A 137,814-nucleotide genomic window follows, 5' to 3' on the forward strand; every position below is an offset into this window, starting at 1 on the left:
AGTTGACACGTGGCTATTTTCAGAAGGCAAAATCTTGGACACACCAAAGTCCGATAGTTTTGCCTGCCCAGACTCACTGAGCAGTATATTCGTGGGCTTCACATCCCTATGCACCACGGCCCCTTCCGAGAACTCGTGCAGGTATGCCAATCCCTCCGCGATGTCTACGGCGATTTCTACGCGCCGTCGCCACGTCAGCTCCCCATGGTACAACGCCCTCGAGAGGTTCCCGCCGGCCATGTACTCGTAAACCAGAACATGTTCCTTCTTATCGAGGCAGTACCCGAGAAGTGTCGTCAGATTCCGGTGCCGGAGCTTGACCAAGATCTCTATTTCGCGGTAAAACTGGTCGAGCTTTTTCTTCTGATAAATCCTCTTGATTGCTACGTGTTGGCCGCTTGGGAGCTTGCCCAGGTACACCTTCCCTGCACCTCCCTCTCCCAAGACTAGCTTCAGATCGAAGTCTTTCGTTGCTTGCTTCAGTTCGCTCTTTGTGAAGATGTACAAACCGTCTTTTGGGAGCGGCGATTCGGATCCGGCCTGGGTTTTCAGGGTTCCGCCAGAGAAAGAAATGGTGGTGGGCGTTTTCCCTTGACAGAAGGTGCAGTAGAGGATGAGAATAGCTGCTATGACTGCAACTCCGCCGACGGTTGAGACCGTAACAACGAGTACGAGGCGCGATTTGGAGGGAGGTTGTGTGACCGACGGCGTTGTCTGTAGCGGCGGAGGCGGAGGCGGAGGCGGAGATGGGATGAGGGAGCTGGTGCCTAGACTCCCGACGTTGTCGAGGACTTCGATCATGCAGAGAGCATAGAATCTGAAGCGTCGGATATCCGGCGACGTTGACCAGATGCCGATCGTGGTGGCCATGCCACATGGGACGAATTCCTTGCTCTTGGTGACGTTGAGGAGCGTCAGAGTTGCACCGATGACGGAATTCTGGCACGACGTGCAATGAGACTGGTTGGTCGAGAGGTCACGTTGAGTGCATCTCTGGATGGCTCGAGAGAGGTCAACGGCGGAGCTAATGGAGGCGACAGTGGGATACTGGCAAGGGCGCTTGCCGGCCGAGAATTGAGCAGGATCGGCGTTGAGGTTGCAGCGGTCGCCGATAAGGAGGAGGGAAGAACGAACGATGCCGCGACGGATGAGGGTGGAGGCAAAGGAGGTGGCGCAAGCCGAGGCGGAGGGTTCAGGAAGGAAGGCGAGGCCAGAGATGTTGGAGTAGCGAATGACGGCGAAGATGTAGGCAGCGAAGACGAAGGTGCAACAGTTGGTGGTAGGAGCATCGGCGGTATTAGTGTAGTTGGGGTAGCAGGAAACGGGGATGAGAGCTGACGCGGCGTCGATATCATAGGGGCAAGTAGTGGTGGTGGCGGCGGCGGAGAGGGAGGAGATGGTGCAGAGGATGAGAATGGAAAATGGTAGCAGAAAAGGGGGAGACGAGGAATGTGAAGAGGGAGGGAGCATTTTGGTTACAGAGCAGAAGAAATTGAAATTGAATGGTGGTGATTCAAGGGAGGAGGTTTGATTTTTTGTGAAGGTAGGTGGAAATGGAATCGGGAATGGTGGTGTGACTTTTAATTTTCTTCCTGCATTATTTTATTTGCCAATGTGTGTATTTCTCTCTCAAAATAAAAAATAACAGGTTGAGCAATCAGGAAGAAGGGGAATATAATATGTCGCCGTTTTGTTATACTCCACTCCACACTTGCTCCTAAACAAACCTTAATAAGCACAAAATACGTTTGAATTTTGTGATCTTACTTCCTTCTGTATTGAAAATATTTCATTGGAATAATATTCGATTCCTACCTACCTCCAGCTGGAGCCTACACTATGACTATGGTATGGGCTAAAGTCCTCAAGACTTGATTTCATCATGGACACGGACCAGGATTTTCAAATGCTTCGGTTTTGTTACTGGCGCCCTCAGCCTCAGACCTTAGTGTAGTAGAGTGTGGACCCCCTGCCGTATCTTGCAGCGAGGGCTTTGTCGAAGTGGCTCGGTCAATTTACAGCCAAGATGGAGATGGGTCGATTAAGGGTCTGTTTGGCTTGACGTGTTTTTTCGTATAGTTTTTTTGGCTGTTTACAAGTCGAGAAGACCGATAATTGGTCTATTTTCATTTGACACGCCGAAGAAACTTTTCATTTGGGCTGATTTCGAGAAATTCCAAAAGAAACTTTTCATTCTTTCTCGTTTAATCTCATGTAAAACAATACACAAAAAGACGCGCATCTCCTGTACAGTCTTCAGGCTCCAGATCTTATGTCAAAATATCAAGGGAGAATGACTGATAACCCCAGGGTCAGAATTTGTATGTTCAAAGTACATTTGGGGTAGGTGCCAGCTTGAAATTGATACCAATTCACGAGCGGGTATGGATGCATAAAATATGGTTTTTAGACCTTTTGAATATTTATAACTTTGTAGTGAGAATCAAAAATCTGCATTAGGGTTATCCGTATTTTTTCTGAAAGATCAACGAGTCTTTTAACTATAATAGCTACAAGAAGATTTTGTCAAACAGGCCGTAAGTCAGGTTTGAGCTATATCAGGATAAAACCCATACCCACCGACCAGTATGACTCGTATTCACCCACATCCTATTATTAATCGGGTTTGATAGGTATGATAATTGAAAATGGGAATTTCGTATTAAATCTGCTAATTCTCTTGCTTTTTTTTTTCCTTTAGATATCTTATACAATTCGTATAAAATGATAGCTTCATACATCTGATAATCGATTCCGGTCTTAATTGGGTCAAAACAAGAAAACCCAATTCTGACATCATTAGAGTTGGGACTCAAAAACAACCCATTAAACAATCTAGACTAAAAAACCCGGACATTTTGACAGCCCAAGGAATGAAACCATGAACTGATGTATATTCATTATTCAAGAGTTTTTTCCGCTCTCAGACTCGGAGCGACCCACCAAAGAATTGTTCTCAATTCCCAAAGATTTGGATCCAGTCCCAGTTACACACTTCCACCAAAAGAACCAATGGATTTAATTACTCATTTTCACTAGCACAAATATCAAGATTAAGAAACTCACTATTTAGTCGTTATTTATTAGCTACTTGGTAATAAATTACATGTTTTGTTTTCTTTACCAAGAGCCTACTAATCAGGAGACGGATTATGGGTAATTGGGTAAAGCATTAACAGAAAACCCCTACTTAGAAATTAGAATTTGACAATGCCCAAAGCTTAATCTGAAATTAATGAATGGATTTATTATTTTCTAGGTACAATTGAATGCGCTGATAAGCAGATTTGTTTGGCAGTTGAAAGTTGAAACAATGGATTCTGTTCATTCATTGGCCGTATATTGAAAGCGCTTCTAAGCTCTTATGCCATGCAAGGTTGGTAGTTAGAAGCATTCAATCGCTAGCAAATAACACCCACAGCCCACGGGCTTCAAAGTTCAAACTAGACAGCTTGAGCTCACGCCCACCCACTAACTTCACTAGGACTCGAGGGGGTCCATTTACCATTAATTCGATCGAGACACAATTATCATCCAATCCATATATTTTGTTTGGGTTCGACTATGATATAGAAAAAGTATAATATTTGAAAATTTTTCGATCAATCAATTAGAATCATAAATAGATAATCAATCAGGTGTTATTTATCAAAATTTATGGATAGATTTTGATTAATCAAAACTCTTCCCATATCATATATTTTTCACATCATAAATTTTCCCATTTTATTTATATCTATAACCGTACGTTGCTTTCGAACATATAAAAAAATATATTATTGTCAGATGTAATTAATCCTTTTGAGTATTGCAGTTATCTCTTAATATCATAATAAAGTATCTGTACGGTCATGACTCATGAACAGAGGAAGGGTTTATATTATATTATTCATTTTCTTTTTACAGATTTTAGGACTCTGTGTCCCCTATGCATAATTTGATTATATATTAACAATGGCTCCATTAAAAGTTAAAACCATGGGTTTGAAACCACCTATGAACCATTTGTTAGTAATAATAGGAATAAGGATGGTGCAGGCGTGCATCAATGCATCTGATAATGTGACTTTTCTTTTTTTTTTTATTCTTTCATATATTTATGGCTCTGATATAGATAAAGATTCAAAGTATTGATATGTATCGGAATTGAACTGGAAATAAGATCATATACATCCAGCTGAATTATCTATCATGGTTAAACAGTACTGTAGGCTCATCTGATACCCAGCAATATTGAATGCTGGCGTGTTTAATTGTGATAGATAGTTTAGACCGATTTGTATGTTTTTGCCTCCCGATACATTCTTATAAGAGCTGTTTCGGGATTTCAAATGATTTAAAGGGTGGATGAATCTTAAACTAATTCCTCTAAACCATATTAAATAAACTAAAATATATATATATATATATAAAAAAAAAGAAGATAACGATACTGCCCAATACATCACTACCAGCATATCGAATTTATCAATATTTTAAACCTTGTGTATAAATAGCTAAACATCTCATTTTTATTCCCACTTGTAGATATAGTGTGATGAATGTAATATTGATTCCCACGAACTTGTTAGACGATTAATTAATTGATATACAAAATAATTTTTGAGCTGACAAATCCACAACTTTATTAATCAGGCAATAAACTAACCAAAATATATTTTTGGTTAATGTTCCTGGCATGAAGACAACTAGACATACCATCATTAACCTTGCAAAAAGGATCAATTTGAAAGCAGTACAAATAGAAAATACATAGAAGGCAAAAGCTTGTATTTTATACTGTTTTAGGGAGTCTAATAGATATGCTGATAGTTAGCGAACTTAGCTATTAATCAGTCTTGTCCATGTAAGTTTTTTGTAAATTCTCCTACTGAGATAATCGGAGGATATAGTTGGATCTTTCTAATTGCGTCCTTCTATGGTCTGTAGTTACTTTGGTGTTGCCTTCTTCTTTTAAATAATAAAAAAACTTATATTTTGTATTATTTTACATACATTTCTACATTATAAGTTTATATATACACTCTTTTCAATTTGAGTCTCAGTTAATGCATCAATCAAAGAGGTAGAAATTTTTGTTTACTCTAATTTAATTCAATTTCAACTAACTATGTTTTGGTTAACTATACAAAAACTTTTATTTGTGGAAAGAAAAATCTAATTTCAATTTCATCAGATCCCAATTCTACTCGGTGTGGTCCTTTAAATCAGAGCAGATCCAAGTACAACTTTGCGGTGGAGCCATGATGATGTGACATACATATTTATATAATATAGATTATATAAATACTATATGATGAGGTGTAATTTGGTAAGACCTAGTAAATAAAAGTCACGTGAACGTGATCTATAGGATGACAACTCAGCAGTATGTGGAATTCAGCATAAAGTTATATCGGCATAACGCCATCTCAGTGCCTAATTGAGTACGGGGCTCGGGAACCGAAGTGACATGTAATCAATCCTAATAGCTTCCCAGCAGACTTCAAATATTATGGGGTCACACTGCATAACACCAAGACTTATCTTCTCCTTGTCCGAATCGGGCAGCGACAATAAGGTTCATTGATTGATACGTTACTCCCCAACTAAAACGGAAACGAATCTCGTCCATTCAGGTTGTAGATCTCGGAACAGTTTCGGAAAACCTGCAATAACTCAGCTATATAAAGGCATCAATCCCTCCATGGTCCAGGTACGTGCGATTACTTGCATCCAAGCTCTCTAGCACTCAAATTCTAGCTCGCAATCACGACAAAGTATTGACTTAAGCATCGGAGCGAGCTCGCCGGGTTAACCACCCCAGGTGCTCTTATCCTCTGTCTTGCAGCTTGGTCCAGCTCGCTACATGATTAAGGTCTAGGTCATCTTCCAGCTAGGAGCTTCCAGATCGCGCATCATAAATTGGCGTCGTTTGTGGGAAACGATCAAAAGGTCATCCCAATTTCTTTACAGTCTCAAGCTCAGTCTCAACCTCAATGGCATCTTCCAGCGACAACGGTAAGGGTAACATGAACATCATTGGGGGGCAACAGCAGTAGATACTCGCTCCTCGAGGACCCTCGATGACAATCGGCCAGTTCACCATTCCTCTGACCGCTTCCGGGGTCTCATCACTGTCCGCACCCCACACTGCCCAACAACTAAGTGTCCCGCTCCCCTAGGTGAGCGCTACATTCTCGGAGCCTTCCGTGATTCCCCTTGGGATTGGACACTCCCAGTTCGGCAACCTCGTCCAGAGCATACGAACAATGCAGATTCAGATGCAGTATATTCATCAGTTCCAACAATACTACCTTTATCAACAGTATCAGTAGCAGTTCCCACCACTGCAACCAAACCAGCCAGCGAACAACCAGCACCAATCCCCTCCCCGTAGGGAGAGAACTTCGCAAGTACTGGTCCCCCATTCGGGACGAACCCCGCCCCAGGGCGTTGTAAGTGACCGACATACTCCCCTGCTTCTCGAAGAGAAAGCCAAAGGAATAGGTCCGAACCCAGCCAACCCGAGAGGTGCAGCTGGTAGATTTCCCATGTAGAGCACCGATCCAAGGTCCGAGGTGCGGGCTCCAAGAGAGACCCCTCAGTACCTCGCAGCAACCAGCATTGAACGCACGACGAAGAGAAAGCGGCGAGAAGAATCTCTGAACTAGCTCGCCCTACTATTCGAAGTAAGATCGAAGTGTCTAACAACACGAGGCCGACAGTACAAATGTCGCTCCACCGAAAAAGCAGCAGCAGCGACGTTGCAAGACTCGTTGTTCATCAACAAGAAATGATACAGCAGCAAAGCCCAGCCACCCAGCCGACCAAGGTCGAGAAAGAGAGGAGGTGAGCTTGGTGGCCACATGAACAACATCTGGTCTTTTGAGCCATCCTTCTCCCCTGACACCCGAGCTCCTAGCAGCCCTAATGTTGAAAGATTTCAAGGTCCCACCGCTAGAAAAGTACGATGAATCCTTTGATCCGAATGATCATGTGGACACATTCCAGTTCCAGATAAGCCTCGTCGGGGCCGATGAGGCTTGTATGTGCGCGGGTTTCTCTACCATGTTCAAAGGAGTGGCTCGAACCTGGTACAGAAACCTAGCACTGGGTTCCATCAAAAGTTGGGCACAGTTCACAGATATGTTTAAGACCCACTTCATCACTAGTAAGAAGTGTCCAAAGTCACAGGAGATACTTCTAAACGTGGTGCAGAGGGAGGGAGAGTCAACCCACAATTACATTAAACTCTTCAACGAGACATGCCTGCAAATACCGGACCTTGAGCCAACAGTACATCTCACCGCAACGCGCAAAGGCATCACCCATAAAGAGTTCAAGTGGCATGTTGTAGCCAACAAACCAAAAAACATCATCAAGTCCTCTAGTTGGCAAATCAGTTTATCAGCACTGAAAAGGAAATAAACCAGAGAACTGACAACCAGGCAGGAGAAAAAAGGAAGAGGGGACGAACAACAAGAAAAGAAAGAAAAGTAAGTTCTCCAAGCGAAGAAGCAAATCCACGAGCTCGATGAGCAAATCCTCATCGCGAAGTTATAGGTCGGGTCAACATTCCAGGACCCCTCCAATGAAGAGGATGAACTATACCCCTTTGAACGCGAAGTGATGAGAGATCTTAATGGCAATAAAGGATTCCCTTATCGTCAGATAGCCACCCAGACCCTGCAGAGGCCCAACGACCAGGAACCCGAACGTCTATTGTCACTTTCATCGGGACCATGGTGACAACACAAAAAACTGTAGAAACCTCCACGATGAAATTGAAGAGTTGATCCATCATGGGTACTTGTAAAAGTACATTCTACAAGAAGAAAAGGAATAGGGGAGCTGACAATGAGATCGGAAAAAAGACACCCCATAGAGTAGTACATAGAACGAGCAGCCACCTCGCCCGCTACCAAAAGAAAGACTGATCCGCGAAGTGATTAATATGATCACCGGGGGATCTATTGTAGCAGGGTGCAAAGTAGCGCCTGGGAGAACATCATTCCGAGAACAAAAACACAAAGCAAAAAAACTACCCAAACGACCTCGGATCAAAGAACCAATCTACTTTACCGAGGACGATGCCCATGGGATCCAGTATCCTCATGACGATGCCCTGGTCGTGAAGATGGTCATCAATGACTTTAAAGTAAGGCGGATCTTGGTGAACTCAGGTAGTTCAGCCAATATCCTCTTCAAGGAAACCTTTGACAAGCTACAGTTACAACAGAGCGACCTAACGCCAGCAGATGCCCCACTAGTAGGGTTCAACGGTGAGGAAGTTAGGCCTATAGGTCATGTTATAGTACTAGTAGAGGCAGGCACGTGGCCAAATATTGTCCGGTTCGAGCACACATTCCTGGTGGTCACTACCCCATCCCCATACAACGCAATCATAGGTCAGCCTATTATGCATGTTTTACGCGCAATAGTGTCAACTTACTATTTCGCGATGAAGTTTCCAATGGATTTGCGGAGTGGGAGTAGTACGAGGCGACCAGCTCGAATCCGGAGGTGTTATGTGGCTGCTCTCAACAGAAAAGCAAAGTTAGTAGAGGACGTCGAACTGGAGCGACCGGCAGACAACAGCAATGAGCGAGCTGCCCTGATGGAAGAAACGATCCACATACTAGTGTTTGAGACCGAACCGACTAAGACTCTCCAGATCGGAGCACTCGTAAGCGAACCGCTTCGAAATCAACTAGTAATTTTTCTACTCAAAAATTAAGACGTTTTTGCTTGGTCCACGATAGAAATGCCCGGAATTGACCCTTGTGTCATAACTCACAAACTGAATGTGGACCATTTAGTTAGGCAAGTCCGACAAAGAAAATGCAACCTCGCCCCGGAATGGTGGAGGGTAGTCGATGAGGAGGTCGGGAAGCTCTTCGCTGGAGACTTCATTAGGGAGGTCCATTACCCGAGATGGGTCACAAACCCAGTGCTCGTGAAGAAAGCCAATAGCAAGTGGCGCATGTGCGTCGACTACACCAACCTGAACAGAGCCTGCCCAAAGGATTGCTTCCCCATACCCAGAATTGACTGCCTAGTAGATGCGACCTCGGGGCACGAGTTGCTGAGTTTCATGGATGCCTACTCTGGATATAATCAGATTAGAATGGACACGGTTGACCAAGACAAAATTGCCTTTGTAACCGAACTGGGGCTATATTGCTATAAAGCTATGCCCTTTGGTTTGAAAAATGCTGGAGCAACCTTCCAGCGACTTGTAAATAAAATTTTTGAGCCTTTGATTGGCAATAAAGTGGAGTGTTATGTTGACGACATGGTTGTAAAGACCCAGTTCTCTGAATCTTTAATTAATGATTTAAACGTTGTTTTCCAAATTTTGAGAAAATATAACATGAAATTAAATCCGAATAAGTGTGTCTTCGGAATCACTTCGGGAAAATTTTTAGGCTATATATTCAACCGACGTGGTATCAAAGCCAACCCAAAAAAGGTAAAGGCAATTATGTATATGAAACCACCTCGGAAAATAAAAGAAGTCTAGAGGCTGACTAGTCGGGTAGCAGCCCTAAGCTGTTTCATGTCCAAGTCGGTAGGTCGATGCCTCCCATTCTATAAAGCCATTAAAAGGAATGAGACTTTCGAATGCACTGAAGAATGTCAGTTCACGTTTGACAAGCTCAAAAGGCATCTAAGTACCGCCCCAGTTTTAACCCGACCAGAGGAAAGTGATGTTTTGAAGCTGTACCTCTCCGCAAGTGATGAGGTAGTCAGCTTGATACTAATTAGGGTGGTAGACTGAGTTCAACGGCCCGTCTACTATGTTAGTAAGGTACTGTAGGGCGCAGAAGCCAGATACCCCGACATCGAGAAGTTGGCATATGCGCTAGTGGTAGCAGCTCAAAAATTACGCCCCTACTTCCAAACCCATTCCATCATTGTCCTTACGGATAGACCTCTGAGGCACATCCTACTTAAGCCCGAGGTGTCCGAGAGGTTGATGAAGTGGTCCATTGAGCTCAGCAAATACGACCTCCGGTTCGAGCCACAACTAGCGATCAAAGCCCAAGTCTTGGCAGACTTCGTAGCAAAATGCATGTTCAGCGCACCGGCCCCTGAACTGACTGAGCCCCTTCGCACATCAGAGGCATCAACCAGTGCGGCTCTGATCCCAGTCGTAGCAGTACCGACCTGGGATGAGGAGCCCTATATCCTCCATGTCGATGGCTCGTCCAACCAGCGAGAAAGCGGAGCGGACTGATACTGTACGGCCCGAACGGGGTAAATCTGGAGTATGCTCTCTGGTTCGAATTCAAGGGATCGAATAACGAGGCGGAGTATGAGGCGCTAATTGTTGGGCTCAACTTAGCAAAGGAAATGGGAACGAAGCACCTCATTGTTTGTAGTGATTCTCAACTGATAGTTAACCAAGTCAATGGTGGCTACGGAGCTCGTGACCGACTATGGTAGACTACTTAACTAGAGTTAGAGAGATCCTATCGAGCTTCAGCTCCTGCTTCATTAGACAAATCCCGAGGTCCGAGAATGCCGAAGATGACGCACTATCACGACTAGCAAGCGCGACCGACAACACTATGCAGACTATGTACATGGAGGACCTACCTCGGCCCAGCATTCTCAGGGAGGCAGAAAAGGCTGCTCCTTGTTGCAAGCAGAACCGAGCTGGATTGACCCGCTTGTTGATTATCTGCTCTACGGGACCCTACCTGCAGAATACAATGCAACTCGGAGGGTAGAGCGTCAATCATCTAAGTACGTCCTCATAGACGAATGGTTGTACAAGAGATCGTTCATGCTCCCCTACCTACGTTGCTTGCGACCCATAGAAGCTGAGCTTGTACTTCGCGATATCAATGAAGGTTTATGCGGAGGACACCTGGGGGTAGGGCCCTCGCCCAAAAAGCAATAAGGCAGGGCTACTACTGGCCCACAATGAAAGTGGACGCACTTGAACTCGTTAAGAAATGCGATAGATGTCAAACTCATGCCATCATCCTCCATCAACAGGCTACTGATTTGAAGTATCTTATTAGCCCGTGGCCCTTCATGTAGTGGGGAATCGACATCCTTGGTCTATTTCCACTGGCAATCGGACAGAGGAAGTTCTTAGTCGTGGCGGTAGACTACTTCACGAAGTGGGTAGAATGTGCAAAATTATTTTTGAAAAAACATCGTGTGCCATTTCGGACTCCCAAAGTCTTGATTTCGGATAACGGGAAGCAATTTAAATATATTAAATTCCAAAACCGGTGCGCTAAGATGGGGATTCAGTAGAACTTCACTTCAGTAGCAAATCCACAAGCAAACGGGCAGGCCGAAGTAACAAATAGAGCTATCCTCTACGGGTGGAAAGCTCGTCTCGCACGAGGTAAAGGGTTGTGGGTGGACAAGCTACCCACCGTTCTTTGGGCCTATTGAACTACCATCAAGATAGCGACGGGTGAGACCCCCTTCAACCTCACATATGGTACAGAGGCGGTGATCCCGACAGAAATCGAAGTGCCCATATTGCGACTTGAGGCTTATGATGAGGAAGCAAATAATGACGAGCTTTGTACCAACCTGGACCTCGTAGAGGAGGTACGAGACCTGGCCTACATCCGGACTGCGACATACTAGCAGAAAGTGGCTCGGTACTATAACGCTCGGGTCAAGAAGCGGCAGTTTCGTGTCGGCGATCAAGTCCTTCGGAAGTTTATGGTACCTAGACTTGTTCATGGGCCAGACCGGGCCGTGCTCGGGCCGGGCTTTCACTTGTCATTAAGGGAAATATGCTAGGCCCGAGCCCGGCCCGACCAATGGCCCTGATAAAATGCCCGAGCCCGAAACCCGACCTAATAAAGAAAAACATTTTTCCCTATTCAAATTAGAATTAAAAATACCGATAGTTTTTTTTTCCTATTTAAATGAACAATGGACCTACAAGTTGGTTTTTTTCCCCTTTCTATTATATTTTAAAACACAGTTTTACTTTCTTAAATCAAAAAATTTATTCAAATGGACATAATCACATTACTCACTTTAAAGTCTAATATTAAGTCGGGTCGGGCCGAACTATTTTGACAAAACTCGAGCCTGGCTCGAATTGATTGAGGGCCGGGCTTTTTGGCCTGAATTTAAGCCCGTGGGCCTATAACCACGTTCAAGCCCGTCCAGGGGCCGGGCACGAGCCGGCCCATGAACAGGTCTAATGGTACCTGAGCCTGGCGTGGGTAAGCTCGGACCGAACTGGGAAGGTCCGTACCGTATAAGACGTGTGTACGGGGAAGGCACGTATGAGCTTGGGACTTTGGAAGGGAAGTTGGTACCTCGAGCATGGAACATCGACAACTTAAGAAGGTACTATGTATGAGCCCTCAACTCCAGGTATAAGGTACTCATGAGATCACCGAACTGGTCAAACAGACGATGAGCTAGAGAGAGGACTATAAGTCACTCCCAGAAGCCTAAGGGCTATGATGCCGAGATGATAACAAACCTCAGAACAATAAAAGTCCTAGTGCCTCTTTGGCATAGGCAACTTAAAACCCAGTCGCTTTGGCATGGACAAAGCAAAGCATCTGTTCACCCTGGCATACAATGATGAGTACATTATTCCTACCAGTGTCGAGATTGCCAACTCGGGAGTAATCTATACTTAGAAAAAATATTTGGTTTAGCACGGAATCTACACTTGGAAAAATTTGCACACAAAGATTGCAAAACACTTGTATTTCATTGATAAAGAACTTCGAGTACAAAAAAAAAAAAGAGAAAGATTATAATTAACCAAAATCGGAGGCTCAGAACACTGAGCATTACAAAAGGGAGGGTCCAAGAAAATAGGCTTCAATCTGTTCGGGGCTCTTCATCCTTAGTGGAGACTTCAGCAGGAGAATCTGTCTCCATATGGTCCTCGGCAGCACCAGTCTCCTCTCCCTTGTCATCAAGCAGGTCGTCATCGCTCTCCGCTTCGAAGTCCGGATCCTTAACGGCTTCAACGGCCATATCCTTGGTGATCTTCGACGTGGTGATGGCATTGAGATCGAGGTGGGGAAATTCACGCCAGGTAAACCACCTATTGAGCTTGAACCCCTTGCGGTAGCTTGTTGACCCTGCCTTGACCAACCTTTCCCAAAGCTCCACCAAGGACTTGTACACCTCAACTGTCTTAACCTTGGCCTCCTCCATCGCCTGAAGCAAGAGTTTGGTTCGTTCCTTAACGTGGGCCTCAAGGTTCTTGATCTCCCTCTTCAATGCCGTTTCACACTCTTCGAGCTCCTTCTTCTCTGTCATCAATAGAGTTAGCAGCTCCTTCTTCGCTCGCACGTCGTTCTTTAATTGGTTGATTTCGTTGCGAGCTAAGTTCAGTTCGACGTGGGCATTTCAGGAAGACTCCTCTGCTTCGAGAGCCTGCTTTAGGATCACCTCGGACTGGCAAAACAAGGCGTGAATAGAGGAGTTCACCTACCAAGGGAAGAAAATGAGTATCAGTATATGAAAAATCTAAGTATAAGACAACTTGAAAGATAAGTTCAAGAACATACCACCATACAATGTGTGGCCGCTCGGGCCCCGAGCTGAGCAATTGGCAAGTCTGCCCAACGAGTGATCTCCTTAGTAAAAACTGCGTCCTTGCTCTTAAGAAGGCCGAGCTTTGGAGTCAAAATGCTCCGGACTGGAGCATCGTTGCCTAAAGAAGTGGTGGTCGCTAGAACAGGCTCTGAAGACGTAGCCTCTTTGGGTATGCGGGGTGGGGTGGCCTTGCCCGAGTCCTCCTCGACCAGATTGATTACGGGTGGCTACTTGGCAACAAGTGGGTGTTCGGGCTCAGAAACGACAACCTTAGTTGTGGCTGCTTCAGTCTCGACACAAGCCTTTTTGGAGGCTCTCTTCTTCTTCTTCCCCTTTTTCATGCTCCCAAAGAGCTCATCGGCATGGATGTTGTCCATGGCAACTGCGACAAGAAACGAACTAAGCCATATACAATACCGAGGTAAAACGAATAGAAAAAGTACAGCAAGTAGCGACCTACCAGGAGGACTTAGGCCGGCTTGCACGAGCTTCTCCTCACTCATGAAATTTTCAAACTTCAAGCCGAGCTCCGCCCAAGATCGGACATCCTCCCTTGTCTTCAGGTCCAGTCTAACACCGGGGTCCTGGATGGCTGCCTTCCAATGAGTTGGGAAGGGCCACCCATCGGTGTTGCGGACCACGAAGTAACGCCTCTTCCAGGCCGGGACCTTGTTAGGGAGTGCGTGCAACAGTTTGTACCCGGGACAAGGAAACAAGTAGTAAGTTCACTTGTGCTCGGGTAGAATGCAGGACGAAATTTTCTTAATGGAAAGGATCGAAGAGAAGACGTCGAGGTCAAGGGGATGGTTGTAATCATGGAAAAGAGAAATGGTCCCTACAATATTACGAATAGAGTTCGGGTGTAGCTGGCCTATGGTAATGTTAAAGAATTTAACGATCTCAATTATAAGAGGGTGAAGTGGAAGACGTAGACCGGCTATGAGTTGCTCCTCGAAGACCACGATCTGATTGTGATCATGATCCCAAGGAAAGTTGCCTAAGGGGATGCTATACACAAGGTCGCTAAGGAGTCTGTATCGGGCTACTAAGGCTAGGAGCCTGTCCGCTGTCATTATCGATGGGCCGAAGTTGTCTGGCAGCCGACCTCGGTGTAAGGCGGAAGCCGATTTACCAAAAGCTTCTCGCTCACGCCAAGGTGAGTCCACCTCGGGCAGACTGAGGACCACATCCTGTCTTGAAGTGACCACCTCGGTAGAATGAGGATCCACGGTCTGAGATGAGGTACCCACCTCGGCCCCAAGGGACTCGCCGCTCCTGTCTAGAAGACTATCTAAGCTAAGGCTAGACATATTAAATGAAAGGACAATGGAATCAAAAGGAAAAATCAAAGGAAGGTGGACTCACCAAAAGGAAGACCGAAGAAAGGGAAGTGACCTCGGACCTAGAAAAGGTTGATACCGAACTGGAGGACTTGAGCGCGACCTCAAAAATTGTGGACTTGCGGACTTGTGGCAAAGAAAATGGGCCCTTTGGCCCCTATTTATAACTAGTATATTCGGGAATCAACGGTCAAGATCAATCCAACGGATCCTAGGAAAATTAGTTGCATGCCTCCCGAGGTTGAAATAGATTTAGCGCGCATTTTGATGTCTGCGGAGTCTATAATCGGCTTGATGTCTACGCGTACCGGGTACGCGGTCTGGGTCATTTCCTGATTGAGCCAAACGGTCAAATAGGTCCGACCAAGGACTCCCCCTCCACATCACTTAGATTTCGTGCCAAATCCACCTAAGCTCGTCTATAATTTGGCACATGGATGTGACCTAGTAAATAAAAGTCACGTGGACGCGATCTACCTGTAGGATGACAACTCAGCAAGGGGAGCCTAATCAGCGGTATGCAGAGCTCGGCATAAAGTCACCTCAGCGCCTAATCGAGTTCGGGGCCCGGGAACCAAAGTGACATGTAACCCATCCCAATAGCTTCCCAAAAGACTTCGAATATTACGGGATCACACCGCATAACGGCAAGACTTATCTTCTCCCCGTACAAATCGGGTGGCAACAATAAGGTTCATTAACTGATATGTTACTCCCCGACTAAAGTGGAAACGGATCTCGTCCATTCAGGCCGCAGATCTCGGAACTGTTCTGGGAAACCCGCAATAACTCAGCTATATAAAGGCATCAATCCCCCCATGGTCCACGTACGCACAATTATATGCATCCAAACTCTCTAGCTCCAATCATGACACAGTACTGACTTAAGCATCAGAGCGACCTCGCCGGGTTAACTGCCCCAAGTGCTCTTTTCCTCTGTCTTGTAACTTGGTCTAGCTCGCTACACGACTAAGGTTCAGGTCATCTTCCAGCTAGAGTTTCTAGATCGCACATCATCAGTATATAATATATTTTGTAAATATTATTATAAAATATGGAGGAATATATGGGTCTGGACCCTGTTTGGTTTGTAGGAATATGGGTTTGGACTTGGAATAGGAATCAGCTATACTGATTCTAACTATTTGGTTTGGCTGAATCGGGTAGGAATGGCATTCCCCCATTTGAGGGAATGGCCATTTATTACCCTTCCATTGGGAATGAAATCTCATTCTTTTTTATTGTTCACATTTCCATTCTATCTGATCAAACAGACTATGGGAATTGACCATTCCAATTTTCGTGGTAAACAAATGAACTCTAATGGTAATTAAACAATACATAAAAGTAAAAGGTCATGGGTTCAATTCTTATTATATGCATTTTGAAATTTTAATTATTTAATGTCAAGGTGGTTTCATGAAACTAGGGCCAATTCATTGATTTTCTAATTAAACCTGATGCCCCACATCACAATTAGGGCTACAAGTCAAGCCGGGTTAGGTCGGGTTGAGGCCAACCCTAGCTTAACCCTATGTTCTAAACCCTCAATCCTAACCCTAATCCAACCCGACCTACTCAACACTAACCCTAACCCTAACTAATTCTTTCTACCCTAACCCAACCCGATGTCAACTTCGGGTTGGGTTAGGCTCGGGTTGGGCCTAACCCAACCTTCCCATCCCTTAAAACCTAGTAGAAAAATAAGTATTTATTTACCATGAGTTATGACTTATGATAGAATTTTTCTTAAAAATATAAATTCATGAAATCAACAATAATGAAACATAAAATTATGAAAATAATATCACTAATAACAATTCGTAGGATCAAGAAAATAATTTGAATCTATTTGATAGGTCACACATAAAAATTACAAGACAAAAGGAAAATACAAGTGGTCAAGTACTTGTGGCATGATAGTATGTAGGGGGCTATACAACTATCATGCATCTAAACAAATCACATGTAATAGAGTTGTAGACTAGTAGACTAGTAGTCTAGTACTATAGGGGGTCGGGTTGCCCAGGGGGTCAACCCTAACCCAACCCGAACTAAGGTCAGGTTCAAGAATTTCAACCCTAACCCTATCTCGATCATCAACCCAACCCAACTTTTTCGGGTTGGGTTCGGGCCAACCCAGTCCAAGTTGCAGCCCTAGTCACGATTCAGCTGATCCAACAATCTAGTATAGTTTCCAAAACACCGATAAAGAGTATATGTGTGAGTTTGGATCTCCTATCCACGAGATACTACCATCATATGTTGGGGATAACATCTTATCATTATCATTCATAGGGAGATGTTCCCAATACATTGGAGGTAACATCTTGTCATAAGAGTTTGTGGGTAGGAGACTAGGGATGGCATGTGACTTGTAATCACTAAACGGTGTTTGGTATGATTTTCGTTTATTCAATAAACAGTGTCAATTCACCATCATGTAAGTGTTTGTCCTAAAATGTTATTTGGTAAGCCTATTTATCAAATAAATACTTTTATTGGTTTACATACAAACCAATCATTGGAGGAAGCTTCATTTTAACGTTTTCCCCAATACCGACGCATTTATTTATTGTTCTACTTATGTAGTGCCTAATGGTGTCTAACTATTAATCAATACTATAAAAAACATTTATCAACTACTTTTCCTCGATTTTGAAGATAAATTAGATACAAATGTTAAGAAAGCCATACCAAATATCCCCTAAATTTCTCTTTTGAATAGGGGTCACAAATGGGTGGATTGGGTTGGGTTGGTTAAGGGTTGAATACCAATCCACCCATATTGGCCCACCAACCCATCATCAATGCTTTTTAATGATATATAAGAAGAAATATATTACAATTAGTATACTGGGATGTGTAGCTATCATATAATTTTATTTATAATAGATCAATCAAGATTCCAATACACTAAATATATGAACCTGTTATATTTTAATTATTATATCAGTTATTATTTTATTTTGCTATTTTTATTTTTTAAAATTAACAAAAAATCAACTCAAATTAAAATATGAATTAAAAATTTATAAAAATATAATCTTAACTTAGAGCATATCAATTTTGTTAAAATTTCTGTGATACATATCATATACAGAAATAAATGTAGATTAGTGCATTTGATAGATTCAATTTAATATTATATTCTTCAACACTTTTGTTTATAACATTTTTATTTTTTGTAAATAATAAATATATTGTTATTACTTATAAATGTAAATTAAAATATTAGTTAATAATTTATAAAAATATATAAAAAATTTTAGGATTTATATCATGTGCAAATTTATAAATTTTAAGTATTAAAATAATTATTCTTTTATTAATATTCTATTTGTACAATTTTTTTATATTAAAAATCATCTTTTTATATAAATATAGATTTGATAGATTATTTATTCTATTAGTTTATAAAATAATACTTTTTTAATATTATTTTTTTAATTTTTAGTTAGAGTTGTTAAATATAAATGTTTGTTTTTTGTTTAAATTGCATGTAAACACAAAAGCTAATAAAATCATTTGTATATCATTTTTAATTACAAAATTTCATTTGGCTTGGTGATTTGGAATGGAAGGAGCATGTTAACACGTTAGGTGGACTCGAATTTGAGTCTCCTCAAACATGTTTTTTATTGTAAGGCTTGGTGAAATTATCAACCCAACCCCTCCTAACCCTAACGAGTATCTCGACCCAACCCATCCTAACAATTTTTCACTTATATTGACCCACCAATAGAATGGGTGGGTATGGGTAGAATCCAAGGTGAATGGGGGTTGGGGTCAAGACTGCCCGCCCTACTTTTGCGTTTATGATTGATGTGGTACAAAATGAATGGTTGCATAAACAACAAAACTATCTCGCAATATGAGATGTGCGGATCAAGTACATTGTGGGTTGGGCGTGGGTAGAGAAAATAAGAAATATGGATTCTATCAAATTCCAGTTAATCCGTTCTTTACATTGAGATCCACAAGTCTTACACGTTGGAGTTCACTTTTGCTTCAACATGGTTACAGTCCGGGGCCAAAACCCTAAACCCCAACCTTCCATCGCTTGTATTGTTATAGCATCACTTTGACGTCATTTTGTCTAATTTAAGGTGTTGCCACAACATTATTGTCAAAGGTTTAGATTTCAATGTTATTCAGGCTCAGCTCTGTCGGAGGAAATCTCAAATCCTTCATGGCGAAACCATCAGTTGTTAGCCAACTCAGCCGACTGCAGAGTCCTTTTATCTCACATCTCCTCTATCTCAGTGGGATTCGTTGTATTGCACGGTTTGGTCCGGTCTATCTCTCCATCGGATTCATACTTCAACTGTGGTTCCATCTTTTCTCTTGTATTCTCAATAATTAATGAAGCGGTTTCTTAGACTCTGGGCCAACATTTAGTTCCCTTACTACTGTATTAGCTAACCCCATTCTCATCCTGATTGATCAGTAGCTTAGAGTGTTTAGCTATAAAATTCTTGTCATGGGCCACATGAAAAAAATCATTCACATATACCCTGCAGCATCAAAAATAATCGTGCCACATTTTCCTCATTTGTATTCTTTGAGAAAACTTCCTATAAAACTGTTGTCGTAGATATTTACTTTTGAAAATGCATTTTTGTAAAAGAACTTTTATAAAAACATTTTTATGGAAGTATTTTTATAAAATATCTAAAAAAAGTGTTTTGTTCATAGTAATATTTCCTCATTCTACCTATTTTTGCTCATTCTTGTCCATTTTAAAATTTCATCTCGTTGAACAAAAAATAGCCTAATTTCTTCTCTAAATTCTATGCTAATCATTCCATTAACCAACTGATTTGAATGTCAATTTTCCAATTTGGTTGCTCCCCCACCACACCATAATGTGTGTGGTTGTTCTTTCGCTGTGGTCAGCCTGATGCTTAATTTTTCAACTTTTTTCTAGTGAATTGGATCAGTGAACTGAGATGATGGTTTACCAATTAACATGCATAACAGAGGTTTTGTTGGGTCAATTATTTCTATTAATGTTCTTGTCCCATGGGCCATGGCCCATTTTCCGGTCCAATAATTTTGGATTTGGCAATATATATATATATTAGACAAAATGGCGTCAAGAATTAAGGAAATGGTAATTTTTTAATGTGTTTTTTTAAGTTAATTGAAGGAATCTATAATACTAATAAAAGAGCAAATAGTCTCATGTCATGTATGAAAGTAAACTCGATACCTGCCTTCAGTTTATTACTTATATATACCTTATATAGTTTCATCTCTAGTGGAAATTTCAAATATTAAATGACAGATGTGTCCTTCACTGTTCATTAAATTTTCAAAACATGCCATTTTTCTTTTTTTTTCTTCCTCTCCCTGCTATTTCCTTGTCCACTGTTGCATATACCACTAAGCGAGAGCAGAGGCACCAGCCTTCTTTCCTATTTCTCCCTCTTTCTCTTTCTCTTTCTCTCTCCTCCCTTCTTCTTTCTTCATCCTACTTTTTTCCCTCCTCTCTCATTTTGTCGCTGAACAGCACTGAACAAAGTTTTGTTTCAGCGTTTGGCCCTTTCCTTTTAACATTACCAATTATAATTTCCTCTCTTATCTTAATGAGTTCCTTGTAAAAAGTAATCAAAACTAATTTCTCTTCTTCTTTCTTTTCTCCATATGAAAGAAGATGAACAAGGAGGAGAAAAATAAAGAAGATGAGAGAGAGAGAGAGAGTAGAAGAAGAAGAAGAAGAAGATTTTGTAGTGGGACCAAATTAAAAGGCATATATAAGTAAGTTTTGAAATTATAGATTTCTAAAACCACAAAGATATATACAAGTAATTAAATCCTATAATATCATCTATCTATAATGTAAACATGCTAAACAATGACATATATAAAAATTTACCATAACTTTGTTTCAAGTTTCAACACATAAAATAGCAGGTGTTTTTATACTAGTAGTAGTTTCTTAAAGAAAAAGTGAAGAGCAATTTACATGACTGCATCAAAATTCACAGCTCAAACTCACAAACTGTACGTTGGGGCGCGTCGTATTTCTCTCTGCTAAAATCTCAATGTTTGCAGTATGTATAACAATCAATCAATCCTTCCAAATTCCAATTACAGCTTTGTCTTGTTTCTACACTCCTGCCGTCGTACTCTCAAATCAGGAAAACCAATTGCCACTTGGCACTGCGATACAGCAACAACATGTCGCTTAATAAACCCCAAAAACGTAATCCTTCCAGGTATCCTTGAGGCTGTATCAATTACCAGTTCCCCACTCGACACGTCTCTGATCAAATTCCCCAATTCCGACACGAACTCATCCGCCTCTATCGTCAACCGGGCCCGAATCGTTTCCGACCCTCGCGCTGGGATCCGGCCGGGAGCCAGGTCAACCTCTCCCACCTGCTTGCCACGGTAGAAAACAAGGCTCTTTCCTGGGCCGTGTTTGAAGCTGGCGCGGTTGGGGTTTTCAACCAGGATCTCCAGGTCCAGGGTGATGTTCAGCTCTATCTTCAGGGCCGGGAATGACACACGTGGCGCTACACCGTCGACTGTAGCCGATACGAGTTGGGTCCTGGGGTGTTTGAGCTTGAAGACCGTGAAGGCCAGGATGACGCAGAGAACCAAGAGGGTGAGTACGGAGAGGATCACCGCCACTGCTAGTATGCGCCACCGACGTTTCTTTATTTCTTGCTGCTGTTTGCTTTCTGGGTCTTGATTGGATTCTGTCGTCATCATTCTATTCGTTTCCCACACAGACAAAGTGAGAAAGAAATAGAGAGTGTTTGGGAAGGGGGGAGGGACGGAGGTTACTTAGGCAGTGGGCCACTGGCAGAGCGGTTCGGAACTTCGGACTTGGGAGGAAGATAAAAGTGTAAATGTAATAGAGTTTTCAATCTCTGCCTCTGTCTGGGATGAAGAATTGAAGATTGAAGAGGAGGCTTTTCACTTTTGTAGCCACAGATAGAAATAGAAGAGGCCGTACGGTTTGGAATTGGAAGGAAGAGCAGATCCGGTCTCGAGCTTTAAATACTCCAACGCCCAACAAATACTGAATTAAGGATTACGAATGGCAAATTTATAAGGGTTTGAACAAACCTAATTAATAAGGTGGCCTCTTACCAAAAAATAATAATAATTAATAAGGTGGCCGAAAGTTTTTGCTCCTCACAATCACAATCACAGACCGAAATCTCCCGTCTTTAGATATTCCCAATGTACGGCTAGAACGTGCTATAAATTCGGAGCAAATCCTAATTCAAAGTTAGGTGAAAGATAGCACTTTCATAATAAATAGAAGCGCGTTTATCTGATGGGGCTTACACTGACTGAATCCGGTTTCAATTAACAATGGAGAGAAAATGTGTGAAATAGTGGAGCTCCGTGCTCCCGGCGGACCCGGGCCCCGGCTCCTTTATTAATATTATTATTAAAATTGTGAAATTAATGGATTTCTTGTGAGATGTATTAATTTTTTGTTTAATTATTATTTAATTAAATAACATATATATATAATATTTTTCAACCCATCAACATCTATTAAAAAAAGAGAACTGATGTAAATGTAATTTCTTTTTTTATGTATTTGGGTGGACAATATAATCGCTTAGATGTTACTAGTTATTTGTATGCTTTATTCAAAACCCAAATTTAGACGTAAAAAAAAAAAAAAAAACAAATTGAAGCAATAACCCCTCTTCAAACCTTGAATTTCCATCATACCCTCCAACAACAATCCGAATATCCGACGGTGGCTTATCATGACATGACAAATTAGGGGTGGATCCCACACTGAAGTTTTGAGTAAAATCAAATGTTGTTCCAATAAGGATGACATGGAAAATAAGCAATTTATTAATGTTTGGACAAGTTTCTGTTTTTATGTTTTTCGAAACATGAAAGTGTGAAGCATGTGTTTTTGCTTTTATTGTATACTCTTACAATTTGATAAATATTATTTTTAAAACAAGTTATTGATTTTAAAAGTATAAATAAGTGTTTGCTTACTTCATGTTGCTTTACCACATGTAACATGGTAAGTTCTACGTATCAGCTTTGTCTTTGTTGAAATTTAAAATATAAAAATGCCACATGACCTATAGTTGTGCCATGTGGCACAAATTAATGTCATGTGACATAAACTTTGTCACATATATGCACATCAAACTTGGTATATATCTTGTCATATATCGCTAATTTTGCCATATAGCATATAATTTGCTATATCCGTAAATTTTTTATGTGGCATATATTAAACCACATTCATATATTTATATATCAATATAGTATATATCTTGTCATATGTGGAAAATTTTTCCATATTCACAAATTTGCCACATCGCATATATTCACGGGTGTTGATGTTTGGATTGGCCGAGGATAATACTGCTTCCTATACGAGATGATTAGTGGATGGATCCGAGGGATGTCGAGGCTGAGGGCCAGGGGGAGCTCGGAGTGCGATGTGGCTAAGGGCCAAAGGGGACCCGAAGTGGGTTATAAACGAGGGTTGGTGAAGTCTGCCCGAGGTCAGTTCAGGTCGGTTGAGGCTAAGTACCTGCGAGAAAGGGAATGTCAGAGGTCCCAGGTGATAACCCGAGGCGGGGATTCTGACAGTCAAGTCAGTGGGGGCGTAGCGGAGAGGGCGGACAAGGTCCGGGGAGCTCGAACGAGGTCGCCATAATGCTAGAGAACAAGAGAGTTTGAAGAGATGAAAGTTGGGTGGCCAGAGAGAGAGACCCCTTACCTTGGGGGTGGCACGCCCTATTTATACTTGAGGTTGCCTATAGGTGGACACATGCGAACGGTGAGGATGCGATCCGGCCCAAACAGGACGGTCATCTGAGCTCGCCATGTGGGGTCACGCCATTGGTCCCATGCTAGGCGCCGACCTCCGCCCTACTAGACGCGCTGATTGGCTCTGCCCTTGGCCACATGTCGACGCGCCAAAGGCTTGCCTAAAGAGTGTCATTCTTACTGGGGGGCGTAGAGTGGCCTTCTATGGCGAGGAACTCGGTATAGCTAGGATGGAGAGAGCAGTCTTCAGGCGCAGAGGTGTTGGTCCCAATTTCGAAGTTGCTAAGGATAGTCTGGCTTGGGAGCGTTGAGATATCGGCTACGATTGAGGCCTCGTTGGAGGTAGTTAGGCCTATGAGTGTGTAGACATCATCCTCAGCTTCGACGGGCTTCCGTTAGCGGTTGTGCTGATTCCACTCCTTGAGAAGCTTGTACAGGGCCGAAGAGCATGGAGGCACTGGCCTCGGCTCCAGAGAGCTCAGTACTGTGTTTTCTACAGGTATGGTGTGTGCGTGCCCCCTAGTCGTGTGCGTTAGATGAGCTAATGAATCCGTGCGCGGGCTAGGCGTCAGCTTCTAGCCTGTCACCACTGTGTGAGGTGTAAACGACAAGTGGGTGTGTCGTGGCCACACACGAGATGAATTCCGACACCGAGTGTTGTTCGCGTGCGTGACGTGTCTCGAAATTGAAAGTCTAGGCCATGCCCGAGGTGGGCATCGAGTCGTGACCGTACGCGATATGGTGGAGGTGTTTCCTTGTATCAGGTATAGAGGGCTGGTCGTTCGGGTCAACTTGGTTGGGAGCCGAGCTGAGCCTTAGATGGTAGAGGAAGCTTTGACATAGGATGGCCTCGACTTCACTTGCCTAGGTAGGAGGATTCCTGTCATCGACCCAACACATCGACTTGCTTTCCCGTTGGTAAGCATCGGTTAACTCGTGCTTGCGTAAGGATGTTGCTGAACGCTAGGGACTTGCTACTTGAGTAGGCATTTGGCAAGGGCCCATTCAGCGGATAGGTCAAAAGGGCACCTCGGCCAGGAGGGTACCTCAGCTTAGAGGGTACCTCGGTCGGGAGGGTGCCTAGGCCATGATGGTACCTCGGCCAAGAGGATGTCTCGGCCAGGAGGGCGCCTCGGCCAGGAGGGTACCTCAACTGCTATGGGTTGTTTGTATTGTTGTTGACTTTCGACTTCTGTGCGAGGAGGGCAACAAACATAAAGTTGCAAGCGTCTGGGGTGGCATTGCCTTGAGCTTAGGGGTGTGCGCCCGTAGAGAGGCGGGCAGAGAAAGCCGTTGAGGTGGGGTGGTTGCCCGAGGTGATGATGCTTCGAGGTGAGGTACAACAGGCGTCTGCGGTAAGGATGTTCTGAGTTGAGGCGATATCGACAGCGAGGAGGGGCCGCCGAGGTGCAGGCTGTGCCCGAGGTGAATCTACCCCAAGCCGGGGTGGTGATGTGTGGCCAGTGTCCGTGGTGAGGGTGCCTCAAGCTGAGGGGGCAAGGTCACCGAAGAGGAGGGTGTGCGTCAGCGAAGGTGGGGACGATGTCCGAGGCGATGGAGCGATGTGAGCTTTGATGGTCGTCAGCGAGCCAAGTCGTCAAACAGGTCATCGAGGTCTAAGGCCCGTTCTGAGTTGCCCGGCATGGAATGTAATTTTTTGGTATCTTGTGCCTTTTTACTATTGCATTTCTTCTGTGTAGGGGTCGGTGCCCCCTTCCGAGAGGTCGCAAATTGCAAAAGTTCGATCGCTCAATAACCCATCTGCTCAAGCACCCAGGTGGGTAAGGCCGAGGCCTAGCTTCACTACCGAAAACATGGGGCCCCCTTCCTTAGTGAGAAGGAAAGGGAGGCACACGCCATAGCTGTCCTAGCTACCCATCCCATGGAGGACAAGGCGCATGAACCTGTGCATGGCCGAAGTTGCGCAGAGCTCGGCCGGCGCCGCAGACCGCCTTGGTCTTAGCGAGGTGGTATTGTTCCCTTCAGCATTTCTGTTTTACCATGAATTAAGCCAAGCGAAGGGTCAATGCCAGCTCTCGAACCTGGATGAGGACTCACTGGCTTAGAGGGTCTCTCTGAGGCTGAAGCCAAAATCAAGGGCCACCTCGTCAGCTACGGCCAAGGTCCAATAAGTCCCCTGCTACGAGGGGCGAGTAGGCATGTGATCTCCAACGAGCTATATGCCTTGGGTCAATGTCCTGTCTGGGCGTGTAACCTTGGTGAAGGTTGTGTGCTACGGCTAATCGATCACCCGAGGGCGTGTGGCCCCAAGAGGGTCTTATGCCTTGGGTCGACGTCTGGTCTGAGCGTGTAACCTTGGTGAAGGTTGTATACCACAGCCAGGCAATCGACCGAGGTGAGGGACCTAGCGACTAGGCGTATGACCTCCGAAGGTCGTGTGCCTTGGACCGAGGTCCAACCCAAGCGTGTAACCTTGGCAAAGGTTGTATGCTGCAGAAGGGTGCTTGGTCGAGACGAGAACATATACGCTGAGGGTTTGAGGTGAGGTGAGAGAAACCTGCTTTTATACAGAAAGTGTTTACATGGTCGGCCGAGGCTGAGCTCTTGTGGTTACATGGACCGGCCTACGGACAAGCCCGAGGCTGAGCTGTTGACGGTGAGTAGCTAACTATGACCATTGCTACTAGGGAGAGGTGATGAGGTTGGTGTCAACGTACTACTTCAGATATCCGCGGCGGATGAGGGACTCGATCTCGTCCTGGAGGTCATAACAGTCCTCAGTGTTGTGGCCAGTGTCACGGCGAAACGTGCAGTATTTTGTTGGGTCACCCCTCTTGGGGTTCCTCTTTCTCTTCTCAAGCCACTTCATATACTCCTCCCCTCCTACTTGCATGAGGATGTGTGCTCGGGTAGAGTTGAGTGGCATGTACTGGTCGTAGGATGAGGTCAACGGCTTCTTGCTGTTGTCGTCGTCGCGGTTGTCTTCATGTCGGTGGTCGCCATGGTCGTGGTCGGCCTCTCCACTTCGGTGCTCACCGGGCGAGGCTTCCTTGGTGACGATGTACTTCAGTGCCCTTTCCAAAAATTCCGCCTTGGTTCTGGGCGGTGTCTTGGCGACAGAGCACTTAATGGCTGACCTGGGGAAGAGGCCTTGGATTGCTGTATTCATGGATACCATGGGGTTGAGGTTGCAGACCTCAAATTCTTCTTTCTTGAAGCGGTCGAGGTAGGACCGCAGGCTCTCATCATGCCGCTGTCGGACGGCCATGAGTGAGATGACGCTCTTCTAGCATCGTTGGGTGCTGATAAAGTGGGCGAGGAAGAGGTTGGCGAACTGGTCCCACGAGCTAATGGAGCAAGGCGGGAGCCCGGAGAACCAACATCGAGCTACCCCCTTGAGGGTCGCCTAGAAGGCTTGGCACATCAATGCATCAGAGTACCCGTACAGGAGCATGAGTGTCCGGAAGCTCTCTAGGTGTTCGTTTGGGTTCGAGGTGCCATCATAAGTCTCCAGTTTGAGAGCCTTGAAGTGATATGGAAGAGGTTTCGAGGTGATGGCGGCGGTGAAGGCGTCCATCCTGGAGGAGGGGTGCTAACTTGCCGAGGTGTCACCTCGACTATCCTTTACTTGCCGAATTTCATCCTTCACCATGCTGAGTTGTGCCTGTAGACTGGCAATCTACAGGCCAACGAGTACCTCGGCTTCATCTTGGTCTCCTCGGCAGTGGGACAGGCCGGTCGCGTCTCAGTTCCTTTTGGCCTGTCAGCCATTGAGGTAATCTCGGAGGTCCAAGGTGCGGGGTGGAGGAGGCGTTTCTTGTCGATGGTGGTGCCCTTGGTTTCAACGTTGATTGCAAGACTGTACCAATTCTCTCTCCTTTCAGCCAGGAGGTTGGAGGGTTTTCAGTGGCTAACTCACACTTCGACCGCTTCCGCTAGACATTGAGGGGTCGACCCGGTAAGGTTCGACAGGGCAGCTTAGCTGGTGGAGCCAGCAAAGGGCGTCCATGGCAACGCCTTAGGTCCCCAGCATGGTGGCCACTAGGGGTGATCATTTCAGTCTGGCCCGGCCCGGCTCGCACAAGCCCGTCCCGGAAATTCCAGGCTTGGGCCTAGGTTTTGTGTTCAGTCCCAGCCTGGGCTCAGGCTCACATTAGGCCCATAAATTTTAGGGCCAGGCTTGGGCTTAATACTTCAAGCCCGGCTGGCCCACCCTACATATATTTAAACTTACACATTTTGTGTATAATGAATACATGTTATTTTACATTATATTATATATTTTATATATAAATATTATAACATGACATGTATAATTTATATTATATGTAATATTTTTTATTATATAATGTATAAAATAAATTTATGTATAGACCTGGGCTAGGGCTTATGTTTCAGGCTTGGAACCCCGAACTGAGCCAGGCCCGTGCCTAAGCTATAGCCCTTATCATAAGTGCAAAGCCCGGCCTGGCCCATGATCACCCCTAGCGGCCTCCTGTTGGTCGCCCCACCTCATCTAGGCTCTGCGTGAGGTGGTCAAGCCGATGACCAAGTTCTGCGTAGTTCTCTTGTTTCTAGCCATTCCGTTGGAAGCTAAGTTGTAGTGTTGGGGGAAGGCTTAGCAGTCGTTCTCACAGATGGTGCCAATTGTTGATGCTCAGATTGGCCGAGGACAACATAGTAAATTTGCTTTGCTTCCTATACGAGATGACTAGTGGATGGATCTGAGGGGTGCCGAGGCCGAGGGCCAAGGGAGCTTGGAGTGCGCTATGGCCGAGGGCCAGGGGGACCCGAAGTGGGTTTCAGTCAAGGGCTGATGAAGTCTGCCCCGAGGTTGGCTCAAGTCGGCTAAGGTTGAGTACCTGCAAGGAAGGGAACGTTATAGGCCCCGGGTGATAACCCGAGGTGGGGACTCCGATGGTCAAGTCAGTGGAGGCATAGCGAAGAGTGCGAGCAAGGTCCGAGGAGCTCAAATGAGGTCGCCAGAAAGCTAGAGAATAAGAGAGTTTGGAGAGATGAAAGTCTAGTGGGCAGAGAGAGAGACCCCTTACCTTGGGGGTGGCACGTCTATTTATACTTGATGTCGCCTGTAAGTGGACACATGCGAACGGTCAGGATGCAATCCAACCCTGACAGGGCGATCATCCGAGCTCGCCGCGTGGGGTCGCACCATTGGTCCCTCACTAGTCGTCGACCTCCGCTCTGCCAAACGCACTAATTGGCTCCGCCCTTGGCCACGTGTTGATGGGCCAAAAGGCTGCCTAAAGTGCCTACATCAATGGGTATCATGACCCATAATTGTTCCATGTGTCACAACTTTTGCCATATATATTGCTCTCAATAAGGATGACATGGAAAATGAGTAATTGCCAAATGTGCTTTCAAAGTACAAAGTAAAAAAGAAAAATCCTTCATGTTTTTGTTGCTCAAGTGTTTCGGCTTTAGATATTTGTGCTTTGAAAAACACATTTTATTAAACTTTAAAGCATTTTCTTATTATCAAAGCATAAAAAATACTTCGAAAAGGTTTATCCAAACATAACCTAAAATTTCTAGAAGAATAAACACTTTTTCACAACCTAAAAAAAAAAACTGCTAGTTCGAGAGATAGGAGAGGGTAACCAAATAGGAGAAAGGATTGCAGATCAAATCCTAGCCGGGCTGATGCCATTAACAAAAGTTCTTAACCGAGACAAGGAGAATTGAAACTGATAGATGCATAACCAACATTATTTTACGACTCACCTTCCGCAAAACCGATATTCTGGTGGTGAGGATAACCGTTTGAAAATGCAAACCCACAAACGAAGAAGATTTTAATAGTTAATGTTGAACATTAATTAGCACTTAAACATAAAAATTTCTTTCTTACCAAAGAAAAACATATATAATTATTTCTTGTAGTTGCAAAGAGGGAAGGAGATTGAGTTCCCCTGTTTATGGTTCCAAAGATTCACATCACTAATAGGTACATCGCTTTTCTTGCTTCTAAGAAAACGCTGAAAAAGGATATATTAGGAATTTAAAAAAATATATCAGTCATGTGGCGTCACATGTGAACGGAGTGTACTGAAAGTTAATGGTAAGGGAAGTTTTAGACAATTTTCAGAAAACTTAACGATACTTTTAAAACAATACGTAAATAGTAAGGGTATAATTAGTCAATTTCCTAAACCATAAAGATACTTATGTGTTTGCACTCCCATCCATAGGCAAAGGCCATCAGGAAAATTTTACTAGTAATTCCAAAGGAGATATATTACAAATTAAAATAACAAGACAATATTTTCCCCCAACACTGTGTTTGGATAGAAGGCTGCATTTGCAAATGATGTAAATATATAGTGTAAAACGGTTCATATAAATTGCAAAGTTGGATTAGTTTTGCATTGACAAATTTACCTTCTTACCAAAAACACTTTTAACTGTAATGGATGCAAACACGAATTCCAATAAAGCATATATTTTTTTTTATCAAAAATTCACTTGAATACAAATTTACTTCTTTTTTATGGATGTGCTTTTACATCTTATTATCGATATTAATATGCATTGGTCTATCATTTGTCAATACAAAAATATAATATTGCCAAAAATAGGCAAAAATGAATCAAAATGAAAATTTACCCTAAACCGGAATTTACACTCCATTTGCATCGTTTCCAAACACAGCCAAAAATAAAGTAGGAAAAAAAAGGGAAAGATAGAAAAAACTTTACAAACCTTGTATAGATTTCTCTACCTTTTCTTTGAAACCAAACATAGTCCAATGAAAATTGTTGCCAAAAGAAATAAAGAGATACTCTTTTTCACACCACACCACACCACAACATGATTTCTCCAAAGTCCAATTTGTATTCTCCAAGCGTAAGTCCATTTAGGAAGGCATGGATTTCTTGCTACATCTTTGAAGTTCAACAAAACTACGGCGTCTTCTTTTGTGAGGCAGTTTTATATCCTTGTCAATGATCCAATCCAATCAAGAACCAGTTATTCATGCTAAACAATTTCAACCTCTTCACGTGAAAAAAGGAAAGGTTTATGTTTATTTATTTTAGCCCCAACATTTAAAGATGTGCAAGGAAATTTATTGAAGGCAGAGAGGCCCACAGGAACATATGGTCGTAGAACTAGTAAGAGTAGTCATCAAATAAATAGCCATGTAACAAGGACCAACTACCTCCCCCCCCCCCCCTAATCTCTCTCACTTTCATTTATGGCTGATATAGAGCAAAGTGATTGGTCCCACGGGCCACAACTAATAAATCAGCTCTTAAATTCAATCAACCCGTTCCAATGCATAACACAAATCAAGTGAAAGGAGACCAGATCTGCTACCCATAACACATCTCAAACGCTTTTAGAACTTGGTTATGTTATGACGATGGTGTAGTATATGTGAGATGTGCAGGTTGTAAAGCCTTGTAGGTAGGATGTGGGTAGCAGATCTGGACTCTCTTGATAAAAATTCACCATGTCACACTGTCACAGCCCTGCCCACCTGAGTTGTGGGACAGAGAGGTGTCTGGTTAGTGATTTAATGGTGAGTTCATTAGTATTCTAACCATGGCCGAATGTTTCTAGAACATTCCACAATTCTCCATGCCGTCTTGAAGCACTCAAAGTAAAGGAGTTGGAACATATGATCCATGTAAGGAGGCGAAAATTTGCGGTAGAGATTAAAAATAATAATAATAATTACTATCTAAGGAGGTGATAATTGAAAAATGGCTATAAGGGCACATCAAAGGAGGTTTTTTTGGTAATAGGCACATCAAAGAAGGTAGATTGCCCTAGAAATAGGAACCCTCCCCATTTGTAAAACCATCCAAAAAACGTTCCACCATCTACACCATGCCTTCTACCATTAAAGCTTTATATTGTACATTTTTTTAAAACTTTACAAGCTTAAGCATCTTGCTTGGTCTTAGGTGGAGTTTGGGTATAATTATTTGAACAATAAGTGCTTATTTTAATAAGTATTCACGCAAAAACACAATTATTTCAAAGGGGTAACATAAATATTAAAATGACATCGCAGACCAAGATGAGCCAAAAGGAAATAAAAACTTAAAAACAATTCCAAAATATGTCGGACTTATTTCCCAAAATCAAATAACCACCTATTAGTGTGGTCCCAACCCACAATAAGTGCTTATTCAAACAAAACTTATTTTTAAGCACTCCAATGTTTAAATACAGCCTTAATCATTTTCCTTAGTATAGCAAAGGTCCTTGGAGCAAATTAGGCTGACACCAAAGTTCAAAATATCATTAGGTATCATTACGTATCGGCCAAAATGTATGGGGGCTTTCTTGATACGCCCCTAGAAGGAATGTATCAGGTCAGGCCATGGTTCAAAGGGTAGTTAGAAGATTTTAAAAAATGAATAAATAAAACATAAAAAAACACCCATACATGCCGATACACTCTAACAAGTGCCACACGGCTTGAGCATTAATAAGGTCGGATCCTGACAACCAGCTAAAAAAGGGAATGCCGCATTCATATTCAAATAATTAATAGGGAGGGCGAGGGGTCTGTAGTAAAAGCTTACACAAGACCACCCACCTTATTGGCTTACTTCTCAATGAACTATAAAGACCACCCACCTTACTGTGAACGTCTTTATGTGTTTGGATAATTTTACTACCTCTGTAGTTTCCACACCGCTTCCCCTAGAATTGATTGTTTACACAAGACCACCCACCTTACGGGCTTACTTCTCAATGAATTATAAAGAAGCAAGAAACACATAAAGACGTTCACAGTAATCAACAGCTCATGAATCATGAATTCATGAGGAAAAGGGAAATATAAAGTTGAGAGACATGGAAGCTAGCAGTTAGTTGGGCTTTGGCTTCTTCCTTCACCTATGTTAATAAAGAACGCATTCGGCAATCGGCATTGCCAAGAAGACATCTTTTTGAACCCAGACTTCCTAATGCTTTATTCTTTAGTTCTACAACAGAACAAATATACAACTATTTCTTTGCTCGTTCAACCATCTGGTTTGCCCAACATGTTTTTTTTTTTTAATTCGATTCATTATCAAATTCAAACTTGTGAAATCTAACTGTGGTTATATTCAGTCAAATCTGTTGCACTTTTTCCCTGCATGGAAATCCAGATCCAATTCTGCTTCAATCAGATTGAATGGAAGTGCATCAACTCAGCATAAAGCCATAAACTACTTTTAGCCCGTTAAGACTTCTTTCTCCCACCCATTCTCAAGCTTGCAAAACGGATGTTATTTTACCTAATTCAAATCAAATCGAGTCACTCCATTACCTCTGTCCTGCATTTGGCTAGGAGAATGTTAGAGCTGGGGCATCAAAAATCTTGATGTTATTCATGGCCGTGAAATTCTGTGGGCAGCCAGAAAACAAACCCAAGTATGATTCTAGCAAGATTCAATAAAAACTTTTGAAGGCAAACCTTTTTTTTTTTTTTTTTTTTTGGGGGGGGGGGGGGGGGAGGGGGCATTAGAAGGCAAAGAAATTGAAAGAACAGCCAAAATTGAAATTCATCATCGACTTTAAGGCCAGGAAACCTCCAACTGAGCCTTGGCACACCCCACAGAGGCTCAGACACATTCCTGGAGGGATCCATCAATGGCTGAATGGACAGGGGTTTAGCCAACAGCGACCTTGCTCTCACACTCATGCTGACCTAGTTGGCAAAGATAAAAAGATACATCAATTCCCTTCAAAGCAGAAAGATATTTGTTAGATAAAATTGCTCTTCACCGTTTACTTGGAGATGTGCAATGGTACCTCATATCACCCATATTCAGAAACAAGGGGACAACATTGCTCTATCCTATCCCATTAAAAGCCGAATCACAGCCAAAATAAGAAACTCGGGAGGGTCTGATAACCCTCATTGTTGCCTGGAATTAGAGGTCCTCCCCGAATCAAGCTATGGCCTATGAGAACCAGAAACGGGCCATTCCTCTGGGGCATTCTGATCTTCTGTCTTGTTTCTCTCTCCTACAAGTATGGTATAGTATAATTTCCCTAGCAAATGTTTTAGGAACAAGAAAAGTATCAGGCTACAGCCTTGCCCAATTGCCCTTAATGACTTAAGTCTAATACACAACCACCATCTCCATTATTATTAAATAATATATGGAAAACATTGCAAAAATTTCTTTAACAAAGAAGGGGAAATGAGGAATCAAGGAATAGCTGATTATTTATTGTAATTGAACATCTCCATTATTCTCAGTCTAAAATTTCAAATAATTCAGCATTCATCACAGATATATGTAATCACTTCTACACAATAACCAATTAATTCAGTTATTTAGGTTCCAAATAATTCAGCATTTCCAATCCAGGTAGAACGAACATTATTAGGAAAAGTACTATGTATTCACACACTGAATTCAATATCAATAACCTTTAATCTAACTATGCTATATTGCTACGCCCAAAAAAACAAAAAAAAAAAATCCTTCCTTTTTTTTTCATTTTACATAGCTATGTGACAGAATAAATAGATGGAACGGAATAGAAAAAACCAGATGTATCTCACAATGAATCATAACTTGGTCTTATATCTGCATTCCGTATTCTCCACCGTTCGCTTGGAAATATTTATAGAGATGTTGCAGGAAGTATAAGACACCAGATGGTGTTTAAACAAATTGAGAATCGTAACCCTCCCAGATATCCTTGTGTGAGTTGAGAGGGGCAGCGTACCGGAGAGCACATCCGAATAAAGGTTGGAGTCGGACAGCAACCGGTCAGCAAACACCGTCAGCGTGGTATTGATTCCGACCGTTCCGCCGGGAGACACCTTCCCCGCAGGGATGGCGGCCTCCCCCACGAGACCACCCCGGTAGTACAACTGGGCTGAAGAGTTGCTGTACTTGAATCCGACCTTGTTTGGGTTGGCGACGGAGAGATCGATGTGGAGAGTCACGTTTAGGTCGACCCCCATGCGGGGAATGTCGATGGAGGCCTTGAGTCCCGAAAGGGAGATGGAGTTCACAGTGGTGACAGCGTGTTTAGGTTTGAAGACGGTGAAAGCTAGAATTATGAGGAGTATGAGCAAAGCCAGTAAAACAAGGACTACGCCCAAACAGGCGGCTCTTCTTCTGCTTCTTCTTCTTCCATTTCCAACTCCCCGAATGTCTCTAGGCTTGGTTGATTTTTCCGCCTTGGGAGACCCTAATTCCATGGAGAATAAATGGCCAAACGGAGACGAAATGGAAATTTCTTGAGTAAGAAGAAACAAAAGAGGGGAGAAAAAAATTAAAGAATAATAAACAGTAAGAGGAGTTGAGATTGTGCTTGAGAAAAAAAGCTGAAACTGAATAGCAGCACAGAGGTCGGTCAGGCGTGGGAGGTAGGCTGGTGTAGTGGTGCCTGCCTGGGCCGGTGGTGGTGGAGTTTGAAGAAATCTTTTCCTATAAGTTGGGTTAAATAAAATAATTTTTTTCTTTTTTTGGTTTTCAGATCTCTCACTAAAATGATGTTTACTGGTTCCGTGAAGAATACTGAATACCTTTTTTTGTGTTTTTGGAAAATTGATCCAGCGTTATTTTCAAGGATTTGCAGTTTGCATAGGGGTGGCACGTGTGAAATAACAAAAATATCCTTCGAAATTTAAATAGTGAGAGAAACAAAATTTTAAAATGACCAAATTCATTCTATTTATTTCTTCAAGTTACACAAAAAATTGTAAAAAAAGGGAAATTCGAATTTAGTACCCTGAATTTTGGGGGTAGTGCCAATTTAGTATCGAACTTTCAAATCTGTCATATTAACTTATCGTCATTTATTTATTCAAAAATATCAAAACTACTCTTTAAAAAAGACATAGTTCATTGTATTATACTTTGAGACTTACGTTGGCATTGATGAAGATGATATTTTTATAAAATTCTTTGGAGGAATGCTTATGTTGCAAGGTTCAAAGTATCGATATGTATCAACTCGTATCAGCTGATACATATTATGTCAGTGGCTTCCTGATATGCCCTTATAGAGGTTATATCGGGTTAGCCACTAGTTTAGAGGGTAGTCGGGCCTTAAACCAACTTTGTAAAACTTTTTTTTACAAAAATTTGTAAAAAAAAAGGAAAATTCTTACCCTGAACTTTGGGGGTAGTGTCAAGTTAGTACCTGAACTTTCAAATGTGTCGTCGCAGTACGTAAACTTTCAAAAAGTGTCAAGTTGGTCCATGTCGTTAACCAATCGTTAGTTATCTATTGAAAATGTCAAAACTATCCTTCAAAAGAAGGCACTGTTCATTGTTTTCTGCCTTGAGACTGAACAGTTTATTATGTTGACATTGATGTAGATGATATTTTTATAAGATTCTTTGGAGGAATGTCTATGTTGCATATTGCAATTAGACCTCCAATGGCGTTATTCTTCTTGGAGGTGTTTCTATACTAATGAACTTTGGGGGTGGTGTCAAGTTAGTACCCGAACTTTTAAACATGTAATTGTAGTACCTCAACTTTCATAAAGTGTCAAGTTAATTTATGTCGTTAACCGATCGTTAATTATCTGTTGATGCTCCCAGGAATTTCTTAGTGTTTAGAGAACTGGACATGGCATAGAACTAGAAAAGAGAGAGATTCATAGGTTAAAAGTTTAACCATGGTCAAACCAATGGCCTCCCTTCCATTGAGAATAAAGTTTGGGGTGAAAAAAAAAAATGATGTTGCATTTGAATGTAGTGGATAGATGGTTAATTTATTAGTTTTGAAAGCAAATGATTAAGGTTAATGTCTTTGAAATTGCATTTTCTTGGAAAGTACATGTGTATTAAAACAATAAATACACTGAAGAGCCATAAATAAACAGAGATAAAAAGATCATGGATTCAAGTCTTACCAATAGCCTAGCTAGCAATCTATTGTGCCTCTTTATATGTGGATCGCATTTGGTCTGATCCGATCCAATATGAGTCCATTATAATGAACCAGGTCCAATCCAATTTGATGAATACTTTGGACTATATTGGTTTAATCTGACCCAATCTGATTATATATATAATGGACCAAGTCCGATCCAATCCAATACATACTTTGGGCCATTAAGCCTAAATTGGTCCAATTCACTATGTTTTATTGGTCTGTCCAATTCATCCAAATTTATTTGGATTTGAACGGGTCCAACCCCATACTGGTCCATTGACATCCCTACTTATACATTCGAAATTATACTATACCTGTTTGCAACAATTAATCCTCTACATCCCTAGGATGGAAGGACCACAGTCGCATGAGAAGCCCGAGAGGCCGGTCGAGACATCCCAGTGTTGTAATCATGGTTTTTAAGATTGACCCGGAGACCGAATCGATTAGGGGTCCGGTTACTGGGTTGAATGGTCTGACTGTTCGCCCGTTCTGACAAAAAAATAAAAAAAGTCAAAACCGTTCGAACGATTAGCTGCCCGGATCAGCGGTTTGGTGACCAAAATCAACGGATTTTGGAGAAAATCCAGTTTTGAGGAAAAATGAAACCGGTCACCTGACCAGTTCCCAGTTTTTCCGGTCCGACCGTCTGGTCCGGTCTAGTTTTGAAAACCATGGTTGTAATAGACCTGTTCATGGGTTGGGCCGGGCTTTTACTCTTCATTAATGAATATTTGTTAGGCCCGAGCTCGAGCTCGGCCCGACCAACAGGCCTAAAACTTGGGCCCGAGCCCGGCCCTGATAAAAAGCCTGAAGCCCGATTGTGTTCGCCAATGAATGTGTTCGCCGGAACTGAGTTCGCGGTGACTGTGGTCTGTGAGCTGGGAGCCTGCGACCTGCGATTTTAAGTTTAACAGTGATCAGTTTGTGTATGAGAGAGAGAGAGAGAGAGAGAGAGAGAGAGAGAGAGAACTCTCCGCCGCAGCCGGTGCCTATATTCGCCGCCTCGCCGTCGCCGGTGTCTGAGATTTGAAAGAGAAGTGAGATTTGAGAAGAGGAACAAGAGTCAGAGAGAGAGAGAGAGAGAGAGAGAGAGAGAGAGAGGAGTGAGGACTCACCGCCGGAGTTGTTGCACCGGTGAACGTTCGTCGCCTCGCCGGTTGTGTGGCTGCCTGAGAGTGTGAGGATGAGAAGTTGAGAACTGTGGAGGATGTGGAGACTGGAGAAGAATAGTTCGACTGGAAAAAGAAAGAAAAGAGGCAAAGAGGTGAAAAAAAGAGGGGGTCTTCAACTAGGGTTTTTAGGTTTAGTTATAGGTCAGGCTGGGCCGGGCTCGGGCCGGGCTATTTTGGCAAATCCCGAGCCCGACTCGAATTTATTGCGGGCCAGGCTTTTTGGCCCGAGGTTAAGCCCGCGGGCCTATATGCGTGCTCAAGCCCGTCCCGGGGCCGGGTGGCCCGACGCCCATGAACAGGTCTAGGTTGTAATTAACTCAACCCGTCCTTCAACGGTGGTAGCATGAAACGTAGTACTCTCCAAGTCCTAGTCCTAGGGATGTGTCAACATAACATACAACATTGACCCAACTACGATTAACCCACCCGTCAAAGTTGCAATTGTCGTATTTTGACCATAACACGATCCAACCAACTTCGCTTAGCCCATCGAAGTTGCAAATGTCCTCCTGGGTTCTGACTATTGTTTTCCCTAGCAAACTTACATTACTCTTTCAAAGATTCATCAGGGTTCATAGCAGAGTCCGCTGGCATTTCTGGGAGCAAATTTCCTTGTGATGGACTCCTTTTGGTCCACTCACTTGTTTGGTAAACACGTTCGTTCAAATGGAAATCCCATCCTCCCAACTGTGTTTGTGTCCTCTTGATCTTGACAGTGACACACACACAGACTTTATAAGATTCAAACCGATCTATTTTCTCGAGTTAAAAAAATCAATCAAACAGACCGCAACTCTACAAATCACTGTACGCATGGTCCATGATAGAGCTTTTATATTTGATAACGCAACCTCATTTTCAGTTTCAACGATTGCCCCCACATATAGAGGCTTTTCTTCCATCAGATTGGAATATATTCAACCTCCATTGGCATTTCCCCACATTCTTCCACCCGAGCGGCCGAGCCCGAGGGATCCCCTCGTTGAGTCTGTAATTAATATTAGTCATCGTTATTATCTGTCCCATCTTTCCCCAAAGGCCAAAGCGGGATACTTCTATTCCTCGAGTCGAGACAGAGCTGCCTGGTAATGCCAAGGACCTGAAGCAACAGTAGCCATGGTGGCCGAGTCGACTCGTTTCGAGGATCGGGTGCTAGAGACAGTGAAATGTTGCCAAGAACGGAAAGACCCACCTTTAGTATGGGCTATGGAGGTCTCCAAATGTGTCAGAGAGGCTGGGTTCAGCCTCCCCAGCCCTGAATTAGGTGTGGTGTTGGTTTCTAGCCTCTGCTTCAGCAATAACAACCCTTACCTCTGGAAATTTCTCGACCAAGCTATCTCCTCCGGCCTCCTCTCTTCCCTACAAGTTCTCGCCCTCCTTACCTCCAGGTATCCACCCCATCTCCATTATATACCTTATACGTGCTTACGAAATCTCTTTGCACGTTGTTATTGTTTTCAATTTGGTCTTTTCGATTTGCTAATTTATCTTCGTATCTTGTTTTTCTTGATTTCTTTTAGTTTTATATTCGGCCAGCTTAAATTTATGATTCTAAATTTGTGGATATTTTTTTAATAAACTAATGTTCTGAAAACGTAGTGAGCTAAAAAAAAGGTCCTGAAAACGTGGTAACGGCATCCCAACCGAGTTAAATGATTTTGGTACAAACTGTTCGAAAAGCAAAAAGAAAGAGGGATAAAAACGTGTAGGGTGGTTGATTTTATACACAAGGTTCAGAGGAGGAAACAGAGAGCATTTGCATTTGGAATAATCCATTCTTAGGTGTCCGAGTCAACTCAGTCATCTAGTTCCCAAGAGGCGATCAAATACGCAGTACTTAATAGTGGTTTACGTTGTGATGTTTCTTCAACTATTCTTGCCTTGATGCATGGCGTGTTCACTTTAGTCTCCAAGAGCCGGCCAAGTACATATTCCAGAGTCATTACCCTTTCAGTATTTAATAGTGTTTTTTGTGGTGATATTTCTTAGGAGCCGTTGCTTGGTGCAATTGTAAAATGCTGGGTTGACAAGCGTGACAACATGGGTTGGAGTCCGCCACTTTGTGCAAAAAGTGCCAGTGGTTACGTTCATATCCAGGCCATGGCCACCCCTCCCAAGGCCTCAGATAGCTGGACCAACATTGTGTACTGGTCCTTCATGTGGAGATGTTTCTTCAACTCTTCTTGCCTTGATACATGGTCTGTTTACAGGGAAAGAGTTCATGGAGGTGGATTTGAGTGTCAAAAGGTCAAAATTTGAAGGGGAAAATGCCAAATAGCTCAAAATGGAATTCAGCAGATATACTTGATCTTTATGCAACAATTAATAGAAATTGGCTAAAATTTCTAGAAGCATAAATCAATGATGACGAAACTGACAGTTCAAATATTTTCTGATTGGTTATATTAAATTATTCAACTTCTACTGATTTACAAATTCTTTGCAAATTTTAGCCTAAGAAACCATGGTTCTATAGTCTCATATGAATATGTGACAGGTTCATAAGAGATACGACTCTCTCAACTGCAATGCTGGATGGTATCCATGTGTGTTGGCACAGGATCTGTTGGGGTTTTTAGGTTATGTTGTCACCATGATTCAATCATTCATGATGAGGGAGAAATTAAAGAAAATGTTGACCATGGAATTAGAGTGATGGGTGAAGTGGAGGAGTGCATTTGGTATATCATATATCGGCATATGGAAATGAGATTAAAAGGAAAAATTTATAAGAAAACTATAATACCGGCAATGTTATACGAAATAAAGTGTTTGGCAATTAAAAAAAATAACATATACAAAAAAAAGAGAGTATAGCTTAGAATATGAGATGAGGATGTTGAGGCAGATGAATGGAAATACTAAAAATGGCAGAATCAGAAATCAATACATTCAATAAGACTCGTGAATAGCTCCAATAGGTGACAATATGGCCGAAAGTTGATTGGGAGGGTTAGGCCATATGAATAGATTCCCAGCGACTCCGCAGCAATGAGTGGTTTCGTGCAAGTAAAAGGTTCTAAAAGAGCATGGAGAACAAAAAAAGTGTAGGCTGAAGTGGTAAGAAATGACCATACAACCTATTATTTAACAGAAAACATGACTCTTGATGGAAGACAATGGTGGGATTGGATTCATGTATTGGCATATGGAAATGAGATTAAAAGGAAAAATTTATAAGAAAACTATAATACCGGCAATGTTATACGAAATAAAGTGTTTGGCAATTAAAAAAAATAACATATACAAAAAAAAAAGAGTATAGCTTAGAATATGAGATGAGGATGTTGAGGCAGATGAATGGAAATACTAAAAATGGCAGAATCAGAAATCAATACATTCAATAAGACTCGTGAATAGCTCCAATAGGTGACAATATGGCCGAAAGTTGATTGGGAGGGTTAGGCCATATGAATAGATCCCCAGCGACTCTGCAGCAATGAGTGGTTTCGTGCAAGTAAAAGGTTCTAAAAGAGCATGGAGAACAAAAAAAGTGTAGGCTGAAGTGGTAAGAAATGACCATACAACCTATTATTTAACAGAAAACATGACTCTTGATGGAAGACAATGGTGGGATTGGATTTATGTGATGTGCCCAAAATAGTGCTTTTGGGTTATGGGGGAAGTAGGTGAGACAATATTTGGGTTATGGGGAAACCGGATGGTCTTACATGTCAAGTTTCCTACTCTCTTCAGTCTAAATGTAGGCATACACTTGCTTTTTTTTTTGGTATTATATAATACACAGCACAGGGGGACTCAGGGGTAGGGACAGAGCAGGGTGCATGTAAAATCTACTGACCTCACCACAGAGAGCCTGCACTTCCGTGGGTTTGATCCTGTGCCTCCATTTTTGGAGTAATGCCAAGTGACCATCTCAAGTACTAGGTCATTGGCAGCATACACTTGATTTAGAGAGGGAAGTTCATCTCTGCCAATAATCTAAGGACATGCTAACTCATACTTCAGGTTTAGTCCTGTCAGAAACTCAAATCTACTCAATTTGTTTTGAATTTCTCACAATTAGTTTTATACTAAGGTTTGAACATTCGATAAATGATCATGTCCTCCCGTGTACCATGAAGGATGAATAATACTCAACAAGAAATTTCATCCGCTGTCACAAACTGGGCATCTCCTTCTGTAGTTGATAGATGTGTACTATGTTTTTTCTCTGTTGAGACAAGTTTCAGTAGCCACATCCTGAGCCTCTTTGCTGTTCTAAGGAAAAAAGAACCCTTTAATTATCTGTGGCTGCATAGAGTATAAAAAGCCAAGACATGACCATTTAGGTTTTAGATTCCTACTTGTTATAGTCTAAATAGGCGATTAAGATCAGTCAAGATGGTTGGATCCTATCAAACCATTGTTAATAGACATGCCTTTCTTCGTGACTATAGTTGTCAAGGCATCTAGGTGATTTTGGGCAACAGTGGGGTGCCTAGTCACCTAGGTGATAAGAATTTCATAAAATAAAAAAAACTAAAATTTCCCTAGTTCCCCAGTTTTATATACCATTCAGCATGCATATTAATTGAAAAAAAATAGCAATTCTCTTTATTAAGAATATTACATTCTTCTCAAAGCATGGCAAATTTTTTGAGAAAAGGTAAAGTATAATTGTATTAATAAAAGGTCCTCTATACCATGGTTCAAGTGTCGCCAAATGTTGCTAATGTCGCCCGACATATGTCGATGTCGAGTCTCACCGACATGAAAATGGATGGTAATATAAAAATTACATTATGTCGGTTGACATTTCCTAAAATGTCGACCAAATCGGTCCAAATAACCAAAAAAAATACAGTTTTTCCTATTATGTCGACTAATGTACATTAAAAATATAATATATTAGTATATTATATTAATATAATACAGTATATTAATATAGATTATTCCATTAATATTTCTATTTAATATTTCAAATAAAATATTTATAAAAAGAATTAACAAATATAAAAACAAAAGAATAAATTAATTACTTTATAATATAAAACATAAAATATTTTTCAAGTAATAAAATATTAACTAGTTAGTATTTTTTAAAATATTTATTAAAATCAGAAAATGTTTATCAAATTTTATAATAAACCATATTCTACATTTAATATAAAAAATCAGAATAAATTTAATAAATAATTTATTATAAATTTAGTATTAAAAATCATAATAAATTCATAAAGTTTTATAAGAAATCAGAATTTATCATAATCTTAAGACTACAAAAAGGAGAATCAGTTTATTAAATTTATAATAAAACATAATGTATTATAACTTTAATATTTAAAAATCAGAATAAATGTATTTCTATTTACTAGTGTGAAATAAATATATTAGAATTTATAATAAATCAGAACTAAAAATAAGAAAAGAAAATATCAGATAACCTTGTAAAAACATCAAAATGCATAATAAATCAGTAAATCGTCATTTACTAATTTGTTATTGATCTTAGTTTCTTAGCTTTATATAATGGTTGGGAATAAGATAATAGTCTAGAAATTTGTATTAATGCTTCTTTTATCATTTTACAAAATATCTTTGCATATTTCCACAATGTCTCTATTTTTTACAATATTTCCCCTCGACATTTCTGACATTTCCGACATATGTCCTATATTTTGGTAAGCGACATTTCCATCGACATCGACATTTTAAACCTTGCTCTGTACAATGAGTAGCTGTACAAAAAAGGACCTAAAAAAAAAGGCCATCCTCAAAAAGTATAATCAGAAGTATTGTCTCTGAATCCAGTATGTATAGACATCCAGCTTCTAATAGCCTCTATAACCGAGTTAATGACCTCAGCTTCAGTAGAAGATTTGTTTTTGAAAACCCTATTGTTTCTTTCTGACCACACAAGCCCAAAGAACTGCCAAGAGGGATGGAAGACCAGCAGATCTTTCCTTTCTTGGGCAGCCCCTGTAGATGCCATTCCTCCAACAGAGCTTTAACTGAGGCTGGCCTGCACCAACTTAGATTCAGAGCTTTCAAGAAGTGAGTCCAAACTGCAGAGCTAAACTTGCAGTGGAGGAATGCTCAGAGCTCTCAAAGCATGGCAAATTATTGGCTACACAGGCTTAAGGAAGAAAGAATATCACAAACTTCCAAGTATTGCATGAATCTTTTTTTTGATGGGAAGGTTTGCAAGAATCATTTGAAACAGCAATGTAATGGAATCAAACACATATGCAATATTGAAGGAATTGTGGTGGATCCTTGAACTCTATTTTACTGCCATCCCTCCCAATCAAAATCCAGTTATCCAACCAACCTGCTACGACTCATCCACCAGAGTGTCAAAGAATTCTTTTTTCCCCCTTGTTTGATGAATTGCCACAGTCAGAATTCTTCAATCTGGACCTTTTTCTCCTGATTTTCCTCAGAAACTCCTGGGAAACTGTTTTCTTCTCAAATAATCATGAAAGCAATATGGATTAGTTCCCAAGAAAGATGTGCAATAAAAAATAAATAAAAGCTTCTTCTGATATTGTGAGAAGTAATTGCATGGATCATGGATATGGCATGGCGATGTCTGTGAACTTGTAAGCAGTCAACTGTGATAAAAAATTGCATCTTTAGAGATCACTGAGCTCTATGATACCAAGTAATAAATTAGGGTTTTCTGTAAGAAGATATAAGACGGAAGAAGATAACCAAGTGGTAGAAAGATAAATGATTGGGGAGAATGAAATAAAGGCCACACCCCTCACTTCCCACCTTTTATTACTGATGATAAAGAAGTGTAAGAGTACAAATACCTCAAGAGATAGCCAACCAAATAACTAAACACACATACCGACAACAGCAGTGCATGACCAGTCATTTGATGACTGTTTTATATGGATGCTAAAGTAAACTTGTGTTTTTATTTCACTTCCTTATTTCTACCCCTCATTTTTTCCTCCCTGTACTAGGATGACTTGTTGTACTTTGTAGCTTTGTTGTGCATTTTGGAAAAGTAATAATAGGTACATGCTTTTGTTAAAATATGATTGCTTGTTCTTTCTTAATTGGCTTGGAAAGTAATATGATTGATGCTCACCTCTGTCACTCATTTTCATGTCAGGGTGATTCCTCATCGTCGAACTCAACCAGAGGCTTATAGACTCTATCTTGAACTTCTCAGCCGATATGCTTTGTTCCTTGCTCCAGTGGGAACAAATCCCTGCAGGGAGAAGTGAGCATTTTTATTTCATTTGATCCAAGTATCAATGAGGGTTAAAAGTTCCAGCTAGAGAAAATGTCTTCTCTTTTTAAGTAAAATATTCTTCATTTAATTTCCTTAGGAGTTTGAAAAGGTATTAAAAATGCCATTGAAATTTCCAATATTTTGAGATTTCATTTAGGTTTCAATTGTAAACAGAATGTAATCTATGAAAAATATCTCATGTGTTTTGTTTCTCTTTAATGAGATCTAGTTATCTTCTCTCAAAAAAAGGGAAGAGGCTTCAGTGATAGGATTAGAACATTGAAAGATAAAACACAACAAAGGGAAAGCAGAAAATAACTGTAGAAGTGTCAGAAGGAATAGATATATTAATAATTGTCAAGTCCTCTGATGTAATCTTGCCAATTTTTCTGTAGAATTCTGGTCTCTAGCCAGGTTGAAACCTGGTATGAAATTGAAATTTAAAACCTTGAATTTAGATGGTTCTATAGATATAAATGACTACATCTTGCACATAATAAAGCAATATTTAATCAACTGAGCATTGATGATAATATATTATGCAAGTAAAAGAAGAATTTCATATCTATGTGCTGTTAATTAGATGTCTTGTAGCTTTTAATTCAAATATATAAAGTATCTTCTTATATTTCCTAGATGAATTATTTTCTCTTTTTCTCCTTATGTATTATCCCTAATATTATGTTTTAGTGCCAGACTTCATTATATGCTGATAATATTTATATTTATTTCCTAAGAGCTGACCCCATATAGTTGGGATAAGGCATGGATGATTATTTATATTTATTTTAACTTTTGTCATTTCCATGCATATCGTGATGAATGCCTCAGAAGTGGCTGATCTATACTCAGTGATAATGATTCTATGAACTGTTCTTGGTTCTGAATTCACTCCAGTTCATGTTGGTAGTATCTGAATCATGAAACAGAGGGTGCATGCTTGCTATGTCCTATGATATTATAAAACTCAAAAATGCTAAATAAGAACATTATAATGCTTTTTTTTTCCTTTCTTGTACCCAGAAAGTTAGGCAAGGGATGATTGGAAGAAATGTAAAAATGCCCAGTAATATGCCATTACATCACCACTTGAACCTAGTTATTCTCATGCATTTTCTTCTTTTGCAGGATTGTAATATCTGTTGATGATGCCCTAGAGCTTTCAAAGAATTATGGGTTTCATGTAGTGGAGTTTGGACAGGCAGTAGTGCTATTTCTATTTACTGTCATAATCAATTTAATTGACAGCACAATGGATGATTGGGGTTTGCAACCTGCATCAGTTGGCAAAATCAGTGGCTTATTTGGAGGTGGAGAACACCAGGACATGGATATAGATTCTAAAGGGAATCAAAATGACAAAAGAAGGGAACACTGTGAACTGCTAAAGAAAACAAATGCTTTTATGACTATGGAAGTGTTGGGAAAACTGACTGAAAACAGAAAAGTGATGGTTCTACTTCGTCTTGTCCACTTGAACATGTATGTGGTCGCCATTCTCTTTCTAGTGCCTTTTCAGGTGTAGAGCATATAATGTTCAGTTTTGCTCTTGTTAAAATTTGCCCCTTTGTTAGATAAATTTGAATCTCAAGTACATAGTGGTACTTAATCAGAATCCAGAAACTAATAAAAGCCTGATAGAGCATCTAGGAATGAAATCTAGGTATGGCAAATTTCCCCATTTCCCCAATCCCCATGGGTACCCGCCTTGAATGGGGTGGGGATGAGGATGATTTTCCCCCGTTGGGACAGGGAAAATCATTTTATAGGGATAAAATGAAATAGGGAAAATCATTTCATTTGAATCTATTTTAATAAGATTGCAAATTGTAACTATTTTATTTAAAAAATTTTGCAATGAAATAGGGATAAAATAAAATGAATTCGACATCATAAAAAATGGTGGGGAGTGGGGATCCCCATGGGAGCGGGGACAGGGGGGAGCGGGGACAGGGATAACCCTGTCCCTGTTGGCAGGGACGGGGACAGAGATTTTTGTGGGGATAGGACTAGGGAGTGGCTCCCTGTCCCCGCCCCTCCTTGTTGCCATTCCTAATGAAATCTGTAGATCGAAGAATCATGTTAATTTTGGATTAGAACCTCTCATAGATTACATTCATTTGGATGATGGATACTGCACCTTTAATTTTATACCATTTGTCCTGAATACTGATATTCTGCTTATTATGGTACTTTCAATTCTAAATAACAGAGCTTCCTCATGCTGTTTGAACTTTGAAGAATAAATTGTTAGTTTTCATAGTTGATGATAGCTTTTCTCTTAGAGATTATTGATCCCCCTCCAAGACATCCTTCTAAGAAAGGTGTACACATTCTGTTATGTGCCTTAGGAGAACTCACCCCTAAAAGCTAGCTGTTAGAGGGAGGAAACCCAAACACATATATACCCCACAACAGCATCCCATTGTACCGATGTGGGATACCTCACATTAGCATCCCATACTACCAACATGGGACAAATGGATCGTAACATATTCCCTTGGTTGATGAGTAGGTTGCAGGTTTGATGGCAGCTCTCTGGAATGCTGAGCCACTGGGTAGGATGGATTTTCCTTGATGGAGATATCATTTTTTTTGGATATTTAGTGGATAATTGGAGACACTGGCTCAACCAAGATACTGATGTAGTTTGTTATTTAGTAGCAAAATAAAAATTAAATAAACTCACAACAGGATTCAAGTAATGTAAAGCAAAGAGAGGAGAAAGAAAGAAGAAGAGAGATAGGAGGGTGAAGACGGATCATGGTTTCTAGTCTTTCCCATGATTTCTTTTATTAACTATCATAACTAAAGGGGAGATTGCTGCAGTTCTCCCATATAGGCAGCATATTAAATGATGAAATAAGCAACTTAGTAGCTTAGCCCATAGGTCCACTAATGAAAGAATAAAATTTGACCAACAATAATAAATAAAAATATCAACTAAACAGCAATAAAAGCAATATGTCTCTTTTGTAGGCTGCAAGTAGTGAGATCATTTATCACCTACTCATCTCCTGTCCTTATGCCACTAGTATGTGGAAGCATTCTTGGTTGGTTTGGTTCCTAGTTGTTCTGGCCTTCTAATGTGGAGAGTTATTCAAGTCTTCTTCCATCTCCATCTCTTCAAGTACATAAAGGTAGAGGATCATATGGATATGTTCACAGGGTGTTGTTCTTTTGGTGGTATTGGAAACACAGATTTTTTTTTTTCAGGTTAAAAAGTGACCTCTGGAAGTTCGGATTGACCTAATCACCATCAGGATGGTTCATTGGATCTGCACTGAAGAAGAATTCAGAAGTTCTAGGCTTATAGCATGGATGACATGGTAAGGAACCAAGGAATTCGAACATGGTGGCATCTCATCAAGTTAATAGAGTCATAGTGGCCCAAGAATGGGCTACAATTATTGCCCAGTTCCAATTGACAATGGAAATTCTACAAATAATGATCTAGCATTTCTTTTACAAGGTCTCAGATTAAATCTATGTTGGTTTGCATATCCTTGGAGGTGAAAGGGGATCCTCAAGCTGTGACCAAGTAGATGTTGGAAAGAGGTCTGTTGACCATTTTTTTATTGATAAATTAGAATTTTATTAAAACTGAATAAAAGAATCGGTATGCACAATATGTCCAGCACCCCTTTTACTAGTAGGCTAGCCTCAGCCATCTAACCACAACTCTTGTTTTTCACTCCCTTGTCTGGCTAGGGTATCTTTCTAGGCACCAAGCCATTGGCTGGTTTTTAAAGAGCAGTTTTGTCCCCAAGGACTTGTCTTCCATCAGTTTACAAGCCTTGGTGGAATTACTTCCAATGCTCAAAAGCTGGTCCACTTATACATCCTCCTCCACTTACAAGTCTTCCCAATCACTATTGGCATCTAAATCTTCTCCTTGATCTCTACAGTATTTCAGATTTGGCTTATCTGGGTGGGGTCATGGCATTCTCAACCAAGGTAAAGCCAAAGGTTTTGCTACCAAAATTCTTTCTACCTGACTTTGGATGGGCATCCCTGGGACTTTGCCTTTCCATCAAAGATTGACAAGGGGCCTTTCAACTTCCATTTTCTTCCAAGAGGGGAAACGACTGAGTTACCTTCCTGAAATGTTTTCCTTCCTCCTATGCCAGACCTCCATGTGTACAAGCAGCATCCATGTCACCATCATCTTCCTCCAAAGCTCCCTTCCAGAGCTTGGCTTCCAAAGACGACAGAAGCCAGGCTTTGTAGGTGACACCTTCAACGCTAACCTCCACCATTCTAGGGATGGTTTCAGGGTTGATCCTTAGCAGTTTCAACATCACCACTCTAATCTTTGTTGCATCCAGGTCTTCAAGAATACCCCCACAGAGATTATCAATCTTCTTGAACGTTTTTTCTGACCAAACATGGAAGGGGAGCCCTACCACTTTCACCAAAGGGACTCCCTCAAGGATAACCATGTTGGAGGCAAGATTCCATTTTCCGATGACCACCAAGCTCTCTTCCATTTGGATTTGGAGAGCATGAATGGTGAGATACCGCTCACCTCGGAAGCCCCTTCGAGGGTGGCTTAACCTCCTGAAACAGAAAATGGGGAGGAAGAAGAGAAGGGAAGGTAGGAAAAGAGGGATGCAGTGAAAGAGAAAAACAGGGGATATTCATTCATTCCTTCTTTAAAAGAGTAGGGCCTTATATATCTGGCCTCTAGGTGTAATCATAGAGGGAATGTCCTCTGATTGGCAGAATAACTAACTGATAACAAACTCTGGGAAATATCATGGAGGGAATATCTTCTGTCGACAGAATCACCCTCTCTGTGTGTAACTAATTCTGAGGCTCTGTTGCCTGTCCCTGAGGCTCTGTCACCTGTCCTTTCTGCTTCCTTGAGTACTGCTGATGGGTAGTGGCCTGCTCCACTCCCTGTGTTGGGTTAGGGGAAGGTATTTGGGTCCCAACAATTCCTCCCTCCTTAGCATTGACCTTGCCCTCAAGGTTTAGGTTCGGGAACCTCTCATTCAGCCTGAGATAAGGTTCCCAAGTGGCATCTTCTAGGGGCAGCCCGGCCCATTCTACCTTGGCTTCTGGTACAACCTGCCCACCTCGTCGGACCCATCGAAAATTCACAATTTTGATGGGCTCTGTGTAAATGTCCCCTTCTTCAGTGAATTGGGGTAAGTTAGATGAGGTAGGAGTATGATTTCCCACAGCCTTCTTGAGAAGAGAGATGTGAAACACTGGATGAAGCTTCGAGGTAGTAGGGAGGTCCAATCTGTAAGCAACAAGGCCCACTCTTTCCAGCACCTTGTAGGGCCCATAATACCTGGGAGCTAGCTTGTGCCAAGCCCGTCTTACCACTGAGACCTGGCGGTAAGGTTGGAGCTTAAGGTAGACAAAATCACCCACCTGAAACTCTAATGGGCGGTGGTGAGAGTCGTAGCTGATCTTCATTCGTTGCTGGGCCTTTGTCAAATTGGCCTTGAGCAGTCTAAGAATCTCGTCTCTTTCTAGTAGGCAAGTCTCTACTTCTGCCACCTTGGACGACCCATATTCATAGGGTAATATGGGAGGGGGTTCTCTGCCATATAGGGCCTTGAAAGGTGTCATCCCTGCAGCTGACTGATAAGTTGAGTTGTACCAGTATTCTGCCCACGGAAGCTAGTGAGCCCATTGTCTAGGCTTCTCCCCTATGAAGCATCTAAGGTAGGCTTCTAAGCATCGATTAATGACTTCAGGCTGTCCATCAGTTTGCAGGTGATAGCTGGTGGATGGGTGTAGTCGGGTTCCTTGCAATCTGAAGTACTCCTTCCAAAATGAACTTAGGAAGGCAGGGTCACGGTCCGAGACAATGGATCTTGGTGTTCCATGCAGTTTCGCCACGTCCCGTATGAAAATGTCGGCCACCATCGCTGCAGTGTAAGGGTGAGGCAAAGCAGAGAAATGGCTATACTTGGTGAGGGTAAGTTTGAGATGTTTCATATGGGTGCCCCAATCCTTGCTGTAAACCAAGATGTCATCGAAAAATACCAGAATAAATTGCCTTAAGAAAGGCTTGAAGATGTCATTCATGAGGGCCTGAAAGGTGGAGGGGGTGTTGGTAAGACCAAACGACATAACCAGAAACTCATAGTGGCCATCGTGGGTCCTAAAGGCTGTCTTGTGGATATCAGCCTGGTGAACCCGGATCTGATGATACCCGGACCGCAGGTCCAGTTTGGAGAACACTTGTGCTTCCCCTAACTCGTCCAGCAGTTCGTCAATGAGAGGTATTGGGAACTTGTCCTTCACTGTAATCTGGTTCAGGGCCCGGTAATCTACGCAAAACCGCCAACTACCATCTTTCTTCTTCATTAGGAGTACGGGGGATGAAAACGGGCTGGTGCTGGTCTGTATATGCCCCTTGTCCTGTAGCTCTTTTACTGCCTTCTCAATTTCCAGCTTTTGGAAATAAGGGTATCTATATGGCCTCACATTGGCTGGTTTGGATTCGGGTAAGAGGGGTATCTGATGGTCATGGGCCCGGGGTGGAGGTAACTGGTTCGGTTCCTTGAATATGTCACCAAACTGATCGAGGATCGATCTTAGGCTCTGGTGTTGGGCTTCGGTAGGTTGGTCACAGTCCTGATTGTTTAAAATTGGAACTGTGGGCCGAATGCCCAAATGCATAAACAAGGGCTGTCCAGTATCCTTGGAGGCTCGTATTATAGAGGCTAAGGTATCACCTCGGGGACTAGGGGGCCGCACCCCTTGCAAATGGCAGGTCTGTCCATTTTGGCAAAAATCCATTGTCATTCTAGCCCAATCACACAGTGCAGGACCTAGGCCATGTAACCAATGGATTCCCAAAATGATATCAGCCCCCAAGAATTCCAATGGGTGAAGATCTACCACGAAATTATGGCCTTGTACGAGGATCCTTTCCTTCTTACATACACCATCACATAACATCTGATTCCCATTAGCCACATGGATTGAAAAAAGAGGAGTGGGGTGTATAGTCATACCTAGTTGCTTTGCCAAACGGCAAGTGATGAAATTCAAAGTAGAGCCACTGTCAATCAAAACCATCACAGATCGGCCACCCAATCTTCCTTCTACTCGCATGGACTGAAGAGGGTTGAGGCCCATGAGAGCGTGTAGAGAGATCTCGGCTCCAACCGATTCTGGTTCGCCTGATATCAGCTCACAGTCTTCGAGGTGCTCTGGTTCTGTCCCCTCCGGTTCTCCCTCTGTTTGAAGGAGAAATACTCGTTGGACCCGACACTTATGGCCCGACCCAAACTTATCATCACAGTTGTAACAGAGGCCCTTCTCGCGTCGGGCCTGCATCTCAGCCCACGAGAGACGCTTGAAAGGCACAGTGGACTTGGGCAAAATGGGCTTCTGTGGATCCCCAACTTGTTTTTGGGGTTGCTGTTCGGCCCGCTGGAGAGCCCTCACATTCGGATAGGATGGCTTGCTAGTCCTGCGCATGCTATCAATCTTCTCTTCTTGCAAGCGAGCCATGCCCACCGCCGCCATGACTGTCGCTGGTCGAAGAGCTCTCACTTCTAGGCGAATGTCTTCTCTGAGACCTCCCACAAAACACCCAACCAAGGCCTTCTCCGGCCATCCGTGTACTCTGGTCGCCATTCTTTCGAACTCGAGCTGGTAGTCTGCTACTGTCCCCGTCTGTTTTAATCGAGTGAGAAGTTCGTCATAATCCACGAACGCCGTCGGCCCAAAACGGATGCACAGAGCTTCCGTGAACTCCGCCCAAGCTACCTGAGGATGGGTTTGTCGATACCACTGAAGCCAGAGAATAGTGTCTCCTTCAAGGTGAATGGAGGCGATGGCGACGCGCTGGTGTGCAGGGGTTTCATGGTACTCGAAGAATCTCTCTGCTCTGAAGATCCAAGGAATGAGATCTCCACCGGAATGGTTGGGAAAATTGATTTTAGTAACCTTTCCGGTGGGGTAACCCCCAGTTCCCTGGCTTCCGGAAACAGAGGCGTCGGCCCCTGTTGGCTGACTGGTCTCGCCGGACTGTTGTTGGGAGGCGAGGTTAGAGATGACCACCTTGAGATCCCTGAGTTCGTTCAGTACTTGGTGGAACCCAATCTCAAGTTGGTCGACTCTGTCTTCCATGGTAGAGGATCTTGTTTGCGGCATAGCTGGTCTACAACCTTGCTCTGATACCAACTTGGTGAGATACCGCTCACCTCGGAAGCCCCTTCGAGGGTGGCTTAACCTCCTGAAACAGAAAATGGGGAGGAAGAAGAGAAGGGAAGGTAGGAAAAGAGGGATGCAGTGAAAGAGAAAAACAGGGGATATTCATTCATTCCTTCGTTAAAAGAGTAGGGCCTTATATATCTGGCCTACAGGTGTAATCATAGAGGGAATATCCTCTGATTGGCAGAATAACTAACTGATAACAAACTCCGGGAAATATCATGGAGGGAATATCTTCTGTCGACAGAATCACCCTCTCTGTGTGTAACTAATTCTGAGGCTCTGTTGCCTGTCCCTGAGGCTCTGTCGCCTGTCCTTTCTGCTTCCTTGAGTACTGCTGATGGGTAGTGGCCTGCTCCACTCCCTGTGTTGGGTTAGGGGAAGGTATTTGGGTCCCAACAATGAATCTCCTCCTTGATACTGGGCAAGTCCAATAATGCTTTTCCGTCCTAAAAAGGAGTTAACACCAGGGTCCCTTCAGGTCACAATCTTTTCTTAATTCCATCTGCAACCCGACTCCAATTTGTAATTTTCTTATTCAACAAACAGAACAAACCTTTTGCCCCAATTCCAAAAGCTTTTCAACCCTCTCACCATGGCCTTATGCATGTGTGAACTACAAAACATCGAGGTAGTAGCTTCCTCTTGGTTCTTCTGCTTAGCCACACTGTCAACCTCCATTTCCTTGATGGTAGTTCTTCACTGGCCTCAAGAACTGGGTTAGTTGTCATGCTATCTTCGTTTCTCAACTAGAACCTCTGTAACGTTTCAGAGACCACAGTCCAACCCTTCCTTTGTTTATCCATCAGGGGGCAAATCATTTGTTTTCTTCATTTCCCAAACCATGCAGTCAACATAATAAACCAGCCTTTGAGGTTGTTTATCATTTCTACTGTAGAAGTCTTCAATTCCTCTGCAGAAAATTCCTCCAGTTTTGCATCTTCACCAATTTGATCGCCACGTCTAGAAAACACTTAAATCAGGTTATTGCTTCTCTCAGAAGATAAACAGTCACTCTCTTTTCTTCCCTTATCTTTAATGTTTCTTGTCTCCTAATCTTCACCTCTTTGAACAGGAATTTCTTCACATCCACTCTGATTTCCTTCTGACATCTTCCTGCAGGTTAAAAGTTTCCTTCTGTCATCTTCCCCCCAAATACCATATTCATGCAATATCCCTTGGAAACGTTTTGCCTGTACTGGACCTGTGTGCAACAAGTTGCAAAGTTTATCAACAGTATCTACCTCAAATTCTAGTTTCTGTGTATCTTCCTTGTCTGCAATCAGAAATGCCAAAGCAAATGAGCTTCGTCACCAATCTGACCAGGCTCTTCAAGAAGTTCTGGGGTTGTCTTTAGTTTATAACAGTTATTTCATTTATTGGTTGAATACTAATTTAGTAAATTTCTGTTACTATTTATCAATTTGCTTTTTCTTGTTGATCTTCCTTTCTTCATTGCTAAATCATATGCAAACTTGTGGAAGTTAGAGTTAAGTTTTTTGTTCTTTTTGTTTCTGTTTCATGACCCTGTAACTTGAAAGTAATTTTAATAAGTTACTGATTGGCAATTTCTTTTGAGAAATAGGGCTGAAAAATTCAATGGCCTACTGCAGAGGATTCAGTTTCTTGAATCTCATAAATCGGTGTCCCCAAATATAAAATCCTCAAGTCAGATTTTGGTAAGGCTCTCTGCAAACATAAAGAGGGGTCTGGATTTGGAATATCAATTGAACAAGCGCCAGCTTTTTGGAGTGATGATTGATATTGGATCATGTAGCTCAGCATCTAGTTACAATTTTGGAGCTGGTCGGGCTGCCTGTTGGGTTCCTTTTGATATATACGTGGAGACTGCAATGGATGGGAGACAGCTCCCTGCAACATCGGCTGTTGATGTACTTACAGGTCCCTCCCCTCCCCCCAAGAATTCTCTTTTGGTCCTACTACGTTTCATGTCCATCATGTTCCTATTATCTTGTTTGTTGTTATCTTGATTAAAGAAATGAAGGATTTTTAACAGCTTATATTCTTTTCTTTCATTTTCCTTTTTAATAATATTGATAATCTAAATGCAGACTTAACCAAAACACTCCAAGTAATTAACCGGGCAAGCTGGCAAGAGACCTTCCAAGCACTCTGGGTTTCAGCCCTTCGGCTTGTTCAGCGAGTTGAGAAACCCACGCCTCTTATGTAAAATTCCTTCTTGAAAAGGAAATGTTATGATATTTACGATCTCGAATATTCTTTATTGCAGGAGCGTGATCCTCTGGAAGGGCCTATTCCACATCTTGATGCACGTTTCTGTGTTCTTTTGTGTGTTGTTCCCTTGGCTATTGTTCATGTTTTGGAGGATGAAAGGGAAGGTACTTCATCTGGGAATATGGGGACCAATTGTAATCATGGAATGGGTGGGACTGACTATGCTTCCAGAAGACAAGGATTGGTTGCATGCCTTAAGGTTCTTGGGCAGTTTTCTGGTCTGTTATCTCCTCCTTTATCAATTGCTAGTGCAGCTAATAGTGCTGCTTCAAAAGCAGCGAATTTTATTTCAAATTTCAGGAACGGGAATGATGGTTTTAGTGGAAGTGGCCATGGTGATAATTGTGTTAAAGCAGGTGACCTTGCTTAAATCACTAATTTTCTCTACTAGTCATTTCACTAACTCTTAATGCATTCTTTACCTAGTGAGTGCTGAGTGGTTTTATAGATTGCTTGTTTCTTTGTTTTGCTCACTGTCTGCTTTGTACATACAGATGGCTTCTTTATGTCAGTTGGGCCTAATATTTCCACTCTCTGGCAGGGGGAAACATGCTTCATCTCATAGTTGAAGCTTGCATTGCAAGAAAATTGATCGACACTTCAGCATACTTTTGGCCTGGTTATGTGTCTACATCATCAACCTCACTTTCAGATTCATCACCAGTTCAAGTATCTCCTTGGTCGGCCTTCATGGATGGAGCTAACCTAGCTGGTCCCCTAAGAAATGCCCTAATTGCAACCCCTGCTTCCAGGTATTTCAGTGGTTTAATTGCTAGTAGCAGTGGTGACTAAGGTATGTTATTATCTAAAACCAATTTCATCTGATTTAAGCTTAGCGGAGATCGAGAAGTTATATCATATTGCAATAAATGGGTCTGAGGAGGAAAGATCAGCTGCTGCAAAGATTCTATGTGGTGCATCTCTCAGCCGTGGTTGGAATATTCAGGTACCTCAAGCATTTAGCAATACTTCTAGCTGAACAAGGGTTGTGATATCTGATTCCAATTGAATATTAAGATCATTAGTTGACCTAGTGAGTTGTTTGATATGAAACTGTGTTTATTGAGGAATCCTCTTACATTTTTTTAAACTACTTTTTATTCATGATATGACTTTCTGAATATATGTTAACTAGAGATCCATTGCCAAGTCATGATCTTGACTACATTTTTTTTTATGGATAACTGAAATTTTATTGACCATGAAGAAAGAATTATAATAGTACAAAAAACTGCTTGTCAGCCCTATTCTTGGGTTCTTAGGACAGACTTGGTAGCTGATCCTTACATTTGATAGATATTACAACTGTCTCAAAATATTTCAGACTTATTGACCCCATTCTTAGCTAAAGTGTTACGTGCATAGCTCCAGCCTCAGTTCATGTCATTGTTGGCATAAGACCCAGTCAAACCATTAACTGATCTGGGCTATTATGGTGTTAATAGTGGGGAAGGAGAAGGTTATGTTTAAGTAAATAGTGGAGTCTATAAGGTGGTTTGTTATGAGTTATGTCAGTCTAAGAGTCAGTCTGAGAGTTGTAACAGTTGTTTCCAGTTGTTGTCAATCCATTGGCTGCCCTTGGCACCTAAGAGACATTGATGATCAAACCTCTAGCCAAGCTCTTTAGCTCCCTTATACCTTATCTATATTTGACATGGTTCTTTGGTTCTTTGGTTCTTCCATTTAGCCAACCCACTACTGTTTTAGAATCACCTTCACAATCAAATTAGTGAAGTTGGACACTCCTAGCTCTGAGTGCATACGAAGCAGTTTGCAATTCCACATTGATAGCATTCCCTTGACATATCAGTCCAGAAAACATGGCCAGAATAGATCCTCTTTCATCTCTGAACACCCTGTACCTGAAGGCCCGGGGTTGCTTGGGCTGCAGCCATAAAAATTGAGCTTGATAAGATTCCTCCCAGGTGGTAGCCACTGTACTGAACATTTTCTTCTTGAGGTGGAAGAGTAAGCCATCCACGACCCACCTCTCAAAATATCAGCCATGGAGCCTTCATTGTCTTCACCAAATGCACCACTTGAACAGAAATACTCTCAATGAGGTCCTCCGTAGTTCTCTTCTTGTCATTGGACACCTTATTATTCCTTTATCTCCATACTTCCAAAGGATAGCATCCCCTGTACATCTCCATAACGTCCTCTCTCTTTTCATTGGTAACATAATGAAAGAGGATCTAAATAGGCCTTCTAGATCTGCAGGGGGATTCCACTGACAACCAAAGAGGGAGAGAAACCATGCCCAAATACTAGTAAAAAAAAGACAGGATATTAGCTTATGGTAAGATACTTCTCCACTTGCATTGCTTAGAGAGCAAATGTGCAATGAAAGGCATCAATCAGGTCTTTTCTTTTGTGAATGTGTAAAGGTGTTGTATGGAGCAGGGCACTGGGTACCCAAGAAACATGTCCAAAATATGTGTATGACAAAAATGCAAATATTGATATGGATGAGTGAGAAAGCTAGGAAGCACAGGATCAGAAATTAATTCATTTGAAGTAACCTAGTAGTAGAGTAATCAAATGAAGGAAAACAGACTAGATAGTTTGATTATGTATAGAGAAGACTACCATCTACAACACCTGTAATAAGTGAAATGGTCTATTACAAGTTGAAGGGACTAGAAGGGCCTAGGGGCAGGCCAAAAAGGACATGGGTTGAAGTGGTAAGAAATGATTTAGGGGGCTCATAATGTAACAATGAAAATGGTATTGAACAAAATGAAATGGTGAAATATGATTAGTGTAGCCGACCCCATATAGTAGGGGCAAGGCTTACATGATGATGATACCACTTTTTCTGTATTCACATATCATTATAAGAATGGTTTTCTACATATAGCAAACTTTTTAATAAAATCTTTTGTGCCTAGTTTTAGAATTACAAATTGTTAGCTAGTTACCAACTAGGTTTTAAATGTTTGGATTCCATCTGTTTCAGTTTTAGTTTGTGTTGGATTTTTTCAAAATTTCAGAATTTTGGGCAACTTTTTTAGTTAAATTTTAAATATTTTAATATTTTTAGTATTTTACAATCACAACTTCATTTAGCCACTTGGAATGTAGAAAACTAACAAGAAAGACTATGGAATTAGTAGATATTATGAAAAAGAGAAGGATAAATATTGCATCATGGTTTTAAAAAATGACTCGGAAACGGAACCATTTTGGCCACCGGTTTCTGGGTTGACGGTCCAACCGTCCGATTCGAATGGATGACCCGTTTTGACAGAAAACAAAAAAATAATTAAAAATAAAAAAAAACGGCCAAAAACCGTTGAACGAGTTGACAGGTCGACAGTTCGACCACCCGGGTCAATGGGTCATTGACTTTTTCAATGGTTTTTTGCCAGGGACCGGGTTTGGGGTAAACGGAACCGGTTGCTTGGACGGTTCCCGGGCTGAACGGTCCGATCGTCCGGGTCAACGACGATTCGAAAACTATGTATTGCATGCTTATAAGAAACTAAATGAAAGGTAAAAATGATAAGGAAATTGATGGCTATATATATATATTAAAACAAAGCGGTCAGGAAATTTTCTCCTTTTTTTTGATTTTTTTTAATTTCATGAACAACCAATGAGATGCACTTTCCCAATAACCTAAATAATCTCTTCTCCTAAAATTACTCCTAAACTACCTCCCCCACTATCCCCCACTTTCTCCAAAATTATCTCTAATTTCTATTTATCCTCTCCCATACTTTTTATTTATATCTATATAAAGAAAGTTTGGATTAAAAAATTTAAGAATTATTTAAATATTCTAACAAAATTTTATAATAACTTTAAAATATTTATTAAAAACACAAAAAAATAATTTTATATTTTTACACAATATATCACGAAATTATGTACTAACAATTTAAATTATGTTTTTCCAGGTTATCAATTTAAATGTTTTTAAATATTTAATAATATGTAATAGCTTTAAATAAATAAAATTCAAATAACAAAAAATTTTAAATATTTTATAGATTACTTAAATATTTAAATAACTAAATATTTATCATAACTAGATTTTAAATAGTTAAAATAACAAAATTATATAATAAATTTAAAAAATTTATTCAAAGTAGAAAAATAATTATAACATAATATTGAAATTAATAATAATTTAATATATTACAAAATTAATAATAAAATTATGTAATAATAGTATAAATTATGATTTTGTGGATAATTAAATTCAATAAATAATTAATATTCTAAAATTTAAATATATTATTTACGTATTTAAATAATTAAATATTTTAAATAACAAAATATTTAACATAACTAGTTTTTAAATAGTTAAAATAAAGAAATTAAGTAATAAATTTAACAAAATTCTAAAAAGTAGAAAAATAATTATAACATAATATTGAAATTAATAATAATTTAATATATTACAAAATTAATAATAAAATTATGTAATAATAGTATAAATTATGATTTTGTGGATAATTAAATTCAATAAATAATTAATATTCTAAAATTTAAATATTATACATATTATTTACGTATTTAAATAATTAAATATTTTAAATAACAAAATATTTAACATAACTAGTTTTTAAATAGTTAAAATAAAGAAATTAAGTAATAAATTTAACAAAATTCTAAAAAGTAGAAAAATAATTATAACATAATATTGAAATTAATAATAATTTAATATTTTTACATAATATTGTAAATAATTAATTTCACTTATATCAAGTAATAATTTGAGAAAATAAATTTCAAAAAATTAATATTTATTAATAATAATTTTAAACTCTTAATCTGTATTTATTATATAATTATATATACTAAAATTAATATTTATTGTCTTTTGTGATAAATGTATTTTCAATGGTTATGTATAAATTTATTTCGTTTTGTTATTTAACTGAAAACTTTCAATAATTATTGGAGATTAGATTACTATTATTGAAATTTTAAATTTAATTTATTGTGCATATTGTATTTTTTGTATTTTTGTTATAAGTTATTGATTAATATTTATTAGAGATTAAACTATTATTTGAGATTATTCTATTTATTGACTATGTTAATATATTTTTAGTACTTATTCTATGTTTGTAATTTCTGTAATTATTGTATTTTTCATTATCCATATATTTTCAATATTTGTGTATTTTTGCTATAATTTTTCAATAATTATCGGTGATTAAACTATTGTTATTTATTAGAGATAAGACTATTAATTTAGCTGAAATAATGAGTGTTCATGAGTTGGTTCGGTTTGGTCGTAGGCTATTTGGCCAACCAAATTGACTTGGTCAGGTTAGGGAGTTGGTCAGCTGAAATCGACTAACCTTTTGTGAAAACTCAATTTTTTGGTTTGGTCAATCTGTTCAAAAGATTTAAACTTAAAAATTTAATTTAATTTTAAAAATTATAGTGCAATTATTAAAAAATAAATTTAAAAATTAGATTTATGATATAAAACATTTTAGATTAAGAAATATGGGAAAATTCCCACTTTTCCATATTAAATATTATATTTAAAATATAAAATATTAATATATTTCCATAGTTAGGTCGTTCGATTTTGGTTGGTGTACAAATGGCCAAAGTGAAACTAATCCAACTTGGTCGAATTGGGAAGTTTTTGAACGAAAGCCAACCTAAAATATTAGAAAACCAACCAATTCGGGTCGAGTTAATCGGGTTGGTCGGTTTCATCAGTTTGATAAATAAACCTAACTGAAATTAATTATTGTTATTTTTGTATTATAAAAAATTTATTAAAAGTAGTATATAAAATATTAATAATTATTAGTTATTTAAAAAGTTGAAAATATAAAACAATTGTATACTTTTATGTGTTTCTATTAGAGTCATTTATTAGAACACACTTTTAGGGATGGCAATTTTCCCCATCCTTGATGGGGACCCGACTTCTCCGACTCAATGGGGCTAGGGATGGGGATTATTTTGGCGGGGGGGTGAGGACAGGGATTAATAGGAATCCCCGGTCGAGGTCGAGGTCGGGGTCGGGGTTGGGAATGGGGATTGAAGTCCCCGCCCCGACCCGACCCGACCCCAATTATATATATATATTAAATGTTTTATTTATATTAAATGTACTATTATATTGTTTATATTATATATATATCAAAACATATTTAAAACATTATTTATAATTTTAAATTTTTTATTTATTTTAAAAAATACTATTATCTGAAAACATTTTGGGGATTCGTGTCCCCATGGGGAACCCATCCCCGTCGAGGATCGGGGATGGGGGTTAATTTCAGAATCGGGGTCGGAAACTGATCCTCGCCCCGTTGCCATTCCTACACACCTTATAATTTTACATATTTACTTAAACCTACCTTATAATTTTCATTTTACTAAAACATCCAATATATTTTACAACTTATTTACTTAATCAACCTTTCATTAAGGAGTGTTTGTTTTGCCATTAGGCTCATGATATTTTATTCCAAAAATACCCTTAACACTATTTTGTATAAAAACAAAATTTACCAAATATAGCCAATAGAGTGGTTGCCCATGTCTTATTAAGGGCAAAAGTGGTATTTTTATTTTTATTTTCTTTTGTTTAAATTTATTTAAATGAACATTAGGGTCAACACTGTCATTTTCCAATGTCATCTAATGGAAGATTGGTTAAATCCATTGCAAATTATAAGTGGTGTTTTAGTAAAATGCTAACTATAGGGTAGATTTTAGTAAATCCATGAAACTATAAGGGGTATTTTAGTATATGACCCTTTCTATTATTTAGCTTTCTCTTAATAAATCCCGTGCATCGCACAGGTCCCCGCTAGTTGGAAAAGTAAATAATAGAAATGGAGTAGCGATAATAGTAAATAAGGGTCTAAAATATGTTGTAAATTTTAAAAGAATTGGCAATAGAATAATTTTAACTAGTTTTAGGTCAAGAAATCATTAACATAATTAGTGCTTATGCACCTTAAGTGGGTTAAGAAGAAAAACATCAAAAGAGAATTTTGGGAAAACTTAGAAAGATTAACCTAAGAAATGTTAAATGAAGAGAAGATTTTTATAGGTACAGACTTAAATGGACATGTTGGAAAAAGAAATGCAAGATACGATATGGTGCATGAAGGATTTGGGTTTGAGGAGAGGAATGAAGCAAGGGGTACAATCTTGGAATTTGTAGTAGCTTATGAGTTATGATGTGGAAATTGTAAGCACATTTTTCCAAAAGAAGGATGAACACTTGATAACATTTAAAAGTGGTCCAAATATAAGTCAAATATATATTTTTCCTTACTAGGAGAACAAAATGAATGATGTGTAAGGATCACAAAGTTATCCCAGGGGCAAGTTTAATCACACAACATAGATTAGTGGTGGTAAATATGCACATTATGAAATGGAAGAGAAATAGGGAAAAATAGGTGTCCAAGAATTAGGTGGGAAATTCTTAATTGAAGGGGATTCGGAGGTGGTGATAGGGTGGCTGAATGCAGACAGCAATGATTTATGGAGGTACAGTAATCAGAGGAGGAAATTTAAGTGGCTGGTGCGGGAGATGGAAGTTAAAATGTGCTGGGTCAAAAGATCAGCCAATTCTCTAGCTGATGGTTTAGCTAAACAAGGGGCAGAAAGGGATTCAATGTTTTATGCTAAGTTGTAATTTTTTGTCTCTACCTATTCTTTTGTTTTCTTGATTGTACTTGGAAGATAAGTGTGTTTGCTTTCCTTATGTAACCTCTTTGGTGAATTAATGAAATTGTTATTGATAAAAAAAAAAAAAAAGAATTAGGTGGGAAAATCTAAAAGGAGAAAAGTTGGCATAGTTTAGAGATAGGTTAATAGTAGAAGGAAAATGGGACTTAGATGGAAAGACGAATGAGATGTGGCTTGAAATACCAAACTACATAAAGAAAGTAGCAACTGATGTTTAAGGAGAATTTAAAGGAAACCGAAAAGGTGCTAAAGAAACTTGATGATGGAATGAAGAGGTTCAAAATATGATCAGGTAAAACAAGCATGGTATAAAGATCGACAAAAATGTAGAAATAGAGAAAAATGGAAAAAAATATAAAACTATAAGAAAGGAAGCTAAAAAGAAAGTGAAGTTGGCTTACAATGAACTCTCATAAACTAGACACTAAAGAGAGAGAAAAAGGAATCAATAAACTAGCAAAGATGAGAAAAAGGAAAGAAAAAAATTGAAACCATCTTAGGTGTATTAAAGGGGAAGATCAAAGAATCTTGATAAAAGATGAGGAAATTAAGGAAAGATGGAAAAACTATTTTGAAAAATTAATAAATGAACATCATGTAGAGGTCACTAGCAAAAGGGTCGGTCATACTAATTGTGTTGGAAATAACATGTGCCTTTGTAAAATTAAAATTGTTGAAGTGAAAGAGGCACTAAATAAGATTCATCAAAAAAAAAAAAAAGAGGCACTAAATAAGATGAAGGGAAAGACATTTGGATCAGATGATATTCCAATAGATGTGTGGAAAGTATGGGAGGGGTAGGCTTATTATGACTAGCTAAGCTATTTGATAAGATAATGAAAGAAAAGAAGATTCACAATGAATGGAGAAAGAACAATATGGTGCTTATATTTTAAGAAGAAAGGTGATATAAAAGATGTAATAATTATTGGGGGATTAACTCATGAGCCACGCTATGAAACTTTGGGAGGGAATAATTGAGCAAAGGTTACATCATGAGACAAGCGTATCGGAGATCCAATTTGGGTTTATGCCAGAGAGATCAAGTATGGAGTTATCTTTCTTTTGAGACAATTGATAGAAAAGTTTAGAGAAAAGAAGAGAGTTCTCCATATGGTGTTCATTGATCTAGAGAAAGCATATGATAGAGTCACCAAAGAGATAATATGTTAAGTCTTGGAAAAGAAAGGACTTCCCAATAGGTATATAGATCTAATTATGGATACGTTTGAGGGTGCAATAACCAATGTTAGAACACTTGTGGGAGAAACATCAGGTTTTGCAGTTATGATGGGTCTTCACCAAGGTTCAGCACTTTGTCCTTGGTGTATGTTGTTTGTTGATGGCATTGTTTTAATTGATGGAACTAATGAAGGATTAAATGCAAAATTAAGTTTATAGACAAATAACTTATAAACAAGTTGTTTTAAAATAAGTAGGACTAAAACAAAATATATGATATGTAACAATGATAAGAGTGCAAATGAGGATTCACTTGGGATTAACACAATGTGACCTTTTCCGGTATCTTGGTTCAGTAATTCATAACAAGGGAGAGATTGAGGAGAATGTTGTCCACAGAATTAGAGCGGGATGGGCAAAATGGAGGGGTGCATCTTGAGTCTTACGTGATAAATGAACACCACTTAGATTTAAAGGAAAATTTATAAATGTTGGAAGATTTTTGTAATTATGTATTATATTTGATTATGTGCTATTTTAGGTAGTTGAGAGATTTGTGAGCTGTACAAATTTTTAGGAATCAGTTTTATCTTTCCTTTAATTAGGGAGATTTGTTACCTAGTTTGTATCCTAGAGAGAGCTATAAATTTCGATGTACAGAAGCATAAATTGTCATCCCATTCTTCATATCTTTCTGTCTCTTCTTTATGGTAGCAGAGCGGAAAAGACCTAGGGTTTGTTTCTGCGTTTCTGTCCCTAAAAATGTCCGAAGTCACGTCCAGTTTTCAGCCTTCTCAGCCTGAGCCCCAGATTGTCCGGAATCTGCCTGAAAATCACCATATTCAGATGACTACAATCCGACTAAATGGTGACAACTTTCTCCGGTGGTCACAATCTGTTCGCATGTATCTCAGAGGGAGAGGGAAAATTGGCTATATCACAGGAGACACGAAGAAGCCTGATGTGAAGGATCCAGCCTATGCTGTTTGGGATGCTGAAAATTCCATGGTGATGACATGGTTGGTTAACTCCTTGACTGAAGAGATAGGTGCAAATTATCTCTGCTATTCTACAACCAAGGAATTATGGGACAATGTCTCACAGATGTACTTTGATTTAGGGAATCAATCCCAAGTGTACGAATTAACTTTACAACTCGGAGATATTTGCCAAGGTGAGAACTCTGTGACTAAGTATTTTAATTCTCTTAAGAGAATTTGGCAGGACCTGGACTTATTCAACGATTACGAGTGGAAGTCACCCGATGACTGCAATTATTACAAGAAGATGGTGAATGTTGGCCGAGTCTTCAAGTTTCTTGCAGGTTTAAACGTTGAATTCGATGAGGTTCGTGGCCGAATTATTGGAAGAAACCCTCTGCCCCCAATCGATGAGGTATTTGCAGAAGTACGCAGAGAAGAAAGCCGGAGACAAGTGATGCTTGGAAAGAAAGCTGTAGGTACAACCGGACTTGTGGAAGGGTCAGCCCTGATTATTTCCAAGGCCCAAGTCAGTCGAAAGTCAGCCCAAAATCAGCGGGTTGGAGACAAGAATAACCTACACTGTGATTACTGTGGAAAACCTCGCCATACCCGAGAGAATTGCTACAAACTACACGGGAGACCATCCAATTGGAGGGTGAACAAACCTGGTGAACAGAATATACCTACAGCAAACGAGGTTGAATCATCCCCATTCAGTAAAGAGCAAATAGATCATCTTCTTAAACTTCTAAAATCCTATTCGTCACCTAATACTCTTGTCGGGTCTATGGCACAAACAGGTAGCAATTCTTTGGCACTCTCAATTCTAGGAAAATCCGGTCCTTGGATCATAGATTCAGGGCCCTCCAATCATATGACAAGTTGCTCTAACTTATTTAGTTCCTATTATCCTTGTTCTGGTATTGAAAAAGTGAGAATAGCTGATGGTAGTCTTTCATCTATTGCAGGCAAAGGAAACATTAAAATTTCAGAAAAAATTACTATTAAATTTGTTTTACATGTTCCAAAACTTGCTTGCAATCTTCTTTCTGTTGGCAGATTGTCGAAAGATACTAACTGCTCCATTCTTTTTCTTCCTTCCACTTGTGTTTTTCAGGACCAGAACTCGGGGAAGACGATTGGAACTGCTAGAGAGATAAATGGACTCTACTACTTTGATGAAACCGCTACTGCTAATAAAAAAGTTCATGGTTTAAGTAGTACGAGTTCAATCCCTGTCTGTGATCAAGTTATATTATGGCATAGAAGATTAGGGCATCCTAGTTTTCCATATCTCAAACATTTGTTTCCTAAATTGTTTAAAGGAGTTGATTGGTCAAAACTTCATTGTGAGGCTTGTCATTTGGCTAAAGATCATCGTGTTTTATTTCCAATAAAACCTTATTTTGCTTCAAAACCATTTTATTTGTTACATAGTGATGTTTGGGGCCCATCTAAGGTTAACACACTTTCTGGAAAAAAATGGTTTGTGACTTTTATTGATGACCATACAAGGATATGTTGGGTTTACTTGTTGGAAAGGAAATCAGAGGTTGAACAAAGATTTAAAGAATTTTTCCTAATGATTGAAAATCAATTTCAAACCAAAATTGGTATTCTAAGATCAGATAATGGGACTGAATACTTTAACAAATACTTGGGAGCATTTCTAACCGAAAAAGGTATTATCCATCAATCAGCTTGTTGTGACACACCACAACAGAATGGAATTGCTGAAAGAAAAAATAGGCACCTTCTTGAGGTAGCTAGAGCCATCATGTTTTCTATGAATGTACCTAAATATCTCTGGGGAAATACACTCCTAACTGCATGTTACCTGATAAATAAAATGCCATCTCGAGTTTTAAAATATGAAACTCCTTTACAGAATCTGAAAAATTGTTTTCCCACATCTCGAATAACTACGGATCTTCCTTTAGAAGTGTTTGGTTGTGTTTGTTATGTGTATATACCAAACACTTTTCGATCAAAACTAGATCCAAAAGCTGAAAAATGTGTGTTTCTTGGTTATGCATCTAATAAAAAAGGGTACAAATGCTTTAATCCAGTTACAAAGAAATTTTTTGAGAGTATGGATGTACACTTTGTTGAGGACCAACCTTTCTTTCAAAAAAATTCTCTTCAGGGGGAGAACATAAGGAAGATAATTTTTGGGAAACTTTACCTATTCTAGAAGAATTTATACCTTTGATTAATTCTGATAAGCAAGTTTAGGAAACAATTGTTGAAAAAATGGAACCTAGTGATAGTACTCTTAATCTAAAATTTCTAGATACTATGTTATCAGAGACAGGGGGAGAAGTACTTCAAACGGATCACAATCCTCATCCTGATCTTCAGTTTTATACCAGGAAGAGGTTTCACAAAAGTACTACTGTTCCAGTTGTTCCTATAGCAGAAGTCCAATCCAATTTGCCGAGTGAAGGTCCTACAACTCAGAGTAATCCTTCTTCTACCCCTATTTCGTCTTTATCTAATGATTTGCCTAATCTGTCCTCTTCAAATCTTGACATTCCAATTGCATTAAGAAAAGGTACCCGAGTTTGCACAAAACATCCTATTGCAAAATACTTGTCATATGAAAAATTACCACATACTCATAAAGCATTTGTGTCTAGGATTTCTAATCTGTATGTGCCAAGAACTGTTCAGGAAGCATTAGATGATCCGAAATGAAGGTTAGCTGTGATGGAAGAGATGAATGCTCTTAGAAAAAGTAATACGTGGAGTATTACTGATCTACCCTATGACAAGAAGACAGTCGGGTGCAAATGGGTGTTTATAGTGAAGTGCAAGGCTGACGGAAGTGTGGAGAGATACAAGCAAGACTCGTAGCAAAAGGATTTACCCAAACTCATGGTATAGACTACCAAGAGACTTTTGCTCCTGTTGCTAAAATTAACTCTATCAGAATACTTCTTTCTCTTGCAGTTAATTTTAACTGGCCACTTCGTCAATTCGATGTCAAGAATGCATTCTTGAATGGAGACCTAAAGGAAGAAGTATATATGGACTTCCCACCAGGATTTGAAGAAAGTCTTGGAAGAGGCAAAGTTTGTAGGTTAAAAAAATCCCTATATGGGCTAAAGCAATCACCAAGAGCTTGGTTTGAACGATTTGGGGATGCAGTAAGGCGGCACGACTTCTCACAAAGTCAAGCTGATCATACTTTATTTTTCAAGCACTCCACCAAAGGTAAAATAGCTATTTTGATAGTGTATGTAGACGATATTATACTGGGGATGATTTATTTGAAATCAACAAGTTGAAGAATAAGCTTGAGGCTGAATTTGACATTAAAGACCTGGGAAAACTTAAATATTTTCTCGGAATGGAGTTTGCAAGGTCCAATGAGGGAATCTTTATCAACCAACGCAAATACATTCTTGATTTGCTCAAGGAGACAGGGATGACAGGTTGTAAAGCCGCAAAAACTCCAATAGACCCAAATATGAAGTTAAAAGCAGTAACAACAAATGAGGTGGTTGATCGAGAACATTATCAAAGATTAGTTGGAAGACTAATCTATTTGTCGCACACAAGACCTGACATAGCCTTTGCAGTAAGTGTAGTAAGTCAGTTTATGCATTCACCTGGACCTACTCACTTTGAAGTTGTGTTCAGGATTTTGAGATATCTGAAAGGAACTCCGGGGAAAGGACTCTTGTTCAAAAATAGGGGTCATCTCCAAGTCGTAGCCTACACAGATGCAAATTGGGCAGGTGATGTAAATGATAGAAGATCTACTTCAGGTTACTGCACTTTGGTAGGAGGGAATTTGGTCACCTGGAGAAGCAAAAAACAGAGTGTTGTGGCAAGGAGTAGTGCAGAGGCAGAATTCCGCTCTGTTGCACATGGCTTTTGTGAAGTGTTATGGATCAAAAGGCTCCTAGAAGAGTTGAAGGTTCCTACACCAACACCTATTAAAGTATATTGTGATAACAAGGCAGCTATTTTCATAGCTCATAATCCAGTTCTACATGACAGAACAAAGCATGTAGAAGTGGATAAACGTTTCATCAAGGAGAAGATAGACAGTGGTGTGATATGCATGTCCTACATACCCACCACGAGCCAAGTAGCAGACATTCTCACCAAAGGGCTTCCTAGGGCGCAATATGAGAACTTAGTTAGCAAGCTTGCCATGAGTGATATATTCATGCCAGCTTGAGGGGGAGTGTTGGAAGATTTCTGTAATTATGTATTATATTTGATTATGTGCTATTTTAGGTAGTTGAGAGATTTGTGAGCTGTACAGATTTTTAGGAATCAGTTTTATCTTTCCTTTAATTAGGGAGATTTGTTACCTTGTTTGTATCCTAGAGAGAGCTATAAATTTCAATGTACAGAAGCATAAATTGTCATCCCATTCTTCATATCTTTCTGTCTCTTCTTTAATAAAACAGTTGTAAGGCCAGCTATGTTGTATGGAGTAGAATGTTGGGTAGTTAAGAAACAAAATGTCCAAAAAAATGAGTGTGGCAGAAATGCATATGCTGAGATGAATGAATGGTAAAACTAACAAGGATATATTATAAATGAAGTCATTCAAAAGAACCTAAGAGTAGATCCAATAGGTGATAAAATGAGAGAAGGTAGACTAAGATGGTTTGGTCATGTGCACAGAAGACCACCACACCCATAAGAAGAAATGATTCATTGCAAGTTGAAGGGGCTAGAAGGGCTAGGGGTAGAACAAAAAGGACTTGGATCGGAGTACTTAGAAATTATTTAAGTGCTCATAATTTAACAATGGAGATGGTATTAAACAGAATGGCAAAGCAGGATTCATGTTGCCAACCCCATGTAGCTGGGATAAAGCTTGGATGATGATGATTTTTAGTATTTTATAGGATATTCATATTTATATTGTTGAGTTTATATTACTTTAATAACATTCCAGATTTTGGCCAAAACAAATCTGCTCAATATATTTCATATTTTGTGCTGGTGGGTTTGTTTGAAATTAAGAAGATTTCATGATTAGATTACCATGGTTACCACTGACAAAATGGACTATTGGCTATTCTGTATATTCAAGATTTGCAAGGTATAAGGTTATTCTTTACTCTTTACTCTGTACTTTCCTTACAGTTTGTGTCTCTTTTTAATAGGAACACGTGGTGCATTTTGTGGTCAGGCTTCTATCTCCTCCAATACCTCCCAATTTTAGTGGACCTGGGAGTCATTTAATAGATTATATGTCAATGCTGAATGCTATCCTTTTTGGGGTGTCTTCTAGTGATACTATCCATATTCTCTCTTTGCATGGTTTGGTAAGTGAAGTTATGCTTCAGTTCCATCATCTGTGGGGTTATATTATTATTGTTCTGCATTTATGCTTTTCTTGTGCTTTCCTAAAAAGATAAGTAACATCTTTTTTGATGGTTCTAAAAAGGAAAACAAATATTTACTCCTCAACAGTAAAGTAACTTATACTTAATAGTTGCGATGAGGCTTACTTTAGTTGAATACTATCTCCACAATACCACACTGCTGCTAGTATAGCTTGACTTCATCTGCTGGCTCGGGTCAAATTTTCTTTTGTCATACTGGGATTGATTCCCTAAGAAGGATGCTGTAAAAGCAAATGAGTGGGGTGACTAGCAATGGGTTAATCAGATACCTGAGGGTTCTTGGCACAGATTTGCATCTAATGATCTACATGGTCCTTTTATTCATGTTTATGAAATTTTAGCTGTTACTGATAAAAAAAATTGCATTGTCTAAGGCATTTTTTTCATATTACAAAGGAATTGCAATTGTTGCAAGTATTTCATGTTCATGGGACTACTAGAAGCCCTTGACTTAGTTCTTCTTTCTGATACTATCATACTAGTTATATGCTATTGGCATGATTTGATAGCATTTTTGCATGCTTTTATGCTTTCTTATACAAATACCTAGCATATGGGCTCTTTGGTAGCATTCTTTATCTTTATTAGCCCTCAAGTTGTTCTCCAGGAAGGTTTGCTTGGGAGTGGAAGACTTGATCCATCCAGTCCTTGTTTTGTATGATTTGAATACTGAAAAGCTTATGGCTAGAAGTTTGTGAATTTGGTAACTAACCACAGCCATTTGATTTGTGAGGTCCAACCATTCCAATATGACTGACTTGAGAAGGTTGCAACTTGTGTTTGGTTATAGATTTCTCTAGGTTAGGTTATCAATAAGGGAAAAAAAGGAATGCTCCATTTTTATGAAGTATGCTATAGGTACTTGACCAAAGAAGAACTTCTTGTTTTGTTTTATGTTTTCAAAATTTTCATCTTTTTGTATTTATGTCAAAGTCCAGCCTCAGAATCTGAAGCTTATATACTTGAGAGATGTTACTTTAAACTATTCTATTGCTGCAGGTCCCAGAAGTTGCAGCTTCATTAATGCCACTTTGTGAAGCTTTTGGATCACTTGTACCCACATCATGTCAGAAATCAAGTACCGGTGATGAGATTTCAGCTTATACAACCTTTTCCTGTGCATTTCTCCTTCTTCTTCGGTTGTGGAAATTCTATAGACCCCCTCATGAGCACTGTATTACGGAACATGGTGGAACAACTGGATCCGAGCTTACTCTGGAGTATCTTTTATTACTGCGCAACAGTCGCATTGCACCACATAATTCTAAGCCCCTGGACAACACTAAGAAAGTTTCTAATCTGCCTGAACCATCATCTGCTTATCCCATTTACATTGACTTCTACCCAAAACTGCGATCCTGGTATTGTCAAAACAAAGCTTGTATAGCCTCAACTCTCTCTGGCCTCTGTAGTGGTAGTCCAGTTCACCAAATTGCCAATAAGGTTTTAAGTATGATTTGCCGGAAAATGACTAAAGGTGGAACTGTGTCCGGCAATGCTTCAACACCCTCAAGCAACAGTGCGAGTGGATCCCCTGTAAGTGCTGGAGAAGATGCTTACCAGAGACCAATGCTCCCTGCATGGGATATTTTGGAAGCTACACCTTTTGTTCTTGAGGCAGTATTAACTGCCTGTGCCCATGGGAGGCTTTCATCACGAGACTTGACAACAGGTTAGTCCAAGGGTGTTGGGCTTATGGCTGCACTTTTCCTTCCTGGTTGGTTTTTCCATTTTTGTTCTCTTTCTTTTTTTCTGATGGCTGCTAGGTTCTTGTTTATCCTATTCATCTACCATTTTTTCATGAAATTAGTATGCTAAATATGTATAGATGCATAAGGAATAAACCTTACAAAATATTGGAGAAAGTGCCAGCAAAGTATACAATTTTTTCAATAATACTTTGTATTTATATGCTCTAAAGAATTTGAATGCCTTGCAGGCCTGAGTGACCTTGTGGATTTCCTGCCAGCTTCTCTTGCAGCTATTGTTACTTACTTCTCTGCTGAAATTACTCGTGGTATTTGGAAACTTGTTTCAATGAATGGAATAGAATGGCCTAGTCCAGCAGCAAATCTTCTTTCAATTGAATCTGAAATAAAAGAAATACTTGCTGCTGCTGGCATTAATGCTCCTAACTGTTATACAGGTACATAAACCACCTCTTCCCTTCTTTATTATTATTATTATTATTTTTTTTTGATAATTGACTTCTTCCCTTCTTTATTTTATTTAACAAACTAAAGAATGACCCCATACTAAGTATGGGGCAATTACACCTATATATCAGTTTCGAGATTCACTATTTAGATGGTATATTTGATTTGAATTTCTTATTTAATTTAAAAATTAAATCAGGTTTAATTTGTCATTGACAATCTATTTCATCTAAAAGCTGGGACCTGCACAATTGAAAGTCTTTATAATGAGTCTTATTATAAATACTCATTATAAATAAGTTAAATTATTATTGATAAAAAAATAAATAAGATAATTTATGTTTATGTTTGTCACCTTTCTTCTCTGGGTGCTGCCTTATTACCCTCTCGGTTTGTACTTTTTCTCTTTCTTTTAATGGAACACTAATTGGGGCTAAGTGTCACTACCCCTGTAAGTATTCGATGGCTATTTGTAATTTGTCCTAATATTAAATTAATGGTAGTTAAGATTTTAATTAATAACTCTTGGACACATCTTTGTTTAGATTATTATAAATTTAGTAAAATATAGTAATAAGCTAACTTATTTTCAAACTAACCTATTTAAATTATCATAATTTATTCATTTAATAAATCATCTAATTAATTATGTTAACTTAATAAATGTACTAATATTGTTCACTTAGTTTAGAATAAATTAATTGAACAATATTTAATTAATTAATAGTTAACTTGTAATTTATAATACTTCTAAATTCTTGTGATTTGATTTATTTAAGTTTTAATTATTACTTATTTATTTAACTCTTATATAATAATAATTATTTAATACTTAATTATGGATATTTACTTTTTTAGAATAGTTAGTATTTTCTACTGTATGTTTCACAAGGGCAGCAATTTCTTTTTGCCTTTTTATTATTATCACCTTATATATACTAATAAAATCTGGCACCGCCAGAACTGTTGCTGCTCTCAAATCTTTCTCCTCTCTTCTCCCTTCTCTCTTCTCTCTTCTTCCTCCATATTTCTGCTCTATTTTACTGCTAGTATGGTATAAGAGTAAAACTACTGGACCTGAGAGCAGGTTGATCAGATTTTTTTTCTCCTCCTTGCTGTGTTCTCCAGATTGGGATCAAGGGAAACACCTGTGACTCAGACCTGAAAACAACCCTTTTTTTTGTGGGGGGGGGGGGGGGGGGGGAGGGGAAGAGCTGGTTTGTGTCCAGACTGTAGAGTGTGTATGTGTCTGTGTCAGAAGTGATCCTTGGGTGTGTGTTTAGAGCTAAGCCGTGAATTGGATCATGTCCTCTAAAGACTTTGCAACTTTTGGTGTTTGTGTAGGTCAAAATAGAATGAGTGGGGGGCTGGAGCCTGGATATGAATTTCCCTATGGCTGTAATCCCCTTTGATGGACTTAATTACCTTGAGTGGTCTAGGGGAATTAAACTCTACATTACTTTTAGGGGAAAATAGGCTATATCAATGGTAAAGTGAAGGAACCAAAGACTGTAGGTTCTGAACATGACAAATGGGATTAAGAGCAGAGGCACCTATAGGAACATTTATATAGGCTGAAACAGCTTGTGAAATATAGGAACAAGCAAAGTCTACCTATTCAGAGTAGAGGCACTATGAAAAGATATACCAATTACAAGCTGAATCATCCACTTGTAAGTAGGGGGGGAGGAGTCTCTCAGTATATTACTCAGATCTGACATCAATCTGGAAACAGTTGGATCATTATCAAAGTGTGAATTGAAAATGTGATGAAGATGCAAAAGCTTACAAGCCCTTGTCTCCCAGCAATGAGTATTTGCTTTTCTCTTAGAAATGAATCCTATATATGAGTCTATCAGAGTACAAATCTTGGGAAGTAAGGACTTACCTTTAGTCCAGGAGGTCCATGCCTTAGTCTGATTTGAAGAGAGCAGAAGAAGTGTGATGAATTGTTTAGAGGGGGAGCCAGTTGTCCTAGTAGTCAAAGGAGGTACAGGTGGGAATGGAGGGGGTTCTTTTAAGATGGGTGACTTCCAAAAGGGGTGGAAGACAAAGATAAACTTTGGTAGGTGCACTCATTGTCAACGGTCCAGGCACACTAGAGACACATGTTGGGATCTCCATGGAAAGCCTAAGTGGGCTAAGGAATTAAGTAAAAAATCAGCATCTGATCAAACAAAGAAGTCGGTTCAGCACAATCAAAAGAAATATAACTCAACAAATGTGGCCTCTCAAGAGACTTGTCTCACAGTATCTTAGGAACATCCCTCTAGTTCTGATTTCAAGGAAGATATTATCAACTGTTTTTGTGGGCATTTCGAGTTATATAGTAGGACACTTCGTCAGGTGGATTCAAGCCCTACTCCTACCTTTTTTGCATCTACATTAGGTAACTCTACCATTGCCTTCCATGTGTCATTTCATACATCTGAATCTTCCTAGATAATTGACTACCCTCTCTAATGTATTGTATGGTCCAAAATTGCCTATTAATTTACTTTCCATCAACAACATTATTCATTCTTTGAATTGCTCAGTAACCTTTTTCCCTTCTTGTGTGTTCCAAGATTTGACCTCCAGAGGATGACTGGTAGAGGAAGTATGGTGGATGGTCTCTACGTGTTAGAGAATAAAGCCAGTCTTGTGGCTACAAAGTCTTTAAGTTCATCTAGTGAGAGTCAAGCCTACTTATGTCACAGTCATCTTGGTCGTCTTTCTTTTAAGTCGTTAAAGGTTGTGTTTCCAGAATTATTTAAGTCTTTGTCATTAAATGAGTTGGAGTGTAAGATGTGTCAATTGAGCAAACATTATAGCAGTTCTTTTCCTTTAAGAATTAAAAGATCCAAATTTCCCTTTTCACATTGTTTATTCTGATATTCGGGGCTCTGTTACTCTACCTTTTGAAATTGGCTATTAGTATTTCATTACATTGACTGATGACTACTGTAGATATACCTAGATTTATCCCATGTGATCTAGAGATGAAGTGCTGAAGCTTGTGAAAGATTTCCAACGCATGGGTTTTACTCAATTCCAGACTGAGATTCATATTTTTCCAGTCAGACAACGCAAAGGAGTATTTTCACAGTGATCTCTAGGGGTGGCCACAATTTGAGCTTTTCACGAGATATTCGAGCTCAGCTCATGAAAAGCTCAATTCAGCTCGGTTTAAATCAAGTTTCGAGCCCAATATATAGGCTCGTTTGCTAATCGAGCCAAGCTCGAACCCAATAAAGTTTAGCTCGTGAGGTTCGCGGGCCTAATTGAGCTTTTATATATATAATAATAACTAGTTTTTAGAATTCTTAGTTTTTATATGTCAAATAAAAAATAATTTTTTATTTTTATAAAGCGTTTGGCTCACAAGTGAGTTCAAGCTCGAGCCAAACTCAAACTTATGAGCTTTTAACTCGAGCCGAATTTGAGCTCAAGTCTCTAGCTCGAATTGAGTTTGAGCCTCAGTTTATTGGTGAGCTGAGCTCAAATAGCCAGATATTCGGCTCGGCTCGAATCCACCCTTTGTATCTCACGGAGTTCTTTGCTTCGTGTGGATCTCTTCACCAAAGTTCTTGTGTTAAAACACCTCAAAAAAAACGGTGTTGTTGACTGTTATGGTCATTAAATTAAACTTGTAGTGTTTTTTCACTTATTTTAATTTAATACAATAAAAGTTTCATCAATCAAAGAAAAAGCAAAACGGTGTTGTCTTTGGATGTCGTTGCTTCGTTCATGACTTATCTCTTACTCGTGGTAGCTTGACCCTCGTGATCTCCCTTGTGTCTTTCTAGGTTTCCCTTTCTCTCAAAAGAGCTACCAATGCTTTAGTCCTACTTCCTGCAAGTACTATATCTCCATGGATGTATCTTTTTTTTTTTAGAGTAAACCATTCTTCCCTATTTCTCCTCAGGGGGAGAGTAGGGTTGAGGAGAAACACACTCAGGTTCAGCTTCCTTCTCTTCCTTATTCTCCTCCATTCCGTGTTTTTCTCCGTTACCGCAAGGGTTGGTAGGGTTCAAGAGCCGTGAAGCCTAAAACTATGCTACCAGCATCATCAAATTCTCTAGAGGCAGATCCTCCTTAGCTAGGTACTTTTGTTCCTATTGATATGTCTGACCCTCTTGATATTGATCACCCTACTATTTGATGATCTTGATGTTCATATTACTAAGAGAAAGGGTGTTAGATCTTGTATTACTAATAATCCTATCTCTCACTTTGTTTTCTATGATTATATTTCACCTTCATATCGTGTTTTTCTTACCTCCATTGACAGCATTTCTATTCCTAAGAATGTGACATAAGCTTTATCCATACCTGAATGGACAAATGTAATGAAGGAAAAAATTAATGCCAGATTGGTGGGTAAGTGGGTATTCACAGTGAAGCATAGGGTTGATGGTACAATAGAAAGATACAAAGCCAGATTGGTGGCAAAAGGGTTTACACGAGTGTATGGAGTGGACTTTGTGGAGACCTTCGCCCTAGTAGCCAAGATGAACTCTATCAGAATCCTCCTTTCGCTGGTAGCTAATCTTGATTGGAGTCTTCACCAATTGAACATCAAAAATTCATTCTTGAATGGTGATCTAGAGGAGGAGGTGTACATGACTCAACCTCCCAGTTTTTGTGTCAAAGGTAGTGAGCAGAAGGTGTGCAGGTTAAAAAAAATCATTATATGGGTTGAAGTAGTCACCTCGGGCCTGGTTCGGTAGGTTTCACTTGGCTGTATAACAGATGGGGTTTAAACAATGTCAATGAGATCATACATTGTTTGCAAAGAAGGCGAAGGAAAAAATGTATCTTTAATAGTATATTGTTGATGACATAGTGGTCACAGGGGATTGGAAAATTGAAATACTGAAGTTGTAGGAATTCTTATCCACTCAGTTTGAGGTGAAAGATCTAAGTCCCTTACAATATTTCCTTGGGATTGAAGTTGCTTGCTCTCAAAAGGGCATCTTTATTTCTCAAAGGAAATATGTCCTAGATCTATTAGAGGACACAGGCAAGTTAGGAGTGAAGCCAATTGATTCATCCATTGACCCTAATCATCGATTGGGTGACAGTCAGGGGGAGGCTATAAAAGATGTGAAGAAGTTCCAAAGACTTGTAGGGAGACTTTTATATCTGTCCATGACTAAACTTGACATTGTTTTATATTGTACTTTTGTGGGAGGAAACTTAGTCACCTGGAGAAGTAAAAAACAAAGTGTGGTGGCCAGGTCTAGTGCTGAAGCATAACATAGAGCTATGTCCCATGCATTTGCTGAAACAATGTGGATAAAGAACCCGTTAGGTGAATTGGGCTTTGCAGTTGACAGTCCCATGTCACTCTATTGTGACAACAAAGCTGTCATCAACATTACAGCCAACCTAGTCCTCCATGATAAGACAAAACATATGAAAGTGGACATTATTAGGGAGAAACCTGTGAGTGGAGAAGTGTGCACTCCCTAAGTTAGCTCAGAAGAACAACTTCAGATATCTTCACCAAGAGCCTTCATCACTTGCGGCATAATGATTTGTGTACAAGTTGGGAATGATTGACATATATGTTCCAACTTGAGGGGGAGTGTTAGAATAGTTAATATTTTGTATTGTATGTGTTGCAAGGGCAGTAATGTATTTTTTCCTTTTTATTATTTTCACCCTATAGCCTATATATACTAATAAAATCTGGCGTTGCCAGAAATGTTGCTGCTCTCAAATCTCCTCTCTTCTCCCTTTCTCTCTTCTCTCTTCTCTATTCGTCCTCCATATTTCTGCTATTTTACTACTAATATACTTATTATTTAAATACTATAGAACAATATTTAATTATTTATATATTACTAAACTCTTTATTTATTTATCCAATTTATTTGTGTATTTCCATTTTGTTTACAATTGAATACTAAAAATACAAATATTTTCTGTAGAGAAAATGATTGACCAGCTTGTGGTCCCACCTCTTCATATGTTTCCTCTGATTATGGTACTGTTAGAATGTTTTTTTGAGTTGTTTCTAGTGACAGGGGTATTCCTGTCATTGTACCTCTTTTATTATAGCCTAATATAAATAGCACTTGGGGCAGCAGACTAAAGTAGTCTAAACCTCTCAGAGGATTCAAAAAAAAAGAAAAATTCAGACGTCTGTCAATCCAAAAAGAAATGAAAAATAACCCAGAAAATATTGAGTGCCACTCCCAATCTCTGATTTAAGCCCTAAATCAGAAACCAACCTGTTTTCTCTGATTCTTCCTGGTCACCGGACAGCTCTCCAAGTTTTCTGAACCTTGGGCACCTTCTTCAATCACCAATGACCTCCAAGAACCAAGCGAATTAAGCTGAAATTACCAGCACTAGAAATGCTCTCATGTAGTCGGCTGGACTACACCTACATGAGAGCCCTAATCAGTCTTAGGCCTGCTCTGATACCAAGTTGTCTGAAACCAATGAGGTTCAGACCTGTTTAGTAATCAGAAAAGAAGAAAACGGAGATGAAGAGAAGAGAAAGGAAGAAGAGAGGAGGAAGAAAGAATAGAAGAGAAAAGAAGGGCTCAGACTACTTTAGTCTGCTGCCCCAAGTGCTATTTATATTAGGCATATAATAAAAGAGGTACAATGGCAGGAATACCCCTGTCACTAGAAACAACTGAAAAAAACATTCTAACAGCACTATAATCAGAGGAAACATATGAAGAGGTGGGACCACAAGCTGGTCAATCATTTTCTCTACATTTTCCAAAGTAACATTTTTTTTCAAAACCCAACCAAACAAAACCTCAAAGGAAAAGAAAAAGAATCTTCGGACGTAACTCAGCCGTTATCCAAACTATTTCTTCTAACATCCCATACTTTTTTCTATTTTTTCCATGAAAGAATTCTCATACTTTTTCTTTACACACAATTTTCTATCCCCTTCTAGGCTTCTACCATCCGTCGTATATGCAATCTTCTTCCTCATATGCTCTGTATGTGTTTCCATGTTTTAAAGACTGAACCGTTTTGTCATCCAGGTAATGATTTAATGGTTTGAATGTTCAGTTCAAACAATTTGATCCGTAAACAACCATCTGACTATGTCTCTTTATCCATTAATGGTTCTGACCATCAATAGGGTTTTGGGATTTAACGGGTTTGTGGTTGATTAACTAAACATAAACAGTCCAGTTCAAAGATGTATAATGTGGGAAGTGGTCTCTGTACATAAAACAGCATGGTGATGATCTTAAGACTATTTTTCATCACACACAAGCAACAAGTGCCGTTAGGAGAAATGAGTAAGAAGTGGTTACTTGGACCTCACTGTAATACCGAACCATGGTTTTCCTTTTTTTTTCTTTGAGATTAATTGATAAAATTACTTTAAGTATTTCCTGTTGTTTTTTTTATCTTGGTGTTATAACAGTTGGACCTGGGAATCATTTTTTCTTTTTTGATAAATGAATGGTAATTTATTCAGATATAATAAAATGATGTTACAAAAACAGACTGCCCGAGGAGAGGCACGAGCTGGTACCTCTCCTTACCAACAACAAAGTATTACATTGAGCTCAGAAAAAAGATTACAGAGCTACCCAGAATAGAAGTTCCCTTGATACCCCTTGCTTAGCTAATCCATCCACTATGGCATTAGCTGTTCTACCCACCCACTGAGAATTAACAATCATGTTCCTTGAATACCACTTAACTTTTCTAATAATGTCCCTGTAGCACCAAATAACTGAATCTGGATTCTTTAACCAACCCACAACAACTTTGGAATCTCCTTCAATAAGCAAATTCTGAACTCCTAACTGATCTGCAGTCTGAATACCTTGTACCGCCGCTAGAAGCTCAGCTCTAATAGAGTCTCCTATACCCACGGAGCCAGAGAATAAAGCTAAGATATTGCTGTCTTTATCTCTCAACACCCCTCCTATTCCTAAAGGGTCTGGATTTCCTTGGCTGCTACCATCAAAATTCAGCTTTGCCCAGCCTTCAGGAGGAGGCACCCATACTGTTGGTACCCTTCTCTTCCTTGTACTACTACTAGCCACAACTCTCCAATTCCTCCATATGTCATCAAATGAGAATATTTTAAAGGATTCCAAAGATCTGAGCCAATGGATTGTCCTGGTCAAAATGCAGTCCTTTACATTCTGAATATTTCTCTCATTCTCTTGGAAAATCCTCGCATTTCTTTCTTCCCAAATTGTCCATAGAGCTGCAGCTCTAATGCATCTCCACATTGTTTTACCAACCTTTGTGGGCCACACAAAGGAGGAGTCAAAGAGCTGATCTACAGTTGTAGCCAAGTTCCACCTGCACCCAAACAAGGCAAAGATCCAGCTCCAAATAACAACACAAAAGGAACAGGTTAAAAGTAAGTGAGAGCAATCCTCACCATTAGCCCTGCAAAGTACACACCAGTTAGGAGACAAGCACATGGAAGGCCGCCTCTTCTGCAGTAGGTCTGAAGTGTTGATTTTCCTATAGAACACCTCCCAACAGAAAATTATTATTTTAGGAGGTATAGGTCTAGACCAAATCTCCTTAGCTGGAAAACCCAACTGTCCCAAGGAATAGCAAAGAGACTTAAAAAATGAGGCACACGTGAAGTAACCTTTTGGATTAGGGGACCAAATTCTTACATCAGATCTGAGAGGGTCCATACAGACACTTCCAAGTAGTGACAAGAGGTCTGAAACACAAACAAGCTCATGATCCCTCAGGCCTCGATGAAACCCAAAGTCCCAATTCAGAGAGGAAGGAGAAGCAGAAGTTTGAAGAAAGTGTGAGATTGCTTTATTCTTGTGACAAGACAGGGAATAAAGAGAAGGGAAACTGTCCTTAAGGGCAGAATTGCTCACCCAGATGTCTTCCCAAAATAAAACAGAAGAACCAGAATTGACATCATACCTGATAAAGTCCCAATTCAGAGAGGAAGGAGAAGCAGAAGTTTGAAGAAAGTGTGAGATTGCTTTATTCTTGTGACAAGATAGGGAATAAAGAGAAGGGAAACTGTCCTTAAGGGCAGAATTGCCCACCCAGATGTCTTCCCAAAATAAAACAGTAGAACCAGAATTGGCATCATACTTGATAAAGTTCAGGAAAAAATGAAGGATACTTTGAATTGCTTTCCAAGGAGTTGCCAATGTGGCTCGACGCGATACACCAGCATCCCATCCATTTCCCAAACTGCCATGTATACTCTCGATCACCTCATGCCACAGTCTCTCCTGTTCTAAGGCCACCTCCACAACCATTTACTTAAGAGAGTTTTATTCTTCAAAACTAAATTTCCTAAACCCAACCCACCCTCCTCTTTCCTCCTGCATACTATTCCCCAGTTTATTAAATGATCCTTTTTATCCTCCCCTGGCTCCCAAAGAAAATTTCTCATTAATCTCTCCAAAATTTTCCTAAACCCAACCCACCCTCCTCTTTCCTAAACACAGAGAAGTAGTATACAGGCAAGTTTGCTAAGGAAGCTTTCAGTAATGTTACTCTACCCCCTAATGAAATATAGTTCCTTTTCCACGAGGCTAACCTTTTCTCAAACTTTTCTAGAACCGGGGCCCAAAAGCTACTCTCCTTAGGGTTTGCTCCTAGTGGGAGACCTAAATACTGTAAGGGCTAGGAGGAGATGGGACAACCTAGACACTCAGCCATAGACTCAATAGCCCTCTCATCCAAATTCACACGCACCACACAACTCTTATCCAAGTTTATTTTCAGATTTGAAACTCTCTCTCAGTGTTTTATCAGAGACTTAAGATTCTTGGTTGTTCCCCTATTGCCCCCTTCACAAAAAATTATTAGGTCATCAGCAAATTGTAAGTGGGTCACCTTGATTCCATTTCTTCCTATCTTCCAACCTCTCACTACTCCTTCCAACTCTGCCTTAGAAATCAACCCGTTGAACACATCTGCAACTAAGGTGAAAAGGAAAGGGGAAAGGGGGTCACCTTGCCTTAATCCTCTAACAGCTGGGAAGAAATCCTTCACTACCCCATTAACCAAGACCGAAAAATGGCAAGAACTTATGCAGCCCTTTATCCAATTACGCCATCTAGCTCCAAAGCCACAACACCCTAGGACCTCTAATAAAAAACTCCAATCCACCAAATCATAGGCCTTTTCTAAATCCAACTTGCAAACAAAACCTTGATTTTCAGACTTTCTCATATCCTCCACACACTCATTAGCTATTAGGATCTGAACTGTTATTTGGCTCCCTTGCACGAATGCTCCTTGGGCTTGACTGATGGTGGAGGGTAGCACTACTTTAATCCTCAAAGATAACATTTTAGCCAGGATCTTGTAAAGGCTAGTCAGCAAGCTGATCGGCCTAAAATCTTTAGGATTTTTTGCTTCTTTCTTCTTAGGGATTAAAGCTATGAAAGTAGCATCGACTCCCGGGCTTACTTTGTTGTTGTCCTCAAATTCCTTAAACACAGCACAAAGATCTTCTCTTACCACATTCCAACAATCTTGATAAAAAACCATGGTGAATCCATCTGGCTCAAGAGTTTTGGATCTGTCCATAGAAAAAACTGCTTGCCTAATTTCCTCTTCTTCAAAGCTCCTCTCCAACCAGATTGCTTGCTCTTCAGACAATCTAGGCCAATCTAGTCCTTCCAGCCTAGGTCTATTATTCAATGGCTTCCCTACAATTGATTTAAAGTGATCCACCAACACTTTGGCTATCTCATCTTGGTGTGTTACTTCCTCTCCATCCACTTCTAATTTGGTCACACAGTTTTTTCTTCTCCTACCATTAGCCAATGCATGGAAAAATTTTGTATTGCCATCCCCTTCTTTGATCCATTTATGCCTAGACTTTTGCCTCTAGGAAATCTCCTCCCTAAGAAGAACTTCTTCCAATTCCTTTTTTAAGCTTCTTCTCAAATTCTTTTCTTGCTCATTCATGATTCGTTGAAATTCTTTGGAGTCTAGATCCTCAATCCTGGACAACAGATTATTCTTTTGATCCTCTATCCTTCCAAACTACTCTCGATTCCACTCTTTAATCTTGGCTCTCAATCTCTTCAACTTTTTGTGGAACCTTACACCTTTCCACTTTACCCCTCCCAACTCTTCATTCCACCATTCACCCACCAGACGTACAAAATCCGGATGAGTCAACCACATATTCTCAAATCTAAATGGTCGAGGTCCAAAGCCTAAAGTTTCTTGACCTAATAGGATAGGGCAGTGATTAGACGTAACTCTAGAAAGAGATCTAGCCACCAAATTCCCCCAATGATCCTCCCACTCTACATTAAAAAGGAACCTATCAAGTTTGGAGCACAAGGGGTTTTCTTGAAAATTAGACCATGTAAAATTAGCTTGTAGGAGGGGTAATTCCTTTAAACCACATGCGTTAATTAAATCATTAAAATTTCTCATGCTTGTAGCAATCGTTCTTTGGGGATTATTTGATTCATTACAAAACTTGATTACATTGAAATCCCCCCAGGCACCACGGACCGTCCCACAAGCCTTGTATTCCATACAACTCCTCCCACATTTCTTTCCTTTCTCTATAACTATTTGGCCCATAGACATTAGTTATCACCCAAGTGAATCCATCTTCCACATTTTTGAATTTTAAAGACACGGAGAATCTGTCTATAAGTTCTTCCACTGATTCTACAACATCCTCCCTCCACAAGGTAGCTATCCCTCCCGAGGCTCCCCAAGAAGGAGCTAAAGTCCAACAGACTCCTCTTGATTTCCACACACTTCTGACCCATCTTCTATCCAAATCTGCCAACTTGGTTTCCTGTAACATGACAATGTCAAGTTTCTCTCTTCTAAGCAGGTCTTTAATTGCCATTCTTTTTCTTGCACTCCCCAACCCTCTCGCATTCCAACTAATGATTTTCATTATAAAACTCCTTTCTGACACCCCTATCTAAACTGGTTTTGTCTCACACAGAACCCTTCCTTTTCTCTCCCCTTTCACTAAACTCAATATCACCCTCAATATCCGACCACTTCTGATCTCTTTTTCTTTTTCCTTTGGACAATCCCTTCTATCTTTTTAGCCGGCCCACTGATTCCATCCACTTGGGCCACCTCCCCCCCCCCCCCAACCTAGGGCTTCTGTAGCACTCCATAATCTGAGGGTTTGCTTCATGTTCCCCGCCTTCTTACCCCTCCTTTGCTTTATAATCCTCCAATAATGCACAGATCTGCTCCCATATTCTTTCTAACTCTTCCTCCCGCTTTCTCTTAACCTCCAACTCTCCCTCACTCCTCTCACCTTCACCCATAATCATCTCTCTGCTTTCCTTTCTGCCTAATAAATCCTCTCGGGATGCTGGAGTATCTGTTTCAACCACAGGAAGAGTATCAGTAACTAAATCCGAAAGAACAAAAATACCTGCATTGTTGGGGACCATATGAGCTTCTTCCAAGGGAGTGAGACCGGTGTAGGAAAGCAAGTCTAACCCTGTTTCCTGTGGTCTGAACTGCATAGGAGAATTTTCATAGGAGATCAACACCTTGCCACCTTCCGCAATTGAGTTGGGCTTCCACTGCTGTCTGGCTTCAGGCGATACATTACAGGCTATTTCGGTAGTCTTTCCCTTCCAAACCAAAAACCTGTACGTCTGGGCTACCGGGCTGGCCTCCCTTGCGGGTAAAGACAGAACCTGGGTCCTATCCGTAGTAGCCTTCCGCCGATCCTTCAGAAACTTCGGTTCTCCCTCAAAGCGTTGAGAACCATCTCCCTCTTCCTCCAGAAATAAGACTTCCGTTCTGAAGTTGTCTTCCTCAGAAATGTCCTTCGATCTGCTTAGGTCGATGCTATCCAGACTCACTGAATCGTCTGATTCTGAATCACTAGGGTCTTCAAACTCAGGGAAGTCCTTCCTTCTCACCTCTGGATCACTTCGTCTCACACACCTTGGGTTGCGCTTTTCGGGCGACGATTTTCTTAACCTTGTCGTCGCAGTCCAATGCTTAGAACCTCCAACATGCACAGAAGTCGCATTACCTGCTAATCAGTCTGCTGAGCTCAAAGAGGAAGAAAATAGATGGTTAACATAAACATCTTTGGAGTTTGACCCTGGACACCACCTTGATATTGTGAAATTTCCAAAATCAGTTTGGAGATTTAAGGCCTCAATTTCTACTCTGTTCTCAGTCAAGTCCGGCAGAGCCTTATCTTTCTCAAAGGGGGTTAAGATAAGCATACTCTTCAACTTCAAACTTGCTGTTAACACATCTGCAACTTTCCTCCAATCTACAATCCAAGTAGATGCTTTAACTACCAGTTTGCATTCCCAGTCTTGTCTCTCTAGATTTGCTCCCATTCTGTGTTTACCTGCTCCAGCTGTCACTAAAAGAGGCTCTAGCTTATTCTTGCTCTCCTGGCTAGTAGATCTATTTATCTTCCCTTTTTCTGTTAAGTCTGCTTCTCTTTTAGCAGTCCACCATTGCAGCAGTTCACATAATGCCCCATAAACTTCCTTCCAGCCCTGACTTTTCCTTCCCTCTGGGAAACAGACCATCTGCTTCCTACCCTTGCCAAAAAATTCTGTCAAAGATATGAAAGAACCTTTATAATTTCTCTTACATTCTACTACAAATCTTCTTCCAGTTTCAGAGAGAAACTCTTTCCAGCCATTTTGTTTACCCTTTTTTACTTACACCTCCCACGAACTCCTTGAACCCTTCAATCACCCCCAATCCTTCTAGTAGCACCATCCCTTTCTTTGCTTCCCTGATTTTCAATCTCAGCTGACCTTTTAATTTCTGTTCCTCGAATAGCAGCTCCTTAACTTCAATCTTCAGAGTTTTCCTCCAGCGGCCTATCTCCACGAACTCTCCCATTCCTCTATCTCAAAACCAAGCACTGCCTTGAAATCATTTTTTCTTTGACTATTGATCATTTGATTTGAATGTTTTTTTTTATTTATCTTCAGAATAGGGATAGGATAGAAAAGAGGCTATAAAATTATTGTGGCCTGGCATATGGGATTTCATTATTTATATTTTGAAAAGCTTGAAAATTTTCAATCCCTTTTGCAGAACAGATTATAAAATCTTTCTATTTGCAAGCAAAACTCGAGCCATAAAATGAAAGAACCTTTTTAGAGCAGGGTATCTTGTTTCACCAACCTTGACAACAGGTTCTGTTGTGAAGAAAATCTACCTTTTTTATGGTACGCAATTTTGATCTTCACTGTTTGACCCTTTAAGGTCATCTTCAAGAAATCACAAGAAATAGTAAAAAGGGAAAGGGTGTTAAGCTGGAATCATTGTTACCCTTCTCCCTCCATTAGAATTGATAGAGACTTTGTCAATTAAGAATTTGTGTTTGATTAAAATTCAATTAGAATGATAAGTGGACCCCACCACTCTTACAATAAATACCTTTTTTTAGAAAAGTAAATATGTGGGTTTGTAACATGGAAACACCCACTTCTTAGATGCTATTTCGTGAAAAAATAGAATGCCATGTGTCTGAAGGATAAGTCCTCTAGTCTGAGGGCTTTCCTTTAATATATATAGTCAGAATGTTGTGTGGATCTTGTTGACTTTGATCCATTGATGACTCTGTCGTTTTGCATTTTCTCATATTCTTCCTGAGCTTTTCTTCTAGAGAAACACTACATGTTGCAAGGTGCCAACCAGCTGGTTGATAAGGTCTCCTGCTGGTCATAGCGGAGACCTTAGGAAATAATTGCCAACCAGTAAATAGGATAATGCTGTATTCTAGTGGAGTGAAGCTTATTATGCCCATTAGGAAATAATTGTCCTGTTGTAGACAAGCTTTTTGAAACGCCCATAGAATTAGAGCAAGATGGGTAAAATGGAAGAGTGCATCTGGAGTCTTATGTGATAAGCAAATACCACTTCAACTAAAAAGAAATTCTCTAAAATGTTTGTAAGGCCAGCTATGTTGTATGGGCAAAATGGAGGGGTTCATCGGTTAGAACACATTTAGACTGGACACCACCTCCATAAGAGTGCTTAAAACTGAATTTCAATGGAAGCAATCAAGGAAATCCAGGCCAGTCTGGTGTGGGTGGGGTGGTGAGGAACAAGGATGTGAACATCTTGGCACTTTTCTCAGGACTGGTGGGGGAAGGAGATTCTATTAGGGGCAAGGTGCCAACCAGCTGGTTGGCAAGGTCTCCTGCTGGTCATAGCAAAGATTTGGGATCAAATCCCGCCTGCAGCTGGGTTGGGAGGGTTATGGGTTGGGCCATTGGGGGATGGGCTACCCCCTGTTGTGTAGCCCTTCAAAGATATATATATATATAAACCGAGATTCTACTAGGGCAGAACTGCTTGCTGCATTACAAGGAATTCAGATGCTCACCAGCTTAGCCTAGTAAATTTGATAATAGAAGGAGATCCCAAGGTGGTGGTGGGATGGCTGCAAAAACCCGGATTCTGTTCCCTGATATTATAGAGGTGATATCAAGAAATTTAAATGGTATACAAGGTGTAGGTTTTCAAGACTGCTATTCAGTCTTGACCACTAAGAGATTTCAGGTTCGATGAGAAGAGAAAGTGAAGAAGAAGTAGAAGAAAGAGTGGTGAAAGAGCAATAGAACACAGTTTTTGAGAAGAACAGAATGTCAATGTTCTGCCGCCGCCACTTTAAGTTAATATATATAGGTTATGCTAGTTACATGAAAGGACATATCTGCCCTTGGTGTTTACATCATAACTGCTAACAAATAACAAACAATATAGAACTGAAACTAGAAATAATAGAATAGTAAAATAACCACAGTTGTGACTAGATACATTCTACCCTACGGACAGAGTGGGACCACATCTGTGGGGCCCACATCAATGTTCTCTACACTCCCCCTCAAGTTGGGAGTATATGTTCATCATTCCCAACTTGGATAGACCCGCCTCTAGCTTCTTTCTTGATACGGCTTTAGTGAGGATATCTGCTAGTTGCATACTGGATGTGATGTAAGGGAGGCATACTTCTTGAGATGAGAACCTCTCTCACACAAAATGGCGGTCAACTTCAATGTGTTTGGTTCTGTCATGCTGTACTGGATTATGTGCTATATTAATGGCGGCTTGATTATCACAGTACAACATCAGGGGCTTCTCATACTCAATACCCAACTCCTCAAGTAGAGATCTTAGCCATAGGATTTCAGCCACTCTATTGGCCATGGACCTGTATTCTGCTTCAGCACTTGACCGAGAGACAACACTTTGTTTCTTACTTCTCCAGGAGACAAGGTTTCCTCCCACAAGGGCACAATATCCTGAGGTAGACCTTCTATCATCAACATTCCCAGCCACCTTCATGTGATTGTTGTTCTTGAAAAGTATACCCCTACCTGGGCATCTCTTCAAGTAGGCTAAGATTTTTTCTGCCGCAAGAAGATGTGTGGTTCTAGGAGAATGCATGTACTAGCTGACAACACTAACAGCATAAGTAATATCTGGCCAAGTGAGGCAGAGATATAGGAGCTTTCCTACCAGTTGCTGGAACATAACTTTGTCTTCAAGAAGCTCCCCACTCTCGGCACTAATCCTGTGATTCTGTTCAATTAGTGTATCTGCAGGCTTGACACCTAACTTTCCAGTTTCTGCCAACAGGTCTAGGACATATTTCCTCTGAGATATAAAGATCCCCTGTTTGGATCTAGCAACCTCAATACCCAAAAAATACCGGAGTACACCAAGGTCCTTCACCTCAAATTCTTGGTGAAGAAGCTGTTTAAGAGACTAAATCTCGTGGCTATCATTCCCTGTGACCACAATATCATCAACATATGCTGCCAATAGTGTCAAAGAGGACTCTACCCTCTTGATGAATAGGGTATGATCTGACTGGGCCTGTACATATCCAAACTTCACAAGTGCTAGTCTAAATCTATCGAACCAAGCCCTAGGTGACTGTTTCAAACCATACAAAGCCTTGTTGAGCCGGTAGACCTTCTTACCTATTTCTGCATCATAGAATCCAGGAGGCAAGCGCATGTAAACTTCTTCCTGCAGATCTCCATTCAGAAAGGCATTTTTCATGTCCATTTGGTATAAAGGCCAAGTGTGACTTGCTGCAAGGGACAATAGAACTCGAATAGTAGTCATCTTGGCTACCAGTGCAAATGTCTCCAAGTAATCTATGCCATAAGTCTGTGTAAACCCTCTTGCAACTAACCGAGCTTTATACCTCTCAATAGATCCATCTGCATTATGCTTCACCGTAAATACCCATCTGCATCTAACTGGTTTCTTTCCTTTTGGCAAATCAACTACCTCCCAGGTGTTGTTTTTCAACAGGGCATCCATCTCAACTTGCATTGCATCTTTCCATTCAGGGACGGATAGGGCTTCTTGCACTGTTCTTGGAATAGGGACATTGGAAATGGAGCTAAGGTAGGACCTGTAGGTAGGAGATAGGCGATCATAGGATAAAAAATAGGAAATACAGTGGGTTGTGGATGTGGTACAATGCCGTTTCCCTTTACGGACTGCAATTGGAAGGTCAAGATCATCTGTAGGGGAAGTCTCTGTGGGCTCTGGGACTGAAGTATCTGGACCTGGAGCTGCAGATGAGATTGGAGCTGGTCTGGACTACTGATGATCGGGATCAACCTGCCTGCACCGCTTGTGATAAACCCTCAACTCCTGATCCCTCTGACCACCCTCACCATTGCAGCTCACATCACCCAATGGAATAGGTAAAGAAACTGCCCCACTCTCACTGCTCTCCCCCTGAAGACAAGAACTCAAACCCCCACTCTCACTACTCTCCCCCTGAGGGGCAACCCGAGGATAATAGGGTGTCCCCTCAAAGAAAGTGACATCCATGGAGACAAACTTCCTCCCGGAGACAGGATCATAACAGCAATAACCCTTTTGAGTTTGTGCATAACCAAGGAAGATGCTTTTGGAGGCTTTGGGTTCGAACTTGGAGGGATGGGATCCGAGAAGCTGAACAAAGCAAGTGCAACCGAATGTCTTAAGGGGAATAGAAAACAAGTCATCACGTGGGTGTAGAAGCGAAAAAGGAGATCGCATATCAAGGACCTTGGAAGGGATCCGATTAATAAGGTATACCGCTGTGAGGATAGCATCCCCCCAGAAGCGAGTAGGGACATTGGAAGTAAACATGAGGCTTCTAGCCACTTCCAAAATGTTCATATTCTTCCTCTCGGCAACTCCATTATGCTGAGGTGTATGAGGGCAAGAGCTCTGGTGGATAACCCCATGATGAAGAAGATAAGATGTCAATGATTTAGCAAAGTATTCCTTTGCGTTATCAGATCGGAGAACTTTGATCTTGGCATCAAACTGGGTTAGGATCATTTGGTGAAAATTTTGGGTCAGGGAAGGTACCTCATCTCGTGAACGCATGAGATAAACCCAAGAAAAACGGGTATGGTCATCAACAAATAACAAAAAGTATCTGTACCCACCCATGGAAGGGATATGATAAGGCCCCCAAACGTCAGTATGCACAATATCAAAAGAATTATCACTCCTTTTATTACTCAATAAATAAGGCTTTCTACAATGCTTAGCAAAATCACAACTTTCACACTGTAGCTGAGACAACTCAATAGACTCAAATAAAGTAGGAAACAGACTCTGTAAAGATCGAAAAGACAGATGACCTAATCGGTTATGCCAAAGCATAACCGGACTCACACTCTGAGAAACAAAAGACAACTTCTCTACTGACTCTCCCTGACGGAACCGCTCCCCGAGCAGATAGATCCCATTCGTCTCACAACCAGTCCCAATCACCTTCTGCGTCTCCAAGTCCTGAAAAACACATCGGTCAGGGAAGAAGGTTACTGAGCAGTTCATATGCTTGGTAATACTACTGACTGAAAGAAGGTTAGTATCAAGCTTAGGAACATGCAAAACAGATGATAGGGAGATAGTATCTGAAAGCTTGATGTCACCCTTCCCAGAAATAGGAACCAGGGAGCCATCAGCAATGAAGGCAAGCTAGTCATGTGATCAGATGCACCTAAGTCTATTACCCAACAAGGTTCAATAGTACCTGGAGCTGAGGCATGATAGGCTGAAGCTCGAGTACCTGAATGGGCGAAGGCAGATGTGACAAGGGCTGATGGAGGTTGCGGTGGCTGAGCTGAATTTCCAACCTCCTTTTCTAGCTGTATTAGGGCAGCCCGAACTGCAGCTAAGGTCTCCAAAGATGCTCCTTTTGTGCCAGATGAGGATGCTGAATCAGTGTTCATGGCTACATGAGCAGTGCCCTTCTTGTTTCTTAACTTCGCAGGAACCAAGTGGGGATGCAGTTTCCAACATGTCTCTTTTGTATGTTTGGGTTTCTTACAATGTTCACATACTACATCCTTCTTGTCTTCCTTCCTCCTGTCCTTCTCTGAATCACCCCCTGATTTGGGTGTAGCCGCTACAAAGGCTGATGTGGGTTGCATCATAACCTTCCTTCTGGTCTCTTCACTGTGTACAAATGAGTAAGCCTGAGAGAGAGTCACACTGTCTCTAGTCAAAATCTGCTGCCTCACAATATCATATTCTGAGTTCAGTCCCGCCAGGAACTCAAACACTCTGTTTGTCTCGATATGCTTTCTATGGGTCTGAGCATCTTTGGGACTCTCCCACTCAAGAGTCTCTAAGTGATCAATCTCATGCCACAAGGACTTCAAGGTAGAGAAGTAGACCGACACCGGTTTCTCTCCTTGTTTAAGGGTGTTCACTTCACATTTCAATTCATATGCTCTAGCAACATTAAGGGGTTGGGAGTAAGTTTCTTTCATAACATCCCATATCTCCTTAGCTGTCTTTGCCCACAAATAATTCCGGCTAATATGAGGCTGCATAGAATTACACAGCCATGTCATAACCAAGTAGTTTTCTTGCATCCACTTGGTATATGTCGGGTCTCCCTTGGAAGGTTCTTTCATATCTCCCAGGAGGTACCCTAATTTACCTCTTCCACCCATAGCCATCATGGCTGATTGGGCCCATTCCAAATAGTTTGATCCATCAAACTTTACGGTCGTAATCTGACCACCCATCTCAGAAATACCACCATAACTGATGTTCCCAAGACTGCCTTCTGCCTGAATTTTAGACTCCATTTCTATCAATTCTCAAAACAGCACTTGAAGCACCAATCACAATCAAAACAGTATAGGCCTGATCTGTATTCTCAGTGTATGTGCACAAAACCGAAATAATTCTGATCTGAAACCAACTAGCCAACACAGCAGTAGCTGTCCGTAGATCTCTAACCCCCTTAGAACTCTGAGAACAGCTTTTAAAAAAAACTGATATGCTAGGGAAAGTTAGTCAGTCCTGAAAGGAAGCAATTCAGTCGCACAGTCCAAACTATATAGATGAGCTTGCAGTAGGGTTTTAATCAGTCCTGAAAGGAAGCAATTCAGTCGCACAGTCCAAACTGTATAGATGAGCTTGCAGTAGGGTTAATAAGAAACCCTAGAATCTGATCGGACCTACCAATCAACTTAAGAGTAGCTCTAGGTAGATCACAGGGTTCAGTCAAACACTAGGGCTTGCCGCAGATCACTTTCAAACCCTAGAGTAGAGAGAAACACAGTTCGGTCCAGGGTTTGCTGTAAAACCCTAGTGAATCGAAGAGAGAAAGAGCTAGAATGGTTCGGCCTTCCCCTTCAGATAGGTCCAACCTATCTTCTCTGAAAGAACTTCTCTTAAAAAGTAAACAACTTACAAGGAAAAAATAGTTCGCTACCTTCTAGGGTTACCTGAACCCTAGTCTTCTCTGATCCTTCCTGACCACCAACACTCTGCAACCCTAGCAAGTTTCCAACAGCTGCTAGCACCTCTGGCGATCTCCAAGAGTCAGTCTGCGATCTTCTCCTTTTCAGCCTTCAGTCCTAGGAGATTCTCATGTGGTCGGCTGGTATTAGACTCACATGAAAAACCTTAACTTGGCTCTGATACCATGTAGGTTTTCAAGACTGCTATTCAGTCTTGACCACTAAGAGATTTCAGGTTCGATGAGAAGAGAAAGTGAAGAAGAAGTAGAAGAAAGAGTGGTGAAAGAGCAATAGAACACAGTTTTTGAGGAGAAGAACAGAATGTCAATGTTCTGCCGCCGCCACTTTAAGTTATTATATATAGGTTATGCTAGTTACATGAAAGGACATATCTGCCCTTGGTGTTTACATCATAACTGCTAACAAATAACAAACAATATAGAACTGAAACTAGAAATAACAGAATAGTAAAATAACCACAGCTGTGACTAGATTCATTCTACCCTACGGACAGAGTGGGACCACAGCTGTGGGGCCCACATCAATGTTCTCTACACAAGGGACATGAATGTAAGAGTAACTGGGTCAGAAGATCAGCAAATTCTTTGGCTGATTGTCTTGCTGAACAAGGGACAAACAGGGATACTTGATACTGGGCTCAGCTGTAATTTGCTTTTAATCTGTTTCTTTTTGTTCTAGATTTGGGGGAGGTTGTAACTCACGCCTCTCAAAGGGATGCTTGTACTGATTTAAGCTCTTAATATCAACAAAGTATTAATCATTTATCAAAAAAAATGCGAATACTTGGATGAGTGGTAAAAATAGAAAGGACAAGGTTAGAAAGGAAATCATACAAGGGAACCTAGGAGTAGCAATAGGTGATAAAATGAGAGAAAGTAGATTGAGAGGGTTAGGTTACAGGCATAGAAGAGCATCTACAACACCTGTTAGGAAAAGTGATTTGTTACAAGTTAAAGGGGTGAGAAAAGCTAGACGCAGACTGGAGGATTTGGATGGAAGTAATAAGATATGATTTAAGTGTCCATAATTCAATGATGGATATGGCACTGAACAGCATAGAATGGTGAAACAGGATTCATGTAGATGATGATGATGATGATGACGTAAAAACTACAAAACCATGTAAAATCTGCTCAATTACAACAAGACACTATAGCATGAAACTACAGTCAAATGAGCCCACAGCATAAAATATCAAGACAGGTTTTATGTTTACAGTATATAATTATAGAAAATAAAAAATTGGGAATGGGGCACTTCCCTGAAGTCTGTGTCAGTACTCAAAAAGACGACATGCCCTTCAGTTTCCTCAAAATAGCCTCCTGTGATGAGATTTTGTTGTTGAAGACCCTTAAATCTCTTTCACACCAAATTTTTTTTTGTTTAATTAAAATTAAAAAACTGTTATAATTCAAAAAGAAATAGTTGTAAAGACTGAAGAAGTGCAATCTTGGATTTGATGGCACCACAAGAATAAAGGAATAAAACTTAACAACCGCAATAGTTTATGTGGTTTGATGCTTATACTTCTTGACAAAATGTGAGAGGATAAAAGAGTTCCTTTTCATTTTTTTCTTTCTTTTCTTGTGGCTATTTCTTCTATGTTTTTTAGTACCTAAAAATTCAGCTTCATATGGTCAGTAAATAATCTACCAAAAATCATCATCATCATCCATGCCTTATCCCAACTATATGGGGCTGGCTGTATGAATCCTGTTTCACCAATCCATTCTATTCAACACCATATCCACTTCTTTTTTTTTTTTTTTTGAGAAAAGGTAAAGTATGATTCTATTAATAATAGGCCCTGTGTACATTGAGAAGCTGTACAAAAGAAGGACCTCAAAAGAAGGCTATCCTCAAAAAAGTATAATCAGAAAAACTATCTTTAAAAACCGTATGTATAGACATCCAACTTTTCAAAACTTCTATAGACCAGTTATTGACCTCCGCTTCTGTAGAAGGTTGTTTTTCAAAAGTCCTCTTGTTCCTTTCTGACCACACAGCCAACTGCACTGCCAAAGGGATGGAGTTCCAGCATAATTTTCCTTTTTTAGACATCCCCTGAATCTTCCATTCCTCAAACGGAGCTCTAACTGAGGATGGCATGCACCAACTTAGATTCAGAGATTTGAAGAAGTGAGACCAAACTGCAGTACTAAACTTGCAGTGGAGGAAGAGATGCCCGGATGATTCCACTTGCTCATTGCAAAGGCAGCACATCCAATCTGACAAAAAGAGCCCTTTTTTCATCAGCATTTCTTTGGACAAACACCTGTCCAGAACCACTACCCAAACAAAAAACTTGAACTTGGGAGAAGCCAAAGTCCCCCAAATTGCCTGACTAGGGAAAGGAGTTTCAGACCTCCCCACTACAAAGTTGTAAAAAGATTTGATTGAGTATTCTCCTGACTTTGACCATTTCCACACTCTTGAGTCTTGCATCTGAACATCTAGATGTTGGTCTTGTAACAGATTAAGAAACTCTGCTACCTGCTGAATTTCCCAGTCATTAAAACTTCTCCTAAAGGGGGAACCCAAACTAATCTGCCATCTTGACACAAGAAAGAATCTACCACTAAAGCCTCCTTATCTGCAGCTATATCCACTGCTAAATTATTAGTGCTTAAATCATTTCTTACTACTTCTACCCATGTTCTTTTTGGTCTACTCCGAGCTCTTCTAGCCCCTTCAATGACTAACAAATCACCTCTTCTAACTGGCACAGTTGGCGGTCTTCTATGCACATGCTCAAACCATCTTAGTATGAGGCTGTTAGTAGTAGCTAAAATCCACACTCTTATGAAGTTATATGTAACTTGTTCAATGTCAACTTTCTTCAAATCAAATCTTTTATTTGTTAAAAAGTGTATCCTTCTTTCACTTTTTTATATGCAAATGCTTTATTAAATAGTTTTCACATTACTATGAAATTAAAGTTAAAAGGCATAAATTATTTGTCTTTGAGATATTATGGTTTGCTATGAGATTCATTGTTATTTGGTAAATAGGATTGCTATATCTATCTCCTAGGCAACTAGGTGCCCCGCTGTCACCTAGATTCTCCTAGAGTACTATGTTTCTGAGGGTTGTTTAGTTGTTACATTTGTTGTTGGTACCTGAATGATGATATAGAGTGCGTACATATCTGAGATCTCCGTTATTTTCTTTATTTCACCTTCTTTCTTCCTGCAGAAGGTCCACCTGTGATGCTTCCATTGCCAATGGCAGCAATGCTCAGTTTAACCTTAACATTCAAACTTGACAAGAACTTGGAATATATCCACACTGTTGCTGGATCTGCACTGGACAATTGTGCATCAAGTTGCCCTTGGCCTAGCATGCCAATTATTGGAGCTTTGTGGGCTCAGAAGGCCCGCCGGTGGCATGACTTCATTGTCGTTTCATGTTCTCGTTCTGCATTTAAACAGGATCAGGCAGCTGTTGCTCAGCTCCTCAGGAGTTGTTTCACTTCCTTCCTTGGATCACCACATGTCACAGTCTCTCCAATGACAGCTCAGAGGGGTGTGAATGGTCTCTTGGGCAGCAAGATCTCAGCATGTGGAATTCGCCCTTCCATAGCACCTGGTTTCCTCTACCTCCGCACATGTAGGACGATACACAATGTTCAATTTGTGAATGATGTGATTCTAGGACTTGTTTCCAAGTCAGCTCAAGAATCAGCTGCAAGGTGGGCCTGTGCCAACTCCACCCGTTTGAAGTCTAGTCGGGTATCACTGGCCTCTGCGACATCCTGGGCAAAGGAGGTGGCCACACTAGGTGCAAGCCTTCTATGTGTGGCAGGTGGTGTCCAGCTTGTCCAAGTACTGTACAAGGAGACTATACCCACATGGCTGCTATCAACGAGGGAAGAGAAACCTACTGGCGTGGGTCCTGTGTCCAGAATTCTTGAGGGATATGCAGTAGCTTATCTGGTGTTCCTGTCAGGATCTTTTGTCTGGGGTGTTGGGGCCACGTCCTCTACAAGGGCACACTCTAGACGAGCCCGCATTGTGGGAGTTCATGTGGATTTCGTTGCTGGGGCACTAGAGGGAAACATATCACTGGGTTGTGATCCTACAACTTGGAAGGCATACGTATCGTGTTTTGTAGGTTTAGTAGTACATTTTGCTCCAGCTTGGATACAAGAGGTGAGGCAAGAGATCTTAAGGAAATTGGCCAATGGATTGAGAGGGTGGCATGAATGTGAGCTGGCTCTTGCCCTTCTCGAAAGAGGAGGAATTGCGACCATGGGATATGTAGCTGAATTAATCCATGGGATATGTTGAGGGAGCTTGTGTAAGTTGATCAAAGACCATGTCAATTTGCACACTCATCCGGCCAGCCTTGTCATCTCTTTTTTGTGTTTCGTTTTATGAAATTATTAGAATAGTTCTTTCATTCGTAAAAGATTCATATTGCCTCTGTTAGGTCGAATTCAGATGTTCCTACTTACCACAAGCAACAGCGAAGGACAAGGAGAGAGGAGGCCTACGATATGGTCAACCTGGTTATATTTTTCTTTCTTATAGATAATGATAAACATAAATATTAAGGAGGATACCATCCCTAGAGCATCTATTGGCCATTTTAGGGTCACTGGTCATCGGTCACCCTTCAGGCCTTCAAATGAGATAGGAGGCTTATAGTTATATAACCATCCTATCTCTATAAGAGGAGTCCACCTCTTGATCTGCATTTCTTTCAAATTTCAACTACTGACTGTTTAAGTGTTTAATTTCGGCCATGGCCCTTCAACCCCATGATTCTGTGTCTGTATGTGTCTGTGTGGAGGGAGGGGATATGGATTTAAGTTAACCATGGATTGGTACTGGATGGAAGTTGGGGTTTCAAATTTCAATTGATATGGGTCCATATGTGATGTAATGTACTACGGCTTTGACCCTTTTACAAGCATCAGTCCAGCTCCACCCAATTTATTGTTTTAATTTTTTTTTAAATAGAGAATTACAGTTTTAAATAATTTTGATGTGATGGCCAGAGGTTTTAGTTTTGATTGCCACAACCTGTTAGGTCTTTGTACCTTGTATATGGATGGAGAGGCAATGCAACTGGTGGTTATGCCTTTTGGCCTTTCATCTTAGGAGTTAGGATGAGAGAGAAACAAAAAGCTGAGGGAACTTATCCTTAAACTTTCTATTTCTCTCCCATTTCCTAACAAACCAAAACAGCCTTGGGTTTTATGAATAAATGTAATAGCTTTTCCTCTTTTCCTGTTCCTCTTTTGTCTTTCTTCTGGTGCTAAAAAAGGATTTGAAACTATATTTTATTTTATTTTTTTTAGTGAAACTTGAAACTATGGTGGTATTTTCCTGTCTTTAGTTTTCTCATGCCGTGGTCGGACATTCACCTCTTTATTTTTATATCTAAATCTTAAATCTTAATCTGTAAACCCTAAATTTTTAACTCTGAACCCCTAATCTTAAACCCTAAGCCCTAAATCATTAAATTTTAACCCTAAAATATAAGTGAAAAATGCATTTTGCCGGACACATGTCCTCCGACCAGGTATGAGCCAATATTTTATCGCGTTTTGTAATATGTATAATTTTGTTTTTGGAAACAAAAACAACTGTCAGATAGACAAAGGCAATACAATTTTGTTGATCTAGCATTTTATTATTTTAAAAAAATTGCCAAACACCTATCTTTGTCATGAAACTTTATTCGAAACGTGAATATTTACAAGGAATAAAACTTGTATGACAGGTAAATAGTTGTGCTCAAGAACCTGTGAATATGGCCCAGGCGGGCCAGTATTGGTTAATTTGGTTGGGAGTTGGATCCCCATAGGATAGGATCCTAACCATCCATAAGGAATCCTCTATCATGTCTTTGAATATCTTGAATTCGAACCCTACAACATCCAAACTTGTATAATCACTTCAGGAGATATAACCTATCCGTGGTAGTACCAACTTTTTCAGTTAAATTTACCCAAAATGGCTTAATCCTTATAAAGCCTATCTTGGGTTTCTTTTTTTTTTTACATATTTCTGTTTTCCAAACTTTTCATTGAATTCATCGAGTAATGAGCCTGCTGCTGAATTGTAAAATAAAAAGTGCCATTCAGATAATATTTTATTATTTCCAACTGAATTGTAATTTATAAATCAATAAATGGGCCTGCTGCTGTATCTGTTCACTGGTCGGGCTTTCGGCTCAGCCTATAAACACTTTATATTGCTTTGATTCTGGGCTTTGAGCCGAGCCTAAACCCAGCCCATGAACAGGTTTACGCTGCTACTGCTGCTGCACTGTCAATAAATGATAATCTATATCTATATATTAAAATAGAATGTGCCAAACTGGTACTTTTCTATTTTCAAAATTGTCTTAAAATTCGCCATCATTTTTCAGCATTTCTTTTAAACTCTCCATAACTTTTCAAAACGTCCAGGGAATCCTATCAGTAAATTGAGACTGAACAAACTAACGGATATTAATAGATTACCATTTTACCCTTTTTTATATTTAACCCATGTCAGTAACTTCGTCATAGTCTTCATATCACCGGCCTCTGTATCAGATCTGCATCTCATCATCAATAGAGCATTTTTGGGTGGAACACAAATGCTCACTCTCCCCTCTTCTTCCTCGCCAGCTACCTCCTTTGCTTCTCCTTTTCTCTTCAATGTCGATCACATGGACCATCTTTAGATTCTTTCTCTTCTCTTCTTCTCTAACTACCAACTCCTTCTCTTTCCACTTCTCCTCCTCACCCTCCTCTAAGGTCAGCAACCATCGGGCAAAAACAGTCCCACAGGAACTTGTAGGATTCGAAGCTAGGGAAGACCTTGCCTTTTATTGCTTTTCCCTTTCGTTAATCGATGTACACGAGCATCGACAGGGAAGAAAACAATTGAACTTGGCCCTGGCCCCTGAAAGCTCTTAGAGCCTCGCAAATTGACAAAGGATATGAACCCATCTTTGATTTCTATGCGGTAAGCACTCCAGATGTTGTTGCAAATGAACACCGTCCTGGATTTGCTCTACTCTTCTGAAACTCCCATTCCTACATCGCTTCGACCTCGTTCTCATTTTCTTCATGTGTTTCTTCGTCTTGATGCGAACATGGCGAGCATTCCAAAACAACATAAAATTCTATACCATAGATACTAGTTGAAGGACCATACTTGATACCCAAATCAATATGCTCTTGAATATCGAAACCAAAGCATCCAATATCATTGAAGTTCCTCCTCAACAGCTCCTATTCCTTGACCAACCCACTCTCCAGAAATTGCATCGCCTTCTCACCCCTAACTGACCTAGCATGCAATCTTCTCATCATTACGTCTTATACCAAAAGACCTAATGATGTACCTAGCTTTGAGAAAACGGGGGTCTACCCACTCAGCTACTCCAACACCTTCGTGGCTTTGGTGAGACGATCTCCACTTTCACCGACAGAGATGTTGAGGACTAACTTTTGAACTTTGAGATAGAACAAACCCTTGCAAGCCCTGCTACTTCTAATTCCCCTACTCATATGAAGTTCATGCCATCAACAATACCGTCAAAAATTAATTCATTCACTGTTTAGGAGCATTTCAGTCAAATATATTATTTATTTGCTTACGTGGACAATTTCTGTCAATGATCCTTAACTTTAATCTGACAAAGGGTGAGTTTTGGAAAATAAAAACTCTTTGGTATGGGGCTCAAGATGTTTTGAAAAGTTGTGGTGAGTTTAAGAGAAATGTTAAAAAGTGATGGTGAGTTTTATACAATGTTTCAACCTATCATTGACCTGATCAGTCAATCTGTTCGGACCGTCACCCTACTAGGATTTTGGGTCCAGTTCAATCAAGACCCACCAAATGGTCAAAATCATTGACTTCATCAATAACCATTTGACCTAGTTGGTTCGACTGTTGACCCATTTGAACCGATGACTGGGTCGCAGGTTGCATACTCATTGCATACAAACTTTCAGATGCCATAACTTTGAACACTTCAATGTCCGATTGGGGTGATTTTTTCTTTTTTTTTATTTCGGGTAACTTTTCGAGATCTATGCATCCCAAGGACCCGTAGGCACCTTGCCCCGCTATTTTAGCAAAAAAAACTCCTTTTTGCCTCAATTTGCAATTTTTTATATTTTTTATAAATAAAAAATTAAAAAGTGAATTAAAAAACACAAATTAAATATAAAACAATACATATAACATATCTAAAACATATGTGTACATTATTTATTGCTAAAATATATATTTATACACATATATATTGTTGCGCTAAATAAGCTATTTCCATTTAAAATTATATTCCATTTGAAAATAATAAAAATTAATTAACCATAATAAAAATACGTTAGTAAGTTACTTAAATAAAATAAAAATAATTAATAATTATTGTTATTGATAAAAATATTTTATTAATATAATAAAAAGAATTTAATTAATAAAAGGAATAATATATATTAAAAACTAATATCAATTTAAAATTAATATAAAACTATTCAAAATTATCAAACCATTATTAGTTTTATAATTAAATTTTATTAATTTAAAACCAACTTAAGTTCTATTGAAAAATAAAAGTTTATATAGTTAATTAAATTTCATAAGGAATTTAAATTTAATAAAAACTTAATATAGTTAAATAAATTCAGCTTTTAGTAGTTTCAAAAAAATAATAAAAATACTAATTTTAAATATAATTAATTATTTTAAAATCAATTTAATTTTCATTTAAAAACAATGAAAATTATAAAACACCTCGGTGTGTTTTCTAACAATCCTATGAAACTCTCCAATGTTTTGACATTAACAAAAACCCTCCCCTATTGTTTTGGAAAAAGGTGCAAATACCTTCCTTACGTCAACATTCCAAATAAAAAATATTGATGTAATACATTAATTTTACTTCACTTCAGCCTTTTTACCGTACTTTGTCCAAGAAGACTAAGGAGAATTATTCTTTGAAAGTTGTTTGGCAAAATAAATTAGTGGAGGGTAAAGTTGAAACTTTAAGGCTCCGTTTGGTTTGTGGGATGGGGATGAGAAAAAAGGGAATATTCCAAGAATATTCATTTTTCTCTCATTTGTTTTAAGGGAAATAGGGGGATGGGATGAGAAAAAATTGGGATACAAGATCCCAAAATTGTGGAACCGGGGTCACACCAAAACTGTGCGACCCCAGTGGAAAATCTCAAGAAAACTCGAGTTTCTTCATCTTCATCCTTTGCCCCGCCACTGCTGCACCACTGCCGCTGCTACACCACCACCACTGCTAGTTACCACCGTCGTTGCTAGTAACCACCACCGTTGCTAGTAACCACCACCGTTGCTGGTAACCACCGTCATTGCTGGTAACCACCATCTTCCTGGGTTCACAAACATAGATCGGAGCTTAGATCTTAGTTCCTGGTAACCACCGTCTTCCTGGGTTCACAAACATAGATCGGAGCTTAGATCTAAGTTCCTGGTAACCACCATCTTCCTAGGTCTGCGAACCCATTCCTCTTCTCTCTTCTCCCTCACCTTCTTCTCTCTTCTCCCTCGTAATAGTGTTTTCCCTTATATAAAACCAAACAATGGAAAGGTAATTTTTTACACTTTCCCATCCCATTCCACCCAAATCTTCTCGTAAACCAAACAGAGCCTAAACTATGTATGATAATGCATTAACACTTATAAGGGTATTTTGATAACTCCAATGTCTTTGTTACCAAAAAGCCAGGGGAAAGGAAGTGTTTGCACTTTTTTCCTCAAAACTATAGGGGAGGCCTTTGTTAGGGTAAAAACACAAAGGTGGTTTTTATAATTGTTATAAGAGGATTTTTTATCATTTATCTAAAAATAACACAAAAATAATAAAAAAAATAACACTAAAATATAAAAGAATACAAATTTATCTAGAGAATAGGAAATTGGCCACACTCACTAAAGCACAACTTAGACTGTGGTTGAATAAACTAGACATAATCCCAAAAATAATACTTAATTGAACTTAGACAGTTAGATAGACACCATTTAATTGGAAATGTTATAAAACTTCTTCAATTTTACTTATAAATAAAACTCATGCATCGCATGGGTCCTAACTAGTACTTTTAGAAATTAGAATCACAAGGGACTACGTTATTTGCAATTATACTTAGAATTAGTTTAGACATGAAATTTTTGCAAAAGACGTAGAATAGGCTCGGAGATCTACTATCGAAAACACAAAAGGTTTTTTTTTTATATATAATAAACACAAAAGGCATTAAATCCATTCCAAAGCGGTTGGGAATGTATCTACTGATTCAGCAGCAACTTGCTTTAAGCCGCTGAATTCTGTTTGTTGCGTTGCATTTGTCATTTATTTGCAACTTTGCATTTAGGGTTGTAATAAGATCAGATCTGATTATCAAACCTTTGGATTCATATTAGATCTGAACCCAACATTATCAAAAACGGATTGATAATGTTTGGCCACACATATCTAAGTATGTGGCACCACTTTCCCCCACTTCCTCCTATATCTAAGTATTTCTAACAACCATTAAGCTTTTCTAATGTTTGGCCAAGTGGCACCACTTTCCCCCACTTCCTCCTAAATTGTCTCTAATTCCTATTTATCTCATAAATTATCTCTAAATCCTATTTATCTCTTCAATTATCTCTAATTTAGTAAAGAGATTCTTTCCTAAATTATATCTAATTCCTATTTATCCTCTCCCCCACTTTTTATCTATATCTATCTAAAGAAAGTTTCAATTAAAAAAAATCAGAACTATTTAAATGTTATAACGAAATTATATACTAAATATAAAATATTTATTCAAAACACAAAAAAATAATAGATTTAATAATATTCATATTATTAATAATTCAATATTTTTACAAAATTCATCATGAAATTATGTAGTAACAATATAAATTATAATTTTACGAATTATTCAATTTAAATGTTATTCAAATAATAAAAAATAAAATATTATTTAAATATTTCAATAAATAAAAATCGTAAAAACATTAAAAATAGCTAAATAATATAAAAAATTAATATTACGTAATAACATTAAAATAAATAAAATTCAAATAATGAATATAATTAAATATTTAAATAACAAAATATTTAACATGACAAAATTTTAAATAGTTAAAAATAACGAAATTATGTAATAAATTTAAAAAAAAATCTTAAAAGTAGAAAGATAATTATAATAGAATTCATAATATTCATATTAATAATAATTTAATATTTTACAAAATTAATAACAAACTATGTAATAATAGTACAATTACAATTTTATGGATTATTAAATTCAATAAATAATTAATACTTTAAGAATTTAAATAACAATATTATTTCAAGAACTAAATAATATTGTAAATAACCAACTTCACTTATATCAATTAATAATTATAGAAAATAACTATCAAAAAATTATATTTAATAGTAATAATTTTACAATAATAGTGTATATTCATTATATATTTATATATACTATAATTAATATTTACTTTATTTTCACTAATTATTTATTGTTTTTTATAAATATGTTAACAATAATTATTTATAAATATATTTTTATTTTTTATTTAATAGAAAATTATCAATAATTATTTGAGATTAAACAACTATTATTTAACTTTTGAAATTTAATTTATATATTTTTTATAATTTATAGATTAATACTTATTAGAGAGTAAACTATTATTTAGGATTACACTATTTATTGACTAATTTAGTATATTTTTAGTATTTATTATATTTTTGTAATTATTGTATTTTTATTATATATCTATTATATTTTCATTATAAACTTATTTTCAATGACTGTGTACATTTGCTATAAATGTTCAATAATTATTGGCGATTAAACTATTGTTATTTATTAGATAATAGACTATAAATTTAGTTGAAATTCGGAGTGTTCAATGATTGGTTCAATTCAATTGTAGGTTGTTTCACCAATCAAATCGATCCGGTCAAGCCCGTAGTTTGTCACTCGAAACCAATTGACCATTTGTGAAAGCCCACCAACTTGGGTTGTATTGATTTGGGATTTTCCATTTAGTTTGTTTGTTCAAAAGATTTAAACTTAAAAATTAACTTTAAATTTCATAAATTACAATGATATTATTAAAAAAATAATCGGAGAATGTAATATTCCTCTTTTAGACTAACAAATATGGGAATTATCCTACTTTCCCATATTAAAAAAATAAATTTAAAATATAAAATATTAATATATATTTCTTAAACCAAAGTCGACCTGAAATACTAGAAAACTGACCAACTCAGGTTGAGTTTGAGCGAATTGTTTATTAAAAAGTTAAAATATAAAACAATTATATACTCTTATGTATTTCTATTATTTAACTTTCGCTTGACAAAGCACGGGTCCCCATCACCATGCCTTTCTTTACTCCATTATCCCCATTCCCCACCCTGCATTCTTTTTTGCTTTCTCCCCTCTCCCCTTCCCACCACTCCCATTAAGCCATGTCACCCAACTACCTAAAAATATGCCTATAATCTCTCTCCTAAGGTATCTCATTTAAACTAATAGAAAAGTATCATGTTGCTCCACTCCCTAATCAATTCTTAAAATGCATCAACCACTCTCTCTCATTTAAAATATTCATATTATTTAATAAATAGTTAAATACGATTAATATTTAATCCCACTCATATTCAATATGTATTAAATAGTGTTATTACCAAAAGTTAATAAATACGGTTAGTAAATTACCAAAAATTAAATATTCTTATTAGTAGGTTAGTAAATTATCAAAAATTAATAAAGAAAAATGACTATGGGAAATGGAAAACTATAATTTGAACAACTAATTACATAAATTATTAAGATAAATTAGTATAATATTGGAAAAAAGAAAATTATTGGTTAGTTTATATTAGAAATTATAAGTTAAATTAGTGTAATTATGTAAATAAACCATTTAAAAAGAAAATAAATTATTTAATAAAAATTTAAATAAATTTGAATTGATTTTCAAAATTAAACAAGTACAATAAATTTTCCAAAATTTTCATAAAAGTACATTTTGAATATTAAAGACAATTTAGTGTACTTTTAGAAATTTACCATGTGGTTGATACTCAATATATATCATTTTGATCATTTCTATCATCAAATTGAACATTGGGTTGACGGGGACAGTGTTTTCAAAACTGGATCAAACCAAATGGTTAGACCGGAAAAATTGGGAATCGGACACTATTTCACCTCAAAAACGTTTTTTTTCCAAAAAACCATTTATTTGGTTAGCGAACCACTGACCTGGGCGGTCGAACCGTCAACTCGAACAACAGTTTTTGGCCTTTTTTTGTTTTTCTAAATTTTTTATTTTTTTTGTTAGAGCGGGTCATCCGTTCGGACCAAATAGTCAGACCTTTCGACCCCAGAATGGTTCCCTATCCGGTCCAATTTTAAAAACCTTGGGTGGAGAGTGGGTGCCTTGCCTTGAGCTTGGCTTAGTGTGCAGCATGGCCCGACCCATGGACCAGCTCGACCCATGGCACAGCACGGGCCCGTGTAGGCTCAAGCCGTGGACCATGCCAAACCGACCCCCCAAATTATCCTAGAGGAGAGAGGCACAGCCCAGGATGCCTCATGGGCCAGCACGTCACAAATCACACTTTGTGCAGGCCACATGCGGCTCGTGTCGCGCCGACCCAACACGACCCAATTTACACCTCTATTTGAACCAGCCCAATACTGGGGATGGGGTAGGAAATTCGAGGATTTTCCATCCTCGATGAGGAGTGGGGGTGCCTTGCTCCTGAACTCGCCCAACATTGAGGAGTGGTTACCTTGCCCTGAACCCACGTGACACTAGGGACGGGACAGGGATGAGATAAAGAGTCTTGACTATGGGGCGGGGAAATGGATGGGGTGCCTTGCCCTAAACCCACCCCGTTGTCATTCCTATATAATTGTTAATTATTAGTGGAATTAATAAAAATGTTAGCTTGCCCTAAACGAGCCGCATGTGGCCTGCACAAGTAACTTATGGGAGAGCTTCATTTATTTGGTTAGAACTTACCCATCTCCTAGGTGGATAAGTAACTTATGGGAGAACAGTTTATAAAACATGATGGAACAAGCTTGCCCTTTTAACATTAGCTTTTTATAGATAAAAATGCTATTACATTACTTACCTGAAAAATAAAAAAAAAATAGGTAAATAAACTTACCTGGATAGGTGTTACTCATTAAACATACTTACCCAAGTATGTGAGAAATTTGCAAACGAATGAGGCCTCAATGTAATGTAATGACATCAAACTATATACACCAATGCAACTAGGTACATTGTGACGTGATCAATATGCTATCAGCATAGGTGGAATTTGTGTAGGTGCCCGGTGCATTGGTTTGCTTACATGACATATACCCAATGGTTATATATATATATGCCAATAGAAAAAAAGTTGGATTTTTTTGCCTCTTGGACAATTAAGTGAGCAGGAAGGGTATTCCCATAGGCCTAAACAAAATATTTACAGAATCAAAGTCATTAAGAGTATTCTTAATTGGATCAAGATAATGTTGCAGAATAGAATAATGTTTTTTTTTTGTATTATACACGTATTAACCTATTAAGACATGCTTACGAAAAACAAAAACCAATTAAGATCAGAACCGACTAAAAATATGGTTCTTATTGGGTCAGAGCGGCTAGGCTTTGACTTTTTATCAACAAAAGACATTTAGGCCGAATTTGAGCCCGAGCTTGACTCTCATATAAAACCTGAAGCTCAAGCTTGAGCCTGATGTTAGGATTGAATTGGGAGTCTCCAGGATTAGGAGATTCCGCTGAGTTAGGATCGAATTAGGAGTAGGAGTCTCCATTTTGAGTTTGAGTTCCTATAAACTTAGGAGATTCGATGGCTATGTATGGTTGTGTATATATATCTGAATCTTCAATGAATGAAAACAAGAAAAAGAAGAAACCAGAAAAGCTCTGGTTTTACATGGTATCAGAGCCATCGACACTCTGGAGATCAGCGGCAGCAGCAACGATTGTTCGGCGCCGGCAAAGGACCAGTGATCAGCGGCAACACTCATTCTCGTTTCATCGAGGTCACCTGCACCCGTGGTTTCTGAAGTATCACTGCTCATCGTCTCCTTCGGTGAACGGCGGCGACACGCCTTTTGGTCCGTTGAACTGCGTTTTCCTCCGAAGGCAGCAGTTGATGTATGGTCCGCTGAATTGTGTGTCTTTGAGTTCTACTTCTTTGTGTACCTCTATGTTTCTCCTCTAAAAATCACCTCTGCGTATCTCTGAGCTCTGCTTCTCTGCATTTCTCCTCTGAAAATCACCTCTGTGCATCTCGAAGTTATGCTTCTCTGCCTTCGTTGCTGCTATATCAACTCATCGCAAATGCTGAAGAGTTGTCATCGCCGTCCTCCCTCTATTGCCGACACCATTGATCATCCCAGTTGTTGTCGTCGTTGTTCATTTTTTCCTCCATTTAAACAGTAAGAATCGCTATTTCACTTGTCGTTGATCCACCTTGGGTAGTACACGGAAGACGGGTTTGGTACCAACTGAGGCATCGGAGAAGAGATCATCGAGTCTGCGTCTTTGGTCCTCAGATTAGAATTACTACCAGAGGTGGTCATGATAGTTGAAGAGGAGGTCGTCGTGGAGCTGAATTGTTGCTGTTGTGATGATTGCTGGGTTACCAATGGGGAGTTGACTCTGTAGATTATCAGTCAGAGAAACTTCCCGTACCGAGCAAAAATATTTCCGTCTTCTTCAAAAATTTTACCTTTCTCGTGAAGAAGAAAGGTTTGATTCTTCAAAAAAAAAACCGGTTGTCTTCTCGATTTCTTGTCGAACAGAAAAGGTTTGATTCTGTTCCTTGTCGAACTGACTCGAACAGAGAAAGGTTTGTCTTCTTCACGCGGCGGGAGAAAAAGGTTTTCATTCTCTGTTCCTGACGAACAGAGAAAAAGGCTTTCATGGGTCAAAAAGTTTGGATTTTCGCCTCACCAGGTAAGAGTAGAGAACTCGGGGGTTCATTCTCGATCAGAACGTCCTGATCTTTAACAAGTTTTCGGCGAATCAAAGTTCCGCGGCAGGTATTAGGGAGATCCGGAGATTGGTTCACTGTCTTTTGTGGTGATTCTGCTGCCGATTGTGGGCTTTTAGACACAATAGTCGGCATGACTGAAAATAGAGAAAAAGGAGCAGGGGCAGGAGGAAAAGGTCGTGGCGGTCAAGTCAAGGCCAATACAGCCAAAGCCTCTGTGCAAGGCAATGCATCTCAAGGAGAATCAATTGATCCAGCCAATACTAGGTTAAATGGACTGAGTAGTGAGCAGTGGAACATGTTGCTCAACCTTTTGAACACACAAAAACAGGGGAGTCAACGACTAAGTGGTAAGCAAAAATTGTCAGAATGGATAATAGACACAAGGGCTTCTCTCATCATATGACAGGAAGCCTCCAGTTGATGAGAGACATAAAGAATGTCATTCCGTACTCTGTCGGGCTACCAGACAGGAAAGCGACAATAGCAGAGAAAGAAGGCACAGTTGCACTGGACGATCATCTGGAACTGACTAGTGTTTTATATGTGCTTAGTTTGAATTGCAACTTACTTTCTGTATCGCAATTGATTGAGGAATCAAATTGTATTGTCCAATTCACTAATAAATTCTATGTGATACAGGACCGCACTACGATGATGCTGATTGGAGCGAGTGAGCAGCGAGAGGGACTCTATTATTTCTAAAGCATTGCATCAACAAGAGCAATGAAGACTACAGAGAACATGACATGTGATATTTGGCATCAAAGGTTAGGGCATCCTTCTTATAGAATTATTAAGTTGTTGCCTGTTATTAGTACTAAGAATAATAATGATGACAGTACTAAGGGTTGTGATGCATGCTTCCGAGCTAAACAATGTCGATAAGAGTTTGTTTCTAGTAATAATAAAGCATCCGATATTTTTGAGTTAATTCATTGTGATTTGTGGGGTCCTTATAGAACTGCAGCTTCTTGTGGTGCTCATTATTTCTTAACCATAGTAGACGATTTTTCTAGAGGCATTTAGATTTATCTTCTGATTGATAAGACGGAAGTGGGACAAGTTCTTCGAAATTTTTTTTCTATGGTTCAAAGGCAATTTAACAAGCCTGTAAAGGTGATCCGTACTGATAATGGGACTGAGTTTGTATGCTTGGCTAGTTATTTTGCTGAAAGTGGTATTATTAATCAAACCACTTGTGTCGGGACCTCTCAACAAAACGGGAGGGTTGAACGCAAGCACCACCACATACTCAATGTTGCCCGAGCTTTGCGCTTCCAAGCCAGCTTGCCTATTGATTTTTGGGGGGAATGCGTCCTAACCGCATGTTATTTGATCAATCGGACACCGTCCATTCTGTTAAAGGGAAAGACTCCCTATGAAATGTTATTTGGGCGACCTCCTTCTTATGATAATGTGCGAGTCTTTGGTTGCTTAGCATATGCGCACAATTATGGTTATGGAGGGGATAAATTTGTCAGTCGAAGTAGACAGTGTGTTTTTGTCGGGTATCCTTTTGGGAAAAAAGGATGGAGCTTGTATGATTTAGGGTCCGACATGTTCTTTGCTTCCAAAGATGTTACTTTCTTTGAGCATGAATTCCCGTATGCACACAAAGAGGATGCACAGCCGAACAAAGCACAAGATTGTGGAATAAGTGGGACAGATGAGATGTTGGTACCATCCACTTATTCACCTGGACTAGCAAATGGCGAGATGGAGACTAACTAGCGAGGTGAACTCGTAGAAGAAGGAATCAGTGTAGAAGAAGGAACCCACGTAGACCCGAATGCCAATACTAGTGAACCTATGCATTCTTCTGACGTCACCACAGAAAATGCAAACGAAGACAGTCCTGACGTCAGGGGGGTGGCAATGTTGAGCAACAACAACACTCTGATTCTCATTTTGGGCGTGGGCATCGACAGGAACAACAGTCCACAAGGTTAAGAGACTATGTGCTTCACACCACACAGTGCTTGAGTCCCTCTCCGCATCCCTTTGCAAGCTCACTCGGCCAATCACATCATGCAGGTAGTCCTTATCCCATAGATAACTATGTGAATTGTAACAGTTTTTCTTATTGACATTGTGCTTTCTTGGCAACTATTACTGCAGGAGTTGAACCTACTTCTTTTGCTGAGGCCATAAAGGATGAAAAATGGAAGGATGCAATACAGAAAGAAATACAGGCACTTGAGAATAATTAGACATGGACCGTAGAGCCTTTGCCATCCAGAAAATGAGCTATAGGATGCAAATTGGTATATTGAATCAAGTACAACGCTGATGGGACAGTGGAAAGATACAAAGCCCGTCTCGTGATTTTTGGGAACAAGCAAGTTGAGGGAATTGATTATAATGAAACTTTTGCCCCATTTGCAAAAATGGTTACTTTCCGTACCTTTCTTGCAGTCGCAGCAGCTAGAAATTGGGAGCTTCATCAAATGGACGTACATAACGCATTCTTGCACGGTGACCTTCATGAGGAAGTCTACATGAGAATGCCTCCTGATTTTCAATCAGATAAACTAGGTATGGTGTGTCGGTTGCGAAAGTCTCTATATGGCTTGAAACAAGCGCCAGGATGTTGGTTTGCTAAATTAACCGCAGTCTTTAAGACATATGGGTTTCAGCAATCAGGTTCAGATTACTCCCTATTCACCTTTCATCGAGATAGGGTACATGTGCTTGTCCTCGTGTATGTGGACGACATTATTGTGTCAGGTAATGATCGTATGGCAATTCAAGTCTTCAAGAAATATTTGAGTGACTGCTTCCATATGAAAGACTTGGGACCATTGAAATATTTTTTGGGCATTGAAGTTGCCCGAAACTCAACAGGAATTTTTCTGTCTCAACGAAAGTATGCTCTGGATATTATCACTGAAGTTTGATTACTTGGTGCAAAACCTGCTCCTTTTCCTATGGAGCAGAATCACAATCTAGCCTTGACAAATGGGCCTCTCTTATCTGATCCTGAGCGATACAGGCGCTTGGTGGGCAGACTTATTTATCTCTCAGGTCTTATTGTGTGCATGTTCTGTCCCAATTCATGCAGCAACCACATGAAAGACATTGGGAGGCTGCATTGCGAGTGGTGCGCTACTTGAAAGGAAATCCTGGTCAATGAATTCTCTTCCGTTCAGATTGTGACTTGCAGTTATATGCATGGTGTGATTCAGACTGGGCGAGCTGTCCTTTGTCCCGGCGTTTCCTATCTAGGTGGTTTATTCTACTTGGGAAATCGCCGATTTCCTGGAAAACTAAGAAACAACACACTGTGGCTCATTCTTCAGCGGAAGCAGAGTACCAGTCTATGGCCACGAGCACATGTAAGTTAAAATGGCTGAAGGGATTGTTATTGGCTCTTGGAGTGACACATTCGAACCCAATGCAATTATATTGTGATAGTCATGCAGCCTTGCATATTGCAGCAAACCCAGTGTTTCATGAGTGTACGAAACATATTGAAGTCGATTGCCATTTTGTCCGTGATGAGATTCAAAATGGTTGCATTCATCCTGCTTATGTGTCGACTACTGTTCAGTTGGCTGAAATTTTTACAAAGGCATTGGGGTGGAGAGAATTTGAGTATTTTCTCCGCAAGTTGGGCATTCACAATCTGCATGCTCCAACTTGAGGGGGGGGGGTTGTTAGGATTGAATTGGGAGTCTCCAGGATTAGGAGACTCCGCTGAGTTAGGATCGAATTAGGAGTAGGAGTCTCCGTTTTGAGTTTGAGTTCCTATAAACTTAGGAGATTCGATGGCTGTGTATATATATCTAAATCTTCAATGAATGAAAACAAGAAAAAGAAGAAACCAGAAAAACTCTGGTTTTACACCTAATAAAAAATTTGATAATAGATTTGTTTTTCTTTTTTTATTCAATAAAAAGTGTTTTATTTATATTAAAATCCCTTAAAATCCAAAACCAATAAAAGATATAACTATTACTTGAAAAAGTAGAAGATGAACAAAGAAAAAATATTGTATATATATATGTTTATTAAATAAGATATGCTTTTTATTATATAATTTATATTATCAAGTTAGGCTCGAGCTCAGGCCAAGTTGTTTTTTGAGAAAGTCTGAGTTCGAGCCCACTAGCCTAAATTATGTCTAAGCTCGACTTAAAACGGGCTAGGCTGGCCAAACCCGCCAAGCTACCCGACCCGTGAATATGTCTATTCCCAATTAATGGTTAGATAAGTTCTTGTTGTTAGGGATGAAAACAAAACAGATTGGATTCGAATAAGGACATATCCGCATCCGATCTAACACTGTTAATAATCGATTTGTTCGGGTCTCATAAGTATGGGCATTTACTAGAACACCCCCTATAGTTTCACAAATTTACTTAAACCTACCATATAGTTTGCATTTTATTAAAATACCCTTTATAGTTTGCAACCTATTTACTTAATTGACCTTTCATTAAGAAATATTTGTTTTGCCATTTGAATATGGAAAATGTTCACCCATGGTTGTTTATTCCAAAAGTAGCCCTAAATTTAGTGGAAAATGTTCAAGGGTACAGATCCATGGTTATTTATTCCAAAAGTACCCCTAATACTTTTGTATAGAAAACAAAGTTGACCAAATAGAGAAAAATAGAGGGGTTGTCCATGTTTTAGGTAAAAATAATCATTTTCCACTTTCATCTAAAGGAACGGTTAAGTAAATTGATTGCAAATTATAAGGGATGTTTTAGTAAAACACAAACTATAGGGTAGGCTTTAGTAAATTCATAAAACTGAAGGGGGTGTTTTAGTAAATGACCCATTCAAATTCAAATCTAATGAAAAAGTCAGATTTTCGTATCTTATGCGATTCGATTAAACTTATTAAAAAATAAAAAATTATTAAAAGAAGAATCAAATATAATAATTAAAAAAGAAAAATAAAAAATACAAGTATCTTTTCAACTATTTTCATTAGGGCTGTTCACGGGTCAGGTTGGGTCGGTTTACTAAGGTTTTTTCAACTGACTCGACCTGGTCGGGTTACCTAAACTTGAAACTGAAACCGGCCCAGTGTTAAGCAAATTTGACCTGGTCGATTTGAGTCGACTTGGGTCGGTTTTGGCTCTAAGTTCAACCAAGCTTGACAGAAACTCAACTGCAATAATGGGGGTGAACCAAGTTAGAAAATTAGAATAGAAGTTATCAATAAAATAGAAAGTCAAACTTTATTAGAGAAAGAAGACTGGAATTTGTATATTTCAAGAAACATTATAATCTAAGTAAAAAATGACACATAATTCTAATTGTAATTGGTTGCCTATTTGGTGTAAAAGACCATAGAAAATAGGATCTTTTGATTATTTTCTTTAAACTTTTCCAAAAAAATTCCTTGTCTAGTTGTCTTACAATACTGCCATTAATGTTATTCCTAACTAGAAGACTAGAAATTAAGTTAGGTTGTAATTAGGATAGAGACAACTTAGTTAAGTAGGAACTAAGTAGGTTGTAACTACTAACTAGGAAGTAGGAACTAACTACTAACTACTAAGTTGGTTTAGTTCGGGTCGAAACTGATCCAAACCATCGGTTTATGATGTTTTACAATCCGAAATTGAACGGTGCTGAAGATAACCCGGCCGACTCGGGTTGGGTCGGTCTGGGTTGGTCGGTTTAGTCGGGTTGGGCCTTCTTATGAACAACCCTAATTTTCATGTATTTTATAAAAAAACAATTAATATAAAAAATTTACAAAAATATAACGTAAATAATATATTTATAAATAAATAACATATATGTATTATGTATTTGTATAAACAAATAAATAACATATATATCGGATTAAATCTTACAATCCGGTTCAAAATCCGAACAAGAAAAATCAGAATAATACAAAATAGAACCAATCCGATCCATATGCACCCCTACTTGGTGTGTAACGTCATGAACGTGTTTTATTTAAAGCTTAACGCCCCCGATGGAGGTTCGGACTTGTTTTGTGCATTTATTTATCGGTTCGCAATGGGATATATTCGGGTCGGATCAAACCTGACCCATTGACAGCGCCAATTATTAGGCTATTACTTTATTAGCCCTCCAAGTTTCGGACCTTAAGTTAATAATATTAATTCATGCACCCGGAACCTTGAAACTTACTTTTACCAATCTGGAATTTGGCAATGTGGTGGATCTTTGAGCATGAACCAATTTGCCTCGTGGAAAGTTGTATAGGTATCGTCTAAACCGACTAAACGACCCGAACCGACCAGCAGCCCATCATCATCTATAACTATTCATTATTCACATGGAGTGAAAAATAACAAATATAAAAAAAGGGGGCTGTCATTCAAATTGGATTTTGAAACCAGATCGGACGCCAAACTACTTGAAATCCGACCTAATTATCTCTGCACTTTTTAGGACCTCCCTTTCGGACACTCCGAACTTCTTACAGTTGCACTCTCGTCTTCTCCGTTTCAACTTTCAACGCGTGAGGGAGAGAGATAGAGGGACTGCCCCTTCCTTCTTCGGTTCTTAGTATCTTAAGGTTTATTGAGATTGTTTCAGAGAAAACCCTAGCCAGATATTTTTTTTTCGTTTTAGGGTTTATCTTACGGTGTTGGCTTCTAGGGTTTATGAGAAAAACCAGAGTTCGGGATCTTGTGTTTCAGCAACAAACCGATGGTTTCGTTCACCTGTGCTTGGTTTTGAGATGCAATTTCGCTCTCCTATAGTTGAATTTCTAGGGTTTTCGCGATGGACGGAAGGAGGATTTCCGTCAGCCCTCGCCCTTGCTGCAATCGCCGGATTGTGGCTCGGAAACGTCAGCGCGTCGATGGCTTCGTCAACAGTGTGAAAAAGCTTCAGAGAAGGGAAATTTGTTCACGGCGTGATCGTGCTTTCAGTATGAGCAATGCCCAAGAACGGTTCCGGAATATCCGGTTGCAGGTTTATTTTTTTCGCTGTTTGTGCTCTTCGATTTTTTCTTCTTACGCCTTTGCAGCTTGTGTGCCTATTAGTGCTTTATTTCTCTGTTTCTTCCTGCGCTTTTGGGCTAGAATGTTTGGTATTAAGCATGGTATATGTTTTTGTGGAGAAGTTTCCTACTATGCTTATTTGACTTCATTAGAGCATGGGTTAAAAGCTAGAGCGTTTAAGGGGTGGCTGCAATTTACTTAATCTCTTGAGCTGGTCTAGTTTTCTTGGGATCATCTGATACGGTTTACCTGATGTTTTGGTATATATTTCAATACTTGCCTCAGCAAAATAGGGAAATACATTCTACATTTAAATGCATACATTTTACAAACAAGCTTTGGATGCTTCACCGCTTGACATATAAGACAAAATTGACTCCCCCTCTTTATCAACCTGCATAGCACGTGCTACCTGATAGTTGCAGTAAACTTAGAGAATTTGGTTACTTGAGCAGCCATGCTTGAAGTTTCTTGTTTTATGTCGTTTAATTTCAAATTACTTGGTCATTATATATGGAAAGCTTCTATCTTCTTAAGTCCATAGTAGGGCGTTATATTGCCAAGAGTTAAAAATTTATTGGAATCTTTGAAATGTTGATGATACATGAATTGGTATAAAATGGTGAACAAATAGGATACTAATACAGTACAGACAGAAAGAAGAAAAAGGAAAGCAATGTTGAGATGGAGAAATGATTGATAAAATAAGAAAATTAAAAACAGATTTTGCCTTTTTGATTATTAGTGCAAGCAGGCTACAATGTGACCACACATGGTTATTTTGTTGGCGACATAGAATAGAGACATTAAAGATGGATCCTTCCTGTACATGGTGAGAGGACTATATCAGCAACAGTTCAGAGTTATTCAAGGAAGCAATTCGGCTTTAAAATGTTAATTTTTTTGAATTGCAAGTAGGAGATGGAATAGGAAAGCTGAGTAAACTACTGGAAGAAATTTCTTTCTTATGGCCAACCCTGCTGATTATTAATGCAACTTTGAAGAGTTTTAAGCAGTGTGCAGTTGAATGCAACTCTATGGCTATCCATGCTGAACCAGAAAGTGTGGTAGTTGGTGTAGGGTTCTGAGTTGGTTCTTGGGCTGCCTGGCTCAGCAGGTTGGAATATACCTTTTTTTGGATGATGGTAGAAATAGGCTTTATTAATCTCAGAAGATTGGGCCTTGCATTTTGTTTTGATGGGGGGGGGGTCTTGGAATGAGGAATGAGGAAATTTCATATTCAAGGAGATTCAGCTGTCATTATAGGGGTACCATTGAGGAGATGAGGTATAGCTAAAACTATTCAGATATCAGTACCCAATTTGGCAATCAATTAACTACAAGAAGTTTGCATCAATCGTGTTAGTCTCTCCAATCTGAGCATGTAAGAACACCTGTTCCAGTTACATTAAAGAAATCCTATCATTCTATCAGGATGAGTGGGGTAGGGCACTGCATTTATGCTTGAGAGATTGTGTTTTGGTTTCCTTTAACTACCAGAAGAGAACTGAAATAAAGCTGCAGAGAAATATTAACATGTGGTTGGGTATAGACGTGCTAATTTTTGAAGTTCAAATCGTTTACAATTTGTGAGGTCAATCAATTGATATAAGGCTTTGTTATGCCTCTAACACAACTCTCTAAGCATTTACTAGGTGATTTTTCATAGACATGGTAAATTGGTGATTTTTGTGGGAGGGGGTTGGGGGAGGGTTGCACCCTGTTGCATAGCCCATTTGCCTACCAAAAACAGTAAGTTTGCTGTTCTTTCATCAGTTAACCATATGGGGCATTGCACAATGCACATTGCTTTTAACAACCACCTAGGATGCCCCATATGGTTTAACTGATGAAAGATCAGCAAACTTACTGTTTTTGGTAGGCACATGGTTCAACAACCACCCAGGATGCACTCCATTCCTTTTAGGTCATGTACTCATTGCCAGGATTCTTTTCAAAAGTTTTGGAAAGCTGGATCAAGTGTTTAAATTTTATATAGACATGATACTTTTTTGATTTTATCAATGAAAAAAGCCTGTGTTTTCCTTACATGGGTCATCATATTATCTGTTTGATCATAGAAACTCCATTGGCTTTGACCCAGATTGGGGAATTAGGAGATAACTGAGTGATTTGGAAGAATTAGAATAAGCATGGTAAAGATACAGAAGACAAAGGATAACACACTTAAACTACTTGATTGACTGGGCATTTATGATTTCCAAGGGCTGACTAGATCAGCATTTTGTGCTTTTTAGTTTTTTTGGTACACCAGACCAAGTAAAGCTTTTATTTGTTGTAATAATATTTCACATTTACTGTTTCCAATAAAAAATCACATTCCACATTATAGCATAAATATGAAACTGCATAGTTGTTTTTTCAAGTTCAATACACCTTTTTTTTTTCTATCTGACCAATAAACACCAACTAAGATGGTGTTTCTGGCTAAGTATTTAGAGCATTTTACTTCTATTATTATTTTTGACCATTTTATTACTAAAAGTTTTTCTACAATAAAGATGTGACATCTCAGAATATTTTTCTGGTTTTCACTTTTCAATTTGTCACACCAAAGTTGATATTCACCCACTGCTTGAAGTTCTAGTCATGCAATTATCATTACTGTTTCGGCATATGGGGATTGCTAAATGTGTTTTGTCACTGTTTTTGCATAGATGCTGATGTGTTAAGCTCATACAATGAGACAGTCATAAAATGCAGCTCTGATAGATGACATCAAAAACATTTCCTGGTGGAAATATGTTATGAGCAAGGATTAAAATATTGATATGATATGCCGATATTGTATCCATATTGTTGCATTTAGATATACATGGATACGCCGATACATAAACTTTTTAAAAGTTTTGAAACTTTGGTGATTAATCCCATCCCTATAATCCTATTAAAATGAAAAAAACTAAAAATAAAAACTTGAGTGTTGGGCACACCGATATGTGCTGATACCAAATTTTGGTACTGGGTTGTATCACAATATTTTAATCCTTAGTCATGAGCCTGAATTTCAGACTCCTGTATCGGCTTAATTTTTCATACATGTTAGACCGGGGGGGGAGGGAATTCAAATTTCATCATGATTTCTTTTTCCTCACTTTCCTGTCACACGGAATGCTTGCTTTGTACCATACTTTCTTTAATATATATCGAGTAATCCACGTACCTACCGCTATTCTTGCAATGAAATCTTGCATTTTTTGGTATTAGGAGGAATATGATACTCATGATCCCAAGGGACATAATACCATGGTGCTACCTTTTCTGAAGAAGAGATCAAAGATCATTGAGATAGTGGCAGCCCGTGACATTGTTTTTGCCCTTGCACAGTCTGGTGTATGTGCCGCATTTAGTAGAGGTAGTTTCAATTATTTCTGTCATGCTTTGGTTATAATTTGGAATGGCTTGCATTACCAGTTGCTCACTGTTTTTTTTTTTTTTTTTTTTTTTAATTTTCTTGATACAGAGACAAATCAAAGAATATGCTTTTTGAATGTGAGCCCTGATGAAGTCATTCGTAGCTTGTTTTATAACAAGAACAATGACTCGCTTATCACAGTTTCGGTTTATGCTTCAGACAACTTCAGCTCTTTGAAGTGTAGAACCACAAGGATCGAGTACGATCTCTCTCTCTCTCTCTCTCTCTTTTGTGTGCGCTCACTCGCTTGCTCCATATATATAGGTTATTTTTATTTTCTTTACATTTTCTCTTTTTCATTTTTTTTCTAACCAGTAATTCACCAATATAAATGGTCTAGGTATATCCGGAGAGGTAAGCCAGATGCTGGATTTGCCCTTTTTGAGTCAGAGTCATTGAAGTGGCCTGGGTTTGTAGAATTTGATGATGTAAATGGAAAAGTTCTTACGTATTCTGCACAAGACAGGTATTCTTAGAACCTTTGTAATGTGCTCTCTCATAAATCAATTATGCACATGCCAATTCTTGATTCTGACATTTTGTTTTTCTTATTAGCATATACAAGGTGTTCGACTTGAAAAACTACACAATGTTATACTCTATATCTGACAGAAATGTACAAGAAATAAAGATTAGGTACTCTCTCCTCCCCACCCTCCACATGCATACACACAAAAACATTTTTGTGCACTTGATTTCTCTTTCATCATTCTCTTTTCCCATGTAAAGCATTTTCTATGTAGTTTATGCTTTTGAAGTTAAAACCTAAGTTTCTTTTTTTAAAAAAGGAGAAACTGGGTTAGTCATACTCCAAAAATGTTTTGAAATGTATTGACAGAACTTAGGGGCCATTGCTTGGTATAATGGTAAAATATTGGTTTAACAAGCATGACAACATGTGTTATAGTGTAAGAAATTAGGTGGTTCAAATGGTACTCAAGAGACATGCAACTAGAAATAAAATGGGTAAAAAGGTTGGCCAACAGTTTGGCTGATGATTTGGATAAACTGGGGGTTAATAGACACATTTTTTTGGGTTCACAACCTCTTGTTGCACTTCTCTTTCCTAATTAATGAATGGATCTTTTCTTTGTTGCTGATAAAAGAAAAACATGTGTTACAGTCTAAGAACAGCCACCTTGTGCAAAAAAAAAGTCCAAAGGTTATGTTTGTATCCAGTCACTTGATTTCTAAAGGAATGGAGGGACCCATTCAATGCTCCCTGTGCAATGATGAAGGAGAATCAGTTCACCACCTATTAATTCATTGCAAAGTCTCCTAGAGTATTTGGGTGTACAGTGTACTTTCTTCAACTATTTGGAATCCTTTGAGTGTTTCCAAGGGACCTCAGCTCTCTTATATCAGTCTGGTCTTTGTGTGGCCTAAGCAAAAGAGGAGTAATATTATGAAAACTGGTTCCTTGTAGTATGTTGGGGAAGCCAAAGATAAGGAGGGATTAACTGGAAGTATGGAAAGATAGTTAGCTTCTTGATCCATGGTTGTAAGGATCTTCTTATAGCAGCCACTCTTGTTTGCCCTTTTTTTAATCATTTTGTGCAGTATTCTCCAATGCCCTATACATGATAATAAAATTTTATTTTCACCTTTCTGAGATAGTCTTGTGTAATGTAGCTGTCCATGGGGACAAGACAACCTTGGAAGGTAAATGAACTCAGCTGATACCAATCTAGTATCGTTCTTATTTGGTTGAAAGTGACATTGTTGAATCTCTTCAATCAGTAGTGCCATCTCTTTGGATTCCAATCTTGTATGTTGTGTTGTAAATCTGCAGACCAAACAAATCTGCCTACCCGAAATGTCATTAGCAGTCTTGTATTGTTCTTTGTTTTGTGCCAAATCCAAATTGAAGATAATGAGTTAAGTGTCTCATGAAGGCCTTACTCCAAGCCCAAGTTTCCTTCCAGAAATATGTTTCCATCCCCAGTGTAAAGGTATACATTGTGAGAACTTTTTTTGAATTCTTGTGATTTTTTCCCAAAGGGTAGATCAGTAAGTTTTATGGATTGGACCTGTTTCCCAATCAGGGTCAGGCTTCCATTTTGTTTTGAATTACATTTCTGCACAAGGCAATTTAATTGCTATCTTTGTTCCCTTCTTTGTAATAAACTAGCTACTATATTATCCTTTTAGTTTTTACCAGAATAGAGGTTCCACCCCTCCCATTTTTTTGTAATTAAACACATCCGTACACACACTCTTTCATATTTATGTTGCATTCAATAGAATGGGGGCTCCATTCATTTTACCATTCTTGATTTTTATCAAACATACAAATGCATTTTCTCTGATCTCCCTCTTGCATTAACAGAATTGGATTCCTCTCCCTAAACTTAGGCATTCTTGATATAATGGTAAAATGTTGTGACGAGTTTAAGAACATGGCTTTGGGCCTCAGACTGGCCACTTTTGTATAAAAAATGCTGGATGTTGGGTTCTTAACCAGTCCACTCCTTCCAATACTCTGAGGTTCTTAACCAGTCCACTCCTTCCAATACTATGAGGTTCTTAACCAGTCCACTCCTTCTAATACTCTGCATGGTCAGGACCAATTTTGGGAAATGGCCTTTTTATGCTATTTGATGTTGCTTTCATTGCACTGTTGATGTTTGATTCTTTCATCTTACATCACTTTTTGTGTGTGCTAATTGATACTTAAACTAGGGAAACAAGCTATTTTTTTTTTCTGTTTGATAACAAACATAATTTTATTACTTTATTTAAAAAAAATATATATATTGATTACAATGCTAATGTGCCTAGTGTCCTTTTTAAGTTCGCATTGACTAGCTTATGCCTTAAATATTTCATTCACTTGATGCAATTCCCCAATACGTTTGACTACCCCTGATTTTGCCAAACCATCAGCTATGTGATTAGTTCAGTTGATCTTGGTGTCTACCTATATTGAACTCCAATCTTCAATGACAGCTTTGCAATCTCCATCGATATATGACTATATTTCTATGAACTCCCTATGTTGTTCTTAACGTGGGCCACTATAACCTTTGAGTCTCTTTTGGCTTGCAAATCCTTGGTATCAAGAGATTTAGCCAACCTTATTCCATGCAACAGTGTCAACAACTATGCTCTTATAGAATCACTATCTCCTATTTGGTCCAGAACATATTGCTTGAAAATGTCCTTCCCACTTTCTGAAAACATTTCCAATTCCCAATGGCCTCAGATTCCTTAAGCTGTGTCCATCAAAATATAATTTGATTATATTTGGGAGGTTTCCACGTCAATGTTTGCCCAGGCTGTACTGAAGAAGAGGGCACAAGCAGCCAATTTCTGCATGTAATCCATTGTGAATTGTTTGGAAGATCCAGTCTTTAGCCAATGACCTCCAATGTTGTTATCTCTAACTTCTTCATTACTCCTTGATGCATTTTTAAAAATCCTCGTGTTTCTTTCTTCCCAAATGCACCAAAGAATGGATGCACCTACAACCAAATAAAGAGAAGGTGAAAAAAGGAGGGTTTGAAAAGGCTCTGTAGATCCAAGGGGTGGGGTGGGGTGGGGAGTGCCTACAATCAAATAAAGAGAAGAAAAACTCCCAAATGTTATTAGCACAATGACAGGGAATTAGTAGATGGGAAATGGTCTCACTACTTGCCTTACAGAAAAAAAGCAAATATGAGGAGATGAAGTCCAGAAGGAACTTCTCTTTTTAAAGTGTCTAGTAAGTTTTGTGAAGTAATTGGTAATAACTGAACTTGCAAATGCTCCTAGGCAAGAATACCTGATCGGTGAACTAAAATTATGTAAATTATTGTTTATTGCAGGTTCAATAACACTTCAAAAGACAAAAGTGAAAACATTGGAGGCTGAAGCTACAACTGTACATAGAAGGAAATTGAAAGAATTAAAATTATATATTTCTCTAAATTTTATCTAAAGGGTCATTACCCAATGATGGTCCCGGCTGGGTCTTGGGAGGAATAGATTGGATATGGACCTTAACATTCTTTTTTTTGTTTTTTTGTTTTTTTTTTTGGCACCAAGCTGCGTTTGTTTGCGGTATAAACATCATCTAAAGGGTCATTACCCAATGATGGTCCCGGCTGGGTCTTGGGAGGAATAGATTGGATATGGACCTTAACATTCTTTTTTTGTTTTTGGCACCAAGCTGCGTTTGTTTGCGGTATAAACATCATCGATGTAAAACTCCATCGATGAGTTGCACACCAAACTATTTGAAATTTCTTGAACTGTTGAAAAATGTGAGCCATAAGGCTCCTAGGTTAACCATTTTCTCAATAAAAAATGGAAAATGTACTGAGTATTTTTTTTGATGAATTACAGAGAGTATTTTTATATTATATCATTTAATACAATGAATAATATTATGAATTGTAAACAAGGAATGAGAATGATAAAAGCTTTATAGAAAGTTAATTATATTCTTATAGACCATATAATAACTACAAAGTAATCCCATCGCCATCGGGGTTGGGGGGTTAAGGGAGGTGGATGAGCTACCCTTGTTGTGTAGTCCCATGAAGCAAAAAATATATTAACTACTAAGTTCTAAATGTCAAAGAACCTTTCTCAATGTGTTGAAGTATAGATATGTCATAAATACGTATATTAGTTATTTGTAGACCTGTTCATGGGTCGGGTTGGGCCAAGCTTTGTGTTTGTATCAACGGAATACATTCAGGCCTGAGCCCTGAGCCCAGCTCGACCCTCATATAAAGCTTGAAGCTTGGGCCTGAGTCTGAGTCTGAGCCCGACCAGAAATTTAAAAACAGATTTTTTCTTTTCTATTCAATAAAAGGTGTTTTATTTATATTGAAAGCCCTTGAAACCCAAAAATAAGAAAAGATCTCACTATTAGTTGAAAAAAAGAGAAGAGGAACAAAGAAAAAAAATATTGTAGTCTGAGTCTGAGCCCGACCAGAAATTTAAAAACAGATTTTTTCTTTTTTTATTCAATAAAAAGTGTTTTATTTATATTGAAAGCCCTTGAAACCCAAAAATAAGAAAAGATCTCACTATTAGTTGAAAAAAGAAAAAAAATATTGTATATATATTATTAAATAATTTTTTTTATTATATAATATATATTATCAAGTTGGTCTTGGGATAGGGCTGGGCTTTTTTGAGAAAGCCCGAGCCCAAGCCCACGTGGCTAAAATCATGTCCAAGCCCGACTTAGAATAGGCCGGTCCGGGATGGTCCGTTGGGCTACCCGGCCCATGAACAGGTGTAGTTATTTGAAATACTATATGAAATTCGAAGTGTGTTGAGATGTTTACCTTCAGCTTTGCCTTGAGGAATGAATGATGTTTAACATCTTATTAGTTATTTGAAATAATGCATTTGGGAAACAATAAAGAAATTGAAAGTTGGGCATGCTTGAATACGTTTTATATGCTATTTTTTGTTTTGTTTTTGCATTTTCACTTTCAATATGTTTTATATGTTATGTTTATGCATTTTGATTTGAGCTAAATAGGCTTTTTAAAACATTGTTTAAAATTAAAGCTTGATTTTTAATTGATTCTATTTTTAATATTTTCTTAATTTATTTTGATTTTCTTACTTTTTTTGTTTTTTTGCAATTTATTATTATTATTATTTTAAATCTTGTGCCTTGGTTCAAAAAGGTGTGCTCCTCGCCTTGGCCTTGTGCTTTTAAAACACTGATCTATCTGGTGGGATTTTGGGAGGGATGGACTGGATTTGAACCTAAATTTTGGCACAGATTTTTTTCCCCACAAAATGGACACTCCCGGACTTGAACCAGTGTTCTCATGCTTATCAGTTTTACCATTACACCAAGCAATGCCTTCTATAGTTTGTTTTGATGTAAAGGAATTTTTTGTTGGATTGGTAATTGGTGGTTGGATGTTTTTTTGATACATGCTTAATCGTGTAATTTGTCATATATTCATTTCCAGGTTTGCATGTGTTCCTTTCTTTCTTTTCTTTGAGCTGCTTTGTATGGTCATCATGGGTTAGATAGGTTGGTATATGTTAATTTCTTGCATGTGATTTTGCATGCTTATTATTTCATATATTGTTTTTGTTTCAGTCCAGGAATAATGTTGTTGATATTCACAAGAGCCAGTGGCCATGTCCCTCTCAAGATTCTATCAATAGAGGATGGCACTGTTCTTAAGGCCTTCAACCATCTTCTTCATCGAAATAAGAAGGTGGATTTCATAGAGCAGTTCAATGAAAAGCTTCTTGTCAAGCAAGAAAATGAAAACCTTCAGATTCTTGATGTAAGATTTTCGTTGTTATTTCAGTGTTGAGAATAGTAAATCTAATTAATAAACTTACATTCCTTCCGTAATAACTTCTTGGTTTTGTTTTAGGTTCGTACTTCTGAGCTAACAGAAGTTAGCAGAACCGAATTCATGACTCCATCAGCATTTATCTTCTTATATGAAAATCAATTGTTCTTGACATTTCGAAATCGGACTGTGGCTGTTTGGAACTTCCGTGGGGAGCTTGTAACTTCGTTTGAGGATCATTTGTTATGGCATCCTGACTGCAATACAAACAACATCTATATCACAAGTGACCAGGACCTTATAATTTCTTATTGCAAGGCTGATTCTGATGATATCTCTGTGGAAAATGGTACCCCCTCACCCTAATCAAAATTTAAGATTAACCATATTATGAATATATCTTTGACAAATATTAATGATTTGTCTTGTATTCATGATGTGCTTATGAAGTTGAAATATTCATTGTGGTTCACATCACCTTAGCTAGTAACTGTTTTAAACCCCCCCCCCCCCCCAAAACACACACACAAGAGAACATACCCCTGTTTTTAGTGTTTATAAAGGACATTTAATACCAAATACTTCTCCCCCTCTACCATATGTTTGCGCATGTGTTAAAACTTCTATTATGGTCTTTGTTGTGGGTTTACCTTAGCCTTTTTTGTTTCTATATTTTGGTCCAAGAGGACCTTGCATCGGGGAGGTCCACTGGAGCTACTTTATTAGATCTATGCAACAAGACTGCTATAAAGGAGATACTTTTCATATGTTTTGTATAGGAGAAGCCTTTTGTGCCATTTGGTAATGGTGTGTTGTCTGTCAAATGACTCAAATCGGGATGAGATGGATGCCATTTGTTCCTTTTATTTTCCGATTTCGTTTTGCATTTTAGCTACCGAGGATACGGTGCTTGCGACTGAACTGCGGCTGCTTTTATTGAATTATATTGTATATACTTAATATAATGGTCCTTTAGGCACCTAGTACGGGGTTGGCATTTTACTCTTTGCTTGTTTTAGTGATTGTTTCTCTTTTTTGGCAGCTGGCTCAATCAACATCAGTAATATTTTGACTGGGAAATGCCTTGCTAAAATACATGCTAGCAACAGCAGTCACAAAGATGAATGTAACAGTAGTGGTGGTAAAAGGAAGCGGTCTTACATCTCCAGGATTAGGAACACAGTTGCTGAAGCATTGGAAGACATTACTGCTCTCTTTTATGATGAAGAACGCAATGAGATCTACACTGGGAACAGGCAGGGTCTTGTTCATGTATGGTCTAACTGAAGATGAAAATGTTGAATTTGTTTCTTTCCAGATCGAATGATTGGTGTCACCACAAGAAGGTTGGTTTCATCGGGCTGGTATCACTGCCGACGAGAAAAATGTATCGTGGCTCTGTATCATTAAGTGTTTCTGTAGATTTGGTTTCCTGAATTTATTTTGTGGGGTTACTGCGTGTGAATCAATCAAATTTGTTGTGTTGTAGTCCATCACTAGTGTTTAGGCCATCTATTGTATCTGACATCTGTTAGCCAAGACAACCAAGTGTTGCCCGGTTGAGTTGCCACCAGGCTTTTTCTGAGTGGTTTCCATTGGATGGATCAGGGGGTTGTTCCAATACCCCGCTGCATCTAACCTTGTTCACCGTAATGGGCACGGTGGACAAAGGGTTTTTTTTTTTTCTCCACCTTCGTATCATACGCGGCAACACTCGATCAAAGTCTTGGCATTATATTGTTTATATTTTAACGTTTATTTATTCTTAAAACTTTTTGTCCACAAGGATTTCTATCCAGTGGTGTTTTTATTTAAGGGCTGTTATTTGTACCATTATGTTTCTTCTTGTTCTTGGTTTCTTTTCTTGCTCCATTTTCAAAATTCACATAAAGGAAATCTGGTGTAGGAACTGAACCCTTTGCCCTTTGTTATATATTTATTTAATTTTGATGGATACCAGATCCCTTTGCCTTTGGAGTCGGCGTCTGATTTCTTCAACTTTGCTGCAATTATTTTATGTTTCTCGTTTCAAGGCCATGGGAAATGATCGGTATTTTCTGTCGTTTGAGTTTGATATCAGCTAAAGATGTTGAAATGAAACGCTTATCACCTTCTCAAATAGCGATTAAAGATTTTAAGGATGTTGTGTTCCTTAAAAATGGCAGAAACAGAAGTTCCTAGAAGATTATTTTGTTATTTAATTATTTTAATAACGATATGACAAAGCAACAAGTCCTTGAGTTCAGCAACTTAAGCCGTTGTCAAACGTCTCCTGACAGTGGACTGTTTAACAAAATTAGTCGTGCATTGGACCAGTTGGATCTTAAAACCAATTGATGCTTGCAGCCTAACGGTCAAGGTTCAAAATATCGATACACCCAATATGCTGGTAGGGGTGTATTGGCGTCTTGATTCTTTTTTTTTTTTTCAAAATTGGTTCAGGGGAGCCGGTCTAGGACCCCTCCATCCCCTGAATCGGTCAGACCCCTGATATATCCATTGTAGGGGCATATTGGAAGGGTTCCGGAACGATACGTATTGGTTGATATAGGCCAATACTTTGTTTAGACCTGTTTCTTTCTTCATTTCTTTCAAAGCATCGGTGCTTATTGCATGATAATGTTTTTTGAAACCCACTGAAATTCTGTTTAGAGGGTGTCCATGTTGCATTTGTATTCCTTCCAAACTGAGCCTTTTTATTTAATGAATAGAAATGGACGAAATAGGTACGTAGTTCATCTTCTTTTTCTCTCAGACTAATTCAAGACTTACCATTCAATAGGAACAGAATAGGTGTTATGTATATATATATATTGCGTAGGTGAACTGTAATTGATTATTCGATCAGCATCATCAAAGCAAAGGTCGTAGGAGGAAGGACTAAGCAGACAAACATATATGCACGGTAGCCGGTGCTGGAGCTGTTGGTTGAGACTCACCACCTATATCATTCATTAGCCTCATACTTGCTCTATGGATGGCGGAAGGAAGGAAGGAAGTAGAGCAGCAGCCGCAGTCCAAAATCCAAATGGAAGAAGAAAGGATGCGAGCTTTACAAATTTCTATCCATTAATATTATACTATACTCATTGATATCAATTTTTGATTGAAGTAATTAATGGTGGTGCAAGGTAGTTAACAATTAATCTTCTCTCAACATTCAAGGGGGGTGCCCTCTGCCCAATCATATTCTTGTTATATATGGTAGCGGTGCTCTGCAACGATTCATTTGCGCTCCACTTTAGGGCGGGCCAGTCTCTCTTTTGTAGGGCTTCTCTACCCTTATCTATTATAGAAGGAAGGGGAGGCACGGCACTCTACAGTCACATTAAAGGGCACGGAGTTCCCTAGTCTAGTAGAGAAAGAGAATCCGATGTTGTGGATGGATTGGGCTCAAATGAAATGGCCAACAAACAAATCAAAGGGTAAGGGGCTACCACACCCACATGTGCCTCTTTAGGACCACCTATTTCACGTGTACAAGGGGCCAATCTGGTCAACATCCCCTCTGCGTATATCTATCTTTATTTTCTAAAATTAAACAAAAAAATAAAAAATAAAAATAAAAAGTAAGCAAGAAGCTTGTTAAGGAGATGCTCTCTCTGCATGGCCTCTGGGGGTTATGCCTGACACTTTTTATTTCATTTTGTCTTCACATATATATAATGGGTCACTATCTATATCTCTCCATATAAGGCTTTGAATCAAATAACAATTTTTAAGGATCAGTTTTCAATCCCTGTTGTTGATGAATTTTTAGTTTTAGTTGAACACCATGCATGTATCTTCATTCTACACCAAACTTGATGAATGATTTCAATCCCCTTCTACCTTTGAATACTTGATGCATGAATGGTTTCTTAATTTTGGCCCTCCCTATTTTTGCAAGTTTATACTAGTACTTCTACTGTGTATATAGCCCAAGCTATGAAGCTCTAAATTAATTGCTATGTAAAGCAGACACCATAGAATGTGATGCTGAAGGTCTAAAGGAGATAGAATTAGTGCAGTTTCTGTTTGGGTGGTTGGTTGCGTAGCAAAGTCATACATACTGGGAGCAAATGCGAAAGAAAGACTTTTCTGCAACATACAGGGCCCACCGCCAGGACGGTGTGTCGGTGTTTTTTTCCTCTTTGGTTGGTTATCTCTGTTTTTCCGGTATCATAGTCGAACCCTTACACAAATACAAGGGAAATGCAAATGCGGGACTACTAACTGGATACAGAGAGAGAGAGAGGATATATACAAAGAAAGCTTTGTGAGTGTGGGGGGACCAACACCAAATCAGCAACAGCATTCATTGTGGGTTTTGGAATGTTTTGTCATGATCCCAACAAGGGAGTGCCATCACTCTTTAGTTACCAAGGACCCCATAAACGGGTTTAGCTGTCTTGGGCCCCTTTACTAGCCACCTGTGTGCATTTTACCCACAAACGAATAGTGCTCACTTTCCACCCATTTAACATTTTTATGGATTACAACGGCCCCACCCCACATTTGTTCTCATCATCATTTATCCTGCAAACACAAGGATGTATTCTTCAAGCTTCAAGGGATGTCCATTATTGTCCACTAAAGAAAGGGAAACCAATAATCATCAAATCATGATCGTATTAAACCATTATTTGGTTAACGAATAACTAGTTTCTACTAGGGGGGGAGCTATGAGAGTGTTGTCAAAGCCAAGTATTCCCTTTCACTTACTTTTTCCATCTCCATCGCACATCATATAAATATTTTTATTAGGGTAGGGGGTGGCGAAATCCATTTCCTTGCAAGGAAAAACTTAACTTCTTTTTCTTTTCTTCTCTCTTCGTCCCACAAGTAGAGAAAATTTTGAATCATTCTAGATATTTTATTTATACGTGTGGTAATAGCTAGATAAATCAAAGAAGCTCATGCTATTTATATATATATATATTATATTACCTAAAAGAAATTCATGATTTTTCTTTCTTTATTTTTTTTTGGGGGTTTGGGTATGTAACGGATTAAGGAATAGGAATGCCTAATATAGAAAGAGTAGAACGGTCAGGGGTCTGATTTTCAGGTTGAACAGTCCCACCATTCGAACCGAATGAATGGCCCATTCTAACAAAAAAATAAAACCGCCAAAATCATTGGATGGTTCAAACAATTCAAACACCTGGGTCAACAGTTTACTGACCAAATCAACAGTTTTTGATGAAAAAATGGTTCTGAGGTAAAATGGAACCAATCATATAACTGATTCCCAATTTTCCGGTCCAATCCAGTTTTGAAAACCATGGACCTCTCTCTTAATTTGTGAACCACGTACAGCACTAGTAACATGACTACATGGTTATTTCAATGCATAACTTCGTTCTACGTCTATATATATACTGATGAGGGCAGATTTGGCCCTCCAGTGAAATTGCGACACGTGGCACCTCGTGACAACTAGGCAAACACCCAGGCAACAACTTACCAAGTTGGTGTCCCACCCGGGCACCGGTCTGGCCGGCCTGGCGCGACCTGCATGCGGCCTGCGCGCGGCCTGTGCGCGACCTGGCACGGCCTGTGCACGACTTGGTGCGGCCTGCGCGACCTGGCCGGATCAGCCTGGCACATGATCCGACCTGGCCGACCTGGCAACCCATAAGACGCCCACCGATGAACCATAATAGCATACCCCGCGAGCTCGGTAGCTCACCAAGGAGCTCGGTAGCTCACCAAAGAGCTCGCCAAGGAGCTAGGCAGCTCTCGAGGACAACCTGGCCTAGACACCGACCCGCCGACTGACACAGGCGCCGACCTGACAACTTGGCCCAGACACTGACCCACCGACCGACACAGGCGCCGACCTGACAACCTGGCCCAGACACCGACCCGCCGACCGACACAAGCGCCGACCTAACAACCTGGCCCAGACACCGACCCGCCGACGAACACAGGCGCCGACTTGACAACCTGACCCAGACACCAACCCGCCGACCTGACAACCTGGCCTAGGCGCCGACCTGGCCACCTGACACAAGCGCCAACCTGACAACCTTGAGGAGTTCACCACCGTACCCCAGTTCTGATGGGATATGACGAGTCTTACCGTTTGAAGGCTTTTCACCCACCTAACCCGCGAGGACACCACTATATAAGGACTCCGACCCCCAAAGCCAAGGGGAGGGAAAAAAGGATGGTAACCCCTGCTCTCTAGCTCTCTCATTTCTCTCCAAGCTCTCTGTAATCAGAATGCTAACTTAGGCATTAGAGAGCCCCCGCCGGGAAAATACCAACGGGTCCTCTAATTCAATTCTTGCAGGTCCCTCAGCTCCCGCCGCCTACAAAGGAGAGGAAATTACCTCACACAGAGGGTAGTCGGGTTGCGCTGCACCAGGGAGCTCCACCATCCTCTGAGTTGCAGGCCACCTAGGAGCAGGTCAAATGACGAGTCCACCAGGGAGCTCGCCACCAAGCAGTTCACCACCAGGGAGTTCGCCACCAGGCAGTTCGCCACCAAGTAGCTCTCCACCAGGGAGCTCGCCACCGGGCAGTTCTCCACCAGGGAGTTCGCCACCAAGCAATTCGTCACCAAGTAGCTCTCCACCAGGGAGCTCGCCACCAAGCAGTTCTCCACCAGGGAGTTCGCCTCCAAGTAGCTCATCACCAAGGCACGTCACCACCGGGTCAAATAACGATGTACTTAGCCAAAAAAAATTTATACATCACAAAAAATGGTACGTGACCAGAAATGGTTACATCAATTGGCGCCGTCTGTGGGAACACGCTACAAAAAGCTAAGTTCTCATCCTACAAAAGCTAAGTTCTCATCTTACCAAAGCTAAGTCCTCACTTTTTAGAAATTGAAGCTATCGCTTTATAGTTTACATTTTTTATGAACTCAAAGACTATGCAGGGAGCTAACAGACTAAGTAGCTTTACCAACCTTACTTTCAATTCAGATAATGCCTCATCAGTCCTCTCCGCAAGGTCCCCCCTACAAAGATGAGCTCTTCGTGGCTTCCGCGGGAGTTGGCGGCCAACAGACTATATAGGCGCCCTTACCGGTCGAGCTTTCCAAGGCTCCCGTGTGAGCTGGCGACCTAAAGTTAGTAGTGCTGCCCCCGAAGGTCGAGCTCTTAGTAGCTTCTTGTAGGAGTGGGTGACCGGCATTACGAAGCTGATGCAACACAATCATAGCTCGACACCTCACCGGCAAAGCCTACGGGCCACATTACTGCTTAAGACCCGTTTGCCTCTCCGGCACGGGCAAAGTAAAAAAAAAAGAGTAGACTACGAGTCACTCCCAAAGCCTACGGGCCACATTACTGCTTAAGACCCGGTCGCCTCTCCAGCACGGGCAAAAGTCAAAGAAGAGTAGATTACGAGTCACTCCCAAAGCCTACGGGCCACACTATTGCTATATATCCAGTCGCTTCCTCAGTAGGAGCAAAATCAACAAAAGTGAACTATAAGTTGCCCCAGAGCCTAAGGGCTACACTACTGAACTGGCGGAGACCCCCTCGCTTTACTGGCAGCTCGCCACATACAGGTAGCTTCCAAAGTCTAAGGAATTGGATCAGCACTTACTAGCTCGTCACTTACGGGCCAAAAGAAATCTACTCCCTTCGCTGAGTTATTCTCAGCTTGGGAGTGGGGGGCAAATGATGAGGGTAGATTTGGCCCTCTAGTGAAATTGCGACACGTGGCACCTCGTGACAACTAGGCAAACACCCAGGCAACAACTTACCAAGTTGGTGTCCCACCCGGGCACCGGTCTGGCCGGCCTGGCGCGGCCTGCACGTGGCCTGTGCACGGCCTGCGCGGCCTACACGCGACCTGGCGCGGCCTCCGCGCGGCCTACACAACTTGGCCGGATTAGCCTGGCACATGATCCGACCTGGCCGACCTAGCAACCCATAAGAAGCTCACCAATGAACCATAACGACATACCCCGCGAGCTCGGTAGCTCACCAAGGAGCTCGCCAAGGAGCTCACCAAGGTGCTCGGTAGCTCACCAAAGAGCTCGCCAAGGAGCTAGGCAGCTCTCCAAGGACCTCGCCACCAAGGAGCTAGGCAGCTCGCCACAAGCAGCTCGGCATAGCTCCCCCGGGCAGCTCGCCAGTTGTAAGGTAGCTCGGTACAGAAGAGTAGTTTGGCGTATCGCAAGAAGATCTCCTGCCTGACAACCTGGCCCAGACACCGACCCGCCGACCGACACAGGCGCCGACCTGACAACCTGACCCAGACACCGACCCGCCGACCGACACAGGCGCCGACCTGACAACCTGGCCCAGACACCGTCCCGCCGACTGACACAGGCGCCGACCTGACAACCTGACCCAGACTCCGACCCGCCGACTGACACAGGCGCCGACTTGACAACTTGGCCCAGGCGCCGACCTGGCCGCCTGACACAAGCGCCAGCCTGACAACCTCGAGGAGTTCACCACCGTACTCCGGTTCTGACGGGATATGACGAGTCTTACCGTTTGAAGGCTTTTCACCCACCTAACCCACGAGGACACCACTATATAAGGACTCCGACCCCCAAAGCCAAGGGGAGGAAAAAAAGGATGGTAACCCTTGCTCTCTAGCTCTCTCATTTCTCTCCAAGCTCTCTGTAATCAGAATGCTAACTTAGGCATCGGAGAGCCCCCGCCGGAAAAATACCCATGGGTCATCTGATTCAGTTCTCGTAGGTCCCTCAGCTCCCGCCGCCTACAAAGGAGAGGAAATCACCTCACGCAGAGGGTAGTCGGGTTGCGCTGCACCAGGGAGCTCCACCATCCTCTGAGTTGCAGGCCGCCTAGGAGCAGGTCAAATGACGAGTCCACCAGGGAGTTCGCCACCAGGGAGTTCGCCACCAGGGAGCTCGCCACCAGGTAGTTCGCCACCAAGGAGTTCGCCACCAGGCAGTTTTCCACCAGGAAATTCGCCACCAGGGAGTTCGCCACCAGTCAGTTTGCCACCAGGAAATTCGCCACCAAGGAGTTCGCCACCAGGCAGTTCGTCACCAGGCAGTTCGCCACCAGGGAGCTCGCCATTAGGTAGTTCGCCACCAAGTAGCTCTCCACCAGGGAGCTCGCCACAGGACAATTCTCCACCAGGGAGTTCGCCACCAAGCAGTTCGTCACCAAGTAGCTCTCTACCAGGGAGTTCGCCACCAAGTAGCTCATCACCAAGACACATCACCACCGGGTCAAATAACGAATTACTTAACCAAAAAAAATTTATAGGTACGTGATAAAAAACGGTTAGATCATATACCAAGTGAAATGAAAAGTTTATTTATAGATTTCCAAAAGCCATAATTAAAGGAATGTAAAACTAGAGAGGTTGCTCTTAATTCTCTTATTATACAATTGATTGAAGACTGATAATAAATTCAGCAACCTAGCTGTAGTTCAACTTACCATCAATTAGTTAATACAATCTAAACCATAAAGTTGATCTAGTACAAATGAGAATTTCTTGGTCCCCCACCTTCAATTCTCATCTTCTTCTGTTTTCCTTTCTTTACCACACGTTTAATTTAATGGGACACCCTTTAAGTGCAAATGCGGCAGATGCCGACACCTTTCAGTCAAGGTTGCTGGGGATGAAGTATATACATGCATGTAGATACACTGAATCTATTATTGGTGAGTTTAATTAGCCTCATGCCTGATTTTTTTTTTATTCATAAAAAATCACATAATTTTAAAGGGGTTGGGAAACAATGTGGATAATTAATGCGTTTTAAGTATATTGTATAGATTATATCATATCCATTATCCAAGTAAGTGCATTTATCCATGTTCTTGTATTTTCAGGTAAATAAAGCAATGATCATTTTAGTCATAGAAATTCATTATTAAAAGAGGTATTTTTGTCCCATTCAAGTATTGACGATTTTCTTCCTATGCAGGAAAGTTATTTATTCACCAAGGAGATGTGTATCATTTTCTTGGGTAAATGATACCTAGAAAAATAAATTTTTCCTAATCCCCACATAAAGCTGAAAAAAGAACATGGGATTATTGGTCAATGGGAACCAAAATCTCATTGACCAACTTTCCCCCCTCTCCATATCCCAAAAAGAAACACCCCCTTTATGTATTATAATTTACGAAATTAATAATTTGTTACCATTTTTTATTGAGTGTGACAACAGTGTAAAAACTTCACCATGAAACAAAATGTAAACCAATCATGCTAAAAACATCAAACGTATGCTTACCTTAGTTTATATTAAACTCAAGTCACATGTGATGTGTCTCACTTTTTCATTGGTTTATATTTTTAATTCAATGCACATTAATTTTTAAACCATGGCATTTACCTTTTTATCTAAGAAGAGATTAAAGAGGTAAAGTAATCTCTCTCTCTCTCTCATATGGCCATGCCCAAGCTATATATACAATTTAAAAAACCTTTCATTTAATATTATTTATACTTATTTGATAATTAAGCTAGTAGAGTTAAGGTGGTCTCATTGTTGTTAAGACTTAAGATTGATCCAAGCTTATTATGAACATGCTATTCCAATTCAACAGTCACATGGATTAATACCAACTAAACTGCTTTTGTCATGACAAGAATAAGCAAAAATATAACATTATTATCTTTTTTAAGCCAAAAAATAAAGCAAATTTCATTAAAAAAAACTCAGAATACAATTGAAGAGGACAGTTGTGTATACTGGCGGCAAAGACGGTAGAAATAATTCCTACATATGAAGGAGGTTAAACAGCTAGTGAAGCTGAGAGCAAACCTGGCATGCAAGAAAGATTAAAGCAAAACTAGTCTGTAATCTGTTTTTTTTTTTTTCAAGTAACAAACGGATCCCCAAAACCAGCTATTATATATAAGAAAAGTTCCTCGAAGTAACTAAATCCTCACATACTCTTTTATCTTCTTTCTCTTCTTTTATCTATTCCAGTATCTGAAAACCTGAAACCAAAATCAGCAAAAGATGGTATGTTAGATTAAAAGGGAGAAAGTAATGAGAGTCGTCGTCGGTTTCCATCGGAGAAGGAAAACCTTCATTCCCTTGGCTTTGGATAAGTTGCATGAAGCCACATCCCCAGTTCCCAACAAACCGGGCGACCCCACCCCATCTGACGTGATTCTAGGCTTACAGCTCTGTTTCTGTTATTAGCTAGTCTGACAGCAAGGAAAAGAACTGTGTGTGTGTGTTATCAGAGTACATCTAGAGCAGCTAGCTCAATTCAATGCAGGTTCTCTACTGTCTACTATCTGGTGTTAGAATTCAGAAATCTACCTCTTCATTCCTCAATATTCCTCAACATCAGTCAAGACTAAAGAAGAGAGAAGCTCTGTACAAGTTACAATAAGCTAGCTTACGCCGCCCTTAATTTGTCTTCGTTTTCTAGATAACCACTGATCATCAACCTCAATTTCTTATTTAGAAAAAGAAAATAAAAATGCATGACCAAGCAATTAAAACTTGTAATCTGTGTGGTCGAATCGGAATGTCAACAAATACGAAATGTGGCCGGCAGTAATTAAGGAGGGACGACGGGGCCCTCTACTTCTACACAAAATTAAAGATAAGTTACCGGCCACAACCACCACAAACACATAATATCAATCAATATCCGAATTCAAATCCGATTAAAAAATCCAATATCTGAATCGAATTTTGCCCCTTCTCACTCTCTTTACACTCATTATTTATTTAATATTCTCTTTACACCCAACCATGACAAGAACCATATTCTGCATTTATGTGGTATTTGGCAATGTTAATTTCCT

General features: G+C 39.6%; 4 protein-coding genes across 6 annotated transcripts; 2 read left to right on the forward strand and 2 right to left on the reverse strand.

Annotated features, from left to right (window-relative positions):
- Positions 1 to 20,972: 20,972 nt before the first annotated feature.
- Positions 20,973 to 21,596, reverse strand: LOC104612979 (Late embryogenesis abundant (LEA) hydroxyproline-rich glycoprotein family). Its single transcript, XM_010280652.1, has one exon. It carries the CDS (start codon positions 21,594 to 21,596, stop codon positions 20,973 to 20,975), a length of 624 nt encoding a protein of 207 aa, XP_010278954.1.
- Positions 21,597 to 33,843: 12,247 nt separating this feature from the next.
- Positions 33,844 to 35,105, reverse strand: LOC148791952 (uncharacterized). The gene has a single exon (XM_088887369.1). The coding sequence runs from the start codon at positions 34,804 to 34,806 to the stop codon at positions 34,165 to 34,167; it is 642 nt and encodes a 213-aa protein (XP_088743495.1). The 5' UTR covers positions 34,807 to 35,105; the 3' UTR covers positions 33,844 to 34,164.
- Positions 35,106 to 38,459: 3,354 nt separating this feature from the next.
- On the forward strand, positions 38,460 to 97,985 carry LOC104612949 (mediator of RNA polymerase II transcription subunit 33A-like). 3 transcript variants are annotated; one of them, XM_088888936.1, is made up of 12 exons: positions 38,460 to 39,060; positions 44,742 to 44,852; positions 45,993 to 46,346; positions 54,640 to 54,956; positions 55,127 to 55,218; positions 55,306 to 55,666; positions 55,852 to 56,062; positions 56,142 to 56,256; positions 70,300 to 70,461; positions 71,542 to 72,214; positions 72,482 to 72,688; positions 96,623 to 97,985. In XM_088888936.1, the coding sequence occupies exons 1-12, from the start codon at positions 38,789 to 38,791 to the stop codon at positions 97,711 to 97,713; spliced, it is 3,966 nt and encodes a 1,321-aa protein (XP_088745062.1). In that variant the 5' UTR covers positions 38,460 to 38,788; the 3' UTR covers positions 97,714 to 97,985. The 3 variants fall into 3 exon arrangements, with proteins under 3 accessions (XP_088745062.1, XP_010278916.1, XP_088745064.1); XM_010280614.3 differs by having other exon boundaries at positions 38,463 to 39,060; positions 96,620 to 97,985; XM_088888938.1 differs by lacking the exon at positions 45,993 to 46,346 and having other exon boundaries at positions 38,463 to 39,060; positions 96,620 to 97,985.
- Positions 97,986 to 115,751: 17,766 nt separating this feature from the next.
- On the forward strand, positions 115,752 to 127,929 carry LOC104612947 (Transducin/WD40 repeat-like superfamily protein). Its single transcript, XM_010280613.3, has 8 exons — positions 115,752 to 116,365; positions 119,623 to 119,770; positions 119,879 to 120,029; positions 120,171 to 120,296; positions 120,386 to 120,466; positions 125,892 to 126,084; positions 126,178 to 126,445; positions 127,139 to 127,929. The coding sequence occupies exons 1-8, from the start codon at positions 116,174 to 116,176 to the stop codon at positions 127,381 to 127,383; spliced, it is 1,404 nt and encodes a 467-aa protein (XP_010278915.1). The 5' UTR covers positions 115,752 to 116,173; the 3' UTR covers positions 127,384 to 127,929.
- Positions 127,930 to 137,814: the final 9,885 nt, after the last annotated feature.

This window comes from Nelumbo nucifera, chromosome 5 (assembly GCF_055504915.1).
Source record: "Nelumbo nucifera cultivar China Antique chromosome 5, China Antique-T2T, whole genome shotgun sequence".
NCBI lineage: Eukaryota > Viridiplantae > Streptophyta > Magnoliopsida > Proteales > Nelumbonaceae > Nelumbo > Nelumbo nucifera.

Coding starts and splice junctions, on each gene's coding strand:
- LOC104612979 (XM_010280652.1), bottom strand. CDS start 21,596: ATGACGACAGAATCCAATCAAGACCCAGAAAGCAAACAGCAGCAAGAA.
- LOC148791952 (XM_088887369.1), bottom strand. CDS start 34,806: ATGGAATTAGGGTCTCCCAAGGCGGAAAAATCAACCAAGCCTAGAGAC.
- LOC104612947 (XM_010280613.3), top strand. CDS start 116,174: ATGGACGGAAGGAGGATTTCCGTCAGCCCTCGCCCTTGCTGCAATCGC. Junction 119,771..119,878: donor ATGTGCCGCATTTAGTAGAG/GTAGTTTCAATT, acceptor TTCTTGATACAG/AGACAAATCAAAGAATATGC. Junction 120,297..120,385: donor ACGTATTCTGCACAAGACAG/GTATTCTTAGAA, acceptor TTTTCTTATTAG/CATATACAAGGTGTTCGACT.
- LOC104612949 (XM_010280614.3), top strand. CDS start 38,789: ATGGTGGCCGAGTCGACTCGTTTCGAGGATCGGGTGCTAGAGACAGTG. Junction 44,853..45,992: donor ACAAATCCCTGCAGGGAGAA/GTGAGCATTTTT, acceptor CTTCTTTTGCAG/GATTGTAATATCTGTTGATG. Junction 55,667..55,851: donor TGATAATTGTGTTAAAGCAG/GTGACCTTGCTT, acceptor ACTCTCTGGCAG/GGGGAAACATGCTTCATCTC.